The sequence below is a fragment of the Dasypus novemcinctus genome, chromosome 30 (genome assembly GCF_030445035.2).
Source record: "Dasypus novemcinctus isolate mDasNov1 chromosome 30, mDasNov1.1.hap2, whole genome shotgun sequence".
Classification (NCBI taxonomy): Eukaryota; Metazoa; Chordata; class Mammalia; order Cingulata; family Dasypodidae; genus Dasypus; species Dasypus novemcinctus.
The window spans coordinates 34,645,338-34,789,516 of record NC_080702.1 but is presented as its reverse complement, the minus strand read 5'-3'; the positions used below and the strand labels follow the sequence as shown (position 1 = coordinate 34,789,516).

Sequence of the window (144,179 nt, the reverse complement as noted above, 5' to 3'; positions counted from 1 at the left end):
AATAGCTTGGTGAAGTGCCTGGTCACAGTGTTTAGCACTTTCTCCCGCAAGAGGGACTGCATAGCACAGATGCGAGAAGGTGTCAATTGCCACATGAAGATATTTGAGGTGGCCAAATGCGCTGACATGAGTGACGTCTAATTGCCACCTTGAGTTCGGGCGGAGGCCGCGGGGGTTAACACCCTGAGGCTGCAAAGGTCCAAGTGGCAACAAGGGCGCGCAAGTTCGGCTCGCGCGCACAAGGTGTTTGCAAGTCTCAATGGGTATGTCTGGAAAGAGCTTTTGGATGGACCGCACAGAGAAATGAAATTGGGAATGCAAGAGCTTAGCTTGATTGACAAAGTCTCCAAGCCGTGGTCCATCGGTATAGTCTTCATGAAGAGTAACTGGGTTTATTCGATGGGTGGACACTGAAGCGTCAGCAAGGTCATTTCCCTGAGCCAGAGGCCCTGGTAGGCCAGAATGGCTTCTAATGTGAGTGATGAACCAGGGCTGCTGCCTTTCTTCAAGCAGCCGCTGCACGACGGCGAGCGCCTGATCGATGTTTGAGTCACCTGGTAGGAAAGAAGCAAGCGGGAGGCTGCAACATACCTGAAGAGTGTACAGGCTGTCAGTAAAGATGTTGAGAGGCTGGTCTGGGTGGAGATTGAGGACTGCAGCGACAGCTAGAAGCTCGCCCACTTGAACAGAAGAGTCATTTGCAAACAGCAGTTGCCGTGGCTCAGGATTCCCAGGAGTGTATATGATGGCAGCAAACGCCGTTTTTGAGGCATCTGTGAAGGCAGTGATGGCTGAAGGGATCGGGTTCCATGCGGGCAATGGACAGAACGGGTTGGAAAACGCCAATTGAGACATTCCCTGCAGCAATCAGTGATGAGGATAGTGGTTGTCAAAGGAGCCGCGAAAGAGCTCTACCAGGCTTTGCATTTGGGCATTGTTCATGATGAGGGAGGTAACTTCTTTGGCATCTAAAGGCCAGACAATGGTGTGTGGTGGGATACCATACGTCTGTATGGAGAGAAGTACCAAGTCAGTGGCCAGCGCGATCCAGGCCCTTATGAAAGGGCAGATTTTTGGGAGCTTGCTTTTTGACATATGAAGAAAGAGAAGGGGGCCATCTTGCCATAAAAGACCCGTGGGAGTGACCGGCATTGGCAGAACTAAAGCCAAAATTGGAAGGTCAGGGGAGAACCGCTCCAGGTGGCACTGCTGCAGAGCAGCGCTGACCTGTTGGACGGCTTCTCGGGCAGCGGGGGTGATGGTGATGCTGCGAGTGGCTGCAGTTGGTGGGCTATCCTTGGTCTGCAAGAGCTCGAAGAGGGGTTGCATCTGCGCTGTTGTGATGGGCAGTGCCGAGCGGAGCCAATTGATTTGCCCGCAGAGTTGTTGGAGCTCAGTCAGTGTCATTTTGTGAGAGACATGAATTTGCGGGCTTGCGGGTTGAATGAAGTGGTGAAAATGAAAGCCCAGGAATTGAAAAGGAGGTTGGAGGTTTATTTTATCTGGTTGCACGGTGAGTCCGATGCTTGAGAGATTTGTTATCACTGCAGAGAGCAGGTCATTGAGGAGCGCGCTGGAGCTCGCTGCTAAGAGAAGGTCATCCATATAGTGGAGAATGTATGTTTGCTCTGGATGAAACTTTGAGTGCAGCGGCTCAATGGCATGGTTGACATAGAGCTGACATATGGTTGGGCTGTTCCGCATACCTCGCGGTAGCACTCGCCATTGGAATCGAAGCGCTGCGCCCTGGTTGTTGGTGCGTGGCACTGTAAACGCAAATCGCGGACAGTCTCGCGGGTGAAGAGGAATAGAGAAAAAGCAGTCCTTGATGTCAATGGTTGCTGCATGAAAATGTTGGGGGACTGCAGTGGGGTGCGGGCATCCTGGCTGAGGTGACCCCATTGGTTTGATATGCTTGTTGATCTCACGGAGATCGTGGAGAAGGCGGTATTTGCCAGTGCTCTTTTTGCTGATGACAAAGACTGGTGAATTGTAGGTACTAGTGGATGACTCTATGTGCCCTGCCTGTAGCTGCTCTTGGACGAGGGTGGAGAGAGCTTGTAATTTGTGAGCTGGTAAGGGCCACTGCTCGACCCAGATGGGCTCCTCTGTGTCCCACTCCAGAGGAATAGGGTCAGGTCTTGAGATGTGAGCGTGGCCCCTAGTAGGGGGGGGGCAGCGCAGCTGAGAAGGCTTCTGTGGTGATTCGGGCCCTTAGCTGGCTGAGGACATCTCTCCCCCATAAGATGGTTTGGACAGATGAAAGGACGAGTGGGCGAATTTGGCCTTCGTGGCCTTCTCTGTCACTCCAATGCAGAGGTTGGGATGTTTTCCAGGAGGTAGCAGCTCCCGTGGCGCCGATGACTTGAGGGCCGGTCTCTAGGGGCCAGTGATTGAATGCAGCGACTTCGAAGGGAACACAGGAGACTTCAGCACCAGAATCTAGAAGTCCATCAAGCCATTGCCCATTGATTTTGAGCTCCAGTGAAGGTTTCTGGCGGCGTGTGATGGGCATTGTCCACATTATGGCTTGGGAATTTTCCTGAGGGCCTCTTGGGGGTGGGGCTGAGGCCTGCCTCACTGGGAGTTTAAAGGGTGCTGGGAACCTTGGGCGGAAGGGCAGTCGCGGGCCCAGTGATATCCTTTCCCACATCGCGGACATGGCGTAGAAGGGCCCCTTGGTCGCCGCGACGGCGGGTCGGAGCGAAGCGCTGGGCCTGGCTGGGAGCACTCGCGGACGAAGTGGCCAGGCTGGCCACACCGAAAGCAGACATAAGTGGGGCTGGATGAAACAGCCATGGCAGAGGCAAAGGCAGCGGTGAGTATTTTGACTTGTGGGTCGACGTCACAGCAAGCAAGGACCCATTCGTGCAGAGCTTTGTCGCGTATGGGAAGGACTACGGCCTGGAATGGCGCAAGGCACCCATCAATGACTAACTCTTTGGCTAACGCAAATTGGGCATCCTCGCTGGAAATTTTCTGTTGACAAGCTTCCAGGACGCGGGCGACAAATGCTGGGAAGGTCTCATTGGAGTCCTGAAGCAGCTGCGTGAGCTTGGTGGGCTGCTTGGTGGAAACTAGAGAGAATGACCGCTGGACGAGGACTTTTACCCGGTGCCAAAACCCTGGGTCAATTTCGAGAGAAGAACGAGGGTTTGCATAATTGTTGGTGCCCGTGTATGCATCGGAGGGATTGAGGACGCCGGCTTGGGCATTCTCCACGATTTGCCAGTCAACAGCCACTTGGTAATGGGCGCGCCATTCAATAAATTGACCCGGCGTCAGGATGGCATGGGCTAGTGCAATCCAGTCATATGGGAGAACGAGTTGGGTCCCCAACTCCTCAAGTAATTGCTGCGCATAAGGGCTGCCAATTCCATCTTCCTTCACAGCTTTGCAGAGGGTTCTGACCTCTTCCGCTGTAAAGGGTAGCCAAGTTTGGGGTCGCTGCGGCGTGGGCTGCAGATTTAGCGGATACAGCTGAGGGGTTTGAGGAGGCGTGGCACCGGGGGCCGATGGAGCAGCCAAGGCAGGTGAAGGGCTATTGCCGTATGGCGGCGGCAAGGGATAAGCGGAACACGGGTGAGAAAATGGCGGCTTAGTGGTTTCTGGGCGACAACAAAATGGCGGCAGGACCCTTCCGGGCGCCGGCCAAGATGGCGGAGCAGCTACATCCGGCGGCGGACAAAATGGTGCGGGGGGTGCTTCCGGTTTAGCGGAAGATGGCGACCCTGCAGTTTCCGGGCCCGAACCGGATGCTGACTGGGCAGGAAGAGGTGGGTAGAGGCGGGAGGAGGAGGATACTGGCGGAGAAGAAGCCGGATGCGCACCATCTTGGGCAGAAGTGGGGGAAGAAGGCAGAAGTCCGCCATCTTGGGAAGTGGCAGAAGTGGTTTCTGTCTGCTGCGGGGAGCTCGGGCGGGGAGGTTCGCGCTCGAGAGCAGCAGCAAGTTGGTTAGACAGAGAGTCAGTGTCAACGGACTCATCGGGATCACAGTCTAGAGGCCGTTTGGGAGAAGCTTCATAAACGGCTTCGGTCGGAGCACCAAGGAGACAAGTGCGAATGGCCACGAGAACGGGTAAGAGGCCTGCTGGGAAGGTGCGTTTCTCGTGCTCCATGGCGGAGGTGACTCGATCTATGAGTCGCGAGTATGTGTCCGGGCTCCAGAGTTGGCAGGTGGCGAGCCACGGATTAAAAGGGAGCAAGAGATCCCAGTACTTTTGGAGCTGCCGCAAGGAGACACGGACTCCATTGGCATCGAGCAGGGCAGCGAGGGCCCTGACTTGCGGCGCCTGATGCAATGACAAAGAGGCGCCCATGACGGGATAGGGACGGGACGACAGCGAGGGGTCCCTTGGGGCTCATCCGGGCGAGGGGTCCCTACCTGGAGAGGAGGACGATCACAGCAGCAGCAGCAGCAGACAGGGGCCGGGGGAGGAGCTGCCACGTTGGGTGCCAGTTGTAGCAGAGCGTGAGGGTTTCATCCTCGCTCAGGCCCAAGAGTCGGGGGGGCTTGCTCCTGCCGAACCACCGGCGGGGGGTGCTCCAAGATGGAGTACCGGTTCTCCAGGCGTGGGGGACGCGCGGTTGGGGAAAAAACACAGAGACCGCTTGAGCGCAAGAACAGGTCTGCTTTATTACGGAAGTACACTTAGCTATATAGGGTTGGGTAGAGGGAGGGGCATGATGAAGGGAGGGTTGGCTAAGGGGTGGCTGTGGACAGGCTGAAGCTGATGGATAGACCTGAGGTAAGCAGTTACTGGGGAAGAGGGCAGATTGTGGGTTGGCAATATGGGCGGGACTGGTGGGAAGGACGGCGGGGGCTGGAAGGGGAGGAGGGGTGGAGAAAGGCAGCAACAAGCAATGTAGAAATAAAGTATAAACAACAACAACAAATAAACAAAATGAAAAATCCACTCTAATCTCACCATACAGAGATAACTACTATGTTTGTGTATGTCCTTTTATAAATTCTTTAATAAAATATTTGTATTTCCTTTACTAAACTCTTTAAAAAACATTTGTCAGATAGATTTAAATATCAATAATTATATTAATAGGGAAAAGAAATTGAGGCATAAGTTATAATAAAAAAGGCATAACCACAGAAGACCTGGGAAAGTTTAGAAAGAATGAAGTTAGACTTCTGGAGAAAAAAAAAATACATCCTCAGAACAGGTTTAGTACATTTGAATATGTATGTGATGAAATTACCCAGGAATGAGCACAGTTAAATAGAAGACAAGGAAGAAAAGTTAACAGACCTTGAAGATAGAAGGAGAACATCTAACATATTAATTAAAGTATCTGAAAAGAATCCAGAAAACAGAAAAACCTGATATTGATGATTACTGCTGAGAATTTCCCATAACTGATTAAAGATAAGGGTCCTTGACTAGGGAAACATATTCAATAAAATATAGAAAAAAATAAAAGTAAAATGTACACCTGACACATTGAAATTAAACTGCTGAATAAAAAGGCAAAGAACAGTTTGTAAAAATAGTCAAAGAGAAAGAAACAGACTAATTTTCTTAAAAAAGGAATTTTACCTTTCCTAATATTTTAATAGCAATAATGGAGTTCACAATATATGGGAATAATATTAATGTGCTAAAAGAAAATTGTTTATAATCACTATCCAGCTTAACTTTGATTCTGAAATAAGGAAAAAAAAACTATTTTAAATCAAGAACAAAAGAGAGAAGATTTCCTCTAATTAAGGATATACTTCATGGTAAAAGAAGTTAAATCCAGAAGGAAGGAATGTATTGGAAGAAGGAGTGGTGAGAAAGGAATGTACTGGATACAATGCTACATCTAAAGAAGGGTTGACTCTAGAAGATAATAATAAAAATGTTTTCTGGTTGGATGAGGTGGGGAGTAAAATTAAAATGCCAGAAATCAAATAACATATAAAAGCATTTTAATCTTTGTATTCTTAGGAGAAAAGGATATAAATTGCTTTAGAATTCATGTCAAATGTGTATGCTACCATTTTTTAAATTTTAGAATTTTTAAAAATTGTAGAATGTATAACTTCCAAGGCAGAGATGCAAAAATAAAATAAAAATGATAAGGAAAACTTATCCAATCCAATAGGATAATGATGAATAGAATCATAGAATAAAAATTAATTTGCCCTAAAATTTACAGATGAAATATAAAAATATCTTCTTCAATACATTACATAGGGCATATTTGGGCCAAAATCCAGAGAAAGGCAGGAACCTACAGAAATAAGTAAAAGCTCACATTTGCATTTAAGGCATTTATTGAAACCAGGGAACTTAAGCTTAGATTTTATGGACTCAGAAGAACATCAGAGAACAGAGACAAAGACCAGGACCCACCTCCAAGATGGGGAATATGACAGGACACTCATTTATAAGCCTGTGACCTCTACAGGGCTAGACATTTCAAAGCAAGGGTAGATCAGAAAAAAAGCTCTGCTCCCTTGCCTTCTCCTACCAACAGGGGCCTGCAAGAAGACTGGCTATCTCAAGTTCTGTCACTATAAGGGGGAAAAGTCCAACAATGTGAATGTACTTAATACTACTGAACTGTACACTTGAAAGTGATTAAAATGGAAAATTTTGAGTTCTGTATATGTCTCTACAAAAAAAGTTAAAAATTAAAAAATATTTCTCTTTGAGAACTAATAACCACAAACAGCCTTCCCTTGAATAGTTCCTCAGATTTAATGGTCTCAATTTGGTGGTGCTACCAGTCATATAGCAAGAACTACTGGAAATATTCTCTGAAAGAACCCATGTTCATCCCAGGCTGAAAAGTATTCACAGTGTTAAAATTCCAAGAAATATGGGCTCACAGCAAACAATACAAGATTCAGGTGAAAACAATGTACTATGAATAACAACCAAAAGAAAAAAGAGAGTAAAATCTGACCTATAAATTCCAATATTGGAACTGTCAAACACAATATAAAATAAGTATTTTTAATATATAAATATTTTTAAAAACACTGAGGTAAAATATAGTGACTAAGAGTATTTGAAAAACAAAGTAGAATGTTCTAGGAATGAATATTTTTATAACTGAAATATAATATATGATTATGATTTATAAATATATATGAAATATATAATTGAAGCATAATAAGCTCAATAGGGTTAAAAGCAGTTTAGGTGCAGACATAATACAGTTGAATAAATTAACAGCCTGAAAGATAGAACTGGAAATTATCCAGAAATGAAGTACCAAAAGAACAGAAAGATGGAAAATATTTTTAAAAGGAATGTATTGAACATGGAGAAGAGAATGAGGATGTTCAAATAGAGCTACTAGAGGTTTCAAATGAATAACTGAAAATTATTGGATCAGAGAAAATGTTTTGATGAAATAATGGGGAAATATCCATAAATGATTAAAAGTAGCAACCCACAGAATCCAAATTCCCAATTAATCCCAAACAGAATAAATGAAAATATACGATCAACTTAAAAAATGATAGATCAAAAATATGCAAGTGATATCGCAAACAAGGTGTTAAAATGTTTAAAATAGTCTAAGGTCTAATGTTCTCATATTCTTCAAGAGGAGCATAAGTTATTAAGTAACTTTTGAGTTGAAAAACTTAAAAACACTTGACTTTCTATGTAAACACTAAAATGTGGTTACATGAATAAAAAAATATGAAAAATCTAATAGTTAATGGAGAAAGAAGAAACATAGAAAAAGCAAGACAAATAGAAATCATGAAATAAAAATAGTAGAAAGAATTATAAGAAATGTAGATGGACTAGGTGCACTTGTTAAATGTGAAAGATTACAAACTGGAATTAAGCAAATCCAGTTATATATGTTATGATGACATTTCAGGTAAAATAGGCTAAAGAACAAAAAGTTTGAGGGGCGGTAGAGAGGATCACTTCTTAATCAAAACTGATTAAATACTCTGGGAAGAAAACAAAAGCAATTCTGAAATATAATGCACATAATGATAGTCTCAAGAGTATATACTGCAAAAATTGAAAGAATTATCAAACAGAATAGATAAATTCACCTCCACAGTCAATTATTTTTACACGATCTTTCAGTAATTGTTAGATCAAGCAGTCCAAAAAAAATCAGAAAAGATATAGAAAATTTGAATAATAGAATTGATGAACATAAACTGACAGACATATATGGAATACTGCATCCAATAACTGTAGATAAGTTTTTTGGTATAATCCAACCTCGGACTTAAGGATTCCTTTTTTTTAAATTTTTTATTAAGAGTGTTTGAAAGAGCAATGTTCATAATTTGCCATAAAAATGCTAAAACAAATGAACATTTTTTTCAGGCTCCCATGATCTAATGTTCTTTACGGAGTATTATTGGTTGCAAATTATTTGTTTCCTATAACTGATGTGCAAATTAGATTTTTTAAAATGGGCCTCATTACGTTAAATACAAGGTGTCAACAGGGCTGTTATTTTATGGTGGCTCTAGGGGAACATCCATTTCCTTGCTCTTTCCAGTTTCTATAGACTGTCCACATTCCTTGGCTAGAGTCCCTGTAGCAGTTTGATATAGCTATGAATTCCAAAATTACATATTGGATTTTGTTTGTAAACTGGTCTATACCTGGGCATGATTAAATTATGATTACTGTTTCTCTTGGGCCACATCAGTAGGGTGTTGGTGGGGAGGAATCACAAATAAAGACATGACAATGGACAGAGTTGGGGATTTTGATGTTGGATTTTTTGGTGTTGGAATTTTGATGTTAGAATTTGGAGTTGGAGCCCAGGAAGTGTACACACAGGAGATGAACACAGAGGAAAAGAGACAGCTCCTTATACATGGCAGAAGCCCGGGGCAGAGAGATGGAGCCATTTGCCTGATAGTCTACAGCTGGCCTTGTGTAGTGAGCACAGCAACTAAGTCCGCAGAGATATGCAGCCCCATGAAGAGAGGAACCCTCACCCAGAGAGAAGCAAGTCCCATGAAGAGAGAAACCTAAGCCCAAACCCTGGCAGACATTGGCAACCATCTTACTCCAACATGTGGCAAAAGACTTTGGTAAGGGAAGTAACTTAAACTGTATGGCCTGGCAACTGTAAGCTTCTACCCCAAAATAAATACCCTTTATGAAAGCCAACCAATTTCTGGTATTTTGCATCAGCACCCCTTTGGCTGACTAAAACAGTCCCCTTCCAACTTCAAAAATCAGCTCTAACTGATAGTTTTTCTCATATCCTAATACTCTCACACTGACCTTCTTGCTTTCCTCTTCCATCTCCAAGGGCCCTTGTTACATCCACTGTGTTCACCCAAATAACATAGAATAATCTCTCTAATTTACGGTTAATTAGCAGCCATATTTCTATTGGCTACCTTAATTCCTCTTTATCATGTAATCTAATATACCCACAAATTCTAGGAATTGGAAAATGGACATCTTTGGGAGGTCATTATTCTACTTACCACATGAGGTATAAATATTTTTCAGCTTGAGTAGATAAAGTTAATGTGCTTTACAAAGCTTTATATATTTTTACAACTTTATTTATAATTCTGTGTAATATAAACTTATGAATGTGCCATAATTCCTTGTGCATTCTTATTATTTCATATTTTTGATTGTATGAAATAGTGAAATGTAACTCCTATTGTTAATCATAACACAATTTTTTTTATTCCCCTCCCTTGTGGCTTTTTTTTTTTGCATACTGTCTGCTCTCTGTGTACATTTGTTGTGCTTTCTTCTGTGTCTGTATTTATTTTTATTTATCCCCCCCCCTTTGTGGCTTGTTTGCTGTCTGCTGTCTGTATTCATTCACAGCACTCTCTTCTGCATTTTTGCTTGTCTCCCTTTTTGTTGCATCACCTTGCTGAGTTGGCTCTCTGCAGTGCTTGTGAGCTGGGTGGCACTCCACGGTGCCCAGGCCAGTGGCTCTCTGCAGCATGTGGGCGAGCCTGCCTTCCAAGGTGGCCCTGGGTTGTGAACCCAGGGCCTCCCTTATGGTAGATGGGAGCCCAGCTGATTGAGGTACAGCTGATTCCCATATCATACATTTTAGTATGAACATTTATAAAGTTTAAATATATGTGTGTATTTTCTACAATATTCCATAATTTTTAAATGGAGATAAGGGAAGTTGATGCCGTATCAGTTATGAGACAAAGATGCTGCCATCTGGACACTTAGGTGATTTTGACCACATCTAAGCTATTGGTAAATATGAACCAACCAACCAGCCTATCAATTCTAGCTCATAGTACCTGACACAACTCTGATGTTGATCTGCAGTTCTAGGACCTATATTCAAGTCTATGGAACTTATGTTGAACCTATATGCTAGAGTGGAAAACTTTTTAAAAATTCTGAAGACTTAGGGTTCACTGCTGGATTAACCATGGATTAGTTATGCATTGTCTGACACCGAGTTTACTCATTCTTAATATTTTTTCACCAGCAGTCAAAGCAATCTCACATAATCACTAATCACATGGCTTAGAAAAACAAGTTAATGACATGGCAGAACAATAAGACCAATAAAAGAAGGGGCATTTCTGAAAGACAACTGGCCAGGTCTTCTCATAAGTCAATATCATTTTCAAAAAAATAAAGGAAAAAGTGGGGGACTAGTCTAGATTAAATGAGACTAAAGAAGAAATTTTAATTTGGTCAGCATTTAGATAAGATTATAGAATTAGAAGGTTATTGTCAGTTTTCTTAGGTGTGGGAAAATATTCTTATTTTAGAATATGCAAACTAAAGTATTTAAGGGTGAGGTGATTTGATGTCTGCAACTACCTTGCAAATGATTCACAGAGAGATGAACAGATCAGTAGATAAAATAGATACAACCAAATGATAACAAGGATAAAGTTAGGAGGATAAACTTTAGAGTCAAACCCGGGTAGTGTCAAGTCCTAGATCCATCTCACTCTAGTTGTGTGGTCTTGAGAATTTTTAAAAAGCTCTCCATGTATTCCATTTCCTCTCTGTGCAATGAGATTTATACTGGTATCTGTTTCATAAGATTGCTGTAAGAATGAATGAACAAGTGCATACTAAAGCACTCAACAACAGGCCTAGGACAATAATGTTAGCTAAAATAATAATTATCATTACTAGCTAAAAGAAACTCAATCTTTTATTACCCTATGCCCTACCCTATATTCTACAGTATTAATGATTTGATTAATCAGTGTCATCAACAGAATCCAAATGCAGTCTGTGGTAAAAGATAAATAAACTTGCATACCTCAAACTCTATTATCCAATATGACAATGGAATCAGGACTCCCAATTTTAGTTGCAAGTTATCACAGTACTTAATTGAAATATTAATTCTCAAAGTTTTGTTAGAATATCATGCACTGATGATTCCAAAGGCACTCAGGATCTTGCCATATGAAGGTTATCACCAAAAAAATGTGTATTACTTCATTGCTTCACATAAATGGTACAGATGGCATGGATTTCTAGCTAATAACAAAAGGTGGAGAGAGAGAATTGGAGAGAAAAAGGAAGGGAGAGATACAGACCATGAAGATAAAATTATTTATTCTGTATGAAAAATGAGCAAAACTGGAGACTGCATCAAATTACACCTGGGAACACTGCAGAGAAGCACATTAAGATTTTATAAGCAAAACAAAGGTCAAGAGAGTGGAAAACTGGATGTTGAAGATTTGGACCTGAAGGGTATCAGGAATGAAAGAAAGAGAAAAGGAGAGAGTGAAACAAAGAAAGAAAGAGCTGGGATCAGGTGGTCTGTGAGTAGTCACTCCTCAGACAACTTTATTTTCTACATGTGGCATTATATATACTCAAACTATCGAGAAAACAGTGCAACTACCCATTAACAAGACTTGTAAATTAAAGAACTTATCTCTAAGTACAAAGATTTAGTATTCCTTTCAAACTACAAAGTGTGTTTACTCGTATTTCTCCCTGCCTGGGACAGCTCTGTCCTGCTGACTCAGAAGGCTTAATTGCTGCATTCCTATGTTAAAAGCTTAGCCCTGGAAACAGCACATCTCCCTTTGTGAGACCACCATGCCTCAGTTTCCAACAACTGGATAGCCAAGTACACAGCTAACACCAACTCAAAAAAGGAAAGGAAAATATGCGATTTCAGGAAGTATTGTTTCACATGATAGAAAAATCTTAACTTATCTTGCACAAAAAGTGAGGAGAGTGTCAAAATGGAAAATCTTTCAGTCTCTAGTGCATGTTCATTTTTAATATTTACTGTTCAGGACATTAATTGGAGGAAATTTTCTTCATTATTAACATAGGAGCATTTTACATACTTCAATTCATTAAAACATATTTTGAGAGAAGCTGATGTGGTTCAAGTGATAGGGCTTCTGCCTACCATATGGGAGGACCTGGCTTCAATCACTGGGACCTCCTGGTGAAAATGAGGAAGAGAAAGCATGCCTGCATGGTGAGCCAGTGTCTGCAAAGCAAGCCGAGTGCCCAAACAAGTTCCCATGCATGTGCCTGCACAGGGAGCTGAGTGCACGTATGGCAAGCCAAGTGCCTGCACGAGTATCCGTGTGGTGAGCCAGTGCCTGTGGGGTGAGTCGGTGCCCATGCAGTGAGCTGAGTGTCCCCACAGTGAGCCAGTGCCCACACAAGTGGGTCACATAGCAAGATGATAATGCACCAAAAGAGAGATGAAGGGGACAGTCAAGGTGAAGCACAATAGAGACCAGGAACTGAGGTGGTGCAGCTGACAGGGAGACTCAGGGAAACTCCCTCCACATCAGAGGTCCCCAGGATCAAATCCAAGAGAAGAATAAATGAGAAAAGAAGACAAAAAGAGCAATAGATACAGAAGATCACACAGTGAATGGATACCGACAGCAAAAATAGCAGGGTGGGGTGGGGAGAGGGCGAGGGGGAGGGGGAGAGGAGGGGGAATAAATAAATAAATCTTTAAAAAATGTATTTTAAATGTTCAAGTCACCAATTTTAATTTTAATTTTGGCCCTCCAAGTTAATATTTTAGTGAGTTAGTATTTAGAGTTTATATTTTATCTTTCAGTTGGTGCCCTGATTTATGAAGCAAAAAAATGCAAAGGAGAAGGCCATTGAATGACAACAGATGCCTATGCAGGAAAGGGTGGTCTGGCAAGGCCACTCAGATTAGGTGGCTTTTGAGTTGTCATGTAGAACTGAATATAAACACATAAATGGATAAAAAGTAATGAAAAATTGCTAAATTTAGTAACATGGGAATACCAAGGCAAGAAAACCTAGTAAATTTTCTAAATATTTTATTCTTGGTCTAATGTTGGAAGAAATAGGAATTAGCCATGGAATATAGCACTTGGAAATGAAAGAGCATCTGGTTTTGTTCCATCAATTATATCTGTCCATTCTTTTCATGCTTACTGTCCTCACACCACCATATTCAAGATGTCTTTGTTTTTCTTGCCTCTCCTCTGTTTACCAATGCCTCCTGAAAACTGTTATTTTGAGTCTTCTGCCTATAATTGACTCTGTATATAAACAATAACAGGGGTTATGTTTGGATTGAATTTCAGAACAGCTTCTTGAAGTTCATACAACTAATATCACCTTCTCATCCATGGAGAAATGATGCTGAAGTACATTCAGTCTCTGGTTCAATTTCTCAGAGACAGTAACAGAGCAGAAGCCCATACTACTGCTTGTCAGCTCCTAAAACAGTAATCTTCCCACTCATATTAAACATTTTCTACCTTAGTAATCTTCCTACTTCTATTAAATAAACTAATTCAGTATGTCTTACTTCCTGGGTGTTTCAAAAAATACTGCCTTAATTCTCACCTCAGAGTTTTCTGCCTAGAGGTGTCCCATGCCTGGAGGACCTCCCCACCACCAGTGAAGTCATCAGTGGTCTAGTTGCAGCCCATCGTGCAGCCTTTCATGACCCCTCTGCCATCACAGTTCTCTTTCTATGGCCAATCTGCCTTGATGCTTCCTGTTGGGAAAGGGCTTTGAAAATTCCCCAATATCCTGCTTTGTTTTGAATATTATATTCCCTGTGTGGCAGTGATGCTGAATACCCCCAATTCCAAAATTCTCAGTCTGCCTTGTTTTCACAATGATGTACTTATCTCTGGATTCTGCAATTTTGCCTAGGACTTACATTGCAATTTATAACCCAGTAAAGCTTATTCCAATTCCCTATGCCTATTCGCTCCCATTTTTAAGCCACAGTAATAATAGTCTGTATGATCAATGAGTAAAGAGATAGATATAGAAATGTATATATTGTCATTTCAATTACATAAAATTTCCCCATTCATTTCCAATGAAAAAATCCAATGTTTTATACCTATGACTCTACTTTTATTTTTAAAATTACTCTTTTATAGATTACATCAAACTTCAAAATGCTTACTTCTCAGTATAAGAACTGATTCTGTAAGAATCTCTTACACAGAAGGAGATTTCTGCTTTTATGTGTACAGATAGTGGAATATTAATTGCTAATAATTAAGTACAATCTATTTATGGCAATTTAAAAGCACAGGCAGCAGTGTGACAGCCTTGAAGTGGGATCTAGAAAGTTGATTGCACAGGATTCTTGAGTGTGACACTTGAATGGCCAAGTTATTTTAGATGGGGAAATGGTTCTCCATAATGTTAATCTGGAAAAGTGACTAAAGTAACAGTTTATCACTGCTTTTAGACAAAACTATCATCATATCTGTATGAAAGCAACATTTTAGCTAGATTAATATTAATCTATGTTTTGGATTATTTTTGAATTATTGAAAATTATATAGTTCCTCACATTTTAAAATAACCAATAATTTGGATTCATGTGATCCAGTGGTTAAGAAAAGTTTTCTCAAACTTCATGTAGATACCATAGAGCAGGTGCTTATTATGTGCTATTGTCCTTTCCTTTTTTATCTAGAAAATAGAAAGCATGGATTTTGAAACATCATAGCCAGAGGTTGTATTTGAAAACCCAGACTCTGGAATCCACTTCCACTACTTGCTAACCCAATATATTAGGAACTCAGAAAACAGTAATGAGTCTATCATAATTTTTGTTATTAGTAACGAGCTCCAGAGTTTGTAAAGGAATTAGGAATGGAAATAACACAGGGCCCCAGTAGAGGAGGGTCTGGAGTAAAAGACAGGAAATGCAAGGCAGGGTCACAAACGCAGGAGGCAAGCCTCTAGATTTCTTAGATTAGATCCATGGGGGCTTTAGAAACAAAAAATAATATAAAAATCAATTATTAGAAAAAACATCTTTTCTAGGCTTATGGTTCAGGAGCTGGGACATGTGGAGGCATTGGGATGAAGCCAGGATGTACCCCATTTGCCTCTAATTTGCCAACCTATCAGCATAAAATTTAGCACTGATATGTTAGGGAGCTCTGGTGGCTTCTTTCATAAACCATTCATGGGGACCTCCCCACAAAACATTTGCCTCTTTAGTGGTCCCCACCCCTTTCATAACTTCTCTGCCAGCAGCAACTCCAATTGGCATTTTAATGTCTTTAGCACAGGTGACATGGAGATGAAACAGATGGAGACCTGGCTGCTTTGGTGCCAAGGTCCCAGAACCACTGTACCCAGAGGAAAAGCTACAGGACCCACATGTGGACATCAGCTGAGGGTGGCCCTGGGGAAAATATGTCATGACTCCCCAGTACTCATCAAGATCACAAGGAGAGAGTCTTGATTAGGAGATTAGGGACCTGCCTACTCCTTCTAACATCCCAATGCTCTTTTTGATTCTTCATTCTCTTTCCTCAATTTCCGCCATACCCACATTTTTCCTCATTCTGCCACATTTTTCCTTGGGCAATGTGAACATTTCCAGTATGAATGACTGAGTAATTCCTTTACCCGCAATAAAGTCATCAAGCCATATCCTGGCAAAGACTTCATAGGGATGGAATTCACCTCCAGATAGAGTACACCCAATGGGTGATATCATTGCCCAGTTCAAACATCCCCTAAGCCAGGGGTTCCATGGACCACTTTGCCAGTCAGGGGAAAACCGCAGACCCCTTACTAAGTCCACACTATACAGTGTTTTAATATGGCACATCTGCACCTACACATCCCCAAAATAATACTTTTTAAAATTTAAATTAAAACTCACTTCCTTAAGCTAATAGTCTGTTCTTCAACTTTACACCATCCATCCCAGACCACATCATACACACCCCACCACCACCAAATACAGTATATATTTTGTGAAATGATAAAAGCCACAATGTTTCAGGAAGTGTTCCCATCCCTGAAATCCTCTACAGCTGGGTTAACCTATGCTGAGGGGACAGTGGGGACACCTGACCCAGACCTGAGGTCAGTTTTCATATTTCCACTTTCGAATCCAGTTCTCATCATATGGCTATAAACAAACCTGTGAAGCACTTGAATATGTGAAGAGATGTCTTGCCCAAGCTTATAAATAGCCTCTCCTCTTATCAACCCAATTTGAAAGGCTCATTCCTCTGAACCACTCCCTTCTATCATATACCCTTTCATTTAGAGGAAAAAAGAACAGAGAGAGGAAATTTCTCTGTGTGTCCCCACAAACCCACCACCTAGGGCTACCGTGTCCAGCAGTCAATAGCCAAGGTCACCACACCTGTGTGTGCAGTCATCAACATTCATGGACCTGCCTGCCCAGACTCTGGGCTTGAGAGAGGTTACATGATCATTGAACTTTTCATTGGGGCGGAGAGGAAAACAAGTCCCACAGTAGACTCCCTGGCTGTTCCCCGTATACACACATAGATACAATAGCTCTAAAGTGTGTTCAGGGGTAGAAGAATTACAAGCGGTGGAATTTTTCCATTTCATTAAGGATAAACAAAAAAAGTGGAAAGCAGGGCCCATGTCCCCCATCTTCATCAGGAAAGAAAGGAGACTTGGGTGAAGGTGTCTTCTTTTCTCATAATAAATTGATAGACATAGATTATTTCCACCCTTCTGAACTCAGCACTGAGGCAGCCCCATACTTCCCCTTCTCACATTGGAGATATGTGATGCTGCAGGTCTCCCATCTTCCTGGATGGCAATTTCTGTTTATAGTAAACCTGTGTATCCCCATCCATCCCATCCTTCTCAAGAAAGGGATAGGGAGGAACTTCCTGAGGCAGGACTGGGATTGGATCTCTATGAACTTTATAGATTCATAGAAATTTTAATGGATGCTTTTTGAAATTTTTAAAATGAAAAGGTAAGGAAAACATATTTTAAATGTAAGATATCTGAGCACATGAAAATGAACTGCCTGGCGGCAGTGGATGTGCAATGTCAGTATTAAATTCCCTCCATGAACACGGGCTTCTTTTAGAGGCCAAAACAGGCACCTAATAGGTGTTAACACTACCACTTTATTTAAGCTCAAGCTATTGGAATACCCTAAACCACAACCCAAATGTGGCAGAGACAGACACGACACTCTTATTTGAACAAATAAATATATTTTTAAATAATTTTTTTTAAGTTAGAACAGAAAATGTGGTATGTCGCTGGGGGCAGGGAAGAAGATTTATGATTCGGTGGGGGAGACACAGGACATAAAGCATAGTAGGGGGAAGTGATGACGGCGGTCTCGGGGACCTTGCACTCTAGGTACATGCTGGTGGGCCCTGATGGGATTCATCAACTCCATGGGTGGAATGGTAGGAGTACGGCTTGGACGCTGTTGCTCGGAGACTGACACTGACCTAGTTGATTTCAATGCAGCTTGGTGGCTATTTCTTTTTCTCCCTAGACAAATCCACTCTAGCACACGGCTAACCCTTTTCTGATGTTTGCTTTCTTGATGTCCCTGTCCCTTTTGGGGCAAGAGCTGGGGCATCACACTCTCTGTTGATCCCACATCCTGAGAAGGGTCATCCATCATCTCTATTCCAAGGGAGGACACTGACCCTGACTCTCTTTCTGGGTATCTTTCCAATGGGAAATCCTTAGGGTCCTCTTTTTCTCTATTTAGGTTTAAACTGGCATCTTCGACCATCCAAGAGATCTTAACCTTAGAATCCCTTTGCTCCTGCAGGCCCAGGTTGCTCCCTCTCTCCTCTAGGTGGATATAGGGGACCTGGGAATTGGTCATGTTTCCTCTACACACATTTGGGAACCAGGGCTCATAGTCCTCAGAAGACAAACTAGGTGAATTAGGGAACCCTTCAGTAGCACAGCCAGGAGGAGACTGGCTCAGTGGCTCTCCCTCCAGTTGGAGCTTTGGCTCACTATCAGGATAAACTTTCAGAGGTGACTTCCCTACATCCTGCTCCCCCATTAGGTTCAGTATTGTGGGGCACTCACCAGGTGATATATTCCTTATATTGAACAATTCATTGATAGACTGGGAATCTGCAAAATCACTGGCCCTTGGGGAATCTCCTGATTTGGGTCTGGAGACAATGGTCTCTCCAGCCTTGATGGTTTCCTCATACAACTGTTCTGGTTCATCGCCAGTGCTCAGGAAGGGAGGGGGCCCTGGGAAGTCCCCATCAATATCAGGTAAATCTACAGTTTTTTCAGAATTGAGTCCACATTTCCATCTGCATTGTCTTGGTAATACTTCCTCCTTTCCTTTCTCCAGCACCATCTGGACATCCACTCCCCTTGTTCTATCAAGGGGCTCCTGAAGAAAATGCTGAAGGCCAAAGAAGCCACTTGATGCCATATGACTGCATTCACAGTATGCCCGGGGTAAGGCCTGTGAAAGATGAAGAGAAAGACACACTTTATGGAGAACAGTGTGGGAAGGTGGAAAAGACAAGCTCTTGTCAGGTAGCTGCATCCAGGAGAAGGCTGAAATGAGCAAGTCTGAGTCCTCCAGGCCTGATATTGTTAGAACATAAGGCTCTAATTGAAAGGGACACTGTGGAGTTGAGCTCTCTGGGCCAGTGTTCAATAGAAAAGGAGGCAAGTCAGACTGAGTCAGTATAAGATGTGTATGTGGTATTTGAGTGGAAGAGTGGGTGGTGGAGCATGGCAGGCAAGTGATTCGTGGGATTCATGGGATGTCAGACTTGGGGGAAAGAGTGATATACTGAGATTGTGGGCCCAGCTAAGGACATCCTTCTCTTGACTCTGAATTGACCCAGAAAGAATGAGGGGCTGGGACCCAGTTCGTACTGTCATTTCTTAGACAAACTGCAGAACTTCCTTTTTCATAAACTATATGATGTTCTAGCTAGGATGCAAAGAACTGTGTTCCTTTCTTTTTATTCTTTTAAAGGGGATAAAATGTTTTCTACTTTTCCTTCTTTGAAAATCTCAAAGTACTTTATGCACATGATCCTTTATTGATACTGCAGTCAGTGCTCTGTGCTGAGGGCAGTGTAATCTCCAATCTTTAGGTGCCTGGGGGGGCCTTGTAAGATTCTGCTCCAAGGCTTGTGCTTAACATCTGACCAGAGGCCTTCCAAGGCTCAGTCTCACTCTCCAGGTCAGCTTCACCCAGAGACACCAGACTTGGGAAGGAGAATGATGAATAATTATCATAGCGGCTGTTTGATGCTGACATTAAGAGACATTTCTCCCCCAAATATTTCCTATATTCTCTTAATAACACAGCCCAGTGACCCTGAGTCACAGCACTTGAAATTTACCCTGGTGTCCTCTGCCACCCCCAAGGAGACAAGAGTGTGGATAGAAGCCTATCTGCTGCCTCACCCTGTTTCCCTAAAGAAAGGTTTTCATCTTTCCTTAGAGGGTCCATCTCTGTGGAAACATAAATGATTTAATGAAGTGGAAGGAGAAGAGAAAGCAAGAGTCCATCTATGATGGGGGTTGGATCTGGGTTTCCCTTACCTCATCTCTGTCTCCATCTTCTTCAAATGGATTCATCGGAAGTAAGAACAGAAGTAGGAAGAGCAATAACCCACACAGTAAGAACACATTGTATGCAACCACACATGCGGAAGTACTTGTGCTCATCCATGGGGCACCATGGCTTCTCGGGAAGTAGAGATCTGTCTCCATCTTCCCGAGCGCACACCTGCCTCAGGCAGCACTGAGTACTGAGTGCTGAGCCTGCGCTGCCTGGAGATACAGGCCCATATCACAGAGCCACAGAACACTCAGAGAGAGTGGGGGAGGGGCCCCCTCTGGCCCCCCTCCCACCTTAAAGACCCCACAGCACAGCCAACTGCACAGTTACAGAATTGCATATGTATACCTCAGTACAATATCATCAGATAGGAACTGTTCCTGCTTTATTCCTTGGTGCTTTCAGCTTTGATGCAATCAAACCAATAACCCAGAGTGTTTGATGCTTTCTCAATAATTTTTTTGCAAATTCTTAGTACTTTACACTTTCTGTATTTCTCTGCCCTCAACTCCAGCTTTGCCACCCTTCTGGCTTGTTTTGTATGAACCCAGGTATAAAATTCAGCTATCTTTCAAGTTTACCCAAACTATTCCATTTTGATTAAACACACACACATGTACCCACATACACTCATGAATTGGCAATGTACATGCTATTACAGATACTATAAGGGCACCCAACAAGTTTGAGAGAGAAGCTAGGACCCCCCCATGCCAAATAATTTAATTAGAAGAATAATTTAATAATTTATATGTTCAGATTTTGTAATTTTTGTGCAGCAAAATCATTTTATGGGCATTCTGCCTGAAAGCCTCTCCTATCTGTCCTCTCAGCCCACAGCACCCACCTTGCTGGTCCCTGTCTTCCAGGCCCCCATATCCTCCCCAGAACTTCTCCCAGAAGCTCTTGAACATCTTGACCCCAACCTGTCCTAAACCCACTGGATTTTGAGATCAGCTGAGGAGAAGCTGAAGTATTATAAAGGAAATATTAACTTTTTTTAAAAAAAGTATTTAACCTATCTTACTTATTTTGTGAAAAGATTTCTGATTTTTAACTTCTACTTTTTAAGTTTTAACCAAAATACTATTGGCCTCTCAATAATTCTTAAAACAATGAATACTGAATAGCTATATTCACTCACACATGCATACATAGATATTTATCTCCCATTTCAGCAGGCATATAGCATAGCTGTAATAATGATAGCTTCATTATTAAGATTACAAACCTTAAAAGATTTCATTAAAAGATTACAAATAACTCTGATTTTCTCCTGTCAGACTTGACCCAGAGCACCCAGATCAGTTTAAGTAGGAAGATAATACATGAAGAAGATATATGAAAAATAAGGATTAGGAGAGAAAACTAGCCCATCTGAGAGAAAAACATAGTAGAAAGCAACCAGTTTAATCAGTTTGGTATAATACCAGGATAGAGACAAAATTAAAGGAAACAGTAGAATCTAGAAATTGATCTAAATGCCAATGGGAATTTGGGGCATGCAAATCAATACAGGAGGTTTTTCAGATAATTGGGAAGAAAGCTGAAGTCAACATAATCTGATAAGACAAGTGCGTAGCCAAAGAGATGGATTTCCAGAATGAAGGGAAATGGGAATCTGAGACGTTTGTCCAGGAATAACTGGGCACTTGCCTCTGTTTCTCCCACAAGTGATAATATAGACCTGATGACCTGGAATTTATACAAGGAAATTCAGTATTTCTATTTATTTCCATTAATGGAAATGCCTAGTTGCATGTGTGTGCATGTGCATTTTTCTGAAGGGATTATAAAAATATCAAGTCAAAAAAACTGTGGCATGGTATTAACCAAACTTTGCAGATCTAGCAGATTCTGTTGTGAGAATAAATCACCTGGAGTTGCTGGGCATAATTCAAGGCTCCAAACACCAATGGAAGCTCCTATGAGAAGTGCTGTGTCTCTTCCTTTCCTGGGTGACTACCTCTCTTCTAAAAATACTGTGTGACTTTTTTGTGTATGAACTGTTACTGCCCATTAATCTGTGGCCCACTTGAAAAGCTGCTGAACCAATTTATACAAAACAACATTAGTTCTTTACTTCATTCCTTCCATAAATGTAGTATCACTAAAATCAAAGAGAAATGTAAAAAAAGGAAATTTTAAAAATCAAAGGAACAATGTATAACTTTTGAAAGCATGGCTCAATAAGCATTGAAAATACTGACTGGTAAACTCATATACATGAGTTGTAATAGACTCATTTTTTAAAATGTTGGCTTCCCTGAAGATAAAAATATTCTCTTCAAAGATGTGATCCATTGTCTATGAGGTGCAGAGGTGCCCAAAGATGTACTTACCAAATCCAATGGATGTGTCATGATGATGGGAACGAGTGTTGTTGTGGGGGGAGGAGAGGGGAGGTGGGGGGGTGGGGTTGAATGGGACCTCACATATATATTTTTAATGTAATATTATTACAAAGTCAATAAAAAAATATATTCCCTAAAAAAAAAAAAAAAAAAGATATGGCAAGACTTTCAGTGCCAGTCACCATTCTCAATTAGCAAAGATTTTATTGTATTTTTCCTGTTCAGTTAACTGAGCATATTTAGTAACCAGTACCACATTTGTCACTTATATATACCTGTAAAATTACAGGTTATATTATTGGAAGATATTAAAAAATCAAACTATCTTTTTGGTACAAGTTTTAAGAAACATATTTGGTTCCATTTAGTAACTGAATTTCCTCAAAAATTAGTGAGACTTCCCTGTGTTTTTTTTTTTTTTCTCTCTCTCTCCATTTATTCTTTCTGTAAGAAGAATCATAAGATAATTAATAGCCTTAACTGTGAAGAGATCAGTGTGTGGATTTTCAGTTTTAATATTTTTCCCATCATACTATTTATATCTTCCAATTATATAAGTGTATATTGTTTTTAATTTTAATTGAAATCATGCTAAAAGGGGACTTCTGGGCCAAGATATTATGCAACCTCTCCCAGTCCTATTTTTAATGCTTTGGTACAAGATAGGTATTTTTCAGGAAATATTTACAACCCTGACTTCTAGATTGTAGACCCTGAGACAAGATTTCGGGAGTAATTGACCCCAGGAAGCAAAAGATGATCAGGAGAGTGAGACAGAGAAGGGGAGGTAGCTATGAAGTGCATGTTAGCAAGCCATTCTTCTGGATCTGGGGACTACTGGGGAGCTGGGGGTCAGTGTGACCCATGTGTATCAGAGTCATGCTACTAGAGGAATCGTCTGCAGAAGGTGATTCCCAGTAGTGCTAATTCTCTGCCCATTCTAGTTTGCCAGGGGCCTGGGGAGATGAGCCTCTGGATGCCAGAGAGAATCAATAGGGAATTGGCAATCAGAGAAGTGGTGCAAGACAGTCCTAACACCTGAGGAGATACAAGTGGTGAGGCTTCTGGAATACTTCAAAGACCTGGGAGTGTACTTAGACTGGTGGTGTACTTTACCTTATCTTCCTCTGATTTACAGTTTGAAAGGCCTATTGGCTCTCTCCTGCTTGGAATTGGCCACTTATGAGTGTAGAGGTCTGATCAGTGATTCTAGATAAGGACTCCTCTGGAAGGGAAATAATTACTCTGAGGTTGGTTTGAAGGTAGATGAACTTCTGGTATTCACTGGGTGAGTGTTCATTTTTGTTTGCCTACCAGAAGATTTTTCTGCTTCCAGAAACATCCTCAGTTTGTACTTTGGAAGCTCCCCTCACTCCTGCACATACTTTCCAACCACACAAATCAAGATAGACATAGGCAGTTCAAGTCAGGTGTTGGAAAAAACCAATTAGAGCAAGTGTCAATAGATTTTCTGTAAAGAGCCAGATAAAAACTATTTTGCTCAATATTTGTGAACTAGGAGGCAAAATTTAGGAAAGTTGTATAACAAAAGGGAAAACAAATGCCAAAATTTTTACTGAAAAAAAATTGAAATTATAATAATAATTATTTACTTTTAATACAAGTCTACTAATGAAGAGAAAGGGATTATTTTCTCTTTGGCAGATAAGATTTCACTTAATTGGATTAAAAGTTAGAATTCCTTATCATCCAAATCAATTGCAATTTTAATCTGTTAATGCTGATCTGTAATGAGATTTTATGTACTTTATCTTTGAAAATGTCTTTTCAGACCGATAGGCACTGCTAAGTACTGATACCAGGTCATAAGCAGTTGGTTTTAACTCAGGATCTACATCATTTGGAAGTCTATTAGATTCTTTTATTGACATTTGCTTTTTAGCATGTCTTTACCATACAGATTAGTCACCTCCAATTGAAGATTAGGTGGAAGCACTTGTATTGAGATCTGAAAAATGCTTCAGGACTGTAGTATCAGCTTGGAACATATGCACAAATTTTTGTGAGATTGGATTTCTCACTTCTTATTTTCACTTTTAAGACTAGGAAGTATATAAAGCAGTTTAACATTACTTGTCATTTAAGCAATTTTAATTGTTTTCAAAATGATTTACCAGAAGATAATTTCACACAAAAGCACTGTTTTGCCTTGTAAATTTAGGTTTAATTAAGTAAGAATTATTATTTAAACCTATAGCAAAAGCTAATTTAAAAAAACCTGCAGTGTTTCATAATAATGTTTGAAGTTGGTTCTCATTCAGAAAAATTTCAATCTCCGTACTGAACTCAATCTAAAGAAACCGTATCATTGGGAAGCCATAATACCTCTGTGTGGTAGGGCAAATCAGGACATTCAGCTTCTACTGCATATAAAAATTCAGAAAAAAATCATGATTATTTTGCAAGAGTAAATGAAGTTCACTACTTACACTACCAGTTCAAGAACACATTATAGATTCAAATGTTTTATATAAACTACCTGCTAATAATATAATGAATAAATATAGACTTTATACATTTTACTTTTTCACAAGCATTGTAAATTTGTCCAACCAAATCTATTTCTGTTTGACATGTATTTTTACTACTTTTACTTATTACACATCTTAGCAGGTTCCACTTCAGGTAGTATTGAATTAGTGTTTTCTTAAATTCTTTGAAAATATTCTGCCTGTAAATGTTCCACAGAGTATTTGTAGGGGCTAATTCTTGGCATACTTCAAATTCTTTATTGGCCCTTAAATAAACAACTGAGCAGTATAGGTGGCATCTCTCAACTCACCCAAGGAAATTCTCTCAGAGTTGTTTGTCTTTATTTTAATTGGCAATTGATGTTGTTACAAATGTCCTCAACTCTTCACATAAGTATTCAATCAAACATGATCCAATTAGCTCATCATAAATCAATGGCTTTTCTTGCTTATTTAACAAATGAGCCATCTGAAAGTTTACTTTGGTTGTGTGTCCATTTTCTATTTTTGTGAAGAATTTCTGCTGAGATGAGATTTAAAAAAAACTTTCTAATTTTCCTGATCAATAATTTCCGGTTTGTTGAGATATTTTGATGAGTGTTCATTTTGGCAATGTCCATCTATGACATATTCTTTTATCACAGCCATCCTTTCACTGCATCATGAACACAATGATGTGGATTTAATAATAAAATAATTCACATCCATTGTTAATTAAATGTGTGACATTCTATATTAGCTTTCTATTGCTAATGTAACAAATTATCATGAGTTTAGTGGTTAAAACAACACAAATTTATCCTCTTATAGTGCTGGAGGTTCAAAGCCTGAAAGGAGTCATATGGGGCTAAAATCAAGGTGTCAACAGGGCAGTTCCTTCTGGAGTCTCCAGGGATTAAACGATTCTTTGCCTCTTCCGGCTTCTAGAGCCTGCTGGCATTTCTTGGCGGTTCCCTGCATCTTTGCAATCTCTGCTTCTCTCATTACATTGCCTTCTCTCTACATCTGACTTCTCTGTGCATCCTTCTTAGAAGGACCTTTGTGATCACACTGAAGCCACTAGGATAACCCAGGATTTACTCCACATCTCAAGATCCTTAATTTAGGCATAACTGCAAAGTTGCTTTTGCCAAAAAAATTAGTAATAATTTCACAGGTTTCAGGGTTTAGGATATGGATACCTTTGGGATATTCAATCTACCACACATTCAAAGCCTATTTTCTCTTCTTCAATTGTTTTGAAATGGTAGATATGCATTGACAATTTAAAAAATAAAGCATTGTAGTATGATCATATGTGTTTTGAAATGTGTCAACTTATAACTGTGTCAATGGAAGTTGTAATGTGCTGAGCCTGATGAGAAAGTCACATACAGTCTATGTTGCAACTACTTAATTTGCTTTTGCATCATCAAAACAGCCATAGACAATATGCAAATGAATAAGCATGGACATTTTCTACACTGAAATTTAAATTACATATAATGTGCATGTGCCATGGAATATTAATCTTCTTTTGATTTTTTCAACCAGTAATAAAATATAAAAATTATCTTTAGCTATCAGGCCATACAAAAATAGGTGGCAGGCTTGATTTGACACATAAGCCATTGTTTTCTGATTACGAGCATAAACCAAAAGACACACAATATCCAGACAAGATCTGCAGATATACCTTGGACCACCAACTGATTTTTATAAAAAGAGAGAGCGTTGATAATTAAAAATAAGGAGAAGGGAAACAGATGTGGCTCAGGCCACTGGGCTCCTGCCTGTCACATGGGAGGTCACTGGTTTGGATTCCAGTACCTCCTAAAGAAGATAGCAAGCTGTCACAACAGGCAGGTGCAGCAAGCTGACACAATAAGAGACACAAGAAGGAAAAAAAAAACATTCTGAGAGGCACAACAAAAGCAAGGAACAGAAGGTTCCTTGTGTCTCCTAAAGAAGACAACTAGCTCATGTGATGGGCAGGTGTGGCAAGCTGGCACAATGAGATGATGCAACAAGAGATGTGGGGAGGAAAAACAGCATGAGAGACACAACAAAGCAGGGAGTGGAGGTGGTTCAAGTGATTAGTCACCTCCCTCCTACATCAGAGGTCCTGGGTTCAGTTCCCAGTGCCTCCTAAAGAAACAAGGAAGACAAACAGACACAGGAAGTGAGAAACAACAAGGGAGTGGGGAGAAATAAAATAAATCTTAAAAAGATATAGATGATAGGGGTTTATTTTTTAAAAATTAAGGAGAAGTTCACATGAAACCTTGCTTTCTGCCTCCTCTTATAAAATCCGAATATCCAGAAATACTGGGTCCACATGGCAACAATTTACCTCTTTTTTTCTTAGGACTGCCTTCTGGCCTACTTCAGTCTTTATGCCTTTGAGTCTGAAATCCAAGATTCTTACCCTTCTAGGTTTTCTCTTAAGGTTAAATGTCTTAAATTCTTTCAACAATTCCTTCTAGGCCATCATTTCTCAACTCCCTCTACTATCTAGAGCACTTTCTTTGTACCAGTTCTTTTCTCACCTAAAATATGACATCCAGAGCATTGTCCATTTAACACTTTAAATTCAGTGTTATTAATTACATTACCACTATTGTGCTGCCATAGCCAATATCCATTACTCTTTTTCATCACTTCAAACAAATACTGCCCTCATTAAGCAATAAGTCACCCCTCACCTCCCCGTCCCTGGCCTCTGGTAATTTGCAATCTCCTATCTTTCTCTCAGAAATTTGTTTATTAGATATTTCACATAAGTGAGATCAATGCAATATTTGTCATTTTGTTTCTGGCTTATTTCACTCAGCCTGATGTCTTCAAGCTTCATCCATGTTGTAGCATGTATCAAAACTTCATTCCTTTTATGGTTGACTAATATTTCATTTTGTTTATCCATTCATTTGTTGATGGACACTTGGATTCCTTCCACCTTGCAGCTATTGTGAATAATACTGCTATGGACATTGGTTTACAAAGATGTGTTCCAGGCTCTGCTTTCATTTCTTTTCAGTATATACCAAGATGTGGGTTTGCTGGGTCATATGGTAATTGATGCCTTTTTAAAATGACAAGAAGTCAAGGGTAGAGGTGAAATTGTGAGTTTTTGTATTTGCTCAGGTTTCAAGTGTCTGTTGTCCTTAAAGGGTATAGTTTTTCAGAGTGCTGAGAGTATCATCAATGTAAATTTTGCCTTGTCTCACATCACACTTGCTTCTCCAAAATTTGCCATAGTCATGTTTGATTTGTATTTTCTACTTTGTGACTTCAGTTACATTATATACTAAGAGGTAATAAAAAAAACTTCCCCCTTGAAGAAAAATACCAAGAGCTGTTTCTCTAGTCACTTTTGATTAGCTCTAATCTGGCTCTCCAGAGAGAAAGAACATGACATTGGACATTGAGCCTCTCTATTCATAAAGCTGATTCTTAATAGCACTGAGGGAAAAGGTAAGATTCTTTTGATCCTGTATTTTAAACTTAAATTTTAATCTGCACCATAAAATTTTAATAACTGTCCTCTGGGTTTCAAAGTGAGTGGAATTAAGTATTTTGCTTATGCTGTATATTATACATATAACTTCAGATTCCTTTGTATCTGCAAGAACTTTGAAGACTGCTTATTAAATTAGTAATGACCACCAGTCAAAGACTGTCAACCTTTGTATACTCATGAGCCTTGCCCACCCATAGAAAATAGATGCTGCAATCCCTTCCATTCACGAGCATAATGTAATCATATGACTGTGATTAATAAATTCTGTGTTTCTCATGGGACTCTCAATAATCATATCTCTAGCTTCTTCCAGATTCTGCTCTTTAAATGCTAATAAATGAAGAGGCCAATTGATGGTTTATACTTTCCAAAAGGCTGATGATAATGGGAACACTTCTGATCAAAATGCTTTACCCCTATTATCCTAAACTAAAGCAAAGTTTGTGTTCCAGAAATAGAAATGGATCAGTAGCCTAAACCCATTTAAAATTGGTCATTTTAATTTTCTGTTTAGTTTTTTGTTTTATGCAATGAGTAGATGGTTTTTAAAATTAAAGAATACATTTTGAAGAAATTATACACTTTACCATTTTACATGTGGTGGAATAGGAGTATCTATAAATCAATTAAGAAGAAGCCCCCCCCCAAAAAAAAAAGAAAGAAAGAAACAAATGTGTAGTACAATTGGCAGACATATTGCTATTTTTCAAGAAAGTGTATTTTTCCTATTAGTTCACTCAGTGAAAATATGCTCAGAATGCACTACATGTTATGCACTATACAGGGAGATGAGATAGAAAATTTCTAAAACAAGGAGTTTTGTTTAGTAATTTGATATTTACTTATTATGTAAAATAAACATAACTGTAATCAATCACACGAAGGCATCAGAAGTGACAGAATGGAGGAAACACAGTAATTCAGAACAAAGTTGATTAGTGACTGCCCTGAGGGAGCAGGAAGCTTCAATGAGAATATAAACCTTAATTTAGTTCTTAAAATGTAAACAAATAAGGAGGAGTTGACCAGTCAGGTAAGTGGAGCAAGGACAATCCAGGAAGATCTCAGGTGAGTAAAAAGAAAGAGTGGCATGGAATGCATAGCCTTTTAGGGAATTTTTGAGTTATTCATTATTGATAGAAGATTGGGGGGGGGAGTAGGAGGTGATATTGAATAGGAAGGCAAGACTTCACTGTGTGTGTGTGTATTTCTGTGTGTCCATGACTACATGAGTATGGATAGAGTTAAATAGTTGTTTCTAAGAATTAAAATAGCTACCCAAGCTATTTATGTATATATGCAATGTAGCAATACAGGAGAAAATATAAGTGAGCATCAGATTTGCTATTTTATTCTCCTAACCCCATTGCCTCAACAACTTGTCCCCAACACTCAAACCCAAACAGCATATACAAACAAAAATATATTTGGCACAGAATAAGGTATTCGATGAGTACAATCTATATATACTAATGACCTGGTAAGATACAAATTATAATAGACACAAATCTATATTTATTATCATAATGATTGACTCTAATGAGAGATTCAACAAATTACCTAAGTTGGTTTAATGTACTTTGTTTACTGAGCTATAATTTAAATGTAGTAAAATGACCCTTTTTAGTGTAAGATTCTATGGGTTTGACAAACACATACACTTATGAACATACCCAATTAAAATAGAGTACAGGGAAACAGATGTGGCTCAAGTGATTGAGCTCCCTCCTACCACACGGGAGGTCCATGGTTTGGTTCCCAGTGCCTCTGAAAGAAGAAAGAGAACTGGTGTAGCAGACAGGCACAGCAGGCTGACTCAACAAGATTATGCAACAAGAGGCACAAGAAGAAAATCATAACGAGAGATACAACAAAGCAGGGAATGGAGGTGGCTCAAGTGATTAGGTACCTCCTTCCCCCATTGGAGGTCCAGGTTCAGTTACCATTGCCTTCCTAAAGAAACAGCAAACAGACTCAGCAGGTGCAAACAATGAGGGGGTGGGGAGAAATAAATAAATAAAATAAATCGTTTTTAAAAATACAGTATGTTACTATCACTCAAATGTGTAATTACCAGAATGATCAAAATATTGTATGGGTCCATTGGCCCCCAAAATTTCTTCATGCCATTTAGTGATTAACTCAAGCCAATGGCAGCAAATGATTCACTTTTTGTCTCTGTAGTTATGCATTTCCCAGAGTGTAATATAAATGGAATCACAGTTTGTAAACTTTTGAATCTGGCTAATTTGATTTGGCTTAATGCATGTGAGATCCATCCATATTATTAGATGCTTCAACAGTTCCATCTGTTTTATTGCTGCTTTATTCCATTATATGTATGCGCAACAGTTTATCTATTCACCAGTTTAAAAGCATTAGGTTGTTTCCAGGTTTTGCCAATTATTTATGAAGCCACTATATACTTTATATAAGTTTGCTTGTGAACATCAGTTTCCTCTTAGGTAAACATTTTGGAATTAAATTGATGGGTGATACAGTAAGTATATTTTTAACTATATTTGTAACTGATAAACTGTTTTTCAGTTTGGCTATAGTATTTAACAGTCCCTGCAGCAAAGTATGAGAATTCCAATTGCTCTTCATTCCAACCAGCAGTGAACTTTTCCAGATTTCATTGTTAGTAATAGGTATGGAGTATCACAGTGTAATTTTAATTTCCTTAATGACATGTGATGTTGAACATATTCCCTTGTCCTTTTTGCCATCCATATATATTCTTGGGTGAAGTATATACTCAAAACCTTTTCCCATAATTTTAGATGGAGTATTTTTAAAATTTGTGCTTTGAAAGTAATTTTTATATTTGAATACAGGCATGTTCTGCAAAAATCTTCCCTCAACCAATAACTTTTCATTGTCCTAATGCTATCTTTCAAAGAGCGGAAATTTTTAATTTTGATTAAGCCCAAAGTTTTGGGTTTTTTTCTTTTATGGATTGTACTTTTGATGTCATAAATAAGAAATATTTGCTTATTCTAATGTGACAAAAAATATGTTTTCTACTCCTAGAACTCTTGGCCTCTAAGGTCATTGCAGTAGAGAAAGATATGGTTGGAGGACTGGATTTTGCACCATATTTTAATTGCCATGGTTGAAAGTCACGTACATCAGTGCTTCTTCTACTTTGGTGTGCATCAAAGGGAATCTTGTTAATGTAGATTCTGATTGAGGATGTTGGAGATTGAGCTTGGGATATGTATTTCTAGCAAAGCCTAAGGTAATAGTGGTGCTGCTGTCTCATAGCCCACACCTCGAGAAGCAAAGATTCAAATTCCATCTGAATACATCCCTTTGGCCTGAATCTTTCATTTGCTCTAACCTAATTGCAAAGAGGTCAAGGAACATGTTTTTCCTATGTGCCCAGGAAGAGACATTATTTCTGTCCCATAAGACTAAAACAAGCAACCTCAGAGAATCAAGTTGGAAGTTGCCTCTGCAGCTGCAGGGTCACTGTGGTTTGGCTGAATTATATCTCCAATGATGTCCATATGCTAGTGCCTGGAACCTGCCATGTTATCACATGTGGCAAAAGGGACTTTGCAGATGTGATTAAATATAGGATTTTAAGATTAGATGATTAATCTGAATCATGCTGGTGGGCCCAATGTAATCACAAGGGCCTTGATAAGAAGGAAGGGCAGTGTCAGAGAGGGTGACATGATGATGGAAGCAGAGAAAGAGAAGCAGTTGCAGTGATTAAAGCAGAGGTAAAAGTGACATCCGTTGTGGAAGGGACCCACAAACCAAGGAATGCAAGTAGCATCCAGAAGCTGGAAAAGGTAAGGAATACAGCCCTGTCATACCTTGATTTTAGTCCAGTGAGACTTATTCTGGACTTCAGAACTCCAGAACACTCTCAGGGAACCCAGGAATTGGCTAAACACTCAGAGAAGCAACTGTTTTTAAAGACCTGGGACTGACATTCTAAAGGTGGCTGAGAAACTCCTGGCCTTGGACAAGGTTATGAGAAGGACACATGGGCCAAAACTGAGGGTGGGACTTTGAACAGTGAGCTATGATTCCATGAGTCTGGAGCTTCCTGATATTTGAATACTTTTCTCCCTCTCAGGAGATAGCATAGACAGTTTTGTGTTGAAGGGAGCAGCAAGGTCTTAGGGTCAGCACATCCTGTCAGCTTGGGTCAGAGAACTCCTGAAGAAGGAACCAAAGAACTAAATTTGTCAGAGCTGGAGATTTTTGAGACAATCTATTTTAGTAGTGTAATTTCCTGATAAGCAGGCCTCTCCTCCTTGCTCAACATCCTTGAACAAAGATTAAATCTATTATGACATCTTTGTTTGCCTTTGCCCACTGAGTACCAACACAACCTCAGAAACATTTTTGGCCAGCAACCCACACAATAACCATCGAAGCAGGCATGGATGTATCTGCTCAGAACTCCCATCAGGAAAGCACTTGCTGCCCAGCTGCCAAGAGTATGGCATCCTTCAGCTGTTAGCTCTTTCAGGGTCTGTCTCAGCTTTTGGGAGGAAATTGTATTCTTTTCTGGGCAACCCCTGGTTGATGCCTGAGCAGGGCCATAGTGTAAGGGCCCAGTTGTTAATAGCACCAGTAATTATGCCATAATAAAAATTTTCCATTCCAAAAATCTTTGTATCAATGGGCCAGATATTTCAAATTCTTTGATAAACTTTTAAAAATGAAACAAATAAAATGATGGACCTAACTAATACTGCGGTAATATGCAGCAAGTTATCTAAGGTGGAAATGAGCAGTCTAAAAAGATAATTGAGGAGATGGGAGAGAGAGGCTTGACAGAATACAGAAAGCTCTAAAAACATGAGATGCCCTAAACAACAACAGATAGCCATACTTAAAAATCAAAACTAAACAAAACACTGCTATATCCAAGTGTCCACATTGCGAAATTTCCTGACCTATATTTTTACTAAAATGAAATAATTGGAAAAACAATTACAGAGCAACCTAGCTAATAATTCAGAAGTAATATTAGTAAGGAAAATAGTAGAGAAAAAAGAAGAAAAAGTAGGATTACAGATTATTACCAGCTTAAAAAAAAAGTAGTGAGAGAGACAAAACTCACACACTCAGTGGGGAAGTTTCAGGGATCTAAACAGTTCAGAAAGTTGGGGTTTCCTTGTTTTCCTCCCAGGAAGGGAGAAAGTTGGAGAAGACAGGCTTAAGGAATTTGAACTCATTACTTTTGCAGTGTCTCTTCAGACACACTTTGTCCTGGAACAGGGTCCCAGTGCCACTAACACCCACCCAATGGCCTAGAAAGGGGCCCTTTGGCTCTGAGCAATGACACCTCGAGGCAGCCTGTTCCTCCTGCACAGCCGCACCATACCACTATGAACAGCAGCACCAAGATCAGGAAGAGCAAGGAGAAAAAGGCCAAGGCCATGACCACATAGTCTTTTATTTTATTTTTTTATGCCTAGGTGTGCATTTGCTTTTTTAAAATATATTTTTATTTATTTTTAAGAGATACTTAGATTATGTAAAATGTTACATAAAAAAATAAATGGGATTCCTATATGCACCACTCCCCACACCTCTCACATTTCCCACATTAACAATATCTTTTTTTAGTGTGGTACGTTCACTGCAATTGATGAACACATTTTGGAGCACTGCCATAAGCATGGATTATAGTTTACATGGTAGTTTGTACTTTCTCCCACTCCATTCTGTAGGTTATGGCAGAATATGTAATGGACTGTATCTATCTTTGCAATGTCATTCAGGATGATTCCAAGTCCTGAAAATTTCCCCATATTACATCTCTTTTTCCCTCTCTCTGACTTCAGCACCTCCAGTGGCCACTGTCTACACATCAATGATATAATTTCTTCCATTGCTGGAATCACAATAAGTCTATAGTAGAATACCAGTAAGTCTACTCTAGTCCATATTTTATTCCCCATTCCTGAGGATTCTGGGATGGTGATGCCCACTCCATCTCTAATTGAGAGGGGACTTTGATCCCATATGGCTGATCGATAGGACTCTCTTGCTTGCAGTTGTAGACACTCTTGGTTCCTTGGTGTGGTGGTTGCCCATCCTCACCTCCTTGTTAGTTGTCCTGGGTGAATCCAATGAACTGGAGAGTAGGTGTTGCAACTCCACTGAGGCTCAGGGCCCAGCTGGCACATGGACAGCCCAGAGATTCAAGTCTCTTGGACATACACATACTAACTCCACCACCAACCATAGGTTGCAACAGCAGCAGCATGTTTAGAGAAGACACATCTGAGGTCAACTCTATCACATTTGGGAACCAAAAAACAAAGTAGGGCCCACTGGGAAGGCATCAAACTCTGGAGCTATCTGCCATGACAATAGGACGTTGGTGTCTTCAGAGCCCTCAGGAGCACCACTATTTTGAGTAGTATTTAGTTTGGCTGTCTGTGAGATCCTGCTGATATGTGCATGAGCATTACCTCTCTGAGACCTCCTAACTCACTTTGAAGTCTCTTAACCATATCAACTCATTTGTCTTTACCTTTTCCCCCTTTTATTTAAGTTCTTTTTCCAGTTGCATCACTAGCTGGTTATTGGTAGTAATCCCTTGGTTCCAGAGACACTTGTCCCCAGGAGTCATGTCCCACACTGGGGGGAAGGTAATGCATTTATATGCTGAGTTTGGCTAAGAGAGAGGCCACATTTGAGCAACATGGAGGCTCCAAGGCAGTAACTCTTAGGCACCCTACAATGCTAGCCTAAGGTTCAATTTCAAGGGCAAAAGGCTCATTAGCATTCTCATCAATATATAGGACCTATTAATGGATCAGGCTTACTCACTAGTCATTGTTCCTGTACTTGGGGGATTGTTGCTGTTCCATTAGAGAATGTGACAGCGCTCCCCAGGAAGAAGTTCAGTATTCTTTCGGTTGCTGTGCAGATCTCTACCCACTGTGGAAATGCCCCATGAACATCTGAAGGTATTTATATACCTTATACATATGCACAGATGAACTTCCTCCCATGTATCCCCCATCACTGACACCTCAAACCAATGATGCTCCCCTGCCATAGTGGTAAACCTTCTGTGATCCAAAACTTCTTCAAAAATGAAGCTAGGAATATTCCCAATTTCAATTAAAAAGAAAATGAAATAATAACAATACTTTTAAACATAAGAAATAAAATATGTAATAATTTTGAAAAACTAAAATTAAAAAAAATTGGGGCATTAAAAATGAAAAATAATTAAAAATTTTTTTTTACATTTTACCTTTCATCACTGTAATAAGTATTATCAGTATGTACAGTGGTATTTTCTTCCATTTCTTCCCCAGTGTCTTACTTTTTTTCATTTCATCTTCAAAGAAATTTTTTTTGTTTTTTTTTAAAGAGTTATTTATATATTTCTCTCCCTTCCCCCCACCCCTGCCTGTTGTCTGCTCTCTGTGTCCATTCTTTGTGTGTTCTCCTGTGACTGCTTTTATCCTTATTGCGGTGAGGCAGGCTGAAGTCTGGCTGGCAAGCATAGCCGTGCCCAGTGGGGGATATGCGCAGCCCACCACTCGGGTGTAGGGCGGCTGGAACGGGTGAACTGCCCTCAGCCATGGAAGGGGCGCACTGCCCTCGGCCCCGCCCAGGCAACTGACACCAGCTTGCTGATAGCCAGCAGGAGCTGCCTGCGCTCACATCCCCCCTCCCGCACTGTCAAGCCCAGCACAAGCCGCACCATAAAAGGTAAGGAACTAGTCCCTACCAATCACTCCCAGCCCCGTTCCCCTTTCCCGCCGGTGCCGCCCCTTCACCAACCTAGAATCTGCCTCTTCCCCCCACCAACTGCTCGCCACCGCCAATCCAATCCCCCTTTGGACACAGCCAATCAGTCCCCTGCTCACTCCCCCATAACCCTATATAAACACATATACTTCCCTTAATAAATTAGACCTGCATGTTCACCTCGTCTCCGTGGTGGTTTCTCCACGCCTGTGAGCCCCCGCAGGAGCTTTGGCCTCTCCTGCCCTGTCGTCCTCCGGACAGGACATACCGACCGCACTTATCAGCAGCACCAGGAATCTGTGTTTCTTTTTGTTGTGTCATCTTGCTGTGTTAGCTCTCTGTGTGTGCAGTGCCATCCTTGGGCAGGCTGCACTTTCTTTCATGTTGGGTGGCTCTCCTTACAGGATGCACTCCTTGTGCAAGGGGCTTCCCTACGCAGGGGACATCCCTGCGTGGCAGGGCACTCCTTATGCACATCAGCACTGTGCATGGGCCAGCTCCACATTGGTCAAGGAGGCCCAGGGTTTGAACAGAGGACCTCCCATTTGGTAAGCGGATGCCTTATCTTTCTCCAAGTCTGCTACTCCAAAGAAATCTTAGGTCACAGTAAAGTCACATACAGAATATAGGGGACTCCCATATATGTAACATCCTCCTCCTTTCCCCCTTCCCTATCAATAACCTTTTTACATGTGGATGGTACATTCATTACAACTGATGTTCAAATATTGAAATCATGGTCAGTGGTTTACATTATGGTTTACATTTTAGACCATATATTTTTATAAACTTTTGATGAAATTTAACAAGATGTATCCATCATTGCAAGATCATGCAGAACACTTCCATTGCTCCCTAGCTACTACTCTTCTATCTATTCTATTCCTCCCTCCCCCTCTCCTCAGGGCCCTCAGTGACCACCAGCTTCACTGCTTGAAGGGCAAGATTCATAGATGCTTGCAATAATGCTGAGGACTTGACACACTAGTGTGTCCTGCCCTTTTAGGAATCGCCCATGCTCTTGAGAGACACCTACCCTCTGTTTAAGAACATATTGAGCCTCCCGAATTTGGGAGTCCAACTACTTCCCACTCATTATGTTGTTCTCCCTTCACTGATACCACACACTATGAGCAAATGATCACTCACACATTCTCTGGAAGATTGCCCCAGGTGTACTCTGTGGCGGATGCCCCTCCCCCACCCAACACCTGAACCAGTAGCCCTTCCTTGTCATATTGCCAAAAGAGTTTTTTTAATATAGTAGTTTCAACCACATACTTGCCAATCCCGCATGTTCACCTGCTCCCTGCCCCAACCCTCCCCCCAATTCCATGGACCTTCCAATTCATCCTTCTCATCCTATCCCCCTGTCAAGCTTGCAGCACCCAACCCAATATCCCAACACCACTGTCATATCCCTTCATTGCACAAACACTCACTTCCACCTTCTCATAGATTTCGCCGGTGTGGGTGTTGGCTCACAACCTTCTTCTCGCTTTCTATTTCCTGTAAACCTATCTTCCAGACTCTAACTCTCTGAGTCAGCTCAGTTTCCTTAACTCATATCAGAAAGGTTGTGTAATATTTGTCCTTCAGTGCCTAGCTTACTTCACTCAACATAAGATCCTCTAGATTCATCCATGTTATCCCATGTATTAGTACTGTATTCTCTCTTACAGCTGAGTAATATTCCATTGTATGTACATACCACATTTTGTTTATGCATTTATCTGTTAATGTTTGTTTTGGTTGATTCCAAATTTTGTTAAAAGTGAAGAATGCCACTATGAATATTGGTGTGCATACATCTGTTCATGTCCTTTTTTTTCAGTTCTCCTGAGTATATACCCAGCAGTGGAATTTCTGGGTCATATGGCAGATCTATAGTTAGTTTTTTGAGGAACCACCAAACTGTCCACCACAATGGTGGGACCATTCTAAAGACCTACCAGCAGTGCATGTGTTCCCTTTCCTCCACATACTCTCAAACATTTGTAGTCTTTTGTTTTTTCAATGGCCACCAGTCTAATGGGTGTAAGATGGTATCTCATTGTAGTTTTAATTGACATTTCTCTAATAGTTAGTCATGTTGAGTATCTTTTCATGTGCTTTTTAGCCATTTGTATTTCATCTTTGGAGAATTGTCTGTTCAAATCACTTGCCTATTTTTTAAATAGGTTGTTTTTCTTTTTACTTTTAAGATATAAGATTTCTTTATATATGCTGGATATAATGCTCCTTTCAGATAAATGGTTACCAGTATTTTTTCCCATTGTGTAGGCTGTCTTCTGACTTCCTTGACAAAATCCTCAGGGGTGCAAAACATTTTAATTTTGAGCGAATCCCATTTATCTATTTTTTCTTTTACTGCTCTTGTTTTGAGTGTGATGTTCATGAAACCATTTCCTATTACAAGTTCTCATAGATGCTTCCCTATATTATTTTCCAGTCTTTATGGACTTGGCTCTTATATTTAGATATTTTATCCATCTTGAGTTGATCTTTGTATAAGGTGTGAGATGCTGTCCATATTTCATTCTACTGGATATGGATATCCAGCTCTCCAAGCACCATTTGCTGAAGAGGCCTTTCTCTCCCAGTTGAGTAGGCTTGGTGGCCTTGTTGAATATCAGAAGACTGTATATGTGCGGTTCTATATCAGAAGGCCCAATTCAGCTCCATTTGTCAGTATGTCTATCCTTGTGCCAATACCATGAAGTTTTGATCACTGTTGCTTTGTAGTATGTTTTAAATTCAGGTTGTGTGATTCCTCTGATTTCATTTTTCTTTCTCACTATGCCTTTGGCTATTCAGCATGTCTTGTACTTTGTAATAAATTTCCTAGTTAGTTTTTCCAACTCAGTAAAAAATGCTGTGCTGATTTTTATTGGGATTGCATTAAGTCTGTAGATTAGTTTTAGTAGGATAGACATCTAATGATATTTACTCTTCTTACCTATGAAGAGGGAATATTCTTCCATTTATTTAAGTCTTCTTTCATTTCCTTTAACAGTATTGTATAGTTTTCTGTATATAAGTCTTTTACATCTTTAGTTAGATTTATTCCTAGGTATTTGAATTTTTTAGTTACTACTGTAAATGGTATTTTTTCTTGATTTCCTCCTCAGATTGCTCATTATGGGTGCACAGAAATGCTACTGATTTTTACACATTGATCATATAACCTGCAACATTATTGAACTTGTTTGAATGTTTTAGATGCTTCATTGTAGATTTCTCAGGGCTTTCTATGTAGAGGATCATGTCATCTGTGAATAGTGAAATTTTCACTTCTTCCTTTCCAATTTGGATGCCTTTTATATCTTTTCCTTGCCTCAGTGCTCAAGCAAGTACTTCTAGCACAATGTTAAATAGGAATGGAGATAGTGTGCATCCTTGTCTTGTTCCTGATTATTAGAGGGGGAACTTTTAGGATTTCACCATTGTATGTGATGTTAGCTGTTGGTTTTTCATATATACCCTTTATCATGTTCAGAAAGTTCCCTTCTATTCCTATCTTTTGCCGTGTTTTTATCAGGAAAGGGTGCTGTATTTTGTCAAATGTTTTTTTCTGTGTCTATAGAAATGATTGCATGATTTTTTTCTTTAGATCTGTTTATGTGGTATATTACATTGAGGGATTTTCTTATTTGAACCATTCTTGCATACCTGGGATGAAACCAACTTGGTCATGGCATATAATTTATTGGATGTGTTGTTGAAGTGATTAGCAAGTATTTTGTTAAAGATTTTAAAATCTACGTTCAATATAGAGATTGATCTGTAGTTTTCCAATTCTTGTGGCATCTTCATTTGGCTTTGGTATTAGGGGAATGTTGGCATCATATAATGAGTTAGGCAATATTCCTTCTACTCCTGTTTTTTGGAAGAGTTTAAATAGCATTAGTGTTAGTTCTTCCTGGAATGTTCAGTAGAATTCACCGGTGAGGCTGTCTGGTCCTGGGCTCTTCTTAATTGGTAGGTTTTTAATGACTGATTCTACCTCTTTAATTGTGATTGGTCTGTTGGGTTCATCAATTTCTTCTGTCATTAGTGTAGGCTGCTTGTGCGTTTCCAGGAATTTGCCTATTTCTTCTAAATTGTCCTACTTGTTGGCATATAATTTTTTCAAAGGATTCTCTTATGGTTCTCTTTATTTCTGTGCAGTCAGTGGTGATATAACCTTCCTTATTTCTTATCTTTTATATTTGCAGCTTCTCTCTTTTTTTCTTTGTTAGTCTAGCTAAGGGTTTGTTAATTTTATTGATCTTGAAGAACCATTTTTCACTTTTATTTTTTTCTAGTGCATAGTTATTTTCTATTTCATTTAATTCTATTATTTCTTATTTCCTTCCCTCTACTTCCTTTAGGGTTAGTTTGTTGTGCTTTTTCTAATTCCTCCAGGTGTGCAATTAGGTCTTGAATTTTAGTTCTTTTATTTTTTGTCTGATATATGCATTATGGATATGAATTTCCCTCTTGGTACAGCTTTAGCTGCTTCCCATGTCATTTTCATTAATTTCAAGGTATTACTGATTTCGTTCAAAATTTCCTCCTTAACCCACTGTTTCTCTAATAGTGTGTTGTTTAATTTCCATATCTAATCTGGTTCTCTGGTCCTTACTGATTTCCAGCTTCATTCCACTGTGGTCAGAGAAATTACTTTGTATAATTTCAATGTTTCTGAGTTCATTGAGAATTTTTCTGTGGCCTAGAATGTGGTCTATCTTGGAGAATGGTCCATGAGCACTCGAGAAAAATTTATCCCACTGTATTTGGGTGTAGTGTTCTGTACGTGTCTATTAGGTTCAGATCCTCCAATGTATCTTTCTAAGTTTCTTTATTAATTCTTTGTCAAGAGGTTCTGTCAAATGGTGATAATGGTGTATTAAAGTGCCCCACTATAACTGTAGAGGCATCTGTTTCTCCACCTTAGTTTTTGCAGTCTTTGTCTCACATATTTTCAGGCACCCTGATTAGGTGCATAAATGTTTATAATTGTTCTTCCATCTTGAAAGATTACCCCTTTTACTAATATAGACTGTCCATCTTTACATCTTACAATACTTTTGCATTTAAAGTCTATTTTACCCAGTATTAATATAGCTACTCCCACCCTTTTTTGGTTATTGTTTGCTTGTAAGATTGTTTTCTAGTCTTTCACTTTCAGCCTTCTTGAATCCCTGGGTCTCAGGTGGGTTTCTTTTAGACAGCATATAGTTGGGTCATATTTCCTTATTCTGCCAATCTGTGTCTCTTGACTGTTGAGTTTAATCCATTACCATTCAGTGTTATTATTTTCAAGGAATTTCTTACATTAGCCATATTTTCTTTGGGTTTAGTTCATGTATGTTGTATGTTGTATTTATTTCTCTTTTTGTCTTTGTAGTTTTTCTTACACTATCCTCCAAACTCTCTCTCCTGTTTTTTCCTTTCTGCCTAGAGAAATCGCTATAGTATTTCTTGAAGGGCAGATTTCTTAATGACATACTCTCTTAATTTCTCTTTATCTGTGAATATTTTGATTTCCAACATTTTTGAATTCCAGTTTTACTGGATAAAGAATTCTTGGCTGAATGTTTTTTTTCTTTTAGTATCTTAACTATGTCATACCATTGCCTTCTTGCCTCCATGGATTCAGAAGAGAAATCAGCACTGATCTCATTGAGTTTCCCTTTTATGTGATGGTTCTTCTTTCTCTTGCTGCCTTATTTTCTCTTTGTCTTGAACTTGAAGAGTTTCACACATGTATGTCTTGGAGTAGGCCTGTTGAAATTTATACTGTTTGTGGTTTGCTGCACTTCCTGGGCATGTACATCTATCTCCCTCAACAGGGTTGAGAAGTTTTCAGCCATTTTCTTCCTCCAACAATCTTTCTGTTCCATTTCCCTTCTCTTCTCACTCTGGGATGCCTATAATGCATATATTTGTGCATTTTGTGTTGTCATTCAAATCCCTAATTCTCTGCTGGACTTTTTTCTATCTTTCATCTCTCTGTCCTACTATCTGCTTGATTTCAGATGTATTGCTTTCCACATAGCTAATTCTTTCCTCTTCCTCTTCAAATCTGCTCTTATGTGCTTCCAGGGTATTTTTAATTTCTTGGATTGTGCCACTCATCAACATCATATCAGTTATCTTTTTCTGTATGTTTACAATTTCTTCAGTATGTTCTCCTGGTGTCTTAATATCCTTAATCTCTTCTTTCACTTCATTAAGTTGGTCCATGAGATTTGTTTGAAAAGCTTTGACTCATTGTTCCATGTTTTGAATCTCTCCCTGGTTTTTTGTTTGTTCACTGGCCTGGGTCATGTCTTCCTGTCTCTTGATCTGGTTTGTAATTTTTTGTTGCTGTCCGACCATCTTTTTATCTTGATGGTTTTAGTCAGGTTATTACTTTCTCTCTCTAATCCAAGATTTTATTTAGCTGCTTGTTTTGTGTGTGTGTGTTACATTTTCTCTTTGACACTTTGTTTTTGTTCTATTTTCTTGCTGGTTTCTTTAGTCCCTTGTATGATAAAGATTCGGGCCTGAGAAAGCAAAAGATGTTAGAAAAGAAAAGGGATAATGGTTATAATAATAGTCAGAGTAAGAAGAGGAATCACTTAAGGCTAGGAAAATGAATATTTAACTTACATAAGCAGGGTAGAGTAATAGGAATAAAAAAATAGAATACATACAATGAAATGGAAAACTGAATAGAGAAAAATATATGTAATCAATTATAAGGCCAGAATGATGAGGAGAAGCGGGAAAGAGAAAACAGAGGACAAAAAGTAAAAAGTTGATAATAGAAAGAAAATAGAATAGATGAGATAGAAACAAAAACCAGAAAAAAATGAGGGCTAAATAAAGAGGTAGAATGTAGGAACAACACAGAGAGTCAAAGATAGTAATATGAAGGAAGGAAAAGAGATAGCATTGGTAGACAAAATCGGTATCAGAGAAAAGGGGAATCAAAGAAGAGGAAACAAGAAACAAGTCAGCAGCACCTAAAGAAAAAGAAAAATGGGGGAGGGGGAGGGAGGGGAAGAAAGAGCGAAGAAAAACAAGGAAACAATACAAACAAACACACAAGCAACCAGTCAAACAAAAACTAAGGAAGAACTGCCTTCCCAATTAGGCCCCTGCAGAGCTTCTCAGGTTGCCAGTGTTCATAGATCCATTACCCTGCAGCCTTCCCTCTGTAGGTTTTGAAGCATATTTTAGTGAGTAAACTAAGTTAAATTTTTAAACAAATGTAACCTTTTCTTAGGAAAAATAAGAGACCCAAGAGAAGCTAATACAAAAATAATATCTATGTTTTCCCTGTCCTAAAATATCAGCTGGATGTTTGATATCCTAGGGGATCACTACTCTAAGAGGAGACAGGATTCAAACTAGAGACCTTGTATATTCAAGGTGGAAACTCCTCCACTGAGCTAAACTTTCTCATTGGGCTAGTTAGCTCTTCAGAAAGCTATCAAGTCACTTTCCTTTGGGCAGATTTGACTCTTTGTAGTTGGATGAATTCCTGCTGATTGGGAGTCTGTGCCTGCCTCCTCTTTATTCTTACTGCTTTCTCTCCCAGGGCAGCTGGATACAATAGCTTGTGTGAGCATTTCCCCCATCACCTCTCCAGGTCAGGTTGCATTCCCTTTTAAAATCCAAATGGGACCCTGGTGACTTAACTCACTGCAGAAAAAAATGACCACCAACCCTCTTCCAGACTACCTCCTCCTCCCAGGGGACCCTAACTAGTCTATTGGAAGCTTATTAAGCACTTCCTACTGCCTACCTCCCTTAGAGGAGTTGAAAATTTAGTTTTCAGCACAGGACTAGTCAATTGCCTGACCACCTTCTCCCAGGCCAAGTTTCCCTATCCCAGGGCAGTTAGATGCCTCAGCAGCTTTGTCTCTCTCCTCCTCCTGGTGCCACCTCAAGCCAGCTGGTATGCTCCTCAAAGCCCAAAGTGGTTCCAGGCAACCAAATCACAGAAAGAAAACTCCTCTCTGCCCTCCACCAGAACCCTCCCACTTTCAGAGAACTGGTCCTCCAGCTGGGTAGGGGCTTTCCACGGCTTTTTTCCTTGAGGTAGGGCTTTGCCGTCCTGCAGTTTCCAACCTCACGGGCAAGAAACTCTTGCCTTTTCCTTTGTCCAGCTCGCTCCAGACCAATGCCCTGAATCCTCCTGCTCTGTGGGTTCCCAAAACAGTTCACTCAGGCAGGATCTTGCCCCGAATCCAACATATTCTTATTAGACATATCAGTGTGGGTTATTTTTCCATGGATTCACTGATTTCAGCTGAAGCTGACACATCACACAGGAAAACTGGCTAGGAAGATTTAACCTTTAGTGGACAGTCAATTAGGAGCCAGCACACACCTGAGTACAACAGGATACATGAAGACCAGTTTTTCATAGCTCTGTGTACAGATATTACAAGATTTTTTCTTTCTTTCTTCTGATTGATCTTATATATGCCTATGGCAGAGTCACTCAAAAAGCCCTTGGCTGAAAGGAAGTTTCCGAGATTCAAAGCCTCTGTTCTTAGTCAACGGTTTTTGATACCGTAACTGCCCAAATCCAAATCCTCAGCTCACTTCTATCTGCATGCCATTTTCCTTTGTGTGATTCAGGACATAATTTATATAAAAGTCATCTCTCTATCAAGGGCTATAATTCTCCTTTAATTAGATTGTAATTAAAACCAAATAGAGAAACATGTAGATGAATAACTTCATACATTTTTACTCCCAGAAAACAGTTACTTTTTGTTAATCAGCCTAAAATATATTCAGAGAACAGTTTTCTGCATCTTGATAGTAAACCGCTGAGTATGCCTGTGTGTCTTTTCCCCTGAAAAGCTCTCACATGAGCATTTTAATTTTCCATAGTATTGCTACGTTGACATCTCAGACCTTGTAAAGTAAAGGATTTATTGTCCTGGGCTTTTTTATGGTATTGCTTCAATATTTTGTAACATTTGTGTTTCTTGCTGATGTTTTTGGCATTAAAAGTCACTCAAGCTGTGCTAAAATATTATGATATTCATTGAATCATACCATGGAAGGATAATTCAGTTCAGTGAGGTGATTCGAGCTCATCATGTACAAAAAGGATTGAAAGAAATTGTAGAAGAGTCTCAGCTTCCTACATGGGCAGTATTGAGTCGTGCTCCCATGCCCAATAACTTGACGTAGAAAAACCTTCACTTGAACATAGAAATTGCTAGTTTTAAGTTGTTTAGAAAGGACTAGAAATGAAAGGAATAATACAATGGCCCAAGAGATAAGAAAGCAAAGCACTGGTACTGGTAAATGGTTTCTCTGGATCACCAATATCCTTTACCTGTGACATAGACAAAAATCAAGCTTCAACAAAGAGTCAGCACTCATTCCCAATTTCAACATATCTCTAGAGAAGTCCAACAAATGATGTCATCTCAAACTTAATTAGCTTAATAGAATGTGCTATTACAGATAGAAACCAGGGATGACTTAATGTCCACATATTTAAGTTGTCTGTAACTATGGACATACTCACACAATGCCTAAGGTTGAATGCTATACTTATGCCATTTTCTACTTATTTTGCTATTTCTATCCCAAGAGTAGACAAATATAGAGCCTCTTTCTTATCACATTCAGACTGACATATAGATTATAAGAGTATCTGGTAGGTTTTGCTCTTTTGAATATTTTCTGTTTTGATTGGTTAACCATTTATGTTTGACATTAATAATATCACATAAAGTCCTAAAAGCTGACTGGTCAAAACACCAATATTTACATGCTTCAAGGATATGTGTGCGGGGTCTATGGGAACCTCTTATATTTTTTGATGTACCATTTTGTGTGATCTATGTATATTTAAAAAAAAGAAAATTGATTTAAAAATAAAGGATGTATGTGTGTATATATGTTTAAATTATACAGGTCAAACATGTTTTGAATTACAAATGATTGAGACCTTAAATTTGGTGTACCCATTCAATTGAAGTCATATATTTCTTCTGAAGATGAAAAACAGACCTTTCAAATTTTATTTGTTGTAGATAAGAGAAGTAAATACTGTGGCAACATACAAATGCAGTACAGTGCTAAGCACATGGGCTCTGGAATCAGCTAGGACATGGGTTCAAATGGAGCCACTGCTACTTACCTGCTCGATGGCTTTGGGCAAGTTACTTTGTCTTTTCTATGGCTCAAATTTATCATTTGTAAGATCGATATATGGTTCAACTGCTATAGCAAAGACAATAAAATGAATTAAATAAGATAGAAGTTTATTTTTCTCTCAGATAATAACTCTGCTCATAAGCAGTCTAGGGTTGAAATAGCACCTCTAGGGTACCAGGGACAGGGCTCATTCTATTATGTTGCTTTGCCATTTTCAATATATAACTTCCACATTTTGGTCCAAAGAATGCTGCCTAAGCTCTAGTTTCATGTTTACATATTTGCCAGTGCAAAAAATGAATAAATGAAAAGGAAGTTAGGTAGACCACAAAAATGGTCACTGTTCTCCACCCTTCTCTGTATCTATACCCCTTTATAACATGACTTGCAGCAATTCCTATAAAGTAGTCAATTTTCCCACCCCTTGAATATGTGCAGTCTTGTGATTTGCTTTAATTAATAAAATGCAGTAAAAATGACATTGTGAGAGTTCTGAATCACAGTCTCATGAGGTCTTGAACTCTTCTGCTTTCTCTCCTGGAACCTGCTAGCCACTGCATAAACAAGCAGAGACTAGTCCACCAGATGAAAGTCAGATGTGGAGCATCACTGCTCCTATGGCTCCAGCTCACAGACAGCCCCCCAAGTAGCTGCCAGATTACCACAACTGTAAAAGTTCAGTGACTGCCAGAAGAATCAAACAACTGATCCTGGCCCAAATTATCAGCTGCAGAACTGAGTAAAAGTAAATGGTTGTTGTTTTACCCCACTACATTTTTAGGGGGCTTGTTAGTCAGCAAGAGAAAAAAGGAAAGATGATACTTTTTTTTGATAAATAAAATCTAGGAAGCCCATCGTGGGGCCACCCATGCTAAGCCCCACATCAGCAAGAATAAAACCTAAGCAAATCTCTATTTCCTGTAAATTCCTGACTCACCCAGAAAACCAAATTTACATACAGTCAATTAGGTATCACCAACTAACTTCATCCATCCCAAGCAACACTTGCACAAACCATTTTAGGAAACATAGTCTGAGCTAACCAATAAAATGTATCTCCCAATGTACTTGTTTATTCTACCTGTAAAAATTAATTTCTCTCTTTGTTTCCCTATTTCATGAACTGATTCACTAAAACTCTGAGATCCCACCAAAATTTGCTCAAGCTTTTATTTTAACACCTTCTAAGCTATGGCCTGGAATCCTCACGTATCACTTCCACCCATTTGCCAAAGATAATTTAACCCTCTGGCCACCCTAGCTGCAAGAGAATCTGGGAAATGTAGTTTTTAGGTAGATGGACATCCTGTGTCCAACTACACCTAAGTTTCTACTATTATTAAAGGATAAAGGGGAAAATCTATTGAGAGGGTTAAGTAGTAGTTTATGCCATCTCTCATTCTTCAGTTTGTTATGAAGATTACATGAGAACACAATTGCAAACTCCTTGTCCCCAGTGACTTGGAACTTCAAAAGGGCCCAATAAATATTTGCTGTTATTTATAGTCAGAATCAGAAATAGACAATATTTGTTTAAATAGTCACAAAGAATAATCTGCCATCTCATATTTCCCAGACACATTTCTGAAGTCAGGGTCCACATTGGAAGAAGATCCACGGAGAGAACATAAAGAATGATATTGAAACACTGTGTCTTCTGATGTGATGTGGACAAAGCCTGGGTGCCTGCTAGAAAAGATTAGATAGTTGATGGCATAAAGGCAGGGGACAGGACTAAAGGAAGTCCGTTCAATTCTATTATCTGTCACTGTGTAATAAATAGAGAATGTCACTGGGCAACTGTTAGAAATCAGAGAAGAAAGTATTTTTTTCCTCCTTTCTTTTCTTTTTTTTCCCATAAAAAAAGAAAAAAAAGGTGGTATATTAGTAAATGATTTTGGTCTTGAGCAGAGAAAAAATTGGTGCCTTTCCTGTGGTCAATTTATGTCTCTTCCCTATTTTAAAGTAAAATAAATGAAAATAAGCAGAATGGGAGATGGACTATGTAGGAAAGTGACAGAAATGAAACCTAAATGTAAATCTTTTGAAAACAGCACAATGAATGCATATAATCCTCCATAAAATATGATTGTCATTTATGTAAGTTAAATTATCACCTAATGATAGCTATAAAACAAATAAGCAACTATTAAATAGGCTTTAATCATGAACACAAGTTTATTTCTATTTTCGGTACACCACAATAATTTGACTGAGCCTGTGGTTTCTTTAGATATCTGATGTTCTGAATTTTCCTCCAGACTACTGGATGGCATTACACTTGGTAAGTAGTTATCACTGTTGAAATCTGTGGAATCGTTCCTCTCTACGTCCAGAGCTGCTGCCAATTCAGAATTTGCTATTACAAGTCAAATCCTGAAACAACCTGAAAAAATATAAGAGACCCTGGATGGAAGAAAGATTAAATAATCAATAAGTAAAGTGGCACTTGCACAAAAGAATGAGACAGCAGTGAGATGGAGGGCAGGCACGGACCATCTTGTGAGTGGCAGTATTTATACAATATGTCCAATTGAAATGCAAGGAAGGGCTCAAGATCAACAACAACTAGAAAATCAGAAATCCTTAAGAAAGAAGGCTTTGTGAGGAGCCATATATGGGTAAGGACTAGCAGGGTGAGCCAGAGAAGACAAAGGATATTCCAAATGGGTGGAGAGAAGGAGCTTAAACCAGTATAATGGCAATGAAGGCAAAAAGAAAATGGAAGGCCCTAAAGCAGGGTTTTTAGGAATATTTATTTTATTCAAAATGATTAAGAAGCAAACACCCATGTCACCCATACGAGCTGATATTCTAAAATATGAAAAATTGTGAGGCTAATTCTATCAAATGACTAGAAAATAATAATAGAGTACAGGAAAAATCAAAACAAAGATTAAAGTGTGATGCCCAAGAGATATAAATCATCAATCCCTGAGGATATTCAAAGGAGTACTAGTTTCTCCTGAGGTTAACAGACATCATATTTTTTCCTCTTTCCCAAACAGCTGGACATATGACCCGGCCTGAGCCAATCAGGCTCCTGAGAAATTGCCACTTTAGGAGCTGGACACAAAGACAAATTCAGTGCCATGAAGTGTCACTCCATTTTCCCACCTCTTCCTAAGCTCTGGTGGTTCAGTTTACCCTGAATGTTCTGAGGTACTCCACATGCTTCCCTTGAATTCTATTGAGGCTTAGTAACCAAATTATTTGTAACACTTCACAAACACATTTGCCTATAGATGTTCTCTCTCTCTTTCTCTGTCTTTCTTTCTTTCAGAAAAATAACCTGATACCACAAGGTATCTTCAGAAGACACACAGCTCTAGATATTAATGGAGGAGTCTGAGAACATATTAAGGGGACATAAACTGGACTCGGTGCTGATATTTACAACTCGGGAGTCATCTAGTAAAGAACAATAATGCATCCCTCTCTGTGTTCATGTCACAGAGGGATAAATGTTCTTGCTAGTGATGGTGAAGCCATCACACAAAGATATGGTATTGGTACCATGGCTATCAATGGCCACATGATTCCTTCTCTGGAAGAAATGTGAGATCCACAGCAAGGAATAGTATTTACCAGGGCATCATCTTCATAAATGACTATAAAAGGGAACCTTGCACTTATTACAATCTTCTGGGAGAACAATAATATTTAGTTAAGTGAACAGTCTCCCTCAGTCAGGAGGGATGTGGAAGGAGGAGAAGGGGGAGAGCATTCCTTGGAAGACCCCTCCCAAAGCCTAGTAATGTTTGATATGTATATTCTTGAGAACCCAATAGCTCTTTAAGTGTATTCAATTAAGAATGAAGAATTAAGTAAAACTGTCCTAAGATAGAGGCACAGCACCATTAGCTTTGCCTTTGGAAAAAGCCCTCAACCAAAAGGGGGAAATGATAAATACAAATGAGTTTTTATGGCTAAGAGATTTCAAACTGAGTCAGGAGGTCATTCCAGAGGAGATGCTTGTGCGTGTCTCAGCAGGATCTCATTGACTGCCACAGTAAATAGTGCCTCAAAGAGCCTGGCTCCTGAGGGCCCCAGAGATACCGAGACACTATAGGCAGAGCAGACAAGCTTAGGACAGATACAGGTCATTATACATTTTGTCAAAACCTATAAAATTGTGCATTGCAAAATGTAAATTATAATGTAAACTACAGAACATGGTGAGCAGCAATGTTTCAATACATGTTCATCAATTGTAACAAATGTACCACACTAACAGAAGATGTTACTAAGAGGTGAAAATCTGAGGGGGAGTTGGGTACATGAGAAACCCCCATCTTTCTGATGTAACATTTATGTAATCTAATGCTTACTTAAAAACAAAAAAGATTAAATTTTAAAAAATAGAGGTACAGCATATAAATATTCCTTAATATGAAAATGGCAGAAAGGGGAGAGTACAAGTGGAAAGAAAAAGGGTGCTAATAGTACATGTGCAAATAATTTTAATTCTATATATGTGTTTCTACAATGATAAAACCAAAAAACAACTATGATAATAATCATATTAATAATAGCAAAGATGAAAATATCACTTGGGCTCTATTCAATACACATTGCAAATCATTATCCCCATTGTACAGATGAGAAAACTGAAGCAGGAAGATCAGCTATGTTTAACATCCCCTCAGCTAATGTTTTTATCCTAACCTTTCTTCCTCTTTACCCCACAAAAAAATGCAAATATGATAAAATTTGTGATGATAGTTTTGTTGCAAGGACTTTGTACATAAGTATGTAAGTACTTCTTTCTGACTTTACCTGGTTCACACCCCAACTATTCCCAAGGTTATACCTTATCCAGCCAAATCTGCAAATCAGTAGTGGAAATCTGCTGCCAACTGTCTCCTCCGATTTTTCTGGGAAATGGAGCTTCAATTCCAGCCAAAAATAGTTCCTGAAGCAGCTTGTGCAGCTAGAGTAGGAAAATCACCAGTTTCCATGGATTGGCCAGTAATTTCCTGGAGAGGCAGGTGCAAGTCCAGCACTGAGGTTTTCAGTCTGACTCACTTCCCCTCATGCCAGCTGAAGAGTTAAGATTGTGGGTCTCAGGCTTTTTCTGACTTGCACAGGCTCAAAATTTAGCTGTTCTCAGAATTATACTGTAGCCTGCTGAATTTACTCATCAATAGCTGAAATTGGTTCCCAACCATCTCTTCCTCCCCCATTATGGGGAAGAGGAGCTTTCAATTACATCTGCAGAGCAGCTCCCAAGGAAATTTTGCCTCCAGGGGAGGATGGATACCAACCTCCACAGCATGGAGTGCTCTACTTACAAGTCTTCACTGAAGATGGGCAGTCTCCTCTTTCCACTCATTCAAGGATGTTGCAGGGTGAAGGTGTGGACTCCTGGAGGCCCCAAACAAGTGTTTCAGCTAGCTCCAGAGAGCTATGCGTGTTTGCTAACTGCCCTGTAGCAAGCGCAGTCTCTAGGGGCTCCTTACTCCACCGCCATCTTGCTCCTTCTCTCTCTTCTCTTTCTCTTTCTCTCTCTCTTTTTTTTTTTTTTTTTTAATAAGGGCACTTGACTGCAAGACTCAAAGCCTTAGATCTCAGAGTTTCAATTATTTGAATAATCCATGAAACTAGAGCTTAACCAAGAGTCACATAAGACCTTAAATATAATTTTTTTTGTGCACATATTTGATGTCTTTAAAATAGAAAAAATGGCAGGTGAGGCAAGATGGAATCTGAAACAGTGCACCTTATAGTCTCTCCTGCAAAGAACCAGTCAAATGGGATTGGAGTCTTGCCAGAATGGGGGGTCTTGAGGGCTTGAAAGGCAGGAGGTATATGGATGTTGATCTGAAGAGACAGTGACAGAAGTAGTGCTTGCTAAAAATAGAATTGTTGGTTACAAGTACAGTGGCCAGTAGTTGTGGGCTGTCAGGCCCTTCCCCCTAGGGACAGTGGCCACCATGTTCCCTGAGAACTGTCATTTGAGCGGTGGTTTTCCTGGGGCCCATGATCCCCAGAGTCGTGGTCCCAAGGTCCATGTCCCTTAAGTCCCTATAACTCACATTCCTAAGACCTACATACATTAAGTCTTCAAGTTTCCCAGACTTCCGTTTCCCAAGCACTCCCTGAGGTCTGGGATTGCCCTAGCCCTCTGGTTTTGGACTGACTCTGTAAGTGGGAGGGATTCAGTTGGAGGTGCAGCAGAGGGACCGGGTTAGTGAGGCTTCAATTTTCTGGTTCTCTCTCCCCCACATTTTTTAATTTTTTTTACACTTGGAGGGCCATACCAGTTGGCAAGGGAAGAGCCTGGGAAGAAATGAGTGATGAATCTATTGAGAAAGCCCAATTCACCTAAATACCCTGGGATAAGAAATGTGGTCTGGAAGAAGGTGAAGTCAGAAAATCAACTAGCCCTCTGGTAGCACACTTAAAGGAGATTAACTGTAGGAGGTGATTTTCAAGTTTCCAATAGCATACTTGGGGTTCCTGGTGAGGTGTGGGTGCTCTGTACGGGAAATTAACAGTCATTGTTTTCTATGCAGAGCTGGTTCAACAAGGAACCACTTGAACCTCCTACCAGACCTCTCAGGCAGATTCCCTGCTGTCCTGGGAGAGAGGGAAGGGAGGAAGGGAGAAAGAAGGAACATCAGGTCCCTAAGATATTATTTAACTGCAAAGAGGTTTCCTTGCTTCAAATTTTTTGTCTTGTCTTTCCTTCCTCTTAATCCCCTCAAGGTCCTTTTTTTCTTTTTCCTTTTTTTCTCTTTCTTTTTCTTACTTGCTTCCCCCCTCCCTTTTGTCCCTTTTTCTATTATTTTCTTTCTTTGTTTCTCTTCTTTTTTATTCTTTTTATATTAGGCACTACAGGGAGCATTTCACATTAGTTGTATTACCTCATCCACTATTTCCTCTTTTCTGTGTGTATAGATTTTGGCACCAACACTATACCCTTTCCTCTACATCTTTCTAGCCTCCATCATTTATTGTTTCTTCTACCTTCCACCTCTCTTTGTTTACTCTCCTATTTTTCTGAGTTTTTATTTCTAATACCTTTTTCTGATTTCTATATTATATTCACTCTTTATATTATTGCTTTTATTCTTTTCACACTCTCCTGAAAACACTATCCTTTTAATTCACACTATATTCCTCCCCAAATACAGTTTACTCTCTCATTATACGTACTCTAATTTTCTTACTGTTATACCTCTACATACCTCACATGAGCCTGATATCCATTCTCCTAGATCTCACATGGTTCCTCTGTAAATAATTACTATCAATACTACCTTTATTCATTTTATTTTCTTACTCCTTTTGCTTGCTTTGGCCCTAATATTTTCCCTCAACTGAAATTAGTCAACAAAATGGAAATAAAATAAGAAGAACAAATGGAGAAAGAGAAGACTTAACACACAAAAACAACTAATTAAACCTCTAACTAGACAAAGAAGCTTAGCAACTGATTAAAATCTCAAGATAAAATGATGACCAGACAGCAACAAAAAAACTACAAGCCATACCAATAACCAGTAAAACATGACCCAATTCAATGAACAAACTAAAAATCAAGAAGAGGAACAGAACATCAAACAAGTAATGAAAGATCTCAAAACATAAATTAGGGGCCAATTCAATGAAAAGAAGGAAGAGACTAAGAATATGAAGGAAAAATATGGAGAGAATACAGAAGAAATTGCAATCATATGCTAAAAGATAACAGACATGATGGTGATGAACAGCACGATTCAAGAAATCAAAAAATATACTCTCATCAATAATAGCAGACTTGAAGAGGTAGAGTAAAGAATTAGTGATATGGAAGACAGTACATCTGAAAACAAACAGATAGTAGAACTGACCAAAAAAAGATATCATTCGGGAGGGACTGAGGGACCTGAATGACAATGCAAAATGCACAAACGTATGCATTATAGGCATCCCAAAAAGAGCAGAGAATGGTAAGGTTCTGGAAGGGGTATTGGAGGAAGTAGTGGCTGAAAATGTTCCAAAACTAATGAAGGAGATGAATGTACATGTCCATAAAGCATGATGCACCCCAAACACCATAAATCCCAACAGGCCTACCACAAAACATATACTTGTCAAATTATACAATGCTCAAGACAAAGATAAAATACTAAAAGCAGCAAGAGAAAAGAAAACCATCACATACAAAGGAGGCTCCATAAGATTAAGTGCTGATTTCTCATCTGAAACCATGGAGGCAGGAAGGCAGTAGTATGACATTTTCAAGGTACTAAAAGAAAAAAAATTCCAACCAAGAATACTTTATCCAGCAAAGTTAGCATTCAAAAGTGATGGACAGTTCAAATTATTCACAGATAAACAAAAACTAAGAGAGCATGCCAACCAGAATGCTGCCCTTCAAGAAATACTAAAGGGAGTTCTGCACGAAGGAAGAAAAACACAAGAGAGACAGTGTTGGAGGAGAGTATAAGAGCTACTAAAAAGAAAAAACAAAAGAAAAAGAAAATCAAACAAAATATGAGAAACACAAATCCAAAGAAATTGTGGCTACTATAAGTAATTCCTTGAAAGTAATAACATTGAATGTCAAAGTATTAAACTCAAATTTCAAAAGACTCAGACTGGAAGATTGAATAAGAAAATCTGACCCATCTATATGCTGTATACATGAAACACATCTTAGACCCAGGGATTCAAAGAGGTTGAAAGTGAATGGCTGGAAAACAATTTACAAGCAAACAATAACCAATAAAGAGCAAAAGTAGCTATATTAATATTAGAAAATAGACACTTTAAATGCAAAACAATTGTGAGAGACAAAGATGGACACTACATATTAGTGAAAGGGAAAATCATTTATGTTCCTAATAAGGGAGGTTCCAAATATGTGAGGCAAACACTGAAAAAACTAAGTGAAGGGATAGATGCCTCTATAACTTTAGTGGAGGACTTTAATGTACCACTATCAACTTTGGACAGAACATCTCAAAAGAGAATCAATAAAGAAAAAAATTATTGAACAATATATTAGAGGAGCTGGACCTAATGGACATATACAGAATATTACACCCAAATACTGTAGTATATTCATTCTTCTCAGGAGCACATGGATCATTCTCCAAGTTAGACCACATGCTAGTCCTCAGAAAAGTCTCCATGAATTCAGAAATATTGCAAATATACAAAATAATTTCTCTGACGACAGTGGCATGAAGATGGAAATGTGCAAGGGACAGAGACCCAGATTTGGTACCAAAACTTGGAAGTTAAACAACATACCCTTAGAAAAAGAGTGTGTCAAGGAGGAAATCACAAAAGAAATTAATAACTACCTGGAAAATAATGAAAATGATAGCACAACATATCCAAACTTAGGTGTTGCAGCAAAAAGAGTACTGAGAAGAAATGCATAGCCATAAAATCATACATCAAAAAAAAAAAAAAAAAGAGCGAGCTAAAATTGAACAACTAACTGCACACTTGGAGGAATTAGTAAAAAACAAAAAATTAACCCAAAAGGAAGAAGAAAGAAAGAAATAACAAAGCTCAGAGCAGAACTAAATGAAATAGAAAATCAGAAAGCACTTGAAAAAATAAACAAAACCAAGAGCTGGTTCATTGAGAAGATCAATAAAATTGACAATCCCTTAGCTAGACTAATAAAAAAGAAAGAAGATGGAAATATGTAAAATAAGAAATGAGAAAGGAGATATCACCACTGACCCCACAGAAATAAAGACTCTCAGAAGAGGATACTTTGAAAAACCATATTTCAACAAGACAGACACTTTAGAGGAAATAGAGAAATTCATAGGAACACATCAGTAGCTTACATGGACAAAACAGGAAATTAATGATCTCAATAAACCAATCACAAGTAAAGAGATAGAAGCAGTCATTAAAAACCTCTCAATGAAGAAGAGTCCTAGGCCAGATAGCTTCACAAGTGAATTCTACTAAACGTTCCAGAAAGAACTAACACCAATGTTGCTTAAACTCTTCCAAAAAATCAAAACCAAAGGAACATTACCTAACAAATTCTTTGATGGCAACATTAGTCTAGTACCAAAGCCAAACAAAGACACCACAGGAAAGGACAATTACAGATCAATATCTCTAAAGAACCTAAAGGCAAAAATCTTCAACAAAAACCTGAGCTTAGGCCTTATCATCATCTGGCGCTTGGTAGTAAACCCTCTGCCAGGGAGGCTCATCCCTGGGAGTCATGTACCATGCTGGGAATAAGGTACTGCATTTTACATGCTGAGTTTCTCTTAGAGAGTGGCCACATTTTAGCAACATGGAGGCTCTCAGGAGGTAACTCTTAGGAATGCTGCAGCTCTAGGACAAGTTCATATTTCAGGCACACAGGCTCATAAGCATAGTCATCAATATCAAGGGCTCATTGCTGGACCATCTTTCTTTGTTGGTCTTTGCCATTGTGCTTGGGAAATTCCTGCTGTTCCCTTGGGGAATGTGAAAGAGCTCCCCTGGGTAGGAGCTCAGCATTCCCCCAGTTGTCATTTTGTAACAGTAACTACTGAGAAAATTCCCAAAATATATCCATTCTTTTTTATGTACCCTATATACATGTCATGAGGAACTCCCTCCCAAACATGTGCGCCCCTCAATAACACCCCACACCGCTGTTCCTCCCTAGTTTCACATCAGTGAGAAGAGTTGGTGGAGGGTTAATGTATGAGACCCCTGTGTGATGTTATGTATGTTAATTTTGTAAATTTGCAATCTTCACTTATAGTTCATGTGTGTTCATACATGAATGATAAACTTCAATAAAAAAAAAAGGAAAAAAATAAATACATTTTTCTTTCTTCTGTTCCCAGAAACTCACATATGGAGATGGAAAAACCAGCCAATTCATTTGAAAAATGAAGTAGTAGTTTAGTCTAAAAATTATAAGCTGTTCCATGTCATCATCCACAACATTTTTTCATTGTGAAAAGGAAAGGCTTTCAATTTTATCCATTTTAGAAGATTAGAATAGATTGTGGTCATCGTGGTTTTTAATATATTGACCTCTTTTATAAGTATTATTGGCCATTTGTGTATCATATTTTCTGAAATTTTCATGGTTTTTCCATCCATTTCTGATTTATGCTGTTTGTAGGTATTCAGCATATTTTAATGCATCAGGTATTTTTTCAGGTATACGTATTGAGAATATTTTCTCCTAGACTTTGTATACTTTTCAATTTATAAAGTAGTCTGTTTTGCTTTAGCTCTTATTGCAGTGAGGATTTGTTATTAATATCACAGCCCATTTCTTTCCTTTGTGTATGTGATATAATATGATACATACAAACATGTTGTTCAAAAACATTTCAGTTCAATTAACATTATGGTATTAAACCCATGGTTGGAATTTTAAAATGAAATAATATATATGTTTTGAACAATATTTGAATACTTCACAATATTGATGTGAGCCTTATTCTAATTCTAAAACCTCAGTTTTTGAGTGAGTTGCTTTTTTTCTCATTGTGCAGAATATATGTGCTTTAGTGTTTCAAACTGACCTACACCTCTGCCATTAGCTCTTTTGGCTTAAACCATTAAAATATTCCCTTCCATCTGGTGAAGTCCATAGGTCAAAAATGAGTGTGTGACCAAAACTGAGCAATGGGAGGAAGTATATTTCAAGATTCATGGAGATGATATGATAATTCATAGATTCATAGATAAATGCAATCAACTTCATACTTCTGCTTAAGCAAATTTAATTTTTTGTTGTTGTTTGCAAACCAAAAGATATCCAAGGTATGTGGTGATTTTATTAATTATGATAGAATTTATGAGTGCCTCACTGGGTCAATCTTTATATCAGTCAAAAGTAAGACTCATTTTAATTTAGATATTCTGTCTCTCCTTCCTCTATTTGCTCACCTCTTCAGTCTTATCTCTCTGATTTCATTCAGTCTTTCTCTTCATCCATTGTCCTAATCTACTTCTATTCCTCTATGTTGTCTTTGTCCATTCCTCTCTCTTTCCTTCTTTCCCTCCATGCATTGATTCATCAAATCCTTCCATCTTTTCCCCTTTGACTCCGTCTCTCCATTCATCCATCCCTCTATCCTTTCACTCTTTCCACCCTTTTATTTAACAAATATGTTTCCTTTCATTTGTACACTTAAGAATCCAGTAAGCATTGCACTAGAAAGAAAATTTATAGGCTAATGTCATTTTATATGCATGCAATAACTCTTTATGCAGATTTACTTCGAACAGTCTAACAAAAGAACAGCAGAGCAAGGCCCAATAAGGTTTTTCCCAATAATTCATATTTAACTTTATTAATGAATTTTTAAAAGTTAACAGGTAAAGAAAAAAATGCACTGTGAAAAAGGTCAATAAATATATTGTCCAAATCATTATAAAACTCTGAAAAATCTGGAAGTGAAAGAAATAGTTTTAATCTTAAAATGGTTATGATAAAAACAATATGCTACAAACACCATAAGTGATCATGAAAGCTTTGGCAAATTTCACACTTAAGACATGAGAAGTAGATGGAATCCCATGAGCAAGTTTAAGATTACACATTGTATTAGTAATATAAACAGATAAAGAAATAAGAGGGAAAAATAATTGGAAAGAAAAGAAATGTTGAAGTTGCCTACAAGCATATATGAACCAAGATGTAAGAGAAATAATACTTTTTGTATACAACATAAATAACCTTTGAAAATGTTGCAGAGGGAATGAAAACCTTTATATTAGCTGGAACAACTAAAAAGTTCCTAGGAATAAATATGAAGAGACAATTTGTTATCCTTATATGTAAATATATAGGCAAAGTACATATATATACATTAATTATCAATGAATGGTGATGAGAAGAGGAGAGATGGAAAGAGATAGAAAACATCCTGAAAGAGAAAACTTACTGTTGCAAAAATATGTTTTCCCTTAAATTTATCGATAACTTCAATATATTTCCAATCCAAATCTAGCAATATTTTATTATAACTTTTAAAGTCATTTCCAATGGCCAAATGAAACAAACTAAGCAAAAATAGCCATAGGTTTCAACATCATTCCTCCTTACTTATGTTATTGTTTCCATTCCCATTTTCTGAAGGAGAAGACTGGAGAATGGATGCAGAAGGGCAAACAAATATCCAGCACAGTACTTAATTAAATTAGTGCTCTTCCTCCATCCTCTAGGTTGCATTTTTCTCATAAATCATTATATATGTAAATTGGAAAAATTAACCACTAAGACTTTTTCAAAGAACCTCACTTCAAAAGGCAGTCATCAATTTGTTTGATCCACATAGCACTTAATACTAGATAACCAAGATAGGTGGAATTGTACCAAGGTTTAGGAGATTAAGTGAATTTTCGAAGACCAAGAGGGCCTTGGCTTATAAAATAGGTCCATTGAATTTATGGAAAATCTCAGAGAAACACATGTTGAAAAAGAATCTTTCAAGATGAACAATCTGAGTAAGACTGAAGGATCATAAACATCATTATTATAACTGTATTTCCACTGGGCAGAAAGCTGCATCTCCAAAAAAGAATTTGATTTCCTTCCTTCCTTCCTTCCTTCCTTCCTTCCTTCCTTCCTTCCTTCCTTCCTTCCTTCCTTCCTTCCTTCCTTCCTTCCTTCCTTCCTTCCTCCTTTCCTTCCTCTCTCTCTTCCTATCTAATTTTCTTTCTTCCTTTCCTCCATTCTTTCATCCATTCTTTCCAACAAAATTTACATGCATGGCTTAAAAAAGAGCAAGAGAAATTCAACATGATATGTTGGAGAATGATTCAAAATGTTTGATCTACTTATAAGGCTGAAAATCAAATTTGATTCTGAGTTACTTGATATTAGTAAATATCTCAAATCTTAATTGTCAGAAAAGAAGAACATATTATTTTCTCATAAAAAAGATCAGATATTCTTAGACATCAAATTTAAAATAAACTCTTAAGGAGGACCCCTAAGTTTAAGTAAGACTCTGAACTGCAAAATAAACACAGTACTTCATAATACAACTAAAAATGTGTTCACCAAATGCAATGAATGTGCCATGGTCATGGAAGTGGTTGGTGATGTGGGAGGAATGAGATGAGAGGGGTGGGAGTTATTTGGAAAACTCTTATTTTTTTTAAGGTAACATTTTAAAAAATAAAGACCAAAAAAAAAAAAAAAAAAGAAACAACAAGAAATAATAATAACAAGTGTAAGGATTTTTCATGAATTTTTATTGAAATCAGAGTAAAATGTTAAACACACTGCATTTCAGAAGATAATGATCAGCACATAAAATTACAGCATGTCCTGTATGATCAGACCTGGACTCTAGAGAACGTAGAAAGGGGAAGAGAAATCCCTTCTCTTTTCGATCATCTTTCCAACAACTAGCATTTCTGACAGACAGGTTTTTGAGTGGCATAGACATGTTGAGGATATTCTCTCCAACAAGTCCTGAAATGGTACAGTAAGGAGGGAAATGTACTATCAAATATAAAATAAAAGGTGTCATCGTGTTGTACATATTATGATGTTTGTTCAAGAGGGAAAAAGTCAAATAAAGACATTAGGAAGTCCAGGAAAAGGAGTTATTTATACATAGGAATTTATTATAATTAAAATATGGTCATGGCAATCTGGGAGAAAGTAAGGAATATTCCATAAATAGTATTGGATAATTATGATTACTATAAAGAGATGAAAAGGGAATTGTTGATAGTGTTTACCAGGTATATTAGAAAAAACAGAAGTGCAAAATAAAATGGGAGAATATGTGTAAATTTGGTAATTACACACACAATGAAGGCAGAATATCCATATTCATCACTGTATTTGAGGAACCAAATTATGTAGTTTAGATTAAAAGTAATTTAGAAGGCTGAGAGATGTGTTTCTGAACACTGACAGACTGTCGGAAATTCATGTGATAACTGAAGGAAAATTACATTATATTTCTATCTAATACCTGAAAGCAAGCATTTGGTAGATTTTTATCAGGCCCTCTCTTTGTTATAGGAAACATATGAGTTAAAAATTAAGAAGACTTATTACCCCTAGAATGTGTTTGATACCTTAAACCCTGGTGAGTGTTCCTATCTGGATTTAAAAAAATAATATAGCACTTTGGGGCAAAGATGCAGCCTAGTAATCCAGCACTGGAAGCCAAGATGGAGAAGATCTCCACTGCTGCCATGATCTTCCCCTTGGTGCTGTGGTAGACAGGGAGGAATGTGACCCAAACACTGCAGAACACCAACATGCTGAAGGTCAAGAACTTGGCTTCATTAAAGGTGTCAGGAAGGTTCCTGGCCAGGAAAGCTACAGTGAAGCTCCCGAGAGCCAAGCAGCCCAGGCATCCCAGGACACAGTAGAAGGCAGTGGCTGAGCCCTTATTGCACTCGATGATGATATAACCAGGCTCAGAGTGTGCATCTTTATCAATGAATATGGGAGAGGTTCCCAGCCAGATGCCACAGAGTGCCATCTGGATCAGGGAGCAAATGGGAATAACAAAGTTAGGTGCTCCTGACACCAAATACTGCCTCATCCTTCTCCCTGGAGCAGTCACCTTGAATGCCAGAACCACAGTGATTGTTTTGGCCAAAACAGTGGACACAGCCACAGTAAACACAATTCCAAATGTGATTTGTTGGAGGATGCAGATGGCTGTGTTAGGGCAACCAGTGAAGAGTAAGGAGCAGAGGAAGCAGAGGGTGAGGGAAATGAGCAGGATGTAGCTCAGGATCCTGTTATTGGCCTTGACTATGGGAGTGTCTCTGTGCTTCAAAAAGACCCCAAGAATAACAGTGGTGAGGAAAGAGAAGCAAAGAGCTGTGCAGACCAGAGCCATCCCCAAAGGGTCTCCATAAGCCAGGAAGGTCGCAGTTTTTTGAAGGTATTGATTTCTCTCACTGTTTGCATACTGATGATCCGCACACTTCACACACTCATCCATATCTGGTGAGAAAAGCAATGTGTCATCAGCTCAGGTTCAGTAATTTTAACTTATTTACAAGACCCCAAAAGAAACACATTGGGTAGTTTTAGTCATTGTTTCTCTGTGTGCATTGACTTCATATAACTGTGTGCTATAATCTGTATATTTTTCTTCTGTTAAGCAGCCCATCTGAAGCCCCTTTCCTAAATTCAAATAATTACATCTCCCACATCTTCAAAAATGCTAACTTGTTGACATGTAACCTAGATTCCTTCTGCTTGGGTCCTTTGACCCAATACTATTTTTGTGAGATTCTTCTATGTCACAGTATGCAAATACAGTTTCTTTTTACAAACACATCTAGTCTGCTAAACATTCATTTTCTCTTCACTCTGCATCCATTACCTAGTAAACTCTACTAAACTTTTGACACTGGAGATTTGATATTTCTAGAATTGTATTGTAAGTAATATAGTACAATCTCTTTCTTTTTGTAACTTCCATATTTCAAGTGTGTAATATTTACGAGTTTCTTTCAAGTAACACCATATCTCAGAAATTCATTTTTTCCTTGTGGCCGAATAATATTCTCTGATGTGCAAGTTCCATATTTTATCAATTTAGCTATGATGGACACTTGGATTATTTCCACATGTTAGTGTTATGAATAATGCTGCTACACGCATTGCACACAATTACTATTCTGCGAACCTCTTTTCACTTTTAATATAAACCTAGAAGTCCATTACCAGGTCATATGGTGATTGCATCATTAAATTTTTGAGGATGTGCTGTAATGCATTCCACAGGGGCTGAACTACACTACATTCTCATGAACAGGTCCCTAAGTTCCAATTTCTACGACTCCTCTACACCACTTGTTATTTTATATTTCTAAAATACAGTGATCTTTTTAAAATTGTATAAACTATTCACTTATATTGCTGGATAGATTTCAATATAATAATACATCATATTTTATTTACACATTTTACTGGTGATAGAAGTTAAATGCTTATGGGTTTTAATTATTACCAATAATGCTGCTCTGAGCATCTTTGTATATCTAGTACACATATGATGCTCCATTACTGGGTCATATGCTATATAAACATCTTTGTAAATAATGCCATCCTGTTTTATAAATGGTTACACCAGTTTAAACTCCAACAAACAATATTCATTCCAGTTGTACCTTTTTCTGTCAGAACCTTGACATGGAAGTTGTTTAATTTTTGCTATTATGGGGAATGTTTTTATCTTTTTGTTTTTTAAACAGATATTTCCTTTTTTGTTTTTTAAAGATTTATTTATTTAATTCCCTCCCTCCCCCGGTTGTCTGTTCTCTGTGTCTAATTGCTGTGTCTTGTTTCTTTGTCCGCTTCTGTTGTCATCAGTAGCACGGGAAGTGTGGGCGGTGCCATTCCTGGGCAGGCTGCACTTTCTTTCGCGCGGCGGATCTCCTTACGGGGCGCACTCCTTGCGCGTGGGGCTCCCCTACACGGGGGACACCCCTGCCTGGCACGGCACTCCTTGTGCGCATCAGCACTATGCATGGACCAGCTCCACAGGGGTCAAGGAGGCCCAGGGTTTGAACCGCGGACTTCCCATGTGGTAGACGAACGCCCTAACCACTGGGCCAAGTTCGTTTCCTGTTTTTAGCTTTTTCACCATGATTTTTGTCTGGAATTTCTTGGTGCCTAGTTAATCTGAATACTAGCTCATCTGTGCATTGCACATTTCAAAATGTTTTTCTGGGAAGAGCCTGTGCACAAGCCAGGCCTTTTTTATTACCATATTTTGTGTCTATCTTCTGCTTTTGTAAAAGCCTTCTATATATGTCAGATATGATTTCTCACTGGCTAGATCTATTTTACATATTTTATCCTACTTTGGTTGTTCCCTTATATTTCTAATTTGGTCTTATTTTTGTTGTTTAATTTTAAATAATGAATGAGTGCTGATTCTTATTAAATGTTTTCCTTAACTTTTTGAAATGATTGTTTCTACATTTCTGGGGGTTCATTTACTGAATTATTTTGCATAAAACAAACTTCATTACAATAACTTCTTTACGTAATATAGTTGGATTTGGATTGCAGCTTTTCTTTTTAGCAAATGTAAGTTTAGTCTCAAGAAAAAAAGTGATCTGTAAATTTTGTTTCTTGCAAAAATTTTATCAGAATTTGGTAACAATGTTAAGCTCTTCTCATAAAATTAAATGTGAAGTCTTTTTCACATTTTCCTAGTATCTGGAAAAGTTTGAGTAGAAAACTGTTCTTTTTTCCTTTACAGTTTGTTTGGATTTCTCAGGAAAGCCATAGGTTTATAAAAATTTTTTGAGAAGATATCTCTTTTTAAACTATGGTTTAATATCCTAACAAGATATGAATGTTTTCAGATTATCCTTTATTACTGGGACGTATAAGGTAATATTTATTTTTTTTTTGGAATTTGGGAATTTCATTTCAATTTTCACATAAACTGGAATGAATTTATTTCTACTATCCATTTCTGATTTTAAAACTTCTGTACATATTTCCCAATTTTAAATCATTTATTATGTAATATTTCTTAATTCATTATTCTACTAATTTATTAGTTTTGACTTTCATTAGACTTAGCTTTGAGTTTTTATCCTTTCATATTTGTCTTTCATTACATTTTATTTTCATACTTATAATATTCTGACTTTTATTTTATATTTACTGTTCTTATTTTAATTTGTGATACTTATAACTTCAGATATTTGCATTAAAAATACATACTAATAGTACACACATACATATATAAAATTTAGGATGATATATTATATTCAGAGTATATCTTTAGTTGCATTACCTGAAACTTGAAATGTGGAAATTCCAGTTTTATACATTTTATAAATCTTATTGTGCTATTTACTTGAAACCATCGTTTATTTGTGTATTTCTTTAATTTTTTATTTTTATATCAAAATATATTTTTAAGGTACATATATCTCAAAAAAATGGTACATTAAAAAATATAAAAGGCTCCCACATATCCAACACCTCCCCCAATACTCCCACAACAGCATAATTTTTTATCATTGTGCAATATTCATTGCATTTGGTGAGTACATTTTGGAGCACTGCTGCACTGCATGGATTATAGTTTACATTGTAGTTTACACTCTCCCCCAGTCCATTCAGTTGGTTATGGCAGGATATATAATGTCAAGCATATGCCCCTCTAATATCATTATGGACTACTCCAAGTCCTGAAAATGTCACCACCTCTCATCTCTTCTTCCCCTTCCCTGTCCTCAGGAACTACTATGGCACTTTTCCCAGATCAATGCTACAGTTTCCTCCATTACTAGATGCAATAATTCTATAGTAGAATACTAATAAATTCACTCTAATCCATATTTTATTCCTCCAACCTGAGGACCCTGGGTTGGTGATGTCCACTCTGCCGCTATCTTGAGAGGGGGTTTAGATCCCATATGGTTGATGGATGTAATTCTCATGCTTGGAGTTGGAGGCACTCTCAGTTCCCTGGTGCAGTGGTTGACCATCTTCACCTCCCTGTTAGCTGACATATGCAAGTCCAACAAACCAGAGAGTAGGTACTGCAACTCTGCTGAGGCTCAGAGCCCAGCATGTACATAACTAGTAGAGAGATTAAAGTCCTCTGGATAAACACCAAATCTAGGCCAACTATAGGTTCAGTAAAAGTGAACAGAAGAGGCATGTGTAGAAAGTTCATATCTGAGTACAACTCCTTCGTACACAGGAACACAAATTCCAAAGTACGGCCCACTGACAAGGCGCTGGACTCCAGAGCCAATTTCCATGATCATAGAACCTGTATTCTCTGTAGTTCTCAGGAGAACCTGTAACTGGGATTGTATCTGCTTGTGCTGTCTCTGGAATCCTAATGATGTGGGTATTAGGATGACACATCTGATGACCTCCTGACACTTTTTAATTTAATTTAATTTATTTATTTATTTATTTATTTATTTATTTATTTATTTATTTATTTTTATTTTTCTAAAGACAAAGTTTTACTTTAAGTCATAAGTAGTGAGCTTTCAAGACACAAGGGACGTTCGCTTCAACTCAAGAAGGACGCGAAGAACCTTCTCTGCTCTGGGGTGCAGGCCAGGAAAAGGGTGGAGGGCGAGGAGAGTGGAGAACACCAGCTGAGCAGCCTCAAGGCTCCACGTGTGCGCAGCTCTTGGCAGTTCTGGGGAAACACAGGGTCTGGGTAAGAGCGGCTTCCTTCAGTGATGGGTTTGTCTCTTTTCACACACTCTTTTTTCTGGATTCCTGCCAATAATCCTCAACAAGCCTGACTCAGTTCACTGTTCTTCGGATAGTGTAGGAAAGAGAGTCAAGAGGCCAGAATTGGAACCTTCTCTGTGACTCCAAAGGGCAGCGTGTCTTGACTCCCAGTTTCATACTCCATGAAATTAAAGGTCAGCCTGCAAGACTGCTAAGGACCTTTTTTTTTTTAATTGTTCTCTACCTTTTGCCTTTTTTAAAAAAATTTTTTTATTCATTTTTTAAAAATATTACATTCAAAAAATATGAGGTCCCATTCAACCCCACTGCCCCACCCCACCACTACCCCCACAGCAACACTCTCTCCCATCATCATTACTAACACTTTCTTAAAGACTCTTAGCCATATATACTCATTTGTCTTTTCCATTCCCCCTTTTATTCAAGGCATTTTTCTAGTTGCATCACCAGTTTGTGATTGGTGGTAATCCGTCTGTGCCACAGAGGCTCATCCCCAGTAGTCTTGTCCCATGGTGGGGGGAAGGTAATGAATTTACATGCTGAGTTTCACTTAGATAGTGGCCACATGTGAACAATTTGGAGGCTCTCAGGAGGTAAATCTTGGGCACCTTGCATCTCTAGGACTAGTTCAAATTTCAGGCACACAGGCCCATAAGAATAGTCATCAGTTCTTTGTCCAGAAGCCTCTCCTGTTACTTTTACCAGACCTGTAGTTGGTGTTGGAATTTAAGGTACACCCAGAGGACCTGAATCTCTGGACTGATCATGTGATAGCCGGGCCCCAAGCCACAACAGATTTGCAACTCCTACACTCTGGTTTATTGGACTTACCCCACTCAGCTAAGCAGGAGGTGAAGAAGGTCAACCACCACACCATGGAGCCAAGAGTGTGTATGACTGAAAGCAGGAAAATTGCATGCAGCATCAAAATGGGGAATCTAAGCCCCCTCTTGATATAGATGTCGAGTGGACACAACCATTCTAAGGTCCACAAGATGGAGGAATAGAGTATGATTTAGCGTGGACTTACTGATAATCTATTCATGAAATATTGTGATTAGTAATCAACAAAATATGGCATTGGTGTGGAGAAAGTGGCATGGTGGCTGGGGGGGTAGGGAGTGGAAGGAAGAGATATGATGTGGGGGCATTTTCAGGGTTGGAGTTGTCCTGGGTGGTGCTGCAGGGACAGTTACCAGACATTGTATGTCCTCCCATGGCCCCCTGGGTGGGCAGTGGGAGAGTGTGGGCTATGGTGTGGACCATTGACCATGAGGTGCAGTGGTGCTCAGAGATGTATTCACCAAATGCAATGAATGTCTCACGATGATGGAGGAGGTTGTTGTTATGGGGAGAGGAGTGGGGTAAGGAGGGTGGGGGGGTATATGGGGACATGATATTTTTTGAATGTAATATTAAAAAATAAAGACAAAAAAGTAACTTTTTATTATTTATATATCCTCAAAAAATAAAGAAGAATGAAAATATAAAATTATACCACATCAAGTGTTAAAAAAATGCTGTGTTGATTTTCTTGGGATGTCATTGAGTTTGTCAATAAGTTTGGGTAATATAGACATCTTAATAATGTGACCGAGCATGTAGGGTATCTTGGAGAATGATCCATGTGCACTTAAGAATAATATAAATCCTGCTGTATTTGAGTGTAATGCTCTGTATATGTCTATTAGGTCCAAGTCCTTTAATATATTGTTCAAGCTCTTTGTTTCTTTACTGATTCTCTGTTGAGTTATTCTGTCCAAAGGTGATAGTGGTATATTAAAGCCTTGACTATAACTGTAGAGACATCCATTCTTTCACTTAGGGTTTCCAGTGTTTTGTCTCATATATATGAAGGTGCTCTCATTATGGGCATAAATGTTTATGATTGTTATTTCTTCTTGAAAGATTATCCCTTTCACTAGTATGTAGTGTCCTTGTTTGTCTTTCATGGTAGTTTTGCATTAAAATCTATTTTGTCCGATGTTAATATGGCCCGTTTTTGGTTATTGTTTACCTGTAAGATTGTTCTCCAGCCTTTCATTTTAATGTCCTTGAATCCCTGGGTCTAAGATGTGTTTCTTGTAGACAGCTTATAGATATGTCTTATTTCCTTACACATTTTTCCAATCTGTGTCTCTTAACTGATGATTTTAATCCCTTGACATTCATTGTTATAACTTTCAGGGAATTATTTTATTAGACATATTTTCTTTGGATTTGTCTTTGTGATATGTTTGGGTTCTTTTTTTCCCCTCTTTTTCTCTTCTTAGTTGTTCTAACAGTCTCCTTCAACTCTATCTCTCACGTGTTTTTTTTCTATCCTCTTTGAGAATTCCTTTTGGTATCTCTTGAAGGACAGTCTTCTTGTTGGCATACTCTCTTAGTTTCTGTTTATCTGTGAATATTTTGACTGTCCATCATTTTTGAAAGCTAGCTTGGTGGATAGAGTATTCTTGGTTGGAAATTTTTTCCTTTTACTGCCTTGTGAATGACATAAGACTCCCTTCTTGCCTCCATGTTTTCAGAAGAAAAATCAGCACTTAATCATATGGAGCCTCCCTTGTATGTGATGGTTCTTTTTCTGTCACTGTTTTCAGTATTTTCTCTTTGTCTTGAGCATTGGATAATTTGACAAGAATATGTCTTGGTGTACACATTTGGGGATTTAATTTGTTTGGGGTATGTTGTGCTTCCTGGACATGTTTATCCATCTCCCTCAATAGGTTTGTGATGCTTTTAGCCAATTTTTCCTCCTACACCCCATCTGTCCCCTTTCCATTCTCTTCTCATTCTGGGATGCATGTTTGAGTATCTTGCATTGTAATATAGGTCCCTATGTCCCCGCTGTATTTTTTTTTCTCTCTTTTACCAATAATTCTACTATTTGTTTGATTTCAGATGTACTGTCTTTCTCATCACTAATTCTTTCCTCTGCCTCTTCAAAACTGCTGTTGTTTGCTGATTGTGTATTTTTGATTTCTTGGATGGTACTGTTCATCACCATCATATATGTTATCTTTTTTACATATGTTTAAATTGTGTTCTCTATGATCCCCAAGTGTTTTCTTAACATCCTTAATCTCTTCCTTCTCTTCATTAAATTGATCCATGTTATAAAGTTTTGAGAGTTTAATTGGTTGTTCAATGTTCTGATTCTCTTCCTGGTTTTTAGCTTGTTCATTGGATTTGTTCATGTTTTCCTGATTTGGGTTATGGTGTGCAGACACCTGCTGCATTGTAAATTCCCAGACTGCCCCCTCAGGGAGGATTCTGTTCCCACTCAGCCAGGTTTTTATAAGAGAGATGACAAAGGTGTACTCAGTCAGACACCATCTTGCCCCACTTCCTCAATAGTGTATTTCTTAATTTCCATACGTTTAGGAAATGAATTTGTGGTTAGACTATTCCTTTATATGTGCACATGGAACATTTATTCAAACTTACCATATAAAAAATGTGTACATGAAACTTTTTTCCACATTGACTAAATTCCATGTTATTTCATCAGTTCAACAGGTCTCAAATAACTGAAATAATAGTAAGCATTTCCGAAATTCAACTACATACTAATTATCAAAAGAAACTTAGAAATTTCCAACCAAAGAAATGATGCTAGAATTTAATATATGAATATTTATAATTTCAACATGTTAATTATATTATGTAAAGACTATTTAGCACTTTTCTACATCATGTCTCAGACAACATACCGAATATTCTGTGAGATCCTGTCACATAGAAACTGTTCTGGTACTCTGAAATTCTGAATATTATGTGCAGTGATTATTTCCTTTTATTTTATTTTATTTTTTATATATAATAATTTGGCCAAGATTTTATCACATCCTCCACTCTTCTTACATAATACTAATGTGACTGCCTCTATGAGGAATTCCATCACACCCTCCTCCCAAGGAATGCACTGGTCCCTAGTGCCCTGTTCAAATATTTATAGCATATTTTAAGCATGGAAAAAAATAGTCTATGTTTATCTCCCCAATTACCTGTGAACTAGAGGAGAGCAGGAACTGAAATTCCTCATTAAGACTTTGTTACTTCATTCTCATGTTGGACGCAATAGAAATAAACATTCTCTAAATCATTTCCAAACTTCCTGAACATCTGCTCTGTGTCATGAACAGTTTTAGACACAGAAATAGAGTAAGGTTAAAACACATTACATAATTATAATCTAAACATTCTTTCAATCAAGATGGAAAGCAGGTACTTGTAATAACATGTGTTAAATTCCAAGAGAGGCATGAAAGTTACATTAATTTGGTACGGTCAACAAAGGTCTTCCCAGAAACTATTTGGCCTTCAGTGTGTCTCAACAATGACTCAAGTAAATTACTTAAGGGAATAGAAAGGGTGTTATATCAAAGGGAAATATTTTTATTGTAAAAATGAAATTCCTAAACAAAGGAAAGAAGAAATTTGTTTCTGTAGTTTTCCTCCAGATTCTTTCCAATACCTTGTGTGGTCAGGGGATATAAAGGAGAAGTGGAGACATTTTTGAGGGCAAAACTTACCTGTGTCATTGGAAATCTCATTCTCTGGGCAGGAGGTGCAAAGAAAGCAACATGCTGCTTTTCCTTCTTGAAAGGTTTTCCTGAATCCAGGCAAACACTTCTTACTACATACAGAGTGGGGAGTCTGGGAAGAAAACCAGATACATGTTCTTAACAGCTGTGTATTTACTTCTCCAACCATTAGATGGTTTGGGGTATTGGATATCAACAATTTTAAATATTAAATGCCTAAATCAAATTTATTTATACGATGTCAGGCTCATTTTATGATATGAAATAAAATAATTTAGAAATGTATCTTTAAATAAATGTTTTCTTTTCCCATCCTGTGGACAGTATGTGAGAAAAATTTTCTTGTGTAAAGGTAAGTAGTTGCACTAATAATGTGAGCATTTACTTAGCAGGAAGGAGGAAGACAACTGCTGTGAAGGTAAGGTCAATGTGTTAACACAGCCCGTGTTTGATCAAGTAAACATTGTGCTAATTGTAATAAAGGACACTTATGGACTTTAGTCATCAGTGAATTGACTGCATAGATGACTGATTACATGTACAATCAACCAGGGAGATTGCTGTCAGCAATGGATAAGGTTTTATCCAATCAATTCAGTGCCTTAAAATAGAAAGTGATTTCAGCATTTGGAGAGAAATCCCCTGTTCTTTGAATAGCCAATATCTCCTGTAAACTCATCAAGGACTTTCATGGGACCTTTACTGGAATACCTGTTTGCAGACTGCCTGCAGAATCTGGACATGTACATCCCTTGGTCCCATAAGAGAACTATATTAACTCATTTACTATTTACAGATATCTCATGTTGATTATCTTTCTTTAGAGAACCTGCACTAATAAAATATCCATTGCAAGATTTTGTTACTTTTATGTAATATTAAGTATTGTAATTGTGGCCTACCTACCTCTGAAAATCCTGTGGCCCATTCTATCATCTCCTCAGAAAGAGACAATTGTTGATCACGTGGCACATCTGAGTTAAAATGTCCTACTTTAACTTTATGTCCAAAACCTTCTGGAAAATTCCAAAAGTTGAGAATGTCATACCTAGCTTCAAATTTCCGTTCCTTATCCAAAATCACTGGATCACCAGCAGAATTGTTAAATTGGATGTTTTTCAGAAATGGATGCAGCTAAAAGAGACACACCTATGAGGAATTGTGCCCACTGAATAAGGACAGATCACCAAGGTGGTAACGTCTCTCATCCTCCGTCATCCCTGCTTCCTAAGGCAACTTTATCATTAACATTCAATTAAGTAAAAAAAAAAAAAGAAACCGTAAGGTGGACTAAAATGTTACAGCATTTACAAAATATTTTCAGAGAAAATTCCAAATACAATGAAATCAAAACAATCTGCGAGTGTGTGATATGAACAAACCTTAATAGAAGAATGAAATCTCAGCACCCTCAATTACTAACTAAATTCTCCCCAAGTAAGGTCAGCAATACTTGAAGAGGTTGCAGAATTAAATGATATAATTTATGTACAGTATCTTACAGAGTGCCTAAAACTAATTCAAAAACAAGTTTGTCCCTGTTGTCATGTAAATGTTTAATGGAAGAGGTCTAGGTATTTTATATTAAAAATATTAGCAAGGCAGAATGTTGAGGGCCTTAGTAACATGAAACATTGGCATTGATTAATAACTCCTTCCATACCTGCTATCAGCACCTTCCTGTTCATGACAATTTCTACCTAGGTCTAGGTTTACCTCTTAGACAGTGAACAAGTAAACAATCTCTTGCTCTTTTAGAGAGACAACCCTAAACTTCTTGACTTGAGCGTATGTTCCACACCAAGAAAGTCATGATTATGGCATGTTCTGAAATACACATATTGTTCAATGGAAGAGGTATTACCTGCCAGGGGTAAACACCCAGTCCATCTCCATTTTCCACTGACTGCATTTCTATTCGTTGAAGAAGCATTTCATGAAGGCTCTGAGCTACAGCATACACCGCATTATACACATTGTAACTTCCTTCTTTCATGTTCTTGTCAAACAGCCACCAAGGCAGCAACTCCAAGGAGGCATTGGGAGGACAATTCTCCAGAGAGTTACAATCAGATTCAGAAACAGAGCAATCAAAAGAGACGTACCACAATTTTGTGAGATAAAAGTCTTCTGGGTATTTTGAAGGTTTAACTGTCTGGATGAAAGTTTTAAAATCAGGCAGTTTACCAATATTCTGTGAGAAAATGAGGGCCCCATGAAATGAATCAAGTAAAAAGTCTCTCTCGCTGGTGGTAAAATCCCATTGTGAGGTTGTGATACAAACTTTCCCTATTACTAAGAGTCTCCATCTCCAAAAACTCAATCCCATTAGGGAGTCAGAGTCACCATAAATGAGAGTCACATTTACTGTCGATTTTCTGATCCGTAAATGATATTGCCAGTCTTTTGAATAATATGACCTCTCAGTGACAGGAATCATTTCCAGAAAGCCTGCACAGACTCCCTTCTTGTCCATCTCTTCTCTCAAGTCCAATAGGAAATTCACACCTCTCTTATCTTCTGAGATGACCAGTCCCACCCAGTTCCAGCTAAAATGAAGCATCAATGAGACCATGCCAAGAGCCAGAGTTGTGTCCTTGGGGGTAATCTGATAGAGAGATGAAAACTGTCCATCATCACTCAGTTGTGGGTCGTAAAGGCCATAAGCAAGCTAAAGGGGAAGGATTAAATAGCCAGTATGAGAAAGAGAATTAGTCAGAAGCACAAACTCAGCCCAGATGAAAATTAAGCAATGTTTTAAAGAGAAAGAAGGGAAGACTGCTCTTTTTATATTCTAATCATCTCCCAATCCCTGAGAGCATAATGGAATTAATTGATTAGTCTCAAGGGTCTAGGAAACTCCTTTGTCTCTTACTCACCTGTTTTCACTTATGTTCTGGAAAAGGATATGTGAACATCCCACCATGTCTCTGTATACTAGCTGTACCCTTTGAGAAATGTGTAAACACAATTCCCTCTTTTGACCTTTTCTTTTAAGGTCACTGAAAATAGGAAAGGAAACATTAATTCATCTTCCCTCTAACGAGGTTCACCTGTGGAATTTTGTAGAGTTCCAGCAGTGTCCCAATCTGGGCAGAAACTGCCCACGTTGTTCCTGTAAGGGCTGCTATAGACTTAGTCTCTTTCCTGCAGGTGTAATTAGGGAGGTCCTTGTCCAGCCCTGATTGCCAAATAATGGGATTCTCCAATGTTGTCTGTTCACTGTGTAGTGAATTGTACAGATCAAATCCCAAAGTAATGTTGGGTAAAAGATGGGGGTTCCTGTTGATCTCTTCAATTGCAAAAGTCAAGGCCAGAACATACTGGTAGTTCTTGGTCTCAAACCTGTGTGGAAGGCAGAATTATATTTAGGCAGAAGACTGAAATCATGATTATCTTCAAATTCAATTAAATGACCAAATTCAGGTTGAAAGCACAAGTAGTCTCATTCTCGATGAGCTCTTCTGAAGCCTTAGAATTTTATCTAATTCAAAAAGAGCTAAAAGATATTTGATTTTATGATTGAATTCTGCTTCCTTGGAGGAAGATGATACTGTTTACAAAGGAAAGTGTAATGAGTGATGAAATTCATATAGAATTTTTAATTTATTCTTTATATCAGGAAATAAAAATGATTTTTTTCATATTAATACATTATTAAATGGTTTATATAATGACAGTATTATTGTCATGAAGTTGAAGGTAGAGTAATTCCAACTGAAGGTTATATCTCTTCAAAAGTTCAGTTCCAGTGCTTAGGCAGAATTGGATGTGAGAGACAGAGGGGCATAACATCTGCATGGTGAGAAGTGTCCACAAAAAGAATGACAATCAATTAACTGAAGGCTCTACCCCATCAAGTTTTGGATCTGCCATCTTCCAAAATCCACAAACTGAGAAGAATATCATAGCACAGTATAGGAAGAATCATGCAAAGCCGGAATATTTGAGAGAAGAAAAATAATGAAGTGTGAGGTTTGTCTACCTATACCTAATAGGACTGGAAACAATGTAATATTCTAAAGGGAAAAGTGTTATGATATCTCTTAAGCATTTCTTAATTAAAATATTACAGAGACAGATAAAGTAGATACAACCCCAGTGATTGGTTCTTCTGAGGGCTACAGAGAACCACAGGTTCTGTGGACATGGCAGATGGAGTTGAGTGCCATGTCAGTTGGCTCTACTTTGGAGTTTGTGTTTCTGTGTGATGGAGCTGGAATCAGACGTGATCTTTTCCACAAGCCTCCTCTTACTTTTACCAGAAATGTAGTTGTTGCTGGAGTTCAGTATATACACAGGGGACCTCAATCTCTAGACTGACCTTATGATAGCCAGGCCCTGAACCTCAACAGATTTCAGCTCCTACACTCTGGTTTATTGGACTTATCCCACTCAGCTAACATGAAGTTGAAGAAAGTCAACCACCACACCATTGAGCCAAGAGTGCCTACAACTGAAAGCAGGAAGATTGCATCCAGCATACATGTGGAATCTAAGCACTTTCTTGATATAGATGTGGAGTGGATACAAAGATTCCAAGGTCCACAGTTTGGAGGAATAGAATATGGATTAGAATGGACTTACTGATATTCCATTCATGAACTATTGTGATTAGTAATAGAAGAAAATGTGGCATTGGTGTGGAGAAAGTGACCATGGTTGCTGCTGGGGGTGGGGAATAGGAGGAAGAGATGAGATGTGGAGGCGCTTTTGGGACTTGGAGTTGTCCTGGGTGATGCTGTAGGAACAGTTACCGCACATCGTATGTCCTCCCATGGCCCATCGGTTGGACTGTGGGAGAGTGTGGGCTATGATGTGGATCATTGATCATGATGTGCAGCGGTGCTCAGAGACATATTCGCCAAATGCAGTGAATGTCTCATGGTGATAGAGGAGATTGCTGCTACGGGAGGAGGAGTGGGGTGAAGGGGGTGGGGGGTGTATGAGGGCCTCATGTTTTTTGAATGTAATATTAAAGAAATAAATAAAGACAAAAAATATTACAGTCCTATTAACATTAATATTAATCCAAGATCTTCACTTCTACTCCCTTCATATGACTCTTATTATTTTCATCTTTATTGTTGATTTGTGCAGTTTCACTTCCTTAATCAATAAGCCATTTCTGGGCACAAATGAAATTCTTTACATTTTTATTACCAAGCAAAAGAATTTCCAAGAAGAATGAAAATCTGCTTTCATTTCAAAAGTCCTTTTTTACAGACTTGATTAACACAGTAATAGCTATTCCATGCTGTACATTTCACCATTAGACACAGGTTTCCAAATGTGCTCCAAAAAACAACCTTGTAAATTTTTTCAAATATAATTTATATTTAATAGATATATTTTCTCGTTTGAGAGAGAAATGTTGAAATTTCTCACTATGATGCCTGATTTTATATCTTGTTTCTCTTTATTGTTTATTTATTTGAGGCTACTATATCTTTATATATTTATAATAATTGCTTTTCCTTTGTGCAGATTTGAACATTTTATTATTATGAATGCACAATTTGATTCCTAAGGATGCATTTTTCCCTCACCCATCTATAAATATGCTTACCTATGGTTAATTATGGCTATTATCTTTAGTAATCTTGTGTATCTTTGTAACTAATTGCATACTTTGGTTTTCAAGTTTTCATTTATTTCTTTAAATGTGTCCTGTAATCACGTTTTACAAGGAAGTAGGATGATAAAATCTCTATGGAAAAAATTGAATTACCCCGAAGGAAACTCTTCTAATACATAGGGAAAAAAACACCATGCAGAAAATAATATGAAACAATCTTTTAAAAAAAGACTATTAGCAAATTAGATAATAATTTCCTATCAGTCTTCACTTTTCTGCAATGATTAAAATGTATGCACTCATAGAAGTTGATAAAACATTAAAGAAAATTGAGCATGTAAATGAATATATTTGTTTAGGAGAAGAGTATTTTAATATGAATAAACACGCACACACAAAAAAACACTCAAAATCAGAAATTAGACTCTGCTTATATGGAGAGATAGTGAGTAAAAATTGGAGGTGGCTGAGGGTGAGGTAATGAAGGATCACCCCCACCCAGGAACTGATCTGCACAGGCAGATACTCTCCCCATTCCAGATCTGAATGAGCCAAAACCATTAGCCAAGTTTGCTGATGGAGAATGTCATATGCCTCATGTATCATGGGATGTAATTTGCTTGATGAATCCCTGAACAAAAAGAATTTCCTTTAAAATCAAGGTAAGGATAAGACCTGTTAATTTCAGGATTGCTTTGTACCTTACTGGAATTGCTAGCGATTAAATAACAGGCAAATAAGAATGGAAAGAAAGGAGCAAACCACAATCTTTTCATGGAAGTAAGATGGGCCACATGGGAAGCCCAAGAGGAAATGTGAAAATTGTTTGTAATTGATAAGGAAGTAGTCAACCGAATATATACAACTGTTAATGGCATTTAAATATAATATCAATAATTTATTAAAGCTTTATGGGAAATAGATATGATAGCAATAAATTAATAATAAATTCTTTAATATTATTAATGGTATAATATTGGGCAATTTCATTTATGCATTTTAATATAATAACAATTAACATAATCATGATTGATTATTATTAAGAAATTTATTAACAATAAATTCACAGTAAATTTACCCATAAATCAATTCCTCTGTTACCAATGAACAGTACCATAAAGATCTATTGAGGAATGTAAAAGCATCAAAAAAACAGGGAACTGGGTTTAATTCTATGGTTGAGCACCTGCTTCCCATGTATGAGGTCTCATGTTCAATCCCTCGCACCTCCTAAAAAATGTCACAACTATGTCAATGGTCTGCAAACAAACATTCTATAAAAGTTTAGTAGTATTATGATGGAATTAATGAAAATGGTCCAGTAATGATTGAAGTGATGAATGCACAAATATGTGATTATACCAAATATCATTGATTGTGCATTTTTGATGAATTGTATGCTCCATGAATATGCATCAATAATATTGTTTGGTTAAAAAAAAGTTAAAACAATTAAACATTACAAGTTACAGGGCCCAGAGGATGAGAAGGAGAAAGGGAATTATTTTTTAGTGGGTGAGGGTTTTCTATTAGAGACGATTAAAACCTTTGGGTAATGGATATTGGTGATGACAGCACAATAAATGTGAATATCATTAATACCACTGTATTGTACACTTAACAGTGCTTAAAATGGAAAATTTGGATGATTTGTATATTAGTATAAACTTTTAAAAATTCATCGAGATATTTATAAGGTAATGTTAATATGGCTTAAGAGGTTTTCTGGAAGCATGGTAAGTTCAGGAAATTAGTGAAAATAATTGAGAATGCTAAGGGGAGAATATAACAGAAAAACCAATAGTTGCAATTTTTTATTAGGGAAAATATTTTAAATAGAATGGAAGATATGGATATAGCACCAGGACAGAATATAAAATGGAGAAACAATCTGTGTTTAAGTGACTCTTCCACGCATTATCTAGCTGGTCTTGAAAAACAGTACAAGAATAATGACCTGTTTGACTAGTGGTGAAAGTAAATAATTTTGGTATATAGAATTGATGTTATCTAATTCATACTTGAGGCAAAATCTTTCCAAGTCTCAGAGGAAAAATTAAATAGTAAAATTAGCACATCTATTTTTCAAACTGTAGACTAGGGAGACCTGACCAAAAAGGCACACAGAATAAAAGAAATTACACCTAAATTTTACTTTAAGTGAAATTTCATGCTCTTTTTTACTTCAACATGTGTTATAGAAAAATATTTAAAACAAGCAAGAACAAAATAAAATGAATTTTTAATGAACAAGTTCTTGTTAATTTCAATAAGAAAAATATTCTTAAAAGGTGAAAAAGCCTGTACATGAATAGAAAAAATGGCCAAAATCCTGAAAGGCAAATCATCACACCCTCCAGGCTTGTGAGCAGTGGGCACTGTGCCTGCTGAGACTAGTGAATATGACTCCCAGGTGAAAAAACCTTATATATTTGCAAGTGCATTTTACTGTCACATCGGGATTTATTTTCAGACAAAATTAAAAAAAAAAAAAATCTGTCAAGGTGTATATTTTCCTGAGGTGGTTTGAGTGCCCAGCAGAGTATAAGAAGGGAAGCAGTTAGTGCCTCCTACTCTGTCAGACACAACACCACTCTGTCCCTCGGCATTAAAGTGTTCTTAAAACAAGCTGGGACACATGAGAAAATCTGGCCTTCTACACCAGGAAATTCATTTCAAAATGTCTCTGAATGAAACAAGTTGAACTGCACTGAAAAACAGCAATCACCAGCCTCCTTCAGAATTAGGTGTGTACATCAAAGACATTGACAACAATGGGACAAATATGTTTTGAAAATTATGGAGAGGAAATAAGCAGGGAAGCATTGGAGGAGTATTAAAGAATGAAAGATAGGCAGACAAATATCCAGAAACGAAAAGAAAGAAAACTTAGTTGCAAAATTTTTCAAAGGAGAAAAAGGTCTCAAATTCCTAATCTTTCCATTCCCTGTCAAAATTTTGCTCAGCTTCTTGCAAATCATATGTATCTGGCACTTTCAAAAAAGCATTAACCCAATATTTTATTGTGTGGAACTCCTTATTCTCATGTGAGCAGAAACTATTTGCTGGAATCCCCGGAAATTTTTTAATCAATTTTATTGAAACGTGTTCCCTTGAAGTTTCATTTCATCATTTCATTAATTAGACCGTCAGATATAGATCTTGCAGTCACAGAAATCTACAAAGCAAAGTAGTTTAAATGCCCACATGAATGAGAATGAAGCTGGAGTGGAAAATATCTCACAAATCATTCATCTCTTATCCCTAGACTGGCAGGCAGCTGGAGGATGCATGAAGGAACCCTGACAGGTGATGATACAGAGATATTTCAAACAGTAGTCAGATGCCTGTTTTAAGAAGTCTGTCCATGCATGGGGGACACAGGTATCTGGGGCATCTTGGTAAGATTATTAGCATCTATACTCATGGGGAAAGAAAAATTTGCAAACCATTGTTTGGGGAACAGACATATTTTCCTGTAACCACTTAGCAAAGCTCTAACACCAGTGGATTGCATTTCTAAAGAATATCACTTGATCCACTGCTTGTGGTGCAGAAGCAGAGGGAAAGGCAAGGAGGGTGGAGTTTTTTGGAGAGGGTTGTCTCACTTGGATTCCAGCACTGGAAATGAACTAAAAGGAAGAAAAATATAATATTCATTCCCACAGAAAAATTTCCAGTAGAAACAGAAAAAATAAATTACATTCTGGGATGTGAATAGCAAGTGGGATGGAGAGGACAGGTAACGTGGAGTATGTTGATCAAGCCACCTGCAGATTGCCTAGGCAGTTTTCATTGTAACAATCAAGCAGAAAATGAGTTCAAAAGCACTTACTGCTTCATATAGACTTCCTTGGAGGGTTTGGTGCTCCCATCGTATGTTATAAATGTATAAAGGGGGAAAAAACCACCTATAATCAGATCTCCTTCCTTAAATACACTGGGTTTCATTCTGATGAAGCAGGCAGGATCAGTCAATCGCCATGCTGAGAGGGGAAGATGAAGGAGCAGGAAAATGAAAATAAATGGGTACATCACAGAAATGTCTCCCTGAATCAGAGCCAAAGCTTTAAGTCTGTGCACAGTATTTAGCAGACAGAGCTGAAATGGAACCTGTAGCCTGAAGTGTATATATATATATATAAATATATATAAATATACATATGGATGTTTGTGCTGGATATTATTATGACCTGGAAAGGGAAATCTAATTCCTGGAATGATGTCTTTTTATTCATCTTTTCCATATCCTCAAAGACAATAGGGGGAACTGGAACATATTTTGCCCTTGGGCTCTGCATCTGAGGTCCTGCACCAGGTGGAAACCAATGGTTGAAAACATGTTTGGATTATCCTCTTCACCCATAGGTGCTATGATATCATCAAGTCCACGGATAATAAGGCTCCAGGGACAACCTTCTCTCCAGGCAATTTAGTCTAACCTTTGTCAGTGCAGCAGGTCTAGTCATTGAATTGGTGTTCATTGCATGAGAACAATGCTGTGTCATGAAGGACTCATGTTTGTCAAGATTTAGGCAAGAGCATCCTGGAATCATGCACTCCAGAGTCCATAAAGATGGGCAGCCTAAAACATGTAGGTCCCAGAGTAGCCACACAATACACCCGATATGGCAGACATAAGCCTTCATGCCATACAATGGATCACAGCCACCCACAAATCAATGTGTCACTGCCTGGATAAGCAGCAGACACGCTAAATTCAAATCTTGGAAATCAGTAGCTTAAGGACAACGTTAAAATAAATGTGCATTTGCATTATGAATTCCTAAAATGTGACAACCTTCAGTCCTTATAAAAGCATCCTAAACCCATAGGTTAGCAAGTTATATTGATTCATTCCTCCACCTCCAGATTGGTTTCCTCAAATATTTGTACTTTTGGGGGAACATGGCCTTATGTAAGAAACTCTTGTCTTTTCTTAACATAAGGCAGAGAAACATATCAGGAAAGCATCCCCTACACTCTACGACATCAAACATTGATGACACAGGCAACGATAGATTTCTATTACCACGATGTAAAAAGTAAAAGACTTAAGGCAACTGACTTGGAAGGGAATTTGAAGATGTGACCATCATGCAGGCCCATACCCTTACAAGGCAGGGATTTTAAGTGTTGGGAATACCGCACAAATTTATGGTCTACCACACTCAAGCTTGCCTCCTCTGACTAGAGGTAGTAATGATCCCTAAGGCTATGGATAGTAGAGCTGACAAAGCCCTAGAAACAAACAGACAACCTAAACAGACAACAAGGACTTATTCCTTATACATTCCAGGTAGGAGTGAAGGACACATATCACTGTGTTCCAGTGTGGCCTTTTTCTAGTCTTAGAGGCTGGTAAGTTCCTTGCAATATTTGAGAATATGTAGGGTGGACATTATGACAAAGATTGCATTTATGCTTGTTGTCCAAGAGTTCAAAATTGGAAGAAAGAGCTATCAAAAGGCAAATGCAATCATATCCAGGTGACCCTTCCCTGGTAATATTGAGGGGCAATGTCTCCTTTTCCAATACATGATGGACAGAAGAAGACCTACCATGTAATAACATTTTTCTCTTCTTAAATCCTGGCTTTGTGGCTGAAATTTCACTTACTCTACTTTGCCAAGAAGAACTTGTTGCTTGGTTCTAGATAATCTAAAGGAGGCTTAGTGGAAGAGAGTGGTATCAGTGATTGAGACTCCAAGCATTGACAAGTGACTGTGGAAAAAGTTTATGAATATGGAGCAAGGCATTTTTTTTAGAAAAGTGATAGCTCTAGAATCTGAAAGGAAGATAAGAACTTTGAAATCTTCTGAATCAGGTTTAAATAGAGTTTCAGTGTGTGAGCTTGGAGTTATTTTTTACTTTATTTTTAAGAAGTTTTAGATTATAGAAATGTTAGAGCAGAAACATGGAGGGTATCCATGTGCCCTTCTACCACCCCCATTCATATTTTCCAATATCAATAGCATCTTTCATTAGTATGGAGCAGTTATGCCAATTGGTGAATTCATACAGAAGCATTGCTACAAACCACAGTCTATAGTTTGCAATATGGTTTTCAATTTGCACCATACATTTTTGTGGATTTTGACATTTATAATAGTTTGTATCTGTCTTTGAAAATTCATGCAGAACAATTTCAATTTCCTCAAACTTGGGGAGACAAATGCAAGCACATACAGCAAGTCTCAACAAATTTAGATATATTGAAATTACACAAAGCACTTTTTCTGACTACTGTGAAATGAGGCTGGAAATCAAAAAGGGTCGAGAACATAATTAGAAAAATTATATGGAAGTTAAACACACACTTAAACAGGCAGTTTGTCTTGGCGGAACTCAGATAAATATTAACTACCACAAACAAATGAAAATGAGAAAAAACATAAAATGTATTGGATGCAGCTAAATTAGTGCCAAGAAGGCAGCTCATTGCCTTAAATAAGTACATTTAAAATAAATGAAGAGCCAGAAACAAAACCGTAACTACACACCTGGAGGAAGTAGAAAAAGAACAACTATCAAATCCCAAAGCATGCAAATGGAAAGAAATAATGAATAAAGCAGAATTAAATGAAATTGAGATTAAGAAAAATTAGAAAGAATAAAGAAAGAAAACCAAAAATGATTCTTTGAAAAAAATTATAAAATTGAAAATCACTTAGGTAGGCTAGCAAAGAAAAAAAGAGTGTTGATGCAAATAAATAAAATCAGAAATGAGAGAGTGTGTATCACCACTGACCCCAAAGAAACAGAGTATTATAAGAGGATATATTGAAAAAAAATATATTGCCATTAATATGGACAATTTAGATGAAGGGTACAGATTTCTTGAAAGGCACATCAAACTATGTTGATGAAAGAAGAAATTCAAGAACGAAACAGTCCAATCATCTGCAATGTGATTGAAAGAGTGATAAAATTCTGTCTATCAAGAAAATCACAGGACCAGATGGATGGGCAAACTATGTCAATCATTCCAGAAAGAAGTAATACTTATTCTGCCTAAAATCTTTCAAATTTTGAGAAGAGGAAGCATTAGCTGACTCAGTCTGTGATCACATGGCCATCTCAACAGACACAGAAAAGACATTCAACAACACACAGCCTCCTTCTTGATAAAACCACCTCAAAAGATAGGATTAGATGGAAACTTCCTCACCATGATAAAGAGCCTATAAGAAAACTCTATAGCTATCATCATACTCTATGATGAAAGGCTGGAGGCTTCCTCTCTATGATCTGAAACAAGTCAAAAATGCCCACTGTCCCCACTCATGGTTACCATTGTATTAGAAGTACTTACTTGAGCACTTAAACAAGAAAAACAAATAAATGGCATCCAGTTCGGAAAAGACAAACTTTCATTAATTGCAGATGCAATGATTCTACACGTTGAAAGCCAAAAAAAAAATCTGAGCATAGCCACTAGTGATGATTAAACAGTTCAGTGAAGTGGCAGGATATATGAGCAAGAGGCAAAAATCAGTTTTTCTGTGCAACAGTAATGAGAAATCTGAAGACAAATTTTAAAAATTCTATTTCCAATAGCAATTAAAAGAATTAAATATCTAGGAATAAACTTAAGTAAGATGTAAAGAACTTGTAGGCATAAATTACACAGCATTCCTACAGCAAGTGATATAGGACCTAAACAAATGAAAGCATATTTCATATTGACTGATTGGAAGACTTAATATAATTAAGATGTCAGTCATTTCCAAATTGACTTACAGATTTAACCCAATTCCAATAAATTTCCAACAGCACTTATAAACAGACTTGGAAAAGCAAATTACCAAATATATTTGGAAGTGACTGGGGTGCCAAATAGCCAAAAACTTTTTAAAAGGAAAAATGAAATGGAATGGATGATGTTACTTGAACTTAAAATACAATACAAAGCTACAGTTGTCAAAACTTCATGGTAGGCAGGCACCAGCTGGTGATGCAATTAGGAAAAGACCTTGAGTAAAGGGTTAACTCAGACAAGAGGACTATGTCAACCTACAGTTAATGTCAGGTGTTAAAATCTGCTTTTTGACCTTGAATAAAAGGGGGAACATGAAAGGACAAATGAGATTATATGTCTATGAGTGTCCAAAAAAGAGTCGGGAGGTCATCAAAGGAGTCATGCATATGCACCCCTCAGCAGAATCCCAGAGACAGCCAAAGTAGATAGAACTCAGGTACTGGTTCTCCTGAGGACTACAGAGACCCATTGCTTCTATGGTCATGGCAGATGGCTCTGGAGTTCAGTGCCATGTGAGTTGGCCCTAGTTTGGAGTTTGTGTCCATGAGTGTGATGGAGTTGGATTCAGATGTAACCTTTCTATGCATGCTTTTTCTGTCACTTTCACTGAACCTGTGGTTGGTGCTAGGTTTGATGTATACTCAGGAGACATGAATCTCTGGACTGTCCATGTGACAGCTGGACCCTGAGGCTCAGCAGACTTGCAACTCCTACCATCCGGTTCCTTGGACTTACCCTGGTCAGCTAACAGGGAGGTGAAGTAGGTCAGCCACCACACCAGGGAGCTGAGAGCACCTACAACTGCAAGCAGAAGAATTGCATCTGACAACCATGTGGCATCTAAGCCCCCTTTTGATATAGAAGTGGAGTGTACACAACCATCCCATTGTCCACAGGATGGAGGAATAGAGTATGGATTAGAATGAACTTACTGATATTCTACAATGGAACTATTGTGATCAGTAATGGAAGAAATTGAAGCATTGATGTGCAGAAAGTGGCCACGGTAGCTGCTGAGTGTAGGGAAAGGGAAGAAGAAATATGAAGTGGGGGAATTTTCCTGGGTGGTACTGCTGGAACAGATGCCAGACATTTTATGTCCTTCCATGGCCCACTGGGTGGACTGGGGAGAATGTAAGCTGCAATGTGGTGCAGCAGTGTTCCAAAATGTATTCACCTAATGCAATGAATGTGCCACACAATGTTGAAAGAGGTTGTTGATGTGAGAGGATTGGGATGAGGGGGGTGGGGGTATATGCGGACTTCCTATATTTTTTAATGAAATGTTTAAGATAACAGAGAAAAAAATAAATGCAAAAGAAAAAAAGAGTAAATTCATGTTAAGTAAATCATCCACATAGAGTAGAATAGGAACAGACTGAAAAAGAAACTTGAGCCTCAAAAGATCACTTAATTAGATTTGTTAATGTATAGTCATGATGGTAACACAACTTTGTGAATATAATTAACATTAGTAAATTATATAACTGAATGTGGAGTAATAGGGGAAATATTGGTAGTATATATGTTGCTAAAATACAAATTAAAGGTAAGCAATGATAAGACTTGTGCACTATAGTGAACCGTAAAGGAATCTATGGGTTATAATTAATAGTACAATTATATTATTCATAATTGCTAAAAGATGGAAACAATGTAAGTGTCCATCAACTGATGAATGGATAAACAAAATGTAATATATTCATACATTGGGTTATTATTCCGCTGTACCAAGAAATCAATTGGATAAGCACATGACAACAAGCAGGAACTTTGAGAATATTAGGTTGAACAAATTCAGACACAAAAGGAAGAATATTTTATAGTCTCACTGATAGGATCTAAATACAATGAGTAGACTTCTGGAGTGGAGCTGTGAAGTATAGGTTGGTGGCAGATGGAATGTGGGATGTATGTAGAATGTTTAATCAGGTAAAATATAAATAGGTGGTAATGGTGGCAATTGAAGGCTACAAAAAATGAATGTAAGAAACACTGATTTGTGGATGTGAATGTGGCTGAAATAAGTAGTCAAGTGAAATTATCGTTATATGGAGGACAGCTGGAGGATGATATTGGGAATGTATAAAAATGATTTTGGAAGGAGATGAGAATTGTGGTTAATAATATAAAAGAAGGAATGGACTTCTACACATTTTTAAGAATGTGCTGATACAATCGGAACATACAAATAATATATTATATGGAATATACTTAAGAACACAACTTTAATATTTTGGAAGCAACAGCAAAGTTGGTACTATATTTTCTTTTTACAGATCTGAAATTAGGTTTTATTGAAATATTTACATGGTTCATTGCTCATTACATGAAGGTATATTCTAGAGCTGATATTTTGTACACATGTACACACATTTTAAAACAATGACTATAGACTATTTAATCACCCACTCCTCTATTGGCAAACCACTTTATTAGCAAATATTCTCTTTACCACCTTCCTTTTCTGTTTAACAGGAAAGATAGAAGAGTTCCTTGCTGTCTTTCACCTTGGCACATATTTAACTGAGGACAATTTTACTTGGCTCCCCCTTTCCTGTTTCTATCTCTGGAACATTATAAATGATAGGAATACCAATTACCCTGTACCTGGGCACACCCTGTCATCTTTTGCTATGATATTAGAGTAGCACCTTAAAGTTTACAAAACACTTTCAGTTACAACACATGAGCTTTACCTCAAAAAGTGCAGTGATTGGCCTGAAATATGCTTTTATCTTCCTTTTAAAAATAGGAAGGCTGAAGAGCAGAGGAAGTGAGTGTTTTGCCCGAGATGACACTGAAGTTGGTACTATATTAATGCTAAAGGTTAAAAAAAGAATCAGAAATCTGGTTTTGTGAGCTATGAATAAGATTAGCATTTTTTCTATTTTTTTTTCATTAATAAGGTGTGACTAGGCCGTTTAATCTGCTTCATCTGTGTATCTTCCTGAACTCTAGAGGAACATCTGAGTTAGTAGTTGGAATTAGATGAGATCAAAGTTCCTGGAATGAACTTTATAGAAACAATGTTTCCATAACTCGTTGAGCTGTGTTTTTCTGTTTTTTTAATTTTTTAAATTTATTTTTGTCTTTATTTTTTTAATATTACATTAGAAAAATACGAGGTCCCCATATACCCCACTCCCCTCACCCCACTCTTCCCCCCAAAACAACAATCTCCTCGATCATCATGAGACATTAATTGCATTTGGTGAATACATCTCTGAGCACGGCTGCTCCTCATGGTCAATGGCCCACACCACAGCCCACACTCTCCCACAGCCCACCCAGTGGGCCGTGGGAGGACATACAATGTCCGGTAACTGTCCCTGCAGCCTCACCCAGGACAACACCAAGTCCCAAAATTTCCCCATCTCATCTCATCCTCCCACTCCCTATCCCCAGCAGCCACCATGGCCACTTTCTCCACACCAATGCCACATTTTCTTCAATTACTAATCACAACAGTTCATGAATAGAATATCAGTAATTTCACTCTAATTCATACTCTATTCCTCCATCCTGTGGACCTTGGAATGGTGTGTCCACTCCACATCTATATCAAGAGTGGGCTTAGATCCACATGGATGCTGGATGCAATCCTCCTGCTTTCAGTTGTAGGCACTCTTGGCTCCCTCTGTGATGGTTGACCTTCTTCACCTCCTTGTTAGCTGAGTGGGGTAAGTCCAATAAACCAGAGTGTAGGAGTTGCAAGTCTGTTGAGGCTCAGTGCCTGGCTATTACATGGTCAGTCCAGAGATTCAGGAACCCTGGGTATACATTAAACCCCAGCATGAACTACAATTCTGGTAAAAGTAACAGGAGAGACTTGTGGACAAAAATCATATCTGAGTCCAGTTCCATCACACAGAAACACGAACTCCAAAGTAGGGCCAACTGACATGACACTGAACTCCATCTTCCATGACAATAGCACCTGTGGGTCTCTGGAGCCCTCAGAAGAACCAATGCTTAGGGTTGTATCTATTTTATCTGTCTCTGAGACTCTGCTGAGGTGTGCATAAGGGCAACTCCTCTGATAACCTCCCAGCTCTTTTTGGAGACTCATAGCCATATAAACTCATTCATCCTGAAAGAAGTTGATGCGGGATGAGTGACAGGTGTGGGGAGTGGGGGATCTGGGAGCCCCTTATATTTTATAATGTTACATTTTGTTAGATCTATTTATCTTTTAAAAAGATAATAAAAAATTAAAGGAATAGAAGTAAATAAATATATAAATATCACCAAAAATTTATAAAAATGTAGACTATAATGTAAACAATTATGTAACCAAAATTTTATGAGTGTGCAGTCTAAAATGTATACAATAATGCACACAATATTGAAACTATGATTATTATCTGTGTTTCAATATCTGTACATCAGTCGCATCAAATGTAATATTCACATGTATAAAGATCATTTCTCGGGAAGGGGGAAATGGGTTTGATATTGAGCCCGTGGGAGTTCCCTATGGTCTATATATGGCTTTACTGTGACCTAAAACTTTTTTGAAGACACACACAAAAAATGGAGACACTGAGGAAGAAATGGAAGAGATTGCCTTGCCACTGTACATACAGGGCAAAACCTATTACAGTGATGAAAGGGAAAACATCAAAAATTTTCTTATAATATATTTCATTCTATTATTCCAGTTCATTTTTTACTTTATTTTAGTTTTTCTAAATTGTTATATATTCTAATTCTAATCTTTAACCTATCATTACTATCGCATTTTCCTCTTAACTGAATTTGGCAAGATATTAGGCTTCATTTTTTTAAGAAGTTTTGGATTACAGGGGGTTTCAACTATGTCAGGGGAGGAGCACAGATGCGGCATGTCCTTGATGGGGGATGCATGTGTGGGAAGGAGTTTTCCAAGGCATGCATATAGAATATATAGATATGTTTGGATGTTGATGGGTTATGACATAAGAGGTAGAGTATCACAGGACAACTAAGGAAGTGCTGAGTTCCCATTCTGGGAATCTCTGTTGCACTCCCCAATGGAGGAGAAGCAATCCCCCAAGTACAAGGGAAAGGACAGTGAAAAAGAAAGTTTCAGTGATGGGTCCTTCGTACTGATGATTATGCTTATGGGTCTTTGTGCTTGAAACTGTTGATGTAGGAGGAGTGGGAGTGTGGAGAGGAGGGTATATGCTAACCTCTTATATTTTTTATTGTAACATTTTATGCTTTACATGTGTCTTTAAAAAATGATAATAAAAAATATTTCTGAATTTCAACTAGGCCTAGGGTTGCAAGGTGTGTAAGAGTTTCCTCCTGAGAGCCTCCATTTTACTCAAATGTGGCCACTGTCTAAGCAAAAATCAGCATGTTAATGCAATACATTTCCCCCAGCATGGGTCATGACTACTGGTGATGAGCCTCCCTGGGACTGAGGGATTACTATCAATCATTACCTAATGATGAAAGTTGAAAACAACTTGAATAAAAATGGTAGAGGCAAATGAGTTATATTGCTAAGAGACCTCAAAATAAATCAGGAGGTCATCAAAGGATTTGCTTATGCATGTCTCAGTAGGATCCCAGAGAAACTGAATGGAGATATAACCCCAGGAAGTGGTGCCCCTGAGGGCTGCAGAGACAACCAAGTCCTAGGGTAATGGCAGATAGCCTTGGAGTTCCGTGCTGTGCTAGTGGACACTATTTTGGAATTTGTGAACATGAATAGGACATGTGCCAGCTGGACCCTGACCCTCAGCAGAGCTGCAACCCCGACTCTCTGCTTCATTGGACTTACCCAGGTCAGCTAACAGGGAGGGGAGGATAGTCAACCAGCACACCAGTGACCCAATGTGTCTACAACTGCAAGCAGGAGAATCACATCCATCAACCATGTGGGGTCTAAGCCCCCTCTCAATTTAGAGGTGGAGTGGACATCACCCTCCCTCAGTCTACAGGATGGAGGAATAAACGTGAATTAGAGTGGACTTATTGGTATTCTATGCTAGAATCACTGTGACTATAGCAGTGGAAGAATTTGTATCATTTATGTGGAGACGAGGGCCACAGGAGGTGCTGAAGGCAGGGAGAGTGAAGAAGAGTTTTGATATTGGGGTATTTTCGGGTCTTGGAATTGTCCTCAATGATATTGCAGGGACAGACATGAGGCATTATATATATATATCCTTAACCCACTGAATGGGCCTGGGGGGGGGTGTAAATTGCAATGTAACCAATAATTCATGTGGTGTAGCAGTGCTCCAAAATGAATTCATCAAATGAAATGAAAGTGCCACCCTGAAGAAAGAGTCATTTTTTTTGAGGTTGGGAGGTGGGGATTGGGGTACATGGGAACCTCTTAAATTTATATCTAGAATGGGATTAGGTATAGTACTTAATACTTATTAATGTATTATCCAATTCATAAGTTTCTTTTTGAGGTTCAATTAACAAGTATATGTTTCAGGTTTGCAATACCTTACATCTTATATCTCCATGGGATCAGGCCATAATGCCAGTTATGTTTAACTTCTACTCACAGTACTGTGGTGATCACTGTTTCACTTGGTATGTCCTTCACAGAGCCAACAAGTTGCACCATCATTGACCTTAGGGAGAAGCTAGGAAGGTAGGTTCCTGTATTCCACCTGCCTGGTGTGTAGCACCCTTCAGTACTATGAAACAATGCCAATCTGGAGGTGATATCCATTGTACATTTGTCTGTACTGAGCCATCACTGGCTGCTGCAGGAGTTTGAAACTGCAATGTAGTCTCCATCGACTTTAGGAGCACAACCAGAGACGTAGTAGATGATTTTATTACTTTAGGGATCAGTGAATAACTTCACCAAAATCTCAAATGTTGAGGCAACCTGCAGTGTATCAAGGGAGTTTTTTGAAAGCACAAGAAAATTTGACAATGCTGAAGTTCATCTCTTGATTTTTATACTTATTAAAAACTTTGTATACAATGCATTACATATCAAATGAAGATTTAATACTTTGATTTTTAACTTTACACTTCTACCATGAAGACATTATTTAGCAGGTATTTTATTTTAGCAGTAGAGGAAAAACTACTCCTTTCTTAAAAAAAAAGAAAAAAAAAAGAAAACAAGATTTCCAAAGGAATCAAGGAAACTTTTTTATTACCACCACTTGAATAAGCAATCGAGGTGACATCCAGACAGATTTTACTGCTATGAAGTTACTTTTTGCTGTTTCTAGCTAATAATGGCTCTTAGAAATGGGCATTTAAATGCTTCAGTTTAGAAGAGGCTTTTTCAAATTCCTTATACTTAACCACAACTAGCAATTAAATAAATTCCACTTGTGATTTATACATTAAATCCACTCCCAAGACAGTATTGACATTTAAAGGCTTGTAATTAGGTGACCTTTCACCATTACTCAATTTTTAACAGGTAAACCCCAAATCTGATTTCCAAGGCACAAGTAAACTGACAATGTTAAACACAGATTTCATAGGTGAATGCAAGGTTAAGCACACATACAAACAAAATATTTATAACTTCAGCATTTCTAGAAGCTCTTTGATCTCAACTGATGGCACATGAGTTTTCTTATTGTCCAGGAGATTCTTATTAACTGGTCTGGATGTTGGTCTCTATTCATAACTTTCATAGGCACAACTGAGTTTAAACTAATAGAAGATTGAGGTTTAATTTTTCATTTATTTAAGGAGACATGACTTGAGCTTTCTGGACATCAGGTCTATCTGTCTTCTTTTCTTACATGGGTTTAAGTGGAATTCAGGGTCATTTACAGAGGCTGCTCTTGGCTATACTGGGGCCATGTAGGCCAGCAGGAGGCAGAATTTCCTGATTCCTGAAAAGAGACTCCTATGGGGAATGTGTTGGTATGCTAGCAGTTGTGCCCATTATTCTAGGAAGAATGAAGAATCATCTTTTAGCCACCAATCTGGCATCCCAGAGTCCTATTCTGCCTGAAATGTTCACCACTCCACACAATTTGAAGCTGATCCCCTGTCCCAGCATACTGAAAATTTCAACTCTCAGAGCCTGCCTGGCCTAGAGGCATCCTTGCAGGTGACATAAGTCTTGGGGGATATCTGATGCTTCAGTTCAGTGTACCCAAGTTGAGCTGGTGGGAGATATTCTGGGCATTCAGAAATGTGTGAGATAAGTCTCAGGGGATATTTGGCTGTCCTCCAAATGGAAGGGCCAAGGAATGGGGACTCTTCACAGTTTACTACTCTGGTTCTCATCATCTCTGATATTTCAGGGTCTTTGATTGACAGCATTATTACCCAAACAGAAGTTTTTGAGTTTAATCTCAGGAAATATTTGACTACTGAGGGTGAGAGCCAGTGGGCTTCGCTGCAGGCAGGGCCTGGCAGCAGGTAAGACCGACGCGAGGGATACTCACGGAGACTGGCTGATGGCGCAGGTCTGCTTTTTTGCGGAAGTGCACACACTTTTATATGGCAAAGGGTGACGTGTAAGCTGCTCATTTGCTCAGCCACTAGAAGCCTCTGATTGGCTACCATAGGCAGTTGCTAGGGAGGTTTGAAATCTGAGGGCGGGTACTAATGGGCGGCTCTCAGGGTAAATGAGAGCCTGAAGCGAAGGGCCCGGCACCGGCAACATGGCTGGCACTTTGTAGCGGGCTTTCAAGGAGGCTGATTATCTGCCTCATACTTGATGCCTGCAGGGGAGGCGCGTATCAACCTCAGACCCTGGTTTCAGCTACTTGCACCAGCCATATTTTTGCCTGCCTGCGGACCCTTCCTTCAGACTCCTTTCTGATTCTTGCTACTCTGATCATAACAGAGTCCCTGGTTCCAGGCCTTCCTGTGGCCATTTGAACTTGGAAGACAAATCGAATAGATGAGATGCCTTCTAAATTGAATACTGTTCCTTCCATGGAGAAGAGTCAGAAAACATATTAGCCATATCCCTCCAGAAGTTTTACATGCAGTCCTAGTTTTAAGATTTTACTGACTGATAATTTCCCAGCATATGGTATACAAAAATATTTGAAGATTCTTTGGGTATTTTCATAGTAGCCACAGTTCCAAATGACAACAGAGGGAGTACTGAGTTTCAAGCCAGGGGAGCTCTCTCACATTGCCCAAAGGAACAACAACAATCCCCCAAGACAAATGGCAAAGTCCAACAAGGAAGGATGGCCCAATGATGAGTTCTTGATATTGATGACAATACTTATGAACCTGTGTGTCTGAAACATGAACTATGCCTAGAGTTGCAGAGTGCCTAAGAATTACCTAATGAGAACCTCCATGTTGCTCAAACATGACCTCTCTCTAAGCCAAACTCAGCATGTAAATGCATTACCTTCCCTCCAGCATGGGACAAGACTCCTGGGGATAAGCCTCCCTAGTGCTGAGGGGTTAACCCCAATCAATAACTTGCGATGCAACTAGAAAAACACCTTGAATAAAATGGGGAAATGGTAAAGACAAATAAGTTTATATTGCTAAGAGTCTTCAAAAGAGAGTTGGGAGGTCATCAGAAGGGTTACACTTATGCATGACTCAGCAGAATCTCAGACACTGACAAAGTGGATACAACCCCAGGTACTGGTGCTCCCGGAGGCTATGGTGACACACAGGTTCTATGATCATGGCAGTTGGCTCTGGAGTTCCGTGCCTTGTCAGTGGGCCATAATCTGGAATTTGTGCTCCTGAGTGTGATGGAGAAGAACTCAGATGTGATCTTTCTATACATGCCTCTTCTATTACTCTTACAGAACCTGTGGCTGGCACTGGAGTTGGTGTATACTCAGGAGACTTGAATCTTTGGACTGCTCATGTGCCAGCTGAGCCCTGAGCTTCAGCAGTGTTGCACCTTCTAGTCTCCAGTTGGTTGGTCTTATGCAGGTCAGCTAACAAGGAAGTGAAGATATTCAACCACAACACCAGTTAACTAAGAGTGCCTAAAACTGAAAGCAGGAGATTTGCATCCATCAACCATGTGGGATCTTAGCTCCCTCTCAATATAGAGGTAGAGTGGAGGTTAGCATCCCATGGTCCATTGGGTGGAGGAATAAAATATATAAGAATGGACTTACTGGTGTTCCACTATAGAAAAATTATGACTTTAGCAATGGCAGAAATGTTATCATTGATGTGGAGACTGTGGCCAAAGTAGTTGCTGAACGGAGGGAGTGGAAAGAATAGATGTGATGTGTGGGCATTTTCTGGACTTGGATTTGTCCTAAATGATATTCATGGTCAGATGCGGAACATTATATTCTTCCATAACCCACTGAATGTCCTGGGAGACAGTGTAAACTACAATGTAAACATTATCCAAGCATTGCAGCAGTGCTCCAAAATGTGTTTATCAAATGAAACGAATATCTCTCAATGATGAAAAAGGTGGTTGATGTGGGAGGATTGGGGTCGGTGGGTGTGGGGTATATGGAAATCTCTTATATTTTTTAATGTAACATTTTTGTGATCTATGTATTCTCAAAAATACAATTAAAATATAAAGTAAAACAACGGTCATTAACTGATTAGAGATTAATGGTGCTATCTAATAGGCCTTGTTGCCTTGAGGCAATGGCTTCCTTTCTAGCAAAGGTTGCTTCCCAGTTTCACTGTTTTTAAGACATTCCAAAGCATCTAACAAAAATCTGTAAAGAGAAATTCAGTGGCAAGAATTGGGAAAGTAAATACATGGGTTAAGGTTAAACAAGCAAGAGTATCCTGGCTTGTGTTCCCCCTGGGGAAAGAGAATTTCCACAGCATCCATTTTGGCACTGCCTGCCACTTGACAGGCCTGCAAAGGTATGGGCCCCAGAAGCCCCTTGCTCTCTGGCTCTCTGGTTCCCCATTACTGCTGTGCACAATCTAGGGTAGAGAGTAGGAGAAGACAATGGTTGCCAGCCCCAAAGGCAGAGCTGACAGCTGCTAAAATTGCTTAAAAGAGCATAGTAGCACAGTGCGCTCCTGTTTTGTACCCCAGACCACCCCGCTGGGGTCAGATGTAACAAGCCCAGGCTTGTGGCATGGACACAGTGAGTTCCAATGCCCAAGCCCCTTCCCTTCTGGGATTTCATCCAATGGGGGCTCATAGGCTAACCCATTTAAAATGAAAAAAAAAAAAGGAAGCCTTCAAACAAGCTGTAGGCTATAGTTTCACTCGGCAATAAACTCGTGGATGGGCTCACCAAATATGTTACCAGATTTTGTTTAGGTTCTTGACTATGCTGCAGAAATGAATTGCAAGAGCAGGTCAGGTGAGCTAGTCCAGTAATTTATTCAGGTAGGGAAGGAAGAGAAATGGGAGAAAATAACAGTTCAGGGGTCCCAGGTAGAGAGACAAAGCCTAAAAAGTGATGAGGAGGGCTGATTTACAGACTACAATCCTGCTTTGTAGGTTATAAATCCCCAAGCTTACTTGCATAGTGATCCAAGATAGGGAGAAGGCAGCCAGAGTTTGGGCGCAGTGGAGAGAGCGAGAGCTTCATGCTCAATTTTGAACTGTCAATTATCCCACCCCTGGCTTATGGCACGGGAGGAGTTCTAACTGTTTACCATTTTGAATGCCCATTTCTCCCATCAATCTCACATGAGGGCCCAATGATAACATCCTTGGGGAGTATCTGGGTCTGCTTCTGGCTTGCAGAGGAGGTCTTTGATGTGGCCGAATCTTGCTAAGGGTCTTTCAGCAGCCGTCTTGTGGCTATTCATGTCCACAGCGACTTCATGCCAAGTTCCAGATCCATCTATTGATTCCCTATCTTACTAGCCTGCTTCATGTCTTTTTAAAACTCTACTTGTGTCTGTATATGTGTTCAATATATATCTTCATATATTGGGATGGTAATATCAAAGTTACAAATGAAAATTCTTAGAAGAGCTCTATTTGAATTGAAATATCAAATATGCAGTTATACATGTGAAGAAGCATTCCTAGATCCCAAATTAAGCTAAGCAGGATGGAGAGGTAATATAGAAAACTGGATATAGAAACTATAGGGAAAGGAAAAAGATTTTCCCAAACTCTCTAATCTGCACTACTCCCTAGGCATTTTCTTTGAAAGAGCTGTGGGGAAAAGACAGTGTGATAGATTAAAACTCAATCTTCTGATGTGGGGAATTAAAAGTCATAGTTACCCTGTGATTCCTCAATTTAAACATTTTAGCAGCCTTAAAATAAAGGTGGTTAATGATCTTATTACTGAATTTCAATAAGAGAAAAAAAATCCTTGAAAGCTAAGGAAAGACAGTTTCTAAATTATAATTAAAACAAATAAAACATGTTGTAAATTGTAAATTCATGTCTAGAGAAATTAAGTTAAAGAAATGTAGGTCTGTCCACTTTAAATGGAGAAAGTAAATTCCATGTTTGCTAAATGGAATTTAAGGTAATTAAAGCTGGCTAGTAAAATAGGATATCAATAGGTAGATTTGGACCTGGCAAAGACTCCATGTTGACATCAATATCCTGAAGATGGCTGCTGCAAGAACAACAATCAAGATTTCCTTCAGAAGCCAGGAAACCACTGATACTTCCCAAGGACTTTATCTTTTGGCCATCCTGGGCGATTGATGAGTGGGGTAATTAATCAAAACAGTAAATAGCTGGAACTCCTTCCCTTCTAGTACCAAAGGGACAGAATAATTAATGGTTTAAAAATCGAGAATAAAGATCTCTTTGCATTTTCTTGCATTCACTCTGTCCCAGTGCCTTTTCCTGCTATCTTCACCCTGCTTTTGCCATTTATCCCCTGCCATTATGGCCACACAAGTAAAACCTGGTAACTTAAAATCTATAAAGTGGAATTGTAGTCGGTAAATCAGCCTGCTTTACTACTCTCCAGCCCCTTTCTCTCTACCTGGAACCAATGATTAATCATTTATTAAAAGCCTAATTGATATTAATGCAAAAAGTAATTTAATAATATGGAAACATGTTGGAACAATTGAGAATCTTCAGTTTCCATAAAATAACTGAGAAAGTCTGCATATTAAAGTAGTGGTAAAGACTAAAACAATATGGTATACATTAGATGGGAAATGTTTAAGAAAACTTCACAAAAATCATAAGAAAATAAAGAATATAAAAATTCTTTTAAAGAAAATAAAATATATAAAAATCAAAAGAAACCTAAGGATTATTAAACTCCTGTACATTCAAACCAGGTCTTCAATAAACTGCATTTTGCCTCTCCATTGGAGTTATTGGCTAGGTTGTTCACTGATCCCTGAAAAACTTAAAGTTATCTACTAAATCTCTGGTTGTGCTCCTGAAGTGGATGGAAAATACATTACAGTCTCATACTTCTGCAGTAGGCAGTGGTGGCTCAACATGGTCAAATACACAATGGATATTGCCTGCAACCTGGCACTGTCTCATAGTGCCAACCAAATGATGCACCAGGCTGGTAAAATAATGTAGTCCACCTTCCTAGGTTCTCTCTAGGGTTAATGGTGCTGCAGCTTGCTGGCTGTGTTAAGGACATACCAAGTGGAACACTGATTTCCAGAGTGATGTAAGTAGAACTTAAACAAAATCAGCATATAGCCTGCTCCTATGGAAAGATAACATCTACAATATTGCAAACCTGGAGCTTAGTTCTTAAAAAGAACTAACATGAAATTAAAATTGCAACTCAGATGCTGGAGCAAGATGGTGTCTGAGTGAGTGCACCTTATAATTTCTCTTGTAAAGAAGTGGCTGAATAGGGTTGGAATTTTGCTGGACTGGGCTGTTTTGGGTGTTTGCAGGGCAGGAGGTGTCTGGACATCGATTCAGTGGGACAGTGACAGAGAAGATTATTGTAAAAGGTATAATTTTGGGTCTCTTTCACAGAGATTGGGGTTGTGTGTGGGACGCTTCCCCCTGGGTCTGGCAGGCCGGCAGTGGTGATTCTTGAAGGCTTTACCGTGCTGGGGAGTTCCCAAGCCCTGAGCGAGCTATTAGGGGGCTTGCAGTGTGGGAGGTGTCTGGAAGTCGATTTGGTGAAACAGAGATTTAGGCGATTCTTGTGAGACATGGAATTTTGGGTTTCAGACATGGAGATCAGAGCTTCCGACTAGATCCCCTCCCACTAGGGCTGGTGGCCGATCTCCAGTGGTCCTTGAACTATTTGTATTACACTGGCGCCCCCAGCAGGCTGTTTTGGAGGATTGCAGGGCGGGATGTGTCTGGAAGCCAATTTGGTGAGACCGAGACAGGAGAGATTTTTGCAAGACGTGGAATTTTGGGTTTCTGACACGGAGATCAGAGCTTACGGCTGGAGCCCCTCCACCTAGGGCTGGTGTCCCATCTGTGGTGGTCCCTGAATTGTTTGTAGTAGAGTGGTGCCCCCAGCAGGCTGTTTCAGGGGCTTGCAGGGGGAGGTGTCCTGAAGTCAACTTGGTGAGACAATGACATAGGTGTGGAACACGGGACATGTGGTGCAGCGATGCCCGGAGATGTACTCACCAGACACAAAGGATGTGACATGATGATGGGGGAGAGTGTTATTGTGGGGGATGTGGTGGAGTAGAGGTGGTGGGGGTGAATGGGGACCTCAAATTTTTTTAATGTAATATCTTTTTGAGAAAATGAATAAATTGAGTAGAATTTGAAAAAAAATAAAATAAAATAAAATTGATATACAAAACTTTAAAAAAAAAAGAATAGATGGAAGCAGGGTAACTGGGGGCAATGTAAGTGTTCCATGAGATCATGCAATGATGAATATAAGATATGTTAAATCTCACCAAAAATGTATAAAAATCTATAGATTAAAATGTAAATAAAAATTTAGAAAATTGAAAAGTCTAAAATATAAACCATAATGTAAACAAAAAAAAAAAATTAGACTCTTGTGACAGGTGGAATTTTGGGTTTCTGACACAGAGGTGAGAGTTTGTGGGCGTGACCCCTCCCCCTAGGGCTGGCGCTGAGCTTCAGGGAACCCTGAAAGCTGTGTTACACTGCAGCGCTCCAGGCTACCTGTTAACTGGATGCATAGTTCCCAGGTCTGTGTCCCCTAAACCCTGGTGGCCCACAACCCAGAGACTCACACCTCTTGAGTTTGCAATATCACAGATTTCCCACGCCTGAATCTACCATGCCCTGAGGTCCATCTGAGGACCTTGACTGTTCTAGCCCTTGGCGTTTGAGTGGTTTTTTTACCTTTTTTCTTTTTTTATTGTCTTGGTTGCTAATATTGCAATTATCTCCTGGTGTTTTCTCCCATTGTATCCCCCAAAGTCCTTTTTCGTTTATTTAGGATTTTTTTTCTTTCTTCTTTTTTTTCTTGCTTGTTTCCCTCCTTTGCTTGGCCCACGCCCCTTTTTTTCTTCTCTTCTTTTTTCTTTTTTCTCTTTTTCTTCTTATTCTATTTTATTTATACAATAGGTGCTGCAGGGAGTGGCTCATATTTGCTGTATTTCCTCATCCTCCATTTCCTCATTTTTGTGTGATTCGATTTTGGCCACCTACACTATTCCCTTTCACCCACGTCTTGATATCCTCCATCATTTTCTGTCTCTCTTACAGTCCACCTCCCTTTCTTTGGTCCCCAAACTGTCTAACTTTCAATTTCCAATACCTTTCTTCTGTTTTCTGTCTTTTATCCACTCAATATTATTGTCTTTCTTTTCTTTTTCCCTCTCTTATGAAAATACTGACTTTTTAATTTGTACTATATTCCTCTCATTATTCAGTTGACTATCTCATTATAGGTGCTCTACTTACAGCTATAACTCTCCACAACTTACATGAATCTAATATCCATTCTCCCATGTATCACATTGCTGCTCTGCTAACATTTACTACCAATACTATTTTACACATTTTCTTTTCTTACACAATTTCCTTGCCCGGGCCCTAATATATTCCTTCAAAGTGAACTCAGCCAGCAATAAGAAATTAGAATAAGAAGAACAAAGTAACAAAGAGAAGACATAACACTTATGCAAGAACAAAAACTAATAAATCACCAAGACTAGACAAAGAAGCTAAGGAATGGATTAAACTGGTCAAGACAAAATGATGATCAGGCAGAAACAAAAAACTACAAATCAAACCAATAATCAGGAAAAGATGGCCGAATACAATGAACAAACTAAAAACCAGAAAGAAAAGGAGAACATTGGCCAAGTATTTAAAGATCTCAAAACATATATTAGAGACCAACTTAATGAAGTAGAGGAAGAGTTTAACAATATGAAGAAAACATTTGGAGAGAAAATTGCAGACATATGCAAAAAGATAACAGATTTGATGGGAATGAACACCACAGTTCAAGAAATAAAAAATACACTCGCTGCAAATAGCAGCAGATTAGAAGAGGCAGAGGAGAGAATTAGCGGCGTGGAAGACAGTACATCAGAAATGAAACAGATAGTAGAATTGGTCGATAAAAAGATAGAAAAAATACAGCTAGGACTTAGGGACCTGAATGACAATGCAGAATGCATGAACATACATATTATAGGCATTACAGAAAGAGAAGAGAAGGAAAAGGGGACAGAAGGGGTGTTGCAGTAATAATGGCCGAAAACTTCCCAAATCTACTGAGAGAAATGGATGTACATATCCAGGAAGCAAAATGCACCCCAAACATCATAAACCCCAACTGGCCCACCCCAAGACATATACTTGTCAAATTATCCAACACTCAAGACAAAGAGAAAATTCTAAAAGCAACAAGAGAAAAGAAAACCATCACATACAAGGGAGCCTCATAAGATTAAGTGTTGATTACTCATCTGAAACCATGGAGGCAAGAAGGCAGTGGTATAATATAGTAAAGGTACTAAAAGAAAAAAAATTTCCAACCAAGAATACTCTACCCAGCTAAACTAGCATTCAAAAATAAAGGAGAGTTCAAAATATTCACAGATGAACAGAAATTGAAAGAGTATGCCAACAAGAAACCTCCCCTTCAAGAAATACTACAGAGAGTTCTGCAGGAAGAAAGGAAAAAACAGGAGAGGCAGACTTGAAGGAGAGTGTAAGAGCAACAAAAATGACAAAAACAGAAGAAAAAAATAAACAAAATATGAAAAATGCAAGTCCAATCAATATATGGCTAACATAATTCCTTGAAAGTAAACACACTGAATGTCAATGGATTAAACTCACCTATCAAAAGATTCAGACTGGAACACTGGATAAGGAAATATGACCCATCTATATGCTGTCTACAAGAAACACCTCTTAGATCCAGAGATGCATGGAGGTTCAAAGTGAATGATTGGAAAACAATCTTACAAGGAAACAATAACCAAAAAAAAAAGGCAGGACTAGTTATATTAATATCAGACAAAATAGACTTTAAATGCAAAAGAATTGTGAGAGACAAAGAAGGATACTACATATTAGTGAAAGGGGCAAACTCTCAAGAAGGACAAATAATCATAAATATTTATGCTCCTAACAAGGGCGCCTCCAAATACACAAGGTAAACACTGGACAAACTAAGTGAAAGAATAGATGCCTCCACAATTAGAGTGGATGATTTTTATATACCACGATCAACTTTGGACAGAACATCTCAAAAGAGAATCATTAAAGAAACAAAATATTTGAACATTATCTTAGATGAGCTGAATCTAATAGACATATACAGATTATTAAACCCGAATAGAGCAGGACATACATTTTTCTCAAGTGCACATGGATCATTCTCCAAGATAGAACTTATGCTAGGCCAAAAAGAAAGGCTCAATGAATTCAGAAAGATCAGAATCATACAAAATAATAGCTCTCACCACAGTGGAGTGAAGCTGGAAATCTGCAAGGGCCACAGGCCCAGATTTCACACCAAGATATGGAAATTAAACAGCACACTCTTAGAAAAACAGTGGGTCAAAGAGGAAATCTCAAAAGAAATTACTAACTACCTTGAAACTAATGATAATGATAACACAACATACCAAAACTTATGGGATGCAGCAAAAGCTGCACTGAGAGGGAAATTTATAGCCTTAAATTCATACATCAAAAAAGAATAAAGAGCAAAAATTGAAGAATTAATTGCACATTTGGAAGAATTAGTAAAAAAACAGCAAAATAATCCCACAGGAAGAAGAAGGAAAGACATAACAAAGATGAGAGCAGAAATAAATGAAATAGAAAATAAGAAAGCACTTGAAAAGATAAACAAGACCAAGAGCTGGTTCTTTGCAAAGATCAAAAAAATTGAAAAACCCTTAGTGAGACTAACAAAAAGAAAAAAAAGAGAGAGAAGTTGCAAATACACAAAATAAGAAATGAAAAAGGAGATATCACCAATGGCCCCACAGAAATAAAGACTATATTCCCACAAAAATGACAAGTCAGAGGTAATGGACAAATTCCTAGAAACACATAAACAGCCTATATTGACGAAAGAAGAAATTGATGATCTCAAAAAAAATCACAATTAAAGAGACAGAATCAGTCATTAAACACTTCCCAACTAAGAGCCCAGGGCCAGATGGCTTTACAGGTGAATTCTACAAAACATTCCAGAAAGAACAACACCAATCCTGCTAAAACTCTTCCAAAATTCAAAACATAAGGAACATTACCGAACTCATTCTCTGATGCCAACATTACCCTAGTACCAAAGCCAAACAAAGACAACACAAGAAAGGAAAATTACAGACCAATTTCTCTAATGAACCTGGACGCAAAAACACTCAACAAAATACTTGCTACCGTACTCAACAACACATTAAATGAATTATACCCCATAACCAAGTAGGATTCATTCCAGGTAAGCAAGGATGGTTCAACATAAGAAAATCAATCAATGTAATACACCATATAAACAGATTGAAGGGAAAAAATCACATGATTATATTTATAGATGCAGAAAAATGCATTTGAGAAAATATAGCACCCTTTATTGATAAAAACACTCCAAAAGGTGGAATACAAGGAAATTTTTTGAACATGATAAAGAGTATATATGAAAAACCCACAGCCAACACCGTTTACAATGGTGAAATCCGAAAATCCTTCCCTCTAAGATCAGGAACAAGACGCGGATGTCCACTCTCTCCCCTTCTATTTAACATTGCCTTATAAGTACTTGCTCGAACACTGAGGCAAGAACCACATATAAAATGCATTCAAATTGGAAAGGAAGAAGTCAAAATTACATTATTTGCAGATGACATGATGCTATACATAGGAAACCCGGAGAGGTCTACAACAAAACTTCTAGAACTCATAAATGAGTTTAGTAATGTCACAGGGTATAAGAAAAATGCACAAAAATCAGTAGCATTTCTTTACACCAATAATGAGCAAGCTCAGGAGGAAATAAAGAAACAAATACCATTTACAATAGTCAATAAAAATTCAAATACCTAGGAATAAATTTAACTAAAGATGTAAAAAATTTATACACAGAAAACTACACAAAACTGTTCAAGGAAATCAAATAAGACCTAAATAAATGGAAGAATATTCCCTGTTCATGGATAGGAAGACTAAATATTATTAAGATGTTTATCCTACCGAAACTGATCTACACATTCAGTGCAATCCCAATAAAAATCAACACAGCCTTCTTTAAGGAACAAGGAAAACTAACTATGAAATTTATTTGGAAAGTAAAGAGGCCCCGAATAGCCAAAGACAAATTGAAAAAGAAAAATCAAATGGGAGGAATAACGCTACCTAACTTCAAATCATACTACAAACTTACAGTAGTGAAACCAGCAGGGTATTGGTATAAGGACAGACACACAGACCAATGGAACCGAATTGAGAGTTCTGACATAGATCCTCATATATATAGCCATATAATATTTGATAAAACCACCAAAACCTTTCAACTGGGAAAAAAGAGCCTATTCAACAAATGGTGTCTTGAGAATGGGATATGCACATGTAAAAGAATGAAAGAGGATTACCATCTCACACCTTATACAAAGATCAACATAAGATGGATCAAAGACCTAAATATAAGAGCCAAGACCATAAAGACTTTGGAAAGCAGTATAGCGAAGCATATACAAGACCTTGTAATAGGAAATGGCTTCATGAACATCACACCAAAAGCATGAGAAGCAAAAGACAAATAGATCAATGGGACATCCTCAAAATTAAAGCTTCTGCACCTCAAAGGAGTTTGTCAAGAAAGTAAAAAGGGAGCCTACACAATGGGAGAAAATATTTGGTAACCATATATCGGATAGGAGACTTATAACTTGCATATATAAAGAAATCCTATATCTTGAAAATAAAAAGACAAACAACCCATTTAAAAAATGGAAAAAAGATTTAAACAGACACTTCTCCAAAGAAATAAAATGGCTAAAAAGCACATGAAAAAATGTTCCAAATCTCTAGCTATCAGGGAAATGCAAATCAAAACTACCATGAGATACCATGTCACTCCCATAAGATTGGCACCTATGATAAGAAACAGAAGACTACAAATGCTGGAGAGGATGTGGAGGAATGGGAACAGTCATCCACTGATGGTGGGAATGAAGGAGGATCCAATCATTCTGGAGGACAGTTTGGTGGTTTCTCAAAAAACTAACCAAGGATTTGCCATGTGACCCAGCAATTCCACTGCTGGGTATATACCCAGCAAAAATGAAAACAAGGACAAAAACCGATATGTGCACAACATATGTGGCATTGTTCACTATCACCAAAAGTTGGAATTAACCCAAATGCCCAACAGCAGATGAATGGATCAATAAAATGCGGTATATACATACAATGGAATACTACTCAGCTTTAAGAACAAATACAATACAAACACACGTGATAACATGGAAGAATCTTGAGAACCTTATGCTGAGTGAAGCAACACAGCCATTGAAGGACAAATACTACATGACCTCAATTATATGAAATAAGTAAACCAAGCTGCCTCAGAGACTAGAGACTGGATGATAGGCTTACAGTAAATCGGGGGGGGGGGAGTAGAGGAAGAATGTAAGGTGACATTTACATGGGTGAAATCTATGATAAGCTGGAGGTAAGTATGCATACAAGGAAGGGATAAAATGGGTGAATAGGGTCACCTTTAATTGGGGCTTTGCAGGCTTGAGGGGACTAGGGATGGGAGGATGGGTAATATTGCCCAAGAAATTAGGGGGAGGGTGGGGCAACATACAAACGGAGATTGTCAGGTATTTGGTTGAGAGTATAATACTGAGAAAACCTTTTCAAAAATATAATAAGGAAAGTTGCCTCTTAAGATACTTAAAGGGGTTAATCTGACTCAGGACAGACCTCTAGGGAATATGTGAATGCTCATTTTGCCAGAGTGGGTTATATCATTGGGTAGAGACCATATGATGAGAGTAAAGGTATACCCACATCCTGGGGAGGACTGAGGCCATGAAATAGAGTCAACTGTATATCTCAAGAGAAATGGTGTCTCCCAGGGCATTCGGGCAGTTGAGCATGTCAAGCCCTCAACACTGGTGCAAGTATCTCTGAACATGGCTCTTCAAGAAATGAAGACTAACTGTCACTGTGGGCCCTAAAGGGAGGGGGAAATAGGTATTGAATAGATGGAACCAATGTAACTGTGAGGGCAATAGAAGTGTTTCACAAGAGTACGCAAGGATGGATATGACATGTAAAGTTACACCAAAAATATACAGGGGCTGATAGGATAAAATGTATATCATAATGTTAAATGAATGATAACTGAAAATTTAGGAAATTGTATAGTCTAAAATATAAACCACAATGTAAACACAAATATTACCTTGTTTGAAAGCTATTGTCTCAATATCTGTACATCAGTTTCAGTAAATATGATATGAACATGTTAAAAGATTATTGCTGTGGAAGGGAAAAGATTTTATGTTGGATATGTGGGAGTACTGTATATTGTATATATGAATTACTGTGATCTAAAACTCTTGTGAAGATAAGCTTAATAATTAGAAAAAAGAAAAGAAAAAGGTAGGATGTAGAATTTTTCCAAATTAATATGTATTCTATATCTAAACTTTAAACTCATCACTACATTCCATTTTACTATTAAGGGAACCTGGCAATATATTGCACTTTACTTTTCGGGAAGTTTTGGATCACAGAGTGGTTCAACAATGGCAGCGGAGGAATACTGGTGTGGGATGTTATTAACAGGGGTCACATGGTAGGCAGGGAGTTCTACAGGGCATATATCCAGGGTACGTAAAAATGTTTGGATATTTTCATAGTGGAAACAATTAAAAACAACAACTGAGGGAGTGCTGAGTTCCTAGCCAGGGGAGCTCTACAACAATCCCTAAAGGAACAGCAACAATCCCCCAAGTGCAATGGCAAAGATCAAAAAGGAATGAAGGTCCAACAGTGAGCCCCTGATACTAATGACTATGCTTGTGAGCATGTGCACCTGAAATAAGAACAAGGTCTAGAGCAGCAGTGTGCCTAAGAGTTCCCTCCTGAGAGCCTCTGTGTTACTGAAATGTGGCCAGTCTTGAAGTGAAACTCAGCATGTAATGCACTGCCTTCCCCCCAGCGTGGGACATGACTCCCAGGGATGAGCCTCCCTGTGCCGAGGGATCACTACCAAGTACCAGCTGATGAAGTAACTAGAAAATGACCTTGAATAAAAGGTTCAACTTTTATTTGGACCAGGAGAATATCTCTATCTACATATAATAACAGGAGTTAAAAATGCTTTTTGACCTAAATCAAGGAGGAAATGGAAAGGACAAATGAGTTTATATGGCTATGAGTCTCTAAAAAAATTTGGGAGGTTAACAGAGGGGTTGCCCTTATGCACACCTGAGCAGAGTCCCAGAGACAGATAAAGTAGATACAACCCCAGTTATTGGTTCTTCTGAAGGCTACAAAGACCCACAGGTTTTATGGTCATGGCAGATGGAGTTCACTGCCATGTTAGTTGGCCCTTCTTTGGAGTTGGTGTTTCTGTGTGATGGAGCTGGCCTCTGATGTGATCTCTTTTCACAAGCCTTTCCTGTTACTTTACCAGAATTGTAGTTGGTGCTGGGGTTTGACATATACTCAGGGGATCTGAATCTCTGTACTGACCATATGATAGCCAGGCCCTGGACCTCAACAGACATCAGCTCCTACACTCTGATTTATTGAACTTACCCCACTTAGCTAACATGGAGTTGAAGAATGTCAACCAGCACACCATGGAGCCAAGAGTACCTACAACTTAAAGCAGGAGGATTGCAATCTGCAGCCATGTCGAATCTAAGCCCCCTCTTGACATAGATGTGGAATGGACACAACCAATCCAAGATCCACAGGACGGAAGCATAGAATATGCATTAGAGTGGACTTACTGATATTCCATTCATGAAATATTGTGGTTAGTAATTGAAGAAAATGTGACATTGGTGTGGAAAAAGTGGACATGGTGGTTGCTGGGTGTGGGGAATGGGAGGTAGAGATGATATGTGGAGGCATTTTCCTGACTTTTAGTTGTCCTGGGTGGTGCTGCAGGGACAATTACTGGACATTGTAGATCCTCCCATGGCCCACTGGATGGAACATGGGAGAGTGTGGGCTATGATGTGGACCATTGACCGTGAGGTGCAGCGATGCTCAGAGATGTATTCACCAAATGCAATGAATGTTTCATGATGATGGAGGAGAATGTTTCTATGGGGGGAATAGTGGGGTGAGGGGGGTGTGGGGTATATTGGTACCTCATATTTTTTTAATATAATATTAAAAAATTAATTAAATAAGTAAATAAAAAATAAAAAAATTGCAACTCAAAGAGAAACTTAGGCATTTTGTTGTGCATTAAGTAATACTAAGAATTGTACTTATATAATTGATGATTGTGATGGTATTTTGTCTATTCTAAATAATATGCAAGGGGAAATTGAACATGTTAAATGTTCTAGTAATCTTCATTTTCTAAGTAGTTAATAAACATGCTTGTAAGATAAAGGAATAGCCACCTTGCCTGAGAGCAGTAGGGGGAAAAATCCTTTAATTAATGAGACCACCAAATTAATTCAGGGGTGACTTCTCACAGTCTTCACCCCACACCAGGTGAAAGATATGTTTAACCCAGGTCTCCTTATTAGCTCTTATTCCTAAACCTGCCCACTCCATACCCTGGGGAGGGATGGCAGACTACAAAACTAAGTGTTTTTTCCTACTACAACAGAAACAGCAAATGAGGTTGCTAAGATGCACTTCAGCTTTGTCTTTTAAGGTGGTCTATGTGTAACCTTCCCTCACCCAATACCTGGGAAACCAGGTTAAGATCAAATCCTAGGAGGAGAACAGATCTCACTCTCAATGAGAGCCAAAATAGAAGGGAACTGATGTGACAGAGGAAATGCTTTGCTAACACTTTGATATAATAACTCAACAATAAGAAAGCAATACACTGACATATATTTTATTTATTTTATTAACATTCTATTAATAATTGGGAGAATATAAAATGAGGAAAGATTGTCTACAAATAAGGGTGCAACTGCTAATTCATAATTCTTTATGACATACATACATATAGTTATAAGCTCACCAAACTGGGGGACACAACGACATACTTGGCCTACCTGTGGCCAGAGTCTGTTTGGATGAAATGTAAATATATATAGCTAGATCTAGATAGTGAATCTTTGTTCATTGAAAGTATACAAAATAAGTGAAGGATTTTCTATAAACAGGGGTTCAACTGCTATATCCCAGTCCCTCACAATATGCATACATACATTCCTAAGCTCACCAAACTGGGGGAAACATTGACATACCTAGCCCACCTCCGGCCAAATTCCCAATTGGATGCAGTATAAATAAATAAACAAACAAACAAGCAAACATATCTAGCTTAAAAAGACTATACTGACAATTAGTGTGCGAAACAAGAATTATATAATATTTGGATGATTAAAGCAATATTGATCAGAGTCACAAAATGACATAAACATAGAATAGTTGTATGTGCAAACTCACCACCATCCAGCTCACAGCTAGGAAGACCAGAAGCAGCAGCCAATGCCAATGTCTTGATTGGAAATAACACCTGTGCAGAACATGCTCTCCCTGGGTGGGACTTGAACCTGCTCCATCAGAGATTAACTCTTTTACTGAGGTCATAATTAATGAACTGGATACTATGGATACCAACTTGAAAGTACTCCATCAGTTCCCAAGGAAGTGGCCAGTGTCCTCAGGGAAGAACACAACACTCGCAGGGAGCACATTCCAAGGTTTATGCTTCATCCCCAAGATATGGCCAAACTTGCCAGGGAGGAGCACAATATTCCCCGAACGCAACTGTTCTTACCTGTTAGAGACATTCCCCAAATATGCCCACTACTTTAGTTCTCATTATGCCTTCTGAAATATGAAAGCTGCTGACCAGTAAAACATTGCTAATTAACAAAGTGTCATGCATGATATTTCACTTTTAGTTTTGAGCAATGCTCTACTAATTTTTCCCAATATACATCTATCTCTCTATCTAGCCACCTTTCTATCTATCTATCTATCTATCTATCTATCTATCTATCTATCTATCTATCTATCTATCTATCTATCTATCTATCTAATCTTCCTACTAGCTATCAGAAGAAATTATTAGCAAAATGTGTTTACAAATCAGAGCATTTATAATAATTTGGCGACCACTGATTGTGGCTAAATTTGCATTGCTTTGGTCTCTTTTCCAGCTATTTCATTAGCTATGTGGAGCCAGAAGGCCAAACACATGTTTCAGAATTTATCTTCCTAGACCTCTCAGAAGACACTGAAGTGAAGCCCCTCCTGCCCATGTACCTGGTCACCTTCATGGAGAACCTGCTCATCATCTTGGCCACCATCTCAGACTCCCCCCTCCATGTGTCCACATATTTCTTCCTGTCTCACTTGGTTTTTACAGATATCATCACCTCCTTTACTGTCCCCAAAATGCTGCTGTATATCAAGAGAGAAAGAAAAATCATGGCTTATATAAACTACCTCCACCAGATGTATTTTTATCTGTCACCCCCTGCACTACACAGTCACCATGAACCGCTGGCTCTGTGACCTCCTGCTGCTGGCATGCCTATTATTCAGAGTTCTGGACTCTCTTTTACATTGATTAATAGTTTTAAGATTGTCTTTTTCTGAAGATTTGGAAATCCTCCACTTTTTCTGTGAACTTAAGTATTCCAATGTGCTTATTTTGACCGTTTCTGCAATGACCAAGTGAGGTATTCTGCAGCTGGATTTCTTGGTATTATCCAACTCATAAGGATCTTTTTCTCTTACTCTAAGGTTCTGTCTTTCATTTTGAGAATTTCATCATTTGGGGGCCAGAATAAAGTATTTTCTACTTGTGGATCTCATCTTTCAGTAGTCACCTTATTTTATGATACATGTTTTGGAGTGTATCTTAGTTCTGCTGCTACCCAAAACTCAAGGGCAAGTACAATACCCTCAGTGATGTATTGTGTGAACACTCCCATGCAGAATCCCTTAATCTACAGTCTTAGAAACAAGGATATAAAGCAGACCTTAAACAATCTCTCCTGCTGAGACAACTTCTCTTTATAAAAGGATCATTTGCCTCGAAATTAGAAATTTTCTCATGATTAACAGAAATCAAATACTGAGAGAGATAAATCTAGATACTTTTATTTGTGCATAGAAAGATAATCTGCTACAGGTCTAATTTCCAGAATTATTTCCCTTTAATTTTTGTCCATCAAAACACCTCTTTTTATGTAATTTCTTTTGAATAATTTGAATTTTCAGTTTTATTCCCTAATACAGTATTGGAGTGGAAATCTTCAGCCTTAAATTTCAGTAGTAAAATACTTACTACAAGTAATTGGTACATTTAGAATTATTGTATGTGTTGGAGGAATGAATACAAACTGCAATATCAGCCAGATGAAAGCTATAGGTCTTTTACTATATGAATTTGTTGAAAAAATCTGTTATATCAAAGTCTTTACAATTGTTGCTAGAATTTCTGTTAATAGGTTCCAGAAAGAGATCACATACAGAACGTGACTTAGTATCTGATTATGTTTTCAACAATTCATATTGCATAAGCCACATGTGCCTTCTCCTGCACATTCAGCAAATGTTAGGTTAGGCTATACTAATACCTGATTATTCAAACCCTGATAATATCACTAATCACAGTTTTATTCCAGAGATGCAGTTTTGCTGTGTAACAATTTTTTGATAGGCAGGAAGTTTTCTGGAAAATTCTCTTGGTGCTTCCTACAATAATAGTCCTCATTTCCTTGTCATAAAAGGCAATGTGAGGGAATCAGACATTGCTCAACTGATAGAGTGTCCACCTATCATATGGAGGGTCCAGGGTTTGATACCCAGGGTCTCCTGTTCCATGTGGTAAGCTGGCCCTTGTGAACGCTGCTGTGGGTAAGGAGTACTGTGCCATGTATGGGAGCCCCATGTGCAAAGAGTGCACTTCACAAGGAGAACAGCCCCACGTGATAAAAGGGCTGCCCCCTACCCCCCACGAGTGGCACCACGCAGATGGAGAGCAGACACAGCAAAATGATACAACAGAAAGAGACACAGATTCCTGGTGCTGCCTGACAAAAATGCAAGCAGACACAGAAGAGCACATAGTTAATGAGCACAGAGAGCAGACAATGGAGAGAAAGGAGAGAGAAATAAATAAAAATAAATAAATCTAAAAAAAGGCAATGTGAAAAGAAATCAAAGAAGACCTTAGCAATTAGTAGTATGTTCTTTGTTCATGGATTAGAGGATAAATATCATGAAGATATTCTACCAAAACTGATTTATAGTTTCAACATAATCATATTAAAAAATTCCAACAGCATACTTTAAATAAATATAAAAGTCAATTACCAAATTTATTTGGAAGGAACAGTGGCCCCGAAGAGCCAAGGACTTTCTAAAACAAAAGAATGAAGTAGGAGGGCTCATGCTTCTTGATGATGAATTCCATCACAAGGCTACAGGGGTCAGAACAGCATGGTATTGGCATAAAGACAGAAAAAATGATCACTGGAATAGAATTGATCATTCAGAAATAGGCTCCCTGCTTTATGTTCAACTGATTTTTGATAATCCTACCAAATTCATGTTACTAAGAGAGAACAGGTTCTCCAGCAAGTGTTCATGGAAGAAATGACTATTACTAACCAAAATAATGAAACAGGAACCCTAAATCACTCCCCACAAAATAATCAACTCAAAATGAATGAAATATCTAAATATAAAGTTCAGTAAATTTCCTGAAGATAATATAGGGAAACATCTTCAAGTCTTTAGGTATGTGAAGTTCTCTTAACCCTTTCTCCCCAAGCTGAGCAATGAGAGAAAATATAAATAAACGAGTCTTCCTCAAAACTAAACATGTTTGCACCTGAAGGACTTTGTGAGGGAGGTCAAAAGTCAGCCTGCTTAATGTGAGAAAATATTTGGAAACCACACTTATGACAAGGCTTTAATATCCATGACATATAAAAACATCTGACAGCTCAACAATAAAAAGACAAATGGACACAAATTTTAAAAAGGGGGCAAATGACTTTAATGGAAAGTTTTCTAAAGAAGAGATCCAATAGTGATAAAACATGAGAAAATGTTCAATAGCACTAGTTTTTTTGAAATGCAAATCAAAACTACAACAAGATGTCATTTCACACTTAATAGAAAGTCTTGATTTAAAAAAAAAAAAGGATTCCACCAGTGTTGGAGAGAATTTGGAGAGATAAGAATGCTTATTCACTATTGATGGAACTGTAGTATGGCACAGCTGCTCTGTAATTCCACTTGCAAGTTTTTAAGGAGGTCAGATATAGATCTGCCATGTGACCTGGCATTGCCATTACTAGGTTTATGACCTGGCCCGCAGGTCAAACGAACCGGCACCTGAAAGAGCGAGTGGGAATTGGGGGACAAGAGGCGAGAGAAAGGGAGACAAGACAGGATTCTGATCAAGTCTGCATTTATTGAGGGTAGAGCATCAGAATATATACTAAGGGGAGGGCATTAGCAGGGGGTGATAGGCTGATGAAGCGGCTCTTCCATATAAGGCAATAAAATGCTGTTACACCACTTGCTATAGGTTATGAGTCTTCAATGCTGGTCATGGCTTCAACATCTTGTTGCGCAGGTGCGACACTTTTTGTCCGGGAAACTGGGGAAAGGGGAAGAAGAAGGCGGAAGCACAGGGGTGGAGTAGGCGTACTTATGAAAACCGCCATGTTGCTGGAGACGGCAAATGCACGTAGCTCCGGGCGGCTGCCCACAGGTTTATACCCAGAGGAACTGAGAGCTAGGATATGAACATATATCTGCACTGCAGTGTTCATAGCATCATTATTCACAATTATGGTAAGCAACTCATAAAAATATTGTGGTATATACACTTGATGGAATATTATTCAACTCTGAAAAGAAAGAAATCCTGAAGTATATGACAACCTAGAGGAACCAAGGGAACATAATGCAGAGTAAAGCAAGTCAGACACAAAAACATTGTATGAGTTTGATAATATGAACTGAGCCTAAAGAGCAAATTCATGGAGTTAAAAGATAGAATATAAGTCATTAGAAAATAGAATGAGTTTATAGATTTGAAAGGTGAGTTTTAATATGTGCAGACTTGGTAAAGTGTATTTGTTAACATTTGGAAATGCATAAAAATGGTGAAAGCACATCATAGTGTTTGTAATTAGCAGCCCTAGTATATGAGTAAAGTAGTGTTTGAAAGGGAATTCCAAGGTCAACTATGTCAATTGAAGAAAATATAAAACTTAGAACTTGGTAGCATAGAGAACCTTCTTGTGAAAAATTAATATTGTTAATAGTGCATATATAAGGATGTTTTCTATGAAATGTAAAAAAATATATGTTGATGTTCTAAGATGTTTGTATCAGGATGATTTGTGGAAAAACAGAATAAAAAAACTATGGACTGTAAAGTATAATAATATATTTTATATTAATAATAATTAATGATAAGTGAAAGAATGTAGGCAGAAATTACTACCTATTGTTATATTTGGTCTAAACAAAATGAAAATTCAAATAAAATCTAGTGACAGAAATAGAATAGCAATTATGTACGGCAGGAGATGGATAACATGACTGAGAGGTGACTACCAAGGGGTAGGCTTTTTGTGTGTTCTTTTGTTTGATTCCTTTGTGTGTTTTTTTGTAGTTGTTTATAGATATTTTTCTTTTTGGAGAAATGAAAAATCACTAAAATTGATTGAAGTGATGAATGCACAACTCTGTAATTATACCAAAGTCCATTGTAAATTTTAGAGGGATTTTATGTTTTATGGATATGTTTCATTAAAATTGATTTAGCAGAGCCATGTGTTAATTTTGTCCACTGCCAACCATTAGTTTTCCCAGATATTAGGAAATAATACCAGAGTTTTTATATAACCTACTGTGTTCTCTGTGAACTAGAAAAAGGCCAATAACTCCTTCATCACCTGACTCCAGAGCCATCCATTCCTTTGACTTGAAAACCAGAGTGGCATTTTGAGATTAATAATTGCTGTGAGCTAGTGTCTAATCTTGAAAAAAAATGTGATCTGCCTATTATTTAGTATTCACTTCACCTTCTTTGGCAAAGTTTGAATTCATCTTATTTTTTAATTTATCATCCCACATGATCAGACCCTCATTTTGAGTCATTCCCACAGTGAAATGTACTTTTCAGAGATTTTACATAGGAGAACTTTGGACTTCAACCCTTTATGAACCCACTTCACTAATTCAGAATCTCAAGGACTTCAGTGTTGACAGTTCACTAGAACTGCAGCTGGCATATGAACTCCTCTACCCATCAAGATCCTTATTATTATGTATTTTTCAAGTGATGAATTCCTTATTTTAGGTCATTCTAGGGGTGGATTTAAAAGTTGAAAGGAAATTTATAGCTATCAGTGTCTACATTTAAAAAAGAAAAGAACAGTCATTAGTCTTTCTACAGATCTGGGGGAACTATAAAAAGAAGGGAATACAGAACTTAAAGCTTGTAGATGGAGGGAAATAAATACTTGAGTGGAGACACATGAAATGGAAAAAAAATTGAGAGATCAAATAAAATAAAAAGTTGGTTCTTGGGAGAGATCAATAAAGTTTCAAAGTTTTAGAGACATTGAAAAAGAAAAAGGGAAGAGGCAAATTAATAAAATCTAAATTGAAACTGAGGACATTGCTAGAAATTGCAGATATTAAAGGATTATAAGTGAAAGCTTAGAAAGTGGTATGGGAACAATCTAGAAAAAGAAATGTACAACTTCCTATCAACATACAACTTATGTAAACATACTCAAGAAAAAATAGGTCTCCACAGACATATAACAAGTTAAGGGATTGCATCAGTAAGTAAAAACATTCCATAAAAGAAAAGTCCAGGATCAGCCAGCTTCAAAGATGAATTCTATCAAATATTCAAAGAGGAATTATTTCCAATACTTCACAAACTCTTCTAAATTGGGATCTCTTCATAATTTATTATAAAGGCTAAAGTTGTTGTGAACCCAAAACTACTTTAAGATCTCACAAGTAAAGAAAACCAAGGACAATTTCCCATTTGAATATAGATGCAAAAACCATCAAAAAAAGCTAGCTTATCGAATTCAACAGGCAATAAAAAGAGTTATCCTTCATGAGTATGTGGTATTTATTACAGGATGCATGATTGCTTAACATAAGAAAATTATTCAGACTTGAAATGCCTACCCTCTGGTTTATTGGACTTACCGTGGTAAGTAGGCACTTATAAGAGTGTCTGCAACTGCAAACAGGACAATTGCATCCATCATATATGTGGAATCTAAGACCAACCCTGATATAGAAGTGGAGTGGACATATCCATCCCAGGGTCCAGAGGATGGAGGAATAGAGTATGGGCTAGAGTGGACTTACTGATATTGTACTACGGAACTATTGTGATTAGTAATGGAAGAAATTGTAGCATCGATGTGGACAAAGTGGCCATGGTAGCTGCTGAGGGTAGGGAGAGGAAGAAGAGATATGATTGGGAACATTTTCAGGACTTGAAGTTGATCTGGGTACATGCAGAGTAAGAAAGGCATATTTGGAATCTGCATAGATGTTAATCTTGGCCACAGCCACAGTGGTAGGGCTCAGGTAAGGGCAATATTTTGGCTTTTTGTGCTGATGTGTTACCCGGGAGGAGCTGGGCCTCTACTGTGGTCTCAGATGTTATTACAGCATATCCCACTTGCTGATCACTGCTCTGAGTAAAACTACTCCCATCCATGAAGAACTCCATGTTGGGATTTGGTAGTGGCTGGTCTTGAATGTCCAGCTGGCTGAAATGAACTTCTTGCAATGTTTGCAGACAGTTTTCGGTTGGAATTCCCAGCTTGATGTGTAGCAGAATAGCAGGGTTCAGGGCTTTTACAAGTTCCAGTTGGATGGATAGATGTTCACAAAATAGGGTTTGATATTTAATCAGGCCACTGTTAGTCAGCCACTGTGTTCCTTTGGCTTATAAGTTTGTGATTAATGCATGTGGAAACTAAAAATGTATAGGTTGCCCAAGAGTTAATTTTATGACTTCTAGTGTTAGTATTGCTGCAGCTGCTACAGCTTGCAGTCATGAGGGCCATCCTTGGGCTCCAGTGTCCAGTTGTTTGGATAGATAAGCTACAGGTCTTTGCCAGGAACCCGAGTATTGAGTGAGTACTAGTGCAATACTTTGGTGATTATGAACATATATGTAGAAAGGTTTTCTGAGATCTGGAAGTTCAATGCTCGGTGCTTCCATCAGAGCTTGTTTAAAAGCATTGAAAGCATCCTTCTGTGGGATTACTGAGAGCAGGTAGTCATTATCTCCCCCTTTTGTGGCTTCATATAAAGGGCATGTGAGGACCCCAAATTTGGGGGTCCAAATGCGGCAGAATCCAGTTACTCCAAGGAATTCTTACAACTTTTGGCGGCTGTTGCGTTCAGGGAGGCAACAGATTGATTACTTTCTTTCAAGTTCCCATTCATGGAGCCCCTGCATTCTTTTATAACCTAGATATTTGACCTGAGGTAGGCAGATTTGGGCTTTTTTCTTGGACACCTGATAGCCCTTTTCTTGCAGATGTTTTAAAAAGACATGGGTTCCACCAGCATATCTTCATAGTTGGCACTTCCAAGGATGAGGTCATCTACATATTGGAGGAGAAAACAATTATGGCTTTCTGGTTTAAAGGATTTGAGATCACTGGCCAGGGCTTGTCCAAAAATAGTGGGTACATTTTAAAATCCCTGAGGAAGTTGTGTGCAACTTAGGTGCTGGTTTTTGCTGGTGTTCAGATTGTCCCAGGTAAAGATGAAAATTATTTGACTCTGGAGCACTATCTGAATGCAGAAGAAGGCATCTTCAAGATTCAGTTATGAAAAGTAGATTTCCCTTGAGCATATCAAGCTGAGGAGAGTGTATGGATAGGGACTGCAAGATATAGAGTTATTACTGCTGAGTTGACTGCTCGCAAGTCCTGGACTGGGCGGTAATCCCCATCAGCCTTTTTAACTGGGAAGAGTGGAGTATTCCATGGAGATTGGCATGGTCTTAGTGTGCCTTCATTCAGCAATCTCTAAATATGTACCAGACTTTTTCTTGCCCTTCAGGTGAAACTGGATATTGCTTTATGCTAATTGGGCCAGGTGTGGGCTTTGTTTCAATAATAATTGGAGGAATGTCATGTGTCATCCACTTTGGTTTGCCCTCTGCCCATGTTTTGGACACATCTTTCAAGGGGAGCTGTGTGGCCATAGATTGGCGAGTTTCCCTGAGGCCAAACATTCTCATTCCTCCTGCAGGGGGTGGGTTAGCACTATTTTTGGAGGGCTTGGTGGTCCAGTGTTACTGTGGATTGCCCCGTGGCATTAAAGATAATTTGAGCCTGTAGTTTGGACAGCAAGTCTTAACACAGGAGGGGGCACTCTGGGAGATATAAGAATTCATGAATGATGTCCTAACCCCCAGTGTTGCAGGTCCTGGTATGGAGAAATAGTTGCTGGGAACTTTTACCAATTGCCCCCATGATAGTGGCTTGTCTTTTTTATAATGCCTGGACTGGTTTGGTCATTACAGTGCTTAGTCCCAGGGTTGACCATCATATGTATCGAGAAACCCCCAATTTGTACTCCAACCATAGGCTCTGTGGGGCAGAGAAAATAGGAGCGTGGTCTGTCCTAATAATCACAATCAGAGTCTTGTATTCCTGCAAGACCAATGAAGTGATTTGCAGGTCTTCCTTCTGAATTTTTGCTAACCGAATATTAAGTTTGTGACATTCCCCTAGCTCTCCTGGCTAATGCTTTGGCTGCTTATTTTTCAGCAATGTGGTAGAGTGGCCAGCTAGGACATTCCTGCTTCCAATGTCCCCCCTCCCCACAGTATGCACAGTGATTTCACCCTAGGGGTGGGCGCCTCTCTCTTCTTGAGGCAGGGGTTTCCCGGTTTATTTCCCTTGACACAGGATTGCATCCATTGACGATTGTTGCTGGGAGAAAGCCTACTTTTTTTCATCTTCCGGTTCACTTCCCTCCTGGTCTCTACATCACGGTTGATGTAAAACTTGGTGGCTATTTCCAAGAACTCAGAAATATTCATTCCAGTGAAGCCATACAACTTTTGTAGCTTTCTGAGATGGCAGCCCGTGCTTGTGCAACAAATGCTGCATTGACCATTGTTTGGCTTTTGGGAGCATCTGGGTTAAAGGCTGTGTAGACACAAAATGCTTACCACAGTCTCTCATAGATTTGAGCCAGACTTTCATTGAAAGTTTGTAGGACTTCAGTGGTTTTTGCCATGTTTATTGCTTTTTGACTCCCAGCTCTGAAAATGTCGACTATGGTCCTATGTAAAGTTTCTAGTCAGTTGAGGCCAGTTGTGTGATTGGTATCCCATTGGTGGTCCTTGACTGGGAACTGGGTGTGGGCATTTTGGTCACTGTCCAAGGTTCCCTCAGGTGGGTGCTCTCTGAGGCAGGTTATAGCCCCTTGTGTGACCCACATTCCTTGTTCAAAGTTAAGTAAGGTCATAATGAGGTGTTTACAATCAGCACAGGTGGGTTTGATGGACTGGAAGAGGTCTGCCCTGAACTGAGGCTTCTCCGAGTATGGTGGGCTATGGCTTTTCCAGTTAAATTAGTCCATTGTAGTCCAGAGCTGGTACACATATGTATGGTTTCCCCCTTGAATCTGGCCATCTGCATCATAATAAACTTGAGTTTGGGCTTCACGGAGTTGGAATGACCTTCTCCCTGCTCCCCCTTCTTCTGAAGCTCCCCATGATCTGAGTTGTTGTTTTTCAGGGACTCCTTCCTGACTGATGGTCAGCACTGGGCTGCCAGGGGCAAATGTCTGTGTGGGCAGCTGTGCTGCATTTCTCAGTGCAGATGATGACGAAGACAGCTGTGATGATGGAGTGGTTACACCTCCTGATGCAGATTGCAATAAAGGCAGCTGTGGAGATGGTGTAGGTGCATTCCCTGGTGTGGATGGCGATAAAGGCAGCTGTGGGAATGGTGTGGGGGGTGCACTTCTGAGCACAGATGGCAAAAGGTGAGCACTACTTAGGGAAATTGGCTCACCTCATTCCTTATCATAGCCCATGTAGGAGCAATTGCATAGGGTGGCAGGAGGTAATTTTCATTTGGCCCTTCTAGAATGGGTGGGTTGGCACTGGATTTGGGGCGTACTTCCTCTGGAAACTTTGCACAGTGCTTTTTTGGCTTGGTTCATTGGGACAGCTCTTCTGGGTTTTTGTATTAGGCAAATCCTGGCTTCTTTAGTTGTACCTTCCCTAACCAGAGTGGATTTTGTCTTATAACATATTGCCAGGCATTGATTTAGGGGAACTGGTCAGGGTGCCCTGGTTTTCTGGTTACTGTGTTGTGAACTTTATGGATGATCTGGGGGTCAAAAGTGCCCTCCTGGAGCCAGCCCATGCCAAAAGTTGGCCATTCTAATTCAGAAAGTATTTTAAGCTTTCCTGGCTGGAACTTTATGATAAATACTTCTCTATGGAATACTCGGGGAAAGTTTTTTAGCATACAACCTAATGTGGTCCTACTTTGTGGGTTTCCCATGTTTCCACCTTGTGTCAATGCTGCACAACACTCACTCAGCCTAAAGCTTCATCCATTTCCAGCCACCTGCCTCTCAGGAACTTATGGTACCTCTTAGCCTTAGCAGGTCGGTATAAACACCCAACTCAGAAGAGGGTCCCCTTGCAGGGAGGCCATCCAAACCACCCTTGACTAGATGAGTTCACCACAGAACCATGGATCAGGACTCTGTAATGGCCCTCACTCAGGCATCTCACTCATCTCACTCAGCCTCCACAATCACACACACAACCATCCCTTTCTTTTCTTGGACCTAGAGAAGATGGCTTCCTCTCTTTTCCTAAGGAGTACTGGGGTCTCCTCTTGAGAGCTGATCAGATTCCTGTCCTATTTTTTTCAGATTAATGCCTTTCCTGGGTTTTGCCCCTGGGTGTCTTACATTTCTGGTGTGAAGAACTCTTTGCTTCATTCTCAAGGTCCCTTGAACTCTCCAGTGTCTCTTGATTCTCTAGGAGGGCTCTTGTGCAGTCCCAACCACATTTGAATCAAAAGGAGAGTTCAGGGATACCCAGGTCAGAGTTTACCTGAGCTCTCCCAGGCTACTCAGAGATGTCTTGGAAGGCCAATCAACTGTTGCTGCCTCTGACCTTCTCAAGATGAGCTCCCAGAGATGTTGTAGTAGAGAGAAGTCGGATGTGCATGATATTGAAGGCCAGGAGGCAAGAATTCTGAGAAGAAAGATGTGTTACAACTTGCCAAACTTGGAATACACTTGTCCTAATAATAACTGAACCCTGAATAAGAATTTTGGGTTCTTTTTATACAGAGGATGTAGGAGTGGGATGTCAAATGGTGCTTATATTCAAAAGGAATTTTTGTTAGTTTCTTCAAGTGTTTTATCTGAGTATCAAATAGGTTATATCCTCCAGGTGAACTTCATTTAACACATATTCTCCACATTCCAGGTAAGCTTTTAGCATGAACCCTCCATATTCCAGTTAATCTTTAATTAACACCTCCCTGAATATCCAAAGCCTCTAGAGTTTATTCATTTCAGTTGGCTTTCCAGGGAACTAGGCATACTTGGATATAGAATAAGTTTAAATTTATGCACAGGCTCTATTAATGTGAGATTGAATGTATAAATTAGGCCCAGGGTTGACTTAAGAACTGGCTTAAGTACCAGGGGTAGAGACACCATTTTTATTAAGACTTGGGTTCATGCAGAGGAAAAGAGTCACTAGGCTGGACCAGATCTTGAAGGTCTTTTAATGCTGGCCTAGGAGGCATGTATTTCCTCTGAAAGTCATTAAGTCATGACCTTCATCTGGTATCCATGTGTGGTTTAAAGCAGAATGATCACAGACCCTAGTAGAAAAGGTAAAAGGAAAGAGAAGTGATCTGAATTATTGCAAGTTTTGTGTAGAGGAATACTGGCTGGTGTTTGGCAGCTACTTCAGGGTTTTATCTCAGAAGGCAAAAACAAACTATTTTGAAGCAGCATATGTGGGATCCAGCAGAGGAGGGAAAGGAACAAGAATTAAGGCAAAGCAAAATAGGATGATGCATTGACCGCCATTTCAAGGAATAAAAAGGATTAGTGCCAGAAAAGTGACAAAGCCCAGGAATGTGTTACTTCTAACAATTAAGAGGAACAGCATCACGTGATAATTTTCTTCTATGCTACCTTCACAAGTGTTTCTGGAAATTCAATAAATCCTGAATTCAATGCTAATATTTTCTTGCTTGTTTTATTGTGTTATACTTTGGCACTTTGTCAGTAATCTGATCTTTATGGTTCCTGGAGAAACTAATAAATCCTTCATAGTCTACAAACTCACCACAATGTATTCATGGGTGGCTTGATTCTTATTGGCTCTACCTATCACACATTGGCTATATTTTAAATGGAAAAAAAATCTATCATATGTTTTGGAAATTTCTCCTACATTTTTTCTTTGAATTTGGATTTTCAGTTATTCACTCTGCTTCTTCCGTCTCAAACATTTTTAATGCTGGAACTACTCTAGAGAAAATCTGTAAGTCTTATTTTCTTAAAATGTTTCATTTCTTTCATACTCTATTGTGAGTTCTTGATAATTTCCACAGAACTATGTCTCAATTGTCAAACTTCTAATGAGTATGTTCAGCTTAGGTAAAGATTTTGCTCTTCATATTTTAATTCGATAATTTATTTTGACTAGAATATTCATTATTTTCATGCTATCTACTTTTTCTTTATCATATCTATCTGTTCATGAATTGTATATGCCTTTTAAAATTATTTTTAACTGTATTTTTTGAATAAACATACAACACAGAAAAATGTTGCCTTTCTACACATGCCTCTTCTGTCACTTTTACTTAACCGGTAGTTCACACTAGGGTTGGTTTATCCTCAGAAGACTTGAACCTCTGGACTGTCCATGTGTCAGCTGGACCCTGAGCCTCTTAAATCCAGAGTGTTGCAATTCCTACCCTCTGCTTCATTGGACTTACACAGGCCAGTTAACAGGGAGGTGAAGATGGTCAACCACCAAACCAGGGAACTGAGAGTGCCTACAACTGCAAGCAGGAGAAATGCATCCAGCATCCATGTGGAATCTAAGGCCTTCTTGATACTGAGGTAGAGTGGACATCACCATCGCAGGTTCCACAGGATGGAGGAATAAAATATGGTTTAGAGTGAACTTAATGATATTCTACTATGGAAATATTGTGACTAGTAATGGAAGAAATTGTAGCACTGATCTGGAGAAAGCGGCCATGGTAGTTGCAGGGGGTTGAGGGAAGAAGTGATGTGATGTGGGGGTATTTTCAGGACTTCTAGTTGCCCTGAATGATGTTGCAGGGAGAGATGCTGGACATTATACATCCTGCTACAACACACTGTGTAGACTGTGGGAGAGTGTAAACCACAATGTGAACTGTTATCCATGTGGTGCGGTGGTGCTCCAGGGTACGTTTGCAAAGTGCAATGAGTGTGCCACGGAGGTTGAGGGGGTTGTTGAAGTCAGAGGATTGGGGTGAAGGTTGGGGTATACGGGAACCTCTTATATTTTTTAATATAACATTAAAAATAAAAATAAATAAAAAAGGGAAAGAAGTATATGAGGTTCCCATATAACACACACCCCAGCCTAACTTACTCCTCCCACATCAACAACTTCATCATTGTGGCACATTCATTGCATTTGGTGAATACATTTCATAGCATTGCTGCACTGCATGGATAATAGTTTACATTGTGGTTTACACTCACTCCCAGTCCAATTAGTGGGTTATGGCAGGATGCATAATGACCAGCACCTGCCCATGCAATATCATTTAGGACAACTCCAAGTCCCATAAATGTCCCCAATCATAACTCAAAGAAGCAAAGAATGTTATGTGTGAAAAGAAACAAATCATATGAAATAAAAGGCATATACTTCTATCACATGCCTCCTTGAGGAGCTTACTTATATTTCATTTAGATTCATGTTTAAATTCACATTAGTTATATTTTTCCTAAGTGAATTAATCTCTCATTGGTTGACTGCCGAACTAAATTTATTATTAATAATTTTCCTTATGTGCACTGCAATATTAATATGCTATCTTAAGTATTAAAACTTCTTCTCTCTCCATTCAGGATTCACTCCTGTGTGCATCAATGAACTCTCATGAACCATTAACACAGAAGATGGATTTTCATAAATATTCAAGTATAGTTTTTAAAATTACAAGCTCAGTCCTCTGTGAACTGTTATTTTTTTTAACAAATCAATTGTATTGTCATGTATTAATAAAACATAAATTCATCCAAAGTGTACAATCAATGGTATTTGATGCCACATATTTGTGCATCCATTACTTCATTCATTCTTAGAGCATTCTCATTATCCCAATAATAATAAAAAATAAAAAACAAAAAGCAAAATCATGACCTCTCCATCTCTCTATGCTTCCCGTCATATACAGCTACTCTTCTTTTTTATTCTTTCATTATATTTGTATTTATGTTTTGTAAAACCGTCTTATAAATAGAATATACTGTTATCTTTAATGTATGTTTATACTTTGTTCTGTATGGTCCCCAGTGTCTTATTTTTTTCACTTTATTTTCAATGAACTTTTAGGTTACAGAAAATTCTCTTTGAAAATATAGGAAATTCTCATTTCTTCCAACCCTTCTCTCTCTCACATTTTCCCCTATTATGAACATCTTGTAACACTGATATAAAGAGAGTTGTCACCAGAGGTTCTGAAGGGAGGGTGAGGGAAGAATAGGTGCAATATTGGTCATTTTGGAGACATTGGAATTGTTCTGCATAAATTTGCAATGACAGATACCAGCCATTATAAAGGATAAAACCCATAAATTTGCATGGTGCAAAGTGTAAGCCATAATGCTGACTATAGCCTGTGGTTTGTAGCAATTCCTCAATATACATTCACCAATTGACACAAGTGTTCCACACTAATGAAAGGTGTTATTCATAGTTGAAAATATGAATGGGGGAGGTAGAAGAGCCATTGATATCCCCTATGTTTTTGCTCTAACATTTCTATACTCTAATTTTTTTTTTTTAAATAAAGTTAAAAAACTACAAGCTCATTGAAAACTGTATTTATACCTGATTCAGAAGATTTCAACGCTTTCAACTTCCTCTCAGATTCTAGACTTATCACCTTTCTGAGCAAATGCATTGCTCTATATTCATAAACATTTTCCAAAGTCCCATGTCAAAAGTTGGAGTCTCAATTCCTGACCCCACACTATTCCACATTAGCCTCCTTATCATATCTAGAACCAAGCAACAATTTATTGAAAACTAGAATGATTGAAATTTCAGTTACAAAGCCAGGAATTAAGAAGAGAAAAATTATATTACAAGGTAGGTCTTCTTTAGTCCATCATGTATTGGAAAAGGGGATATTTTTCCTCAATATCACCAGGGAAGGGCCACCTGGATATGACTGCATTTACATTTTGATAGCTCTTTCTGCCAATTTTGAACCCTTGGACCAAACACTTCCCATTAATCTTTGGAATAATATTCATCCCTATATATCCTCAAATATTGAAAGGAACTTACCAGCATCTAAGACTGCAAAATAGCCACAGTGGAGCACAGTGACATGTGACCTTCACTCCTACCTGAAAAGGAAAGAATAAGTCCTTATTGTCTGTTTAGGTTGTCTGTTTGTTTCTGGGGTAACATGAGCTCTACCAACCATAGCCTAAGGGATCATTAACTATCTCTAGTCAGAGAAGGCAAACTTGAGTGTGGTAGACCATAAATTTATGTGTATTCCCACAACTTAAAATTCCTTGCTTTCAGCATTGATTCACTTGTAAGTGGATGTGCCTGCCCAATGAGCACATCTTTAAATTCCCTTCAAAATCAGTTGCCATAAGCACCCCTCCTCTTTTTTTAATACCAGGGTAACAGAAATCTAGAGTTGTTGAATGTGCCATAGATGTTCAATGTGCTAGAGTGTGTGAGGTGCTTTCCAGCTACTTTTCTCTGTCTTATGTTAAGAAAAGACAAGAGTTTCCAATATAAGGCCATGCTCCCACAAAAATGCAAATGTTAGTGGAAAGCAATCTGGAGGTGAAGAAATGGATCAGTATAACTTGTTGATCTATGTGTTTAAGATGGTTTATAAGGACTGAGGTGTAAATACATGTGTCAATTTTAGTAATTCAAAATGCACATTTATTTCTACATTGTTCTTAAGGTACTGATTTGTAAGTTTTGATTTTAGCATGACTGTTTCTTATCCAGACACAGACACATTGACATGTGGGTGACTTATCAATGAAAGGCATGACTTGCATCTGCCATATAGTATATGTTGTGTGGCTACACTGGGACCTATGTGTTTTAGGATGCCCATCTCTATGGACTCTGGAGTCCATGATCCCAGGATGCCCTTCCTAAAACTTGACCAGCATAAGTCCTTCATGACACAGCATTCTTCTGATGGGATGGAAACTAGTTCATTGAGTACACCTGCTGCACTAAGGTTTAGGCTAAAACTTCCTGGAGAGGAGGTGGTCCCTGGAGCCTTTTTGATGAAATCATAGTGCCTATGGGTGAAGAGGATATTCCAAACATGTTTTCAACCATTGATTTTCACCTGGGCACAGGACCTCAGATGCAGAGCCTAAGGGCAAAATATGTTCAGTTCCCCCTACTGTCTTTGAGAATATGGAAAAGCTTAACAAAAAGAGGTCTTTGGAGAAATTAGATTCCCCTTTCCAGGTCATAATAATATCCTGCACAAACACACACACACATATATATATAGGCATATATATCTCTATATCTATATCTCTATATCTATATCTATATATCTGTTTGTGGCTACAGGATCCATTTCAGCTCTGTCTTATAAATACTTTGCACACATGTAAAGCTTTGGCTGTGATTCATGGAGACACTTCTGCGATGTACCCACTGATTTTTATTTTCCTGCTACTTCAGCTTCCCCTCTCTGCGTGGCAATTAACTGATCCTAACTGCTTCCTCAGAATGAAACCCAGTCTATTTAAGGATGGAGATCTAATCATAGGTGGCTTTTTCCCCCTTTATACATTTCTAACAAATGATGGAATCACACAGCCTACCAAGGAAGTCTATTTAACCCAGTAAGTGCTTTTTCATTCATTTTCTGCATTGTTATTAAGTTGAATGCTGACTAGGCAATTTGCCGATGGCTCGATCAACATTCTCCACATTACCTGTCCTCTCATTCGCACCTGCTACCCACAACCCAGAATATGAGTAATTTATTTTGTTTCTTCCCACTGCTATTTTTTCTTTCAAAGGGGAATGAGAATATTCTATTTTTCTTCAGTTTAGTTCCCATGTCTTTCCCTTTTCCAGTTCTGGGATCCAAGTGAGACAGCCCTCTCAAAAAATCTCCACTCCCCTTGCCTTTCCCCCTGACTCTGCTGCCACAAGCAGTGGATCAAGTGATATGTCTTAGAAAACCTATCCTTTGGCATTAGAGCTTTGCTAAAAGGTTTCAGGTAAAGGTCTGTTCCCCAAACAAGGGTTTGCTAATTATTCTTTCCCCATGAGGATAGTCGCTAATATTCTTACCAAGATGACCCAGGTATCTGTGTCCCCCATGCATGGACAGATTTCTTACCGTAGGCATCTGGCTACTGTTTGAAATATCTCTGTATCATCACCTCTCAGGCTTCATTCATGCCTCCTTAAACAGCCTGCCTGACCAGGTATAAGAGATGAACTATTTGTGAGATATTTTCATCTGCAACTTGATTCTGATTCATGTGGGCATTTAAACTACCTCCGTTTTTAGATTTTTGTGGCTGCCAGTTCTATATCTGATGGTGCAACTAATGAATTGATGAAGTAAAACTCCAAGGGATCATGTTTCAAAAAAATTGATAAAAATAATTCAGGAGACTCCAGCAGACAGGTTCTGCTCATGTGAGAAGAGGGGATTTCACTCAGTAAAATGATGGGTTAATGCTTTTTTGAAAGTGCCTGAAGCATATAATTTGCAAGCAGTTCTGCAAAATTTTGACAGGGGATGGAAGGGTTAGAAATTTGGGACACCTTTCTCCTTCAAAGGAGTTTGCAACTAAATTTTCTGTCTTTCCATTTCTGGATATTTGTCTGCCTATCTCTTCCATTCTTTAATATCTCTCTAATGCTTCCCTGCTTAATTCCTCTCTATAATTTTCCAAAATATATTTGTCCCATTGTCATCAATGACTGATGCACACACCTCATTTTGAAGGATGCTGCTGATTGCTGCCTTTTAATGCAGGAGTACAGCTTGGTTCATCCAGGGACATTTCGAGATGAATTTCCTGGGGTAGAAGGCCAACTTTTCTCATCTGTGCCAGCTTGCTTTAAGAACCCTATAAGGCCGAGGGAAAGAGTGGTGTAATGTCTGACTGAAAAGGAAGCACTAACTGCTCTTCTTCTTACACTCGGCTATCCACTCAAACCACCTTGGGGTGTGGCGATTTGCCTTTCAGGGCTTTGGCCATTTTTCTATTCACTTCTAGGCCTTTTCAGTTTTTAAGAATATTGTTGTTAGTGGAATTAACAAGAGCATTTTCATTAAAAATTCATTTCATCATTATGTTGTTGCTAGCTTTAAATATTTTTCTGTAACATATCTTTAAATAAAAAACTACATGAACTTTCAGTTCAAGTAAAATTTAGGTATATTTTCTTTTATTTTGAGTGCCTTTTTGGCCATATCTCCCTAATCTACAGGTTGATAAATAGATATGCTTATTCTAATACTTTGTGTTTCCTCTGAGAATTGGAAAGATTTTGCCTCAAGTATGTAGTAGATTACCTCAATTGTATATTCCAAAATTATATATTTTCACCACTAATCAAACAGTTCATTATTCCAAGACCAGCTTGATAATGCGTGAAACAGTCACTTAAACACAGATTGAGTCTCCTTTTTCTGTTCTGTCCTGTTGATTTATTCATATCTTCCAATGCCATTCCCATTCTATTTAAAATATTGTGCCTAATTAAATATTGCAATTATTGGTTTTTCTGCTATATTCTCCCCGTAGTGTTCTCAGTTATTTCAATAATTTCCTGAACTTACCATATTTCCAGAAACCTCAAGCTGTATTAACATTAACTTTATAAATGTCTCAGTGATTTCTAAAAATAGTTTATAGTAACATACATACCACCTAAATTTTCCAAATGATATTCACATTATTGTGCTGCCATCACCAACATCCATTACCCAAATTTGTACATCATCTCTAAGAAAATATCCATAAGCACTAAAAAATAATTCCACCTTCTCCTTTACCTCATCTTCTGCGCCCTGGTAACTGGTACTCTACTAATTGTGCTAACTTTTTTTTAAGCAATCAATTTTATTGATACATATTCATAAAGCATACAATTCATCAAAAGTGTACAATCAATGATATTTGGTATTATCACATATTTCTGCATTCATTACTTCTATCATTATCAGAAAACTTTCGTTAATTCAATAATAATACTACTAAACATTTATAGAACGTTTGTAGACTCTTGACATGGTTGTAATATTTTTGGGGATGTACGAGGGATTGAGTGTGGGACCTCTTACATGGAAAGCATGTGCTCATCCACTGAATTAGACCCACTTCCCTGTTTGTCATGCACTTATTTTCCTCAGTAGAGCTTTGTGGTCTTGTTCACAGGTAACGGACAAATTGATTTATAGGTAAATTTACAGTGAATTTATTGTTAAAATATGTCTTAATGGCATCAATTATTAATTATATTAATTAATATTTGTATTAAAAATATAAATGAAAATGCCCAATATTATAACATTATTAACATTAAGAATTTAATTTAATCTATTGCTATCATATCTATTTCCCATAAAGCTTAATAAATTATTGATATTATATTTAAACGTTAAGTGTTGTCTATATTTGATTGACTACTTCCTTATCAATTACAAATACTTTTCACATTTTGTCTTGGGTTTCCCATGTGAATCATCTTGCTTCCAGCAAGATTGTGGTTTGCTCCTTTCTTTCCATTCTTTTTTGCCTGTTATTTTATTGCATTTTGTAATAGGCTAGCAATGCCAGTAAGGTAAAAGCAATCCTGGAATTAACAGACCTCATCCTCCCCTTGATTTTAAAGAGAATGCTTTTTGTTCAGGGATTCTTCAAGCACAGGACATACTGCAATACATGAAGCATATGACATTCTGCATCAGCAAACTTGGCTAATGGTTTTGGCTCATTCAGATCCTGAATGGGGAGAGTATTAGACTGTGCAGATCAGCCCCTGTGTGGGGGTGATCCTTCCATGCCTGACCTTCAGCCACCTCCAATTTTGATTCACTATCTTTGCATTAAGCAAAGTCTAAGTTCTCAATTCGAGTGCATTTTTCTTTTTGTGTTTAATCATATTAAGAAAATACTCTTCTCCTAAACAAATATACTCAGTTAGATGCTCAATGTTCTTTAATGCTTTATCTACTTCTTTGAGTGTGCACTTTTTTTATCATTGCAGAAAAATGAAGACTGATAGTAAACTATTATATAATTTGCTAATAGTACATTTTATGATAATTTCATATTATTTTCTCTTGGTGTTTGTCATGGTTATGGTGCTCCTTCTTTTTTCTATATTGTGGAAGAGATTTCTACTAGGTAATTCAATTTTTTCCATAGAGACTATACCATCCTACCTCCTTGTAAAATGTGTTTATAAGACACATTTAAAGAAAAATGAAAACCTGAAAGCCAATGTGTATACTTAGCAATAAAGGTACCTTAGAATACTAAAGATAATAACCATAATTAACCAGAGGTAAGTATATTTATATATGAATGAGGATAAAATGCTTCCTTAGGCATTGAGTTGTACATTCATAAAAATAAAGGTTCAAATCTTCACAAAGAAATAGCAATTATTATGAACATATAAATATATAATATCCTCAAATAAACAATGACACAAGGTATAAACAAGGTATCATAGTGAGAAATTTCAATATTTCTCTCTGAAATGACTACATATATCGACTAAATATAAATTATATTTGAAAAATTTAACAAGTTTGATTGATTGAGCACATGTAGAAACCTGTGTCCAACTGTTGAAATGTACAGTAAGCGATAGCTATTAGTGTGTTAATCAAGCCTGTGAAAAAGAATATTTGAAATGGATGCAGGAGACTTTTGTTCTTCTTGGAAGTTCAGTTGCCAGGTAAAAAAAAAATGAAAGGAACTTCATTTGTCCTGCAAAATGAGTTATTAATAAAGGAAGTGGAACTGTGCACAAATCAGCAATAAAGATCAAAAGAGTTAGGGTCATATGAAGGGAGTACAAAGGAAGATCTTGGATTAATTGTTAATGTTATTATTGTAATATTTTAATTAAGAAATGGTTAAGAGACTTTCTAAACATCATGACACCTTTCCCTTTAGTATACTACAGTGTTTCCAGTCCTGTTAGGTATAGGTAGGGATCACCTTGCACTTCATCAGTTTTCTTCTCCCAAATATTCCTGCCTTGCATGATTCTTCCTATTCTGTGCTCTGACATTCTTCCCAGTATGTCACCACTGGAAGAGGGCATGTCCACAACTTGATGGGGTAGAACCTAAGGCTAATTGATTATCAGTCTTCTTGTGGATGCTTCTCACCAAACAGATGTTATGCCCCTCTGCCTCTCTCATCCAATTCTGCTTATGCTGTGGAAATGAACTTTTGGAGAGATATACCCTTCAGTTGGAATTACTCTAAACTCATGTCAATAATCCTGCTATTATATAAACCATTTAATAATGTGTGAATATGAAGAAATCATTCTTGTTTCCTGACATAAAGAATAAATTAAAACTTCTTTATGAATTTTTTCACTCATTACACTTTCCTTTGTAAACAGTATCATCTTCCTCCAGGAATGCAGAATTCAATCATAGCATGCAAATACTTTTAGCTCTTTTAGGATTAGCTGACGTTCCAAGGCTTCAGAAGAGCTAATCTAGAATGAGTCTACTTGTGCTTTCATCCTTAATTTAGTAATTTTATTGAATTTGAATAGAATCATGATTTGAGTTTTCTGCCTAAATATAACTTGGCATTCCATACAGGTTTCAGACCAAGAACTACCAGTATGTTCTGGCCTTGGTTTTTGCTATTGAAGAGATCAACAGGAACCCCCATCTTTTGCCCAACATTACTTTGGGATTTGATCTGTACAATTCATTACACAGTGAACAAAGGACATTGGAGAATCCCATCATTTGGCAATCAGGACTGGGCAAGGACATTCCTAATTACACCTGTAGGAAAGAGAGCAAGTCTGTAGCAGCCCTTACAGGAACAACATGGGCAGTTTCTGCCCAGATTGGAACACTGCTGGAACTCTACAAAATTCCACAGGTGAGCCTCATTAGATGGGAGGGGAGATAAATGAATATTTCCTTTGCTAATTTCACGGGCCTTAAAAGAAAAGGTCACATGAAGGAATTGTGTTTACTCATGTCTCAAATGTTACAGCCAGTATACAAAGACATGGTGCAATGTTCACATGTCATTTTCTAGAACATATGTGAAACCAAGTGAATAAAAGCCAAAGGAGTTAAGTAGACCCTTGAAACTGATCAATTAGTTTCCACTATGGTCTCAGGGATTGGGAGATGATTAGAAAATAAGAAGAGCCAATCTTCCCTTTTTCCTGTTTAAAACATTGTTTAATGAACAAGTGAGTAGGATTTACAACTCTGCTGAGACTCAGAGATCAGCTGCAATTTGGTCATTCTTGAGTTTCCAGTCTCCTGGATATACACCAACCCCAGTGCCAACCACAGTTCCAGTAAAAGTGACAGAAGCAGCATGTGTAGAAAGGTCACATCTGAGTCCACCTCCATCACACTGAGGAACACAAATTCCAAAATAGGGTCCACTGACAAGGCACTAAACTCCAGAGTCAGCTGCCATGATCATAGACCTGTGTGTCTCTGTAGCCCTCTGGAGCACCAGTACCTGCGGTTGTATCTACTTATCCAGGTCAGCTAACAGGGAAGTTGAAGTTGGTCAACCACCACAACTAGGAACTGAGAGTGCCTACAACTCAAAGTAGGAAAATCACATCTGAGTGCACTCTTGATATAGAAGTGGAGTGGACATCACCAATCCAGGGTCCACAGAATGGAGGAGTAAAATGGATTAGAATAAACTTACTGGTATTCTACTAAAGAAATATTCTTACTAGTGATGGAAGAAACTGTAGCATTGATCTGGAGAAAGTGAGCACTCTAGTTGCTGAGGGCAGAGAGAGGGGAAAAGAGATGGGATGTAGGGGCATTTTGGGGACTTGGAGTTCCCCAAAATTATATTGCAGGGACAGATGCTGGACATTAATATCCTGCCATAAATACTGAATGTACTGGCGGGGAGAGTGTAAACTACAATGTAAACTCTAATCCATGTGGTGCAGCAATGCTCCAAAATGTATTCACCAAATGCAGTGAATGTGCTACCCTGATGAAAGAGGTTGTTGATGTAGGAGTAGTGGTGGATTGGGGTGTTGGGTATGTGGGAACCTCATATTTTTTAAGTTAACATTCTATGTGATCTATGTATTTTTAAAAAAGACAATTTAATAAAAAATAAAATAAATAAAAATAATACATTGTTTAATTTTCATCAGACCTGATTTTGTGCTGCAGACCAATCTTCATTCTCATACTGGCACTTTCACTCCTACCTTTAGCTTGCTTTTGGACTTTATGACCCACAACTGAGTAATGATGGCAAGTGGTCATCTCTTTATCAGTTGGCTCCCAAGGACACATCTCTGACCCTTGCAATGGTCTCAATGCTGCTCCATTTCAGCTGGAACTGGGTGGGACTAGTCATCTCAGAAGACAAGAGAGGTGTGAAGTTTCTATGGGACTTGAGAACAGAGATGGACAAAAATGGAGTCTGTGCAGCCTTCTTGGAAATGATCCCTGTCACTGAGAGGCCAATTAGCTCAAAAGACTGGCAGTATCATTTACGGATCAGAGAATCATCAGTGAATGTGACTGTCATTTACGGTGATTCCGACTCCCTAATGGGATTGAGCTTTTGGAGATACAGACTCTTAGTTTTAGGGAAAGTTTGGGTTACAACCTCACAATGGGATTTTACCACCAGTGAGAGAAACTTTTTACTTGACTCACACCATGGGACCCTCATTTTTTCACACCAACTTGCTGATATGCCTGGATTCAAAACATTCATCCAGACAGTTAAACCTTCAAAATATCCAGAAGACTTTTACCTCACTAAATTGTGGTACCTCTCTTTTGATTGTTTGGTTTCCGAATCTGATTGTAACACTCTGGAGAAATGTCCTCCCAATGCCTCCTTGGAGTTGTTGCCTTGGTGGCTGTTTGACAAGGACATGAATGAAGGAAGTTATAACGTTTATAATGCAGTGTATGCTGTGGCTCAGAGCTTTCATGAAATGCTTCTTCAAAATGTCCAAATGCAGTCAGTGGAAAATGAAGATGGACTGGTGGTTTACCCTTGGCAGGTAATACCTCTTCCATAGAACAGCATGTGTATTTTACAACATGTCATAATCATGAATTTCTTGGAACGCAGCACATGCTCAAGTCAGGAAGTTTAGGGTTGTCTCTTGAAAAATGCAAGAGATGATTTGCTTGTTCACTTTCTAGGAGGTAAATCTAGCCCAATGCAGAAATGGTAATGAACAGGAAGGTGCCAATGGCAGGGAGGGAAGGAGTTATTAATCAATGGCAATGCTTCTTCTTACTAAAACCCTCAATATTCTGCCCACCTAAAGTTTTTAATATAAAATACCTAGACCTCTTCCATTGAACACTTGCATGACAGCAGAGACAAACTTTTTTTAAATTAGTTTTAGGCACTGTGTTAGATACTGTATATAAATTATATCATTTAATTCTGCAAACTCTTCAGATATTGATGACCTTGCTTGGGGAGAATTCAGTTAGCAATTGAGAGTGTTTAGATTTGATTCTTCCAATAGGTTTGTCAGTATCCCACACTCACAGATTGTTTTGATCTCGTTGTATTTGGAGTTTTCCACTGAAACTTAGTATTTTATGCTATGACATTTTAGTCCTCCTTAAGGTTTCTTTTTTTTTTTTACTTAATTGAATGTTAATAATAAAATTGCCTTAGGAAGGAGGGATTACAGAGGATGAGATGCTCCGACCTTGGTGTTCTGTCCTTTATCAGAGGACACACTTCTTCACAGGTGTGTCTCTTTTAGCTGCATCCATTTCTGAAGAACATCCAATTTAACAATCCTGCTGGTGACCCAGTGTATTTTGATGATGAAAGGAAATTGGAAGCCCGGTATGACATTCTCAACTTTTGGAATTTCCCAGAAGGTTTTGGACATAAAGTTAAAGTAGGACATTTTGACTCAGATGTGCCACGAGATCAACAATTGTCTATATCTGAGGAGGTGATAGAATGGGCCACAGGATTTTCAGAGGTGGGTAGGATCCAACTACCATGCATAGTATGACACCAACATAACAAAAAATCTTGTCATGGAGGTTGTAATGGTCAAGTTTCTCTAAGGAAACAGAATTAACAGGAGGTATCTGTGAATAGTATGAGATTTAATAAAATTCTCTCATGTGACCACGGGGATGGCCAAGTCCATATTCCGAGGGCAGGCTGAAAACAGGGGCTCCAATGAAGGTCCCATGAAGACCCTTGATCAGTTCCCAGGAGACGCTGCCTGTCCAAACAGGAGCTGGGAAATTCTCTCCAAATCCTGAAATCAATTCCTCTTTTAAGGGAGTCAACTGATTGTATAAAACCTCATTCTTTGTTGACAGAAATCTCCCTGGTTGATTGTACATGTAACCAGCCATTTATGCAGTTTATTACATGATGACTAACGTCCATAAATATCCTTTATAACAATTAGCCCAGAGTTTACTTGACCAAACACTGACCATGTTAACACTGTAACCTAACCATCACAGAGGCTGTCTGCCTTCCTTCCTGCTAAGTAAATGACCTAATTATTCTTTTAACCACTTACCTTTTCACTTGATAAAATTTCCCACCTACTATCCAAAGGATGGAAAAGGAAAACATTTATTTAAAGATACATATCTAAATTGTTATATTTCATATCATGTAATAAACCTGATATCTTATCAATTAATTTGACTTAGGTATTTGAAATTTAAATTTGTTGATGCTCCAATACCCCAACAATTTAAATACTGGTGAATTAAAGTCTCACTTTTAAAAGCATATATCTGATTTCTTCCCAGACTCCCAAATCTGTATGCAGTGAGAAGTGTTTTCCTGGATTCAGGAAAACCTTTCATGAGGGAAGGGCTCCCTGTTGTTTTCTTTGCACTCCCTGCCCAGAGAATGAGATTTCCAATGAGACAGGTAAGTTTATGCCCACAAAAATGTCCCCAAATCTCCTTTATATCCCCAATTCATACAAGGTATTAGAAAGAATCTGGAGGACAACTAAAGAAACAAAATTCTTCCTTCCTTTATTTAGTAATTTCATTTTTACAATAAAAAATATTTCCCTTTGAAATGACAACAATTCTCTGCCCAGAACTAGCTTATTTGTGTCATTGTTCAGACACATGTAAAGCCCAATAGTCTCTAGGAATCCCTTTTGTTAATACCACCAAATTAATACACCTTTCCTCCCTCTCTTGGAATTTAATACATGGTGTTACAATTACCTGATTTCCATATTGAGGGAAAGCTTGTTTAGATTATATTTAAGTAATGTGTTTAGACCTTCCTCGGTTTCTGTGCCTAAAACTGTTTATGACACAGAGCAGATGCTCAGAATGTTTGGGAATGATTTTAGAAATATTTATTTCTATTGAGTACAAATGAGGATGATCTAACTTATCCTTAATGAGGAGTTTTAGTTTCTGCTCTCTTCAAGTTCCCAGATAATTGGGGAGAAAGACATAGACTTTTTTCGTCCATGCTTAAAGCACACAGTAAATGTTTGAACAGGAACCTCTTGACCCACATCTTCATTGGGGGGATGGGTCTCATGGGTTCATCAGAGAGGCAGGAACTTAGTATTATGTAAAGTGAGTGAAGGGAGGAATAAAATCTTGGCCAAATTATTATAAATGAAGAAAAGGAAACCACCACTGCATATAATAGTCAGAGATTGAGAGTACTGGAAAAGAGTTTCTATGTGACAGCATCACACAGAATATTCAGGATGGGGTTTGAGATATGATGTAGAATAGTCTTTAATATTCTTCTCGTAATATAATTAATATCTTGAAATTATTCATATTCATGATATTAAATTATTGAATCTCTTCTATGGTGGTAGATTTCTAAGTTTCTTTTGGTGGTTAATATGCAATTTAATTCCGTGAAATGGTTACTGTTGTTTCAGTATTTCAAAACATGTTGTTCTAATGATATAACCTGGATTTACTCAACTTGGGAAAATGATTTATGTACACATTGGTTATAAGCAAGTTTGAGTAAATGCTCCTTGTGCACATGTAAAAGAATAGTATATCTACAAAGTCAATTTCCACACATATGGAGATTAAGAAATACACTATTAAATAACCCATGGTTTAAAGTAAATAGTATGATAGGATTTATGAAATGTTTAAAATTGAAATTGCTACATTTCATGTCTTAATGATAAGGCTAAAGGTATCCTCAGAGAATAATGTTTAATGTTAAATTTTATATACCTATGTATGTATTATTAGTACACATATTTAAATGTAAAAAAAATCTGATATTTAAGTATCATGAGCTAAAATAATAACCTTAGAGTAAACCTAAAGAAAGTGGAAGACTGAAAATAATAGGTATAAAAATAAAATGTAATAAAAGACAAATATGAAAGGATAAAACTCAAAGCTAAATCTAATGGAAGACAAATTGTTAGATTATGATAAATTGTTAGAATAATGATTAAGAAAAATTGCATAATAAATAGCGAAAAGACTTAAAAGTGGGGAATATGTACAGAAATATTAAATCATAAAGAATAGTAAAAATAACTTTATGTCAATATATTTGAAAATTTAAAAGAAATTCTCAAATTTCCACAAAAATAAAAGTTACCATAAGTGTCCCAAGAAAAATGGAAAATCTGACAATATTCGTATCTACTTAAGATATTAAACCATAGTTTAAAATGACATATCTATTTAAAAAAATTGGGGGACCAATGACTTCACTGAAAAATGCAACAAAAATTTCAAGGAAAAAAGAATCCTTATCTACACAAAGTTTTCCAGATATTAGGAAAATCTGGAAAAATGCACATTTAATTTTACTAGAAGAGCTTAACATTGGTACCAAAGTCTGGTAACATTGCTGTAAGAAATAAAATTAATGGGTCAATTTTTCTCTTGAGCCTAAACTCACATTTTGTGAAAAGAAAAGCTGCAATCCAAATCCAGCTCTATAACATAAAGAACTTATTGTGACTAAGTTTATTTTATGCAAAATAAATCAGTACATGAGCACCTCGAAAAGGAGAAACCATCATTTCAAAAAAAATTCAGGAAAACATTGAATAAAATTGAGCGTTCATTCATTATTTAAAAATATATAACAAAACCATTGTTTACCAAATTAGAAATAGAAGGGAAGGACCAAAGTTGGATAAAATGTGTAAAATAGATCTAGCCAGTGCAAAATCATTCCTAGCATATATAGAGTACTTTTACTAAAGCACAAGAGAGACAGAAAATACAGCAATCAAAAGGGCATGGCTTGAGCTCAAACTCTTTCCTCAAAAACATTTTGAAATGTGCAATGCACTTATGAGCTCGTGTTCAGATTAATTACTCACCAAGAAATTCCAAACCAAAGTCATAGTGAAAAAGCTTAAAGCATCCCCCATAATAGCAAAGATTAAACCACATGCATGTAAATGGTCTAAGGGAACATGGTACAACTGGAAAGAATGTTGATTGCTGGAGTTTAAGCTAGTGTAACTAGTTGGAAAAGTGGATGGCATTATTTACAAAGATGAATATTTATATAGCTTATCGCCCAGTATTGGAACATCATATTTGTACTGGATGTCTAAAGATGCCCTTTATGAGTATATGTTATCCACCAGTGTATAAGTTTTAAGAAGAACTGAACGAAAACTGAACAGTGAATGAAAAGAGCAACTCCTATCCAAATGAGGTTCTGAATGTCGAAAGAAGGTCAGAGCTCTAAGAGAAAGTTTAAGAGAAGAAAAATAAACAGATTATAACACACACTTTCTTGAAGTCAATGCAAGTTGACAAAAATGGATAAAAGTACCCAATGTGTTTCTTTTAGGGACTTATAAATAAGTTAAAATTACTCAACATGAGCTGATGACACATTGCTTTTCTCACCAGATATGGATGAGTGTGTGAAGTGTGCAGATCATCAGTATGCAAACAGTGAGAGAAATCACTGCCTCCAAAAAGCTGTGACCTTCCTGGCTTATGGAGACCCCTTGGGGATGGCTCTGGTCTGCACAGCTCTTTGCTTCTCTTCCCTCACCACTGTTATTCTTGGGGTCTTTGTGAAGCACAGAGACACTCCCATAGTCAAGGCCAATAACAGGATCCTCAGCTACATCCTGCTCATCTCCCTCACCCTGTGCTTCCTCTGCTCCTTACTCTTCATTGGTCGCCCAGACACAGCCATCTGCATCCTCCAACAAATCACGTTTGGAATTGTGTTTACTGTGGCTGTATCCACTGTGTTGGCCAAAACAATCACAGTGGTACTGGCATTCAAGGTCACTGCTCCAGGGAGAAGGATGAGACAATGGCTGATTTCAGGGGCACCTATCTTTGTTATTCCCTTTTGCTCCCTGATCCAGATGACACTCTGTGGCATCTGGCTGGGAACCTCTCCCCCATTCGTTGATAAAGATGCACACTCTGAGCCTGGTTATATAATCATCGAGTGCAATAAGGGCTCAGCCACTGCCTTCTACTGTGTCCTGGGATACCTGGGCTGCTTGGCCTTTGTGAGCTTCATTGTAGCTTTCATGGCCAGGAACCTGCCTGACACCTTTAATGAAGCCAAGTTCTTGACCTTCAGCATGTTGGTGTTCTGCAGTGTTTGGGTCGCTTTCCTCCCTGTCTACCACAGCACCAAGGGGAAGGTCATGGCAGCTGTGGAGATCTTCTCCATCTTGGCTTCCAGTGCTGGGTTACTAGGCTGCATCTTTGCTCCAAAGTGCTATATTATTTTCTTCAGGCCAGACAGGAACACTCACCATGGGTTATGGAATAAATCACATTCTGGGGGCAATAAGTCTTTTTAAGTTTTAACTCATTTGGTTCCTAAAACAAATCAGGGGACTGATGAAAATCTATTCCATGCTTGCATTCAGGTATTAGATAAAAATATAATGTAATTTGCCATCAATTAACACATGGATTTCCTACATTCTCTCAAAGTGTTCAGGAACACATCTTTCAGCCATCTAAATTTTTAACTTTAAATTAGGTTTTTGTTTCCTCATATCAAATACACTGATGAATATGGGTGCTCTGCATTCATTGTATGTGTAATTACTAAATTTACAGAAATTCTCCCACTTTGTTTTGCACTTCTGTTTTTCTAATTTCCCTTATAAACACTATAAGCATTTCCTTTCTTTCATCTCTTTATGGTAGTCTTAGTGATCCAATAACATTTATGGAATATTCCTTATTAGCTCCCAGATTTCCATGACCAGATTTTAAGAATAATAAATTCTTATGTATAAATAACTCATTTTTCTGAACTCCCTAATGTATTTATTTGACTTTTCCAATCTTGAACAAAAACCACGATGTTTCCTATGCTCAATAGGATTACATCTTTTATTTTATACTTGATAGTACATTTTGTTCCTAATTACAGCACCATTTCTGGATTTGTTGGAGAGAATAACCTCAATGTGTCTAAGCCACTCAAAAGCGTGTCTGGCAGAAATGCTAATTGTAGTGAAGATAATGTAAAAGAGACAGGATTTGTGTTCTCCTTTCTAGCTTCTGTAAATGCCAGGTCTGATCATACAGAGAATGACGGAAGCTTTATGTGCTGAGCATTAGCTTCTGAAATGCAGTGAGTTTAATGTTTTACCCTGATTTCAAGAAATAATCATGGAATATTATTCCATTTTATTAGTTGTAAATCTTATGATGTACTATGTTTACTTTGCAATTCAGAATCTTAATTAAATTAGGGGTCCTACTTAAGAACATGTTTTAGATATGATCTCTAAGAATATTTGACATTTTTTTGAGAAAATAACATATTCTTCTTTTCCAATTATTGAGAATTGAATTACTTACTAGTATCAAGTAACTCAGATTCAAATTTGATTCTCAGCCTTAGCAAGTAGATCAAAGGATTTGAATCATTTTCCATCCCATTCTGTTGAATTTCTCATTCTCTTTTATTAGCCAAGTATGTAAATTTTTTTGAAAAGAATGGAGGAAAAAGAAAGTCAATAAGAGAGAGAGAAAGGGAGGGAGGGAGGGAGAGGAGAGGGAAGGAAACAAGGAAGGAAGAAGGAAGGAAGCAAGGAAGGAAGGAAGGAAGGAGGAGGGAAAGATGGTAGGGTAAGAACTCTATTGTAATTAAAATCAAATTCATTTTTGGAGATGCAACTTTCTGCCCAATGGAAGTACAGTGGTAATGATGGTGTTTCTGTTCCTTTCATCTTATTCAGATTGTTCATTTTCAAAGAGCCTTTCTCAAGATCGGTACCTCTGAGATTTCACATAGATGTGATGGATCTACTTTATAAGCCTAGACCCTATTTGGTCTTTGAAAAGTCACTTACACTCCTAAACCTCAGTATAATACCACCTGTCATGCTTATCTAATAGAAAGTGCTATGTGGATCAAACAAATTGATGACTGCCTTTTTAAAAAAAGATTTATTTATTTATTTCACACACACCCCCAGCAGTTGTCTGTTCTCCGTATCCATTAACTGTGCTTTCTTGTTTGTCCTCTTCTGTTGTCAGTGGCATGGGAATCTGTTTCTCTTTTTGTTGCATCATCTTGTTGTGTAAGCTCTCCATGTGGGTGGCACCACTCCTATTCAGGCTGCGCTTTCCTTTGCACTGGGCAGCTCTCCTGCGTGGCAGGGCACTCCTTGTGCGCATCAGCACTGTGCTTGGGCCAGCTCCACACGGGTCAAGGAGGCCCTGGGGTTTGAACCGCGGACCTCCCATGTGGTAGACGGGCGCACTAAACACTGGGCCAAGTCCACTTCCCGATGACTGCCTTTTGAAACGAGAGTTTTTGAAAAAGTCTTTGGGGTTAATTTTCAAATTTATGTAAGTACTGCTTTATGAGAAAAATGCAACTGAAGGAGGAAGGACGAGCATTAAAATTAAGTACTGTGCTGGATACTTTCTGTTTGCCCATCTGCATCCATTCTCCAGCCTTCTCCCCCAGGAAATCGAGACAGAATAAAACAACAATTTAAGTAAGGAGGACTGGTGTTGGTACCTAAGGCTATTTTTGTTTATTTTCTTTCATTTGACCTTTGGAAATGGCTTGTCAGAAGCTATAAAAAAATACTATTAGATTCGGGTTTGAAATAAATTTACATTATTGATTAATTTGTGGGAAAGCTGATATATTTGCAACAGGCAAGTTTTCTCTCTCAGGGATTGGCTATCTCTTTCCATTCTCTCCTCTACTAATCACCAATCATTGATAATTTATGTAAATATGTGTATTTTGCATACTTATTTTTTTACATATAAGGACAATAAATTCTATTTGTTGTAGGTAATATGAAGGTCTTTTTTTTGCTGCTACATTTTCAAAGGTTATTCATGTTGTACACAAAACTATTATTTCTCTTACTTCTTGGTTCATATATATATTATAGGCAACTTCACCTTTCCTTTTTTTTTCCAATTCTTTATCTCTTATTTCTTTATTTGTTGAATATGATTCATAATCTTAGAGTTGCTAATGGAACTCCTTCTATTTCTCATGTCTTAAGTGGGAAATTTGTCAAAACTTTCATGATCATCCAGGTTTAGTGGCAAATTGTTTTATCATAACTGTTTAAGATAAAAACTATTTCTTTCATTTCCAGATTTTTCAGAAATTTATAATGATTTGGACAATGTAAGTTTTTACTTTTTTCACACTGTATATTTTTTCCCTTTGCCTGTTAACTTTAAAAATTTCATTAATAAAACTGAATATGAATTATTGGGAAAAACTTTAATGGGCCATTTTGTGATCTTCTTTTAGACTGAAGTAAATTTGCATGAAAAGTTATTACATTTGTTTAAATTTACATTAGCCTATAATTTTTCTTTCTAGTGCAATACTAATTGGATTCTTAAGCATACAAATGAGAGTAAAAATGTTTGTTAAATGAATCAATGGGAGGAATGACTCGATAGAGGGATGGATGAATGGAGAGAGAGAGTCAAAGGGAAAAATTTGGAATGAATTCATGAATGAAATAATTGAGGGAAAGGCAGAAAGAGAGAGGAATGGAAAAAGGACTACATAGAGGAATAGAAAGAGATTAGTACAATTGATGAATAGAAAGACTAAATGAAAGTAGAGTGAGATGATAAGACTGAACAGGTGAGCAAACAGAGGAAGAAGAAACAGAACATCTAAAATAAAATCAGTCTTACTGTTGACTGTCTATATAAAGATAGACCCAGTGATGCTCTCATAAATTCTATTATAATTATATAAAGTCATTGAGTAACCTGGATATCTTTTGGTTTCAAGCAACAGAAAACAAAACTCAAATTTGCTTAAGCAGAAGAATGCAGTTCATTGCATGTGTAAATTATATTTTCTCCATCAATCTTGAAATGTACTTCCTCCCATTGCTGAAATTGGACCAAATGCTCATTTTTGACCCATGGACTGCACCAGATGCAAAGGAATATTCTAAAAGCTTAAACCAGAAGAGCTGATGCCGGCGGTGTAAGTCAGTTTGATAGCACCCAACCACATATTTTCTGCACAATGAGAAAGAAGCAATTTCCTCAAAATCTAGGGTTTTAGAATTGGTATAAGACTCATATAGTTATTGGGAGGTATTCAATAATTGTTTAAAGCATACACATTATTTCATTTTAAAATTCCAACCATGGTGTTAATATCAATATGTTAATTAAACTGAAATGCTTTTGAAGAGCATGTCTGCATGTATCACATTATATCATACCCACAAAGGAAATAACTGGGTTGTTATATTAAGAAGAGATCCTCATGGCAATAAGAGATAAAAATAAAAAAGAGTACTGTATAAAATGAAGTGTCCACACTCTAGGAGAAAATATTCTCAATATATATACCTGAAAAACTCCATGATGCATTAATATATGCTGAATATCCCACATCAGAAATGGACAAAAACTTAAACAATTTTGCAATTTATGATATAAAAATGGCCAATAATACTTACAAAGGAGCTTGATATATTAAAAGCCTTGATGACCACAATGTATTCTGAACTACTAGAAAGACTAAAAGTGAAAATTTTTTTCCTTTCAAAATGAAGAAATGAATCAGGTGATGACATAGAACAACATAACTTTTAGATTGATCTATTACTTCTTTTGCCAAATGAT

At 38.2% G+C, this 144,179-nt stretch overlaps 2 protein-coding genes across 2 annotated transcripts; one reads left to right on the top strand and one right to left on the bottom strand.

The window, feature by feature from the left end:
- Window positions 1–61,031: 61,031 nt before the first annotated feature.
- Window positions 61,032–116,260, bottom strand: LOC131276780 (vomeronasal type-2 receptor 116-like). Its single transcript, XM_071212785.1, has 7 exons — window positions 116,155–116,260; window positions 80,169–80,319; window positions 73,809–74,100; window positions 72,620–73,426; window positions 71,662–71,889; window positions 70,744–70,867; window positions 61,032–61,954 (listed from the first exon to the last, which is right to left on the bottom strand). Exons 1-7 carry the CDS (start codon window positions 116,258–116,260, stop codon window positions 61,032–61,034), a joined length of 2,631 nt encoding a protein of 876 aa, XP_071068886.1.
- A 3,057-nt stretch (window positions 116,261–119,317) lies between these two features.
- LOC131276779 (vomeronasal type-2 receptor 116-like) lies at window positions 119,318–139,879 on the top strand. The gene is made up of 6 exons (XM_071212784.1): window positions 119,318–119,550; window positions 131,679–131,970; window positions 133,304–134,110; window positions 134,837–135,064; window positions 135,864–135,987; window positions 138,957–139,879. The coding sequence occupies exons 1-6, from the start codon at window positions 119,318–119,320 to the stop codon at window positions 139,877–139,879; spliced, it is 2,607 nt and encodes an 868-aa protein (XP_071068885.1).
- Window positions 139,880–144,179: the final 4,300 nt, after the last annotated feature.

Bases quoted from the DNA above. Each gene is read 5' to 3' on its own strand.
- LOC131276780 (XM_071212785.1), bottom strand. From the start codon at position 116,260: ATGGAGTTCTTCATGGATGGGAGTAGTTTTACTCAGAGCAGTGATCAG. The intron at 71,890-72,619 runs GTAATACCTCTT...TGTCTCTTTTAG, and splicing joins TGGGTGTTTACCCCTGGCAG to CTGCATCCATTTCTGAAAAA. The intron at 61,955-70,743 runs GTAAGTTTTGCC...TTTTCTCACCAG, and splicing joins TGAGATTTCCAATGACACAG to ATATGGATGAGTGTGTGAAG.
- LOC131276779 (XM_071212784.1), top strand. From the start codon at position 119,318: ATGGTCAGCACTGGGCTGCCAGGGGCAAATGTCTGTGTGGGCAGCTGT. The intron at 134,111-134,836 runs GTAATACCTCTT...TGTCTCTTTTAG, and splicing joins TGGTGGTTTACCCTTGGCAG to CTGCATCCATTTCTGAAGAA. The intron at 135,065-135,863 runs GTGGGTAGGATC...ATTTCTTCCCAG, and splicing joins GGGCCACAGGATTTTCAGAG to ACTCCCAAATCTGTATGCAG.